This window comes from Sphaerodactylus townsendi, linkage group LG10, assembly GCF_021028975.2.
Source record: "Sphaerodactylus townsendi isolate TG3544 linkage group LG10, MPM_Stown_v2.3, whole genome shotgun sequence".
Taxonomy (NCBI): domain Eukaryota; kingdom Metazoa; phylum Chordata; class Lepidosauria; order Squamata; family Sphaerodactylidae; genus Sphaerodactylus; species Sphaerodactylus townsendi.
This window is the reverse complement of record NC_059434.1, coordinates 6,057,482-6,201,660: the sequence shown is the minus strand read 5'-3', so window position 1 is coordinate 6,201,660 and position 144,179 is coordinate 6,057,482. Positions and strand designations below refer to the sequence as shown.

The window sequence follows — 144,179 nt, the reverse complement described above, 5'->3', positions numbered from 1 at the left end:
TTTCAGAAACGCTTCCTATGAGCTACTGGTAGATTAGATTGAATCCAACCAGTTTTTCAGTTGGTGAAGAAGGAGGGGGTTATTTCCCCATGACCAGGAGTTTCCAACTGATGCCCGTGGGCATCATGAGATGCACTTCCATCTTTCCTGGTGCTTGCCAGGAAAATGGGTGGATCTGGGTGGGTATTTCTGAGTGTTTGCTGTTTATGATGCAATGCAGACAGCTGTTCCATGTAAAGTGTTTCCCACAATAGTGGTGGGATAGTTTAAAAACACACTGAGATTTGATTCCAACCAAACTTAATTTGATTGCACAATTAAAATGCTTAATGCACCCAATTGCAACATCTATTCCATTCATCAGATTGTCCATAGTTTGAGTGCCTTTTTATGTTCAGGTGATAGTGGATTAATAATATTACTACATCAAATTATGTTCCCTTTTCAGAAAGAAAATCTGGCCAGAATCTCTCTCTTAACCGTGTGCATGTGCGAGGATATGTTTGGGATGGTGAAATTCACGTCCTGAAAAGAATTAGACAGGCTTCCCCTCGTGTTTTATCGAGAAGCGAGAAAGCATAAAAATCCTGTTCACGTGGTGCTGGATTTTGACTCAAAAACCTAGTTGCTCAGCCTCAAAATACAACATTGCAATAGCGTCGGCAGCACGGAAGCAGACTGCATGTAACCGGCTTGGCGCTCCCAATGCTGTGAGTTTATTTTTAGCATTCTACTCCCTCAGGAATCTTAGACTGCACGCGAATGCATTCGAGAACCAACTCTCGTGCAAATAGAAACACGCACCACCAGCGCTGGAGAATTAGGGACTATGGTAGGAATCCAGAGCGTCAATTCTGCATAGATTTTTTTCTTTTGTGCAAAAAAATATCCTTGCACTTTGGATAGAATAGGATACAAGCAGCAATAAAAAATGAAAAAAAAATGTTGAACATATCTTCTTTCCAAGCATATCCTGCAGTTTTGACACAAAGCTCCTTATTTGGTTTTTGTTTTTTAAAAAGTGGCAGAATTATGTGGGTTTTGCCCCTGTAGCTTCAAGAGCTGTGGAGTCAGGGGCGTACCGAGGCAGCCCCGGGCAAACTGTAGCCCTGGATGCCCCCCCCCCCCGCCCCATGGGCGGCCACTCCACCACGACCAAATGTTTTTTTGCACCAGGACATTGGTACCTGCAGGGGGTGCATTTTTAGACATATCAGCACCAAAACTTCAGCATACCATCAGGAGACTGCCCTAATGATACCCCCCAAGTTTGGTGCAGTTTGGTTCAGGGGGGCCAAAATTATGGACCCTCAAAACTGTAGCCCCCATCTCCTATTAGCTCCCATTGGAAACAATGGGGGATAGGGGCACCCCCTTTGGGAGTCCATAACTTTGGACTCCCTGAACCAAACCTCACCAAACCTGGGGGGTAGCATAAGGACAGTCTCCTGATGATACGCTGAAATTTGGGTGCCACTAGCCTAAAAACTGCGCCCCCTGCAGGCCAAAAATGGAAAACCACTAAAATACCCCAAAACAAACCCAGCATTTTGATGCCCCCCACAAGGTGATGCCCTGGGCAGCTGCCCACCTTGCCCAAGGGGCATTACGCCAGTGTGTGGAGTGCTTGAAAACCCCCAACCTTGAAAGGAAAACATTCATATTATAAATGTACCAGCAGAATTGAAAAGGTTTCAACCACCCCTGAATGCCACGGTAGCAAAAATAAAATAAATCAGAATGAGAGGAAGGTTTTCTTTATTTTTGAACAAGGTTAATCCATGGGAGTGTTTGTATTATTTGAAGGAATCTTCCGGGGTCTGAGGGCTCAAGTTAACATGCAACAGAAAATCATAGGTTGGCAATTGGGATCACCTCTGTCGGCTTGCATGCTCTAAGCACATTTTGTCATGACACCCAAATTGACAGAGTTTGCAACTGTGGCTTCCTAAGTTATTTCAAACGGTGTTTTCAATCATGGTTTTGAGGCATAGCAGTAAACACAGTTTGCTAAGTTGGAAGCCACATAGACAAGGAAGGGAAGGAGGAGGAAGAAGAAGAAGGAAGGAAGGAGAAGAGAAGAGAAGAGAAGAGGAGGAGTTTGGATTTATATTCCCCCCCTTTCTCTCCTGCAGGAGACTCAAAGGGGCTTACAATCTCCTTGCCCTTCCCCCCCTCACAACAAACACCCTGTGAGGTAGGTGGGGCTGAGAGAGCTCCGAGAAGCTGTGACTAGCCCAAGGTCACCCAGCTGGCTTGTGTGGGAGTGCACAGGCTAATCTGAACTCCCCAGATAAGCCTCCACAGCTCAGGCGGTAGAGCTGGGAATCAAACCCGGTTCCTCCAGATTAGATACATGAGCTCTTAACCTTCTACGCCACTGCTGCTCAGTCCTGTATGCAAGGCCTGGTCTTTCTTTTTTAAATCTATGGTGTAATCTTATGCAAATTTATTCCACTGAAACCAATGGGTCCTTGCCACAGCCCCGCCCCAGGAATGCCCGGCCACGCCCCCATTGTGCCCCGCCCAGCCCCATTGGCGCTACGCCACAGTTTGAATCCCACCACCATGGGAACCTGTTACTAAAATGTTTGGATCCCACCACTGGGTTAACTATGTGCATGCTAATTAGTTACTGAGGTCTAACCCTGACATTGCTTATGTGAGACAAGTCACGTAGTCAAAGGTTATAAAGTTAAGTATGTTTTTTGTCTCACTTCAGTACAGACTTGCTCATTCACATGGTCTTTGCTACAACAAGATTCACCTTAAGAGGTGAATCTCCGCCTTGCTAGATGGGCATCAGGTGGGCACACAAGGTCCTAGGCAATGTAACCAATTTAGTGCTAGGATAGAAAGTTGTTCTTTATTTTCTTCCACGTAAACCCTTTCCCCTTATTAGTAAGTAATCTCTGTGACATAATAACAGCAACTGTCTCATGGTCTCTTATTTTGCACTCTGCTAAATATCAAGTTTCATAATCCAACAATATTTCAAATGAAAATCGTAGACTGGCTTCATGTTTTCAAATGATGCCAACGGCTGTATTGGCCGGACGCTGTAGATATGCTTTTGTAACTGTGGATCTCTAGTTCTGGAGGATTCACCTGATTCAGTGGTGGGATCCAAAAATTTTAGTAACAGGTTCCCCTGGTGGTGGGATTCAAACTGTGGCGTAGCACCAATGGGGCTGGGCGGGGCATGATGGGGGTGTGGCCGGGCATTCTGGGGGCAGGGCATTGCTGGGCGGGGCTGTGGCAAGGGCGTAGCCGCTGCGCCAGTCCTTGGGCAGGAAACGAATGCACGCAGGCACAGGTTGCCACACACGCCGGTGCACCTCCTGCTAGACTGCTTCAAGTTCTGCGCGCTACTGCTGAGAGGAGGGGCGTAACTAAGGCAAAAATCATGTGGCAAAATCACCCATTAGTAACCCCCTCTCGGCACACACAAATAATTAGTAACCTAATCTCGGGAACCTGTGAGAACCGGCTGGATCCCAACTCTGGAGCCGGGGCAACGGCAACTTACTATGAAAAAATTGTTTGCCTCTTGAAAGCTGCCATGTACAACCATTTCCACAGATCACTTTTTAATAGCCTGTATAATGTAGTGGTTAGAATGTCAGACTATACTCTGTTGTTGTTGTTTGTTTGTTTGTGTATTTACTTGTTTGCTTGGAGTGGCCAGTGGCATAGTGTCAAGGGGCGGGGGGGGGCGACACCAGGTGCGCGCCCCTGTGGAGGCGTTTTGGGGGCATGGCGGGGGCATTCCGGGGGCACGCCATTGGCAGATGGAAGCTTGGAGGGGCGCAGGGCACGCATACACACCAGGCACAGTTCCCCCTCGTTCCGTCCCTGGGGGTGGCTCACAATATAGGTATACAATAAAATTACATGTAAATGTCAAATGAAATAGATAATCCAATAAAACCATACACGGATGGTGCTAGAACAGTGGTGGCAAACCTATGGCACGGGTGCCAGAGGTGGCACTCAGAGCCCTCTCTGTGGGCACGTGCAGAGTTGGACCCCCCCACACACATCTTGGCTGGCCTGGGCCTCTGGACTCGATTATTAGCATTAAACCTAAGACCTAGTTTTGGGGAAGCAGTGTAGGTAACCCTGTTAAGCACTGTTAAACCCCACTGATTTTCATGCAAAGAACTAAGGTGTGATCCTTTACCTGGGAGTAAGCTCAGTTGCTGGCAATGGGGGTTGCTTTTGAGTAAACCCTCCAGGGTCATGATTCACCCGTTGGAAGAGTTGCACAGTTGCTTCAAAGCCAAGCCACCAACTACCACCAAGTTTACTCCCAAGTAGCGCACGCCTTGGAGCCAACGGTTTTTAAAAAAACTAAAACCTCAGTATTCAGGTTAAATTGCCGTGTTGGCACTTTGCAATAAATAAGTGGGTTTTGGGTTGCCATTTGGGCACTCAGTCTCGAAAAGGTTCGCCATCACTGTGCTAGAACAAAACCAAGGGTGGGACATCTTACTGCCCCCGCAATTTGATAAAAGAGAGGAAAAGTGGGAAGGGAAGGAAGAGAGGTCAGCTAAGATGGACATATATCTCCCTATTGCTGCTCTCAACTAGACCTGATGGAATCGGTCTTTCTAGCAGGTCCTGAGGAATTGAGATACGTCCCGCAGGTTTGAGTCGTCCTCTGCCATGGAAACCCGCCGGGTGACTTTGGGCTCACCACACGCTCTCAACATCAGCTAACTCACAGGGCTCTCGTGAGGATAAAATGGAGGAGAAGAAAATGATGCGGAAAGTCACATGGAGTCTCTCAGCTTGAAGGAAAGTCAGTGAAGAAAATGAAGTGAACAAATGAATGTGGGGGGAAACATGGAGTGCAAATTAATCAATGAATTACAGTGTCCTCAAGAAGAAGAAGAAGAAGAAGAAGAAGAAGAAGAAGAAGAAGAAGAAGAAGAAGAAGAAGAAGAAGAAGAAGAAGAAGAAGAAGAAGAAGAGGGAGGAGGAGGGAGGATGGAGGAGGGAGTGGCAGAGGAGGGAGGATGGAGGAGGGAGTGGCAGAGGAGGGAGGATGGAGGAGGGAGTGGCAGAGGAGGGAGGATGGAGGTTGGATTTATATCCCCCCTTTCTCTCCTGCAGGAGACTCAAAGGGGCTTACAATCTCCTTGCCCTTCCCCCCTCACAACAAACACCCTGTGAGGTAGGTGGGGCTGAGAGAGCTCCAAAGAACTGTGACTAGCCCAAGGTCACCCAGCTGGCGTGTGTGGGAGTATACAGGCTAATCTGGATTCCCCAGATAAGCCTCCACAGCTCAGGCGGCAGAGCTGGGAATCAAACCCGGTTCCTCCAGATTAGATACACGAGCTCTTAACCTCCTACGCCACTGCTGCTCAGTCCTGTATGCAAGGCCTGGTCTTTCTTTTTTAAATCTATGGTGTAATCTTATGCAAATTTATTCCACTGAAACCGATGGGTTCAGTTTGGAGCAATTCGGCATATGATTGCAACTGTCGATTTCCTCTCACTGTCCGGGACATTATTATGCAGGCAGTACGGTTATTTTGCAGGTAAAGCCTTACCCCAACATGCAGCGGGGCCCTCAAAATCATGGCCTCCCCCGCTCACACCTGTTTCTTTCTTCCCCTCTCTTCCCTTCCCTTGCCCTCTCTCTGAGTCTCTTGGGTGCCCTAAATGCCAGCAAGAAATATTCTCAGACTCTGTAAACAAGTGCTCGCGTCTGAGCTCTGGGCAACGTTCTGTATCCCAAACGGGAACCGAAGGATGGTTTTCCCTAGGACCGCATTCCGTCACCATAATATTCCAGCAACAATAATTAAAACCCATCTAAATCCACAGAATGAATGACAGTGTTCCCAGCAGGGGCCGTGCGCGCCATAAATTTTGTATAAGGCAAAGCTGCTTTGTATTAGAGAGGGATACATGTTTTTTTAAAATGAATGAACGTCTCCCATATTGAAGGAGGGCAGTCGTTGGAGGAGGTGAACCCTGACTGCCACCTTGTGGAAGTCGGCAAAGGTGATTCAAATTTCTGCTCGCCCTGGGGCTTCAAGTTCTCATTTGGATGCCACACGGGTAACGTGGAGCGCGATGGCTAAAGAGACAGGGTTAAGATTTAGCGTCTGTTTTATTTAATATATTGATGCCCAGCCTCCCTTGCTGAGATGCTTTGCTTGCGTTAGGTTCTTTTCCTTCCTCAACTGCAGCAGTGGCGTAGGAGGTTAAGAGCTCGTGTATCTAATCTGGAGGAACCGGGTTTGATTCCCCACTCTGCCGCCTGAGCTGTGGAGGCTTATCTGGGGGATTCAGATTAGCCTGGGCACTCCCACACACGCCAGCTGGGTGACCTTGGGCTAGTCACAGCTTCTCGGAGCTCTCTCAGCCCCACCTACCTCCCAGGGTGTTTGTTGTGAGGGGGGAAGGGCAAGGAGATTGTAAGCCCCTTTGAGTCTCCTGCAAGAGAGAAAGGGGGGATATAAATCCAAACTCTTCTTCTTCTTCTTCTTCACTGGCATGGCTGCAGCCTTGGAAATCAACTTTCCCAGGGTCATTTGGCATGATATAGTCTCTCATTTTCCGTTGCTTACAGGAGGGGGAAGGAATTATGTCAGCTTCTTCAACAGCTCTCTGTCGTTTTTTCTGAGTCATTTTACACCTAAGGTATCAAGTTTGTTATCTTATTTACGATGCTTTTGTTAGTGGTGGGTAATAGCTTAAGGAAGCTCACCTTAAGAAGAAGAATAGGTGTTTATAACTCAGTTTTCTCTGCCATAAACAGTCACAAATCAGCCTTTCTATCCCTTCCCATAACAGAGATTGTTTCTCAGCACCACAGAAAGGGAGCAGAGACTTCCAGTTTCCCTCCCAACCTATTTTTGCCAGAGGCGGGGGCTTTTGCCCCTGGAGCAAGAAAAAATAGAACAGCAAGCCCCCTTCCTGTTGTTTCTATGGGCAAAACTGGGGCAGGAAGGAAAATGGGATTTCCTTCTCCCCCTCGCAGCACCAAGCAATGGAGCGCCATTTAAGGTGAATTGCCTTGATGTATGCCTGATTACAAGTCCTGATTACAACCCACGACCTGACACACGCGTTTGAGCTTTCCATCATCCACTTCTCCATGCAGGGACTTCCATTTTTTCCTTTACTTAAGGAACAGCAGCTGATTTTAGACAAAATCAACAACTGGAAAGATTTAGGTCGTTTCTCCCCTCCCCACATTCTGCATCGTCTAGTTCAGTGGTGGCGAACCTATGGCACGGGTGCCAGAGGTGGCACTCAGAGCCCTCTCTGTGGGCACTCGCACACAGAGTTCATCATGTGGGAGGGGGGTGGGAAATCCACACACACACATCTAGGCTGGCCTGGGCATGATCCTTTACCTGGGAGTAAGCTCAGCTGCTGGCAATGGGGCTTGCTTCTGAGTAAACCCTCCTAGGATCGTGATTCACCCATTTGAAGCGTTGCACGGTTGCTTCACCAAGCTTACTCCTGAGTAACGCGTGCCTCTGAGCCAACCATTTTTTCTAAACTAAAACCTCAGTATTCAGGTTAAATTGCCGCGTTGGCACTTTGCGATAAATAAGTGGGTTTGGGGTTGCAATTTGGGCACCCAGTCTCGAAAAGGTTCGCCATCATTGGTCTAGTTTTTAGACTCTTCTGGTTGTTTTTCTTTTATAACAAAAGGCCAAGAGAAGTATTATGGAACTAACTGCCGATTTTGTCTGGTTAGGCCCTAATTACAGAGACATCTCCCATTTTATTTCATTTTCTGTCGTTGCCAATTTAACTGTTCAGAACTTAAACCTAGCTTTAAGAAGTAAACACAGCAATTTGGCTTTTTCTTCTCACGGACTGTTGGCTGTGATCTTCTACTTCCATTCGTTGCTGCTTGAAGGCAGCCTGGTCTTCAATTTGCTCCAGAACTTTCCCCCTTCCTTTTTGATGCTTAGAAACCTCCCCCAGCCCCGCCCAAATTATTTCAGCACTGTTCAGTCTTTGGACAAGCATAACGACACTGCACAGGGCAAGAGCTGGAAGGAACATGAGCATTCAAAGAGATGGTTTGAGCAAAAGGCACTTCTGCACTCTGTTAGAGTACAGTCGATAGGGTCAGTGGTGAGATCCAAACATTTTAGTAACAGGTTCCAATGGTGGTGGGATTCAAACAATGGGGCTGGGCGGGGCACGATGGGGGCATGGCCGAGCATTCCTGGGCGGGGCATTCCTGGGCAAGGACGCAGCCGCTGCGCTGGTCCTTGGGCGGGAAACGAATGCACGCAGGCGCAGGCTGCCACACACGCCGGTGCACCTCCTGCTAGACTGCTTCAAGTTCTGCGTGCTACTGCTGAGAGGAGGGGCGTAACTAAGGCAAAAATCACGTGGCAAAATCCCCAATTAGTAACCCCCTCTCAGCACACACCAATAATTAGTAACCTACTCTCGGTAACCTGTGAGAACCTGCTGGATCCCACCTCTGGATAGGGTCAAAAGAAACAAGACACAGGTCTTAGGGGTCAGATCCAGTGATCCATGAGCTCAAAGAATTTCTCTGCATTCCACTCCTGCTAGTGGTCCTTTTGGGCCCTAGGAAAGTTGATTCTCACAATTGCTGGTCCTATATAGTCTAATAGGCACATGGGAGGGAACTCACAAAGGAGGGAGAATGGGGGGGGGGGGCAGTTCTGTCAAGGGGATGCTATCTGGGTGATTAAAGTGCATTCCTAATCCTATGTACCCAATTGAAACAGCAAATCAATGTTGCTCTGAGATATATGTAACCACCCTGCTATATGTTACCACAGCCATCTGTGCATTCTTTCCTTGATCTTTAGTTTATGGCTTCACACGCTTTGTAGAAAACTTGGCACCTCTGTCCCATGAGAAAAGAATTACATCCATTATCTCATAAGGGCAAGAAGTCAGGTGGTTCCTTCTCTATCTGCTGCTGGCTTTGGGGCTGTCTTGGCTCCAAAGGCTGTTTTTCACAAATTCTCGGGAAAGCAGGAGGGGGGCTTTCATTGGGGAATAAAGAACTGGGAATGCCAGCTTCACCAGAACTGACTTTCACCAAGTACGGTGCTTCGATACCTCATCAATAAATGCTGCTAACTGATACTTCAGCGTCTGTTTATTGCTATCCACCAGAAACTCAAAATCTTGTTCTTGGTCAATTAATGCCAGTTCAGACACCATTTGCATAAATGTATGAAGTTATGAAAAAAATTTTTGTCCCAGGTGGGATCAATTTGTACTTACCTATACCTGAACCTCTTTCCCCAGTTTTTTTATTCATCCAAAAGGATCTGTCCAAAGGTTCTGAGACCTAACAGGTTCAAACCACCCTCTTCATCCATCACCTTCATCCATCAGTACAACCCCAGTAGCAGAAGAGTCAGGAAGGGTGACACCCCCCCCCCCACATACACAGTCTACAGTTCCTTCACTGGCATGGCTGCAGCCTTGGAAATCAACTTTCCCAGGGGTCCTTTTGGATTGCTGGGGGCAGAGGAATGTGGGGAAAATCTGTGACTATCAGTGTCTTCGCTGGTTGATCCCAGCATCTAACCCTTGAAATACCCACTGGAGGCTCAAGGGTTCTCTTTTCACCTCGGGACTCAGTTGAACAACTCAAAACCTGCTCTCTTGTTCAGCTGTTAGCACTTGAAAGTGGGGAATCGCATCTTTTAAAAGCATGCCTTTTAAAAACTTAACTTGACACTAAAAAACTTAACCAGCAACCAAGCTAAAACACAAGAGTTAAAATCCTTCAAAACTGGATTTTTGGTCAGGAGAAGAATGTTTATGTTAGCAGTACCAACATTTCAGAGTATCTTTAGGAGACCCTCCTGATGATACCACCCAGGTTTGGTGAAGTTTGGTTCAGGGGGTCCAAAGTTATGAACCCTCAAAATGTAGACCCATCTGCTATTAGCTCCCATTGGAAACAATGGGGGATGGGGCACCCCCTTTGGGGGTCCATAACTTTGGACCCCCTAAACCAAACATCACCAAACCTGGCTGGAGTCAGAAAAAGTTTATCCTGATGATACCACCCAGGTTTGGTGAAGTTTGGTTCAAGGGGTCCAAAGTTATGGACCCTCAAAATGTAACCCGATCTACTATTAGCTCCCATTGGAAACAATGGGGGCACCCTATTTGGGGGTCCATAACTTTGGACCCCTTGAACCAAACTTTACCAAACTTGGGTGCTATCATCAGGAGTGTCACCTGATGATATCCTGAAATGTTGGTGCCACTATCCTAAAAACTGCGCCTCCTGGCATCCGACAAAGTAAAAACCCTGAAATATTTTTTTAAAATACATCTGACTCGTGTATAAATCGAGGGGGGCTTTTTCAGCACAAAAAATATGCTGAAAAACTCGACTTATACACGAGTATATATGGTATTGCTAGGAAAGGTTAGAGGCAGCAGAAAAAGAGGAAGCGCACTGTAGTCGACCCACGTGGTCAGCGTAAGAACGAGACGAGACGCGGAGATAACATCTGGTGGAGATCGCCAGCAGCGGGAGCCCGGAGGTCCGTGTTCCTAGCGAGTCTCCCGCATGCCGGTTCCTGGCACCTTTTATTGTTATTCTATCGGGGGCGTGTAGGAGGGAGGACCGGGGGGAGTTCCGGGAGAGCGGGAGGCGGGAGGTCGGGAGATCATCATGTGATGCATGATCTCACCTGGCTACGTGCGGAGAGGAGCGTAAGCGTCTGAGCCTAATCCTCACCTGGGGGCAAGACCATTGTCCCTGCGCCCGGTGATTGAGCCAGACAGTTCATGACCCGTGACTCATAGGGGGATGAGGAGTGGGGGTGCGGTGCGACCAGAAGGCCGTAGGTCCGTTGGCGTCCCAACGTTCTACTACGGTGCTGCTGGGTCAGCAGTGCATTACTACATCTCCTCCTTTTTTACATTTTAGAAAAGGGGGGCCGAAATGCTAAGGGGGCGATTTAAAGGGACGCTTGTCTCCTCCGCCGTCTGGTCAAGCTGACCGAGCTGCTTGTGTAACATTAGAACTTGTTCAAGGGGAACGGGAAATTCGAGGGGCATCTTCCACACGTACCAGGCAATATTAGACCCACATTGAGGCGAAACAAGATCCGATAGCATGAGGCACACAATTAAACCAATGCAGAGCTGTACAATAGCACTCAACCATCCTCCCGGCAGCCAGCTCCAGAGGGCTGACCACCAATGGGGCAAAACATCATACTTCAGATTAGATACAACTTCTTGCAGCTCACGCACTTTCATATGAATCAATTGGGAATTATCAGAAAGATTAAAACAACACATATTATGTACATTCTCACAACCTTGGTGATGTAATAACAACAAGTAATCAATAGCGGCACGATTGTCTAGAGTCACTTGACGAAGTTCCTGCTGCTCAGAGGCCAGGGCATCCAGAGCAGTGGAGGTGGGGTTGATGGACTTCGCAAGGGCACAGGCCAGCCGGCCAATAGTCTTAGCATTGTAAGAAGCGAGTCTGGGGACTCCCACTAGGGAAGTTGCGAGGGAGACGAACTCCGCTTGGAGAAGGGCGACCGCGTCGCTCCGACAGGAGGGGTCGAAAGGTAGAGTGGAGCGGCGGCGGCGGCGTCCGGGCTCCCGAGGTGGAGCCTGGGGTAGAACGATGGTGAGGCGACTGAGGCAACAAAGAGTTCCGGCAGGGAGTCGGGCGGGAATGTAATTAAATGTTCTCTCCCCGCAGGTCCAGAACCAGCCCCTGGGGAGCAGGATGTTTCCAAACACGGGGGGAATGTCCTCCATGTGTGTGCAGTTCCAGTTGGCCGAGCCGACGAATGGGCCCGGGTCGGTTCCCCGTTGGGTGGCGCCGGTGATGCGGGCGCAGGTGTTAGAGTCGTGGTTAGCGACAGTCTTGGTGACAAGGGAGAGAGCGCCAGCCGGGAGGGTTTGACGAGCGGGTCCCCAGTCGGCGCTCATAAAGTACCTGATGGATGAGAGGCGTTCATGAAGGGGCTTAGCCCAGACTCCGCTAGGAAGTCTCCGGGCGCTTTGCAGACGGGAGGAGCAGGCAGGAGCTTAGCAGGCTTCCGACTCCTAGGTACTGGCCCAGGCAGAAAAGATGAGACGTTGGCAGCGGCAGCAAACTGCTCCCAGATGTTGGTCTGGTGAAAGCTCGTCAGGGGTGGCCGATCGCCATCGGCAGGAGGCAGCAGAGCAGGCAAGGGATGGTGGCCGCCGAGTTGGCGGTGAGGATCGCAAAGAGGGCGGCGCAGAGGTGCTCGGGTGTCTCGGGGTGGTCCTGCTGGCGCAGCAGCTCTAGGAGCTTGGCTGGTGGTCGCCTTGACGTCTCCCCAGGTCATCCGGGTCTTTGGGCGTTGGCGACGGCGTTCCTGTTGAGACCGCTGGGCGGGATCCTTTAGAGAGATGTGTTCCATCTCCGGGATGGGGTTGGTTTCCTCCTGGCGCCATTCCATGGGTTGGCCTGTCATGGCGAATCGGAGTCCACAGGGACCTGTAGGAAGAGGGACTGAAACACACCCCCTTCCCCAGGTTATAGGAAGCCGGAGTCCCGCCAGGCTCAGTTTTAGAGCCGGATGGCGGGAGATCGGGATCGGGTTTTTGTTTGAGTTGGGGTTTAGAGTTTAGAGTTGAATATAAGAAGGCTTGTTTTGCAGCCTGTGAAGGTTGCTTTTAATGCAATCCTCCTAGGGGCCGCCTACTCCTCTTTCTTTAATTGTTTGACAGGGAGGGCAGGAGGTAGGCGACCCTGGTGGGAATTGGCTTCAGAGCGTCATCAGGGTGCGTCAAGGCGAGGGGCCGAGCCTCGAGGGGGGAGGGAACTGGCGAGCCCTTTGGGGATTGTGGGTATGCATGCTTAATCAGCAACACAAAGGGGGCTTTGGAGGCGCCTTTTGGGGGGATGGGTGCATCCGGGGAATGAAGCAATCAGGCGATTAGAGGCAGATTCCTCGCACACAAACAAAAGAAAAGGGGGGGGGTTTCTTTGTAAGGGGTTTGCACTTACCGTGACCTTGGTGGCTAACGCAGGAAGCTGGATGGTGCTAAAAAATTTTGATCGAATTATCTTTGGGAGATGCCGCCCGCCGAAACCCACTCGGCCAAGCATCTTAGAAGTGATGATAGTGCTATAATGCCATCACCACTGGAGGCCCAAACTGGTTTGTGGGTGAGTTTGGTGCGGCAGCCTCCTTTTTAAACTGGGGCCTGTCCTGGCAGTGCTACGGTATCAGGACGGGCCCAGATTTTAATCCAGGGAGGGCCAGTCAGCCAATTGGCCCCCCCGCCTCTACTGGTCGAAAAACAGAAGGAGAAGAGGAGGGGAGAGGGAAACAGTTTCCTTACGGAGATAGAGTGTGAACTTCTGAAGTCACAGTTGGGATCAATGATCTGTGATGGCTTTACCCATCCCAGACCAAAGTCGTTTTGACCTGACTCATGAGGTCCCTTCCCCAGAGGTTGACATGGATGTCTACAAAGCGATGGAAGCATGGACTGTGAGCTGCCGCTCGAGCCCTGGGCTGTTGACCGTGCGCGGGCGGATGCTCCCGTCTCAAGCGGTTTGTCTCCCCCACCCCAGATGTGCGGGCAAGCCTCGGTCGGCCACTGGTCGGGCCACTCGGCTGCTCTGATGACGGTAACATCAGCGCCGGTGTCCACCAGGCCCTTGAACTTACATCCTTCTATGGCGAGCTCCAGGTACTGGCGGGAGCTCCCGATAGGCGTCTCCACCGCTGCGACGGTGGTGTAGGCTGCGCCATGTTGGCTGCTGGGGCTTGTAGCCTTTATTGGGTCGGCAGCGGGCAGCGCATGGGGCAAGAGAATCAACTGAGCGCAGCTGGCTCTGGCAGGCAACTCCTGTGGGATGTTTGTCCAGACCTGGAGATGGATGGGTCCTTGGTGCGTGGAGTCGATCACTCCGGGGACGATGAACAGTCCCTGTTCGGCGGCAGAGGCCTTTGGCAGCACTAGCCCAATAGTCCCGGTAGGGATGGGCTCGTCATACTGGGTTGGGGCGACAAGAACCTCGTGGGGGAACTTAAAGGAGATGGGCTGGGTGCATGCGAGCGAGATGCCACGAGAGGGGGGTGGTTTTGGCAGGGGCCTTGGTGTTTGGGTCTGCTCTAGTACTCTCCTCCTTGGTCCTGGGCTGGGGAGACGCCCGGGCGGGAGTTTCCCGACGGGCAGTCATTTCTCCAGTGGAAGCCTTTCTGACAACGTGGGCACCGGGTTTTAGGTGGCCTTCTCCTCCTGGGGGAGGCCCCTCCTCCATCGGGGTTGTAGGCCCCCCCACCGGGCTGCCTACACTCCCTTCGGAAGTGTCCGGATCTGCCGCAGTTAAAGCAGTCATCCTGAGACTGCCTCCCGCCGGTGGAGAGTGCTGCGGCGAGGAGGCTAGCTTGGTGGGCGGAGGACCCGATGTCCTGGCAAGCCTTAAGCATGTCGGCCAGTTCAGGATTTTGCCCAGGCCCGTGATTGCCCTGCGGCACTCCGTGGAAGCGTTCTCTTTTGCGAGGCGCATGAGGAGCTCGTTTTGGGCCTCTTCGCTATCTACCTGCCTCTTGAGCGCTTCCTGGAGCCTGTTCACAAAATCGGCATAGGGCTCTTGGGGTTTTTGCCGGATGGTAGAGAAACTCTGGGTTGGCTGGCGGCGTTGGGGACTTTGACAAATGCCTTATAGGCGCACTCAGAGGCGACCGGTAAGGGTGGCCTCAGGCAGGACAATCTGATGCGTTGGGGTTGGCGAAAGCATGGAAACCGTAAAGCCGAGCGACTGTGTAGGCGCCCCCGGAGGCGGCTCCCCTGCTGATGCATTGCTGGCGGAACTCGCTTTCCCAGATCACAAATTGTGCTGGGCTCAGGAGCATGCGAAAGGTGGTTTTCCAGTCGTCCGGAACCATTAGGTGATTCCTCGCGAAGGTTGCCTCCAGCATGCCTCTCCGCGTAGGGAGCTAGTGATTCCCTCGTCTCGCGACGCTTTGGCGGAGCTCAGTGAGGATGTTATAGTTTAAAAGGGCGATTACTTCGACAACCCGCCGAATGGCGCCACACTCCCCCCTCCGTATCTGTGAAGTCGACGGGGCACAATGCAAGAATCTCGGCATCGTCTTCCGTCAGGGTTTCTTTCTTCTGCAGATCGTGGCTAATACGTTCTGCGAGAGTTTTGAAACCCGTGCCATTACGTGGCGCTGACGAAGGTGCAGTGGCTTCGGAAAATGAAGGCGGAGCAGGGGAGGCGGCTGAGCCGGAGAGTTTGAAATGGGTGAAGGAGCAAGGGGGGCAGAAGGAGGACAGGCGTCCAATTTAGTGGATAGAGAAAATTCCGGGGTTGAAATTGAAGGTGAAAGATCGAAAGGAGGGCGGCCTACAGCAAGGGAGCCATAGGTCTGCAGGCTGATGGCGACAAAACATTGTCTCCACGTCAGTAGCAGCGACATCGGCGCGCGAGGCTCTGTGCGAAGAGTGCGCCCGATGTTTTCCCCAGTCCTTAAGATTCAATGTCCCCCTCTGGGTACCATGGACACTGAGCTTCAATCTCCTCAACCAGTTTGCGCAGCTCCCTTCTCTTCACGGGGACCCTGCCGCATTTCGCTAATGCGCTTTCAGTTCGTCAACGTGCTTGTCATAAGCCCTGCTTTTGCAAGCTCCCATACGCACCGGTGTTCCTTCTGGCGGGAGAGTGTCCTAGGACGCGTGTCTCTGGATGCGCCGATCCAGAGGACAGGCGATACCGAAACGGTGGTCCCTGGATGCGCGGATCCAGCGGACTTCGGTATCGCGGCCCTTCCCCAGGCGACGGTGAGCAGGGTGGAGGTTCGAGGATTCCCGGGTTTCGGCACCAGCTTGTAGTCGACCCACGCGGTCAGCGTAAGAACGAGACGAGACGCGGAGATAACATCTGGTGGAGATCGCCAGCAGCGGGAGACCGGAGGGCCGTGTTCCTAGCGAGAGTCCCGCATGCCGGTTCCTGGCACCTTTTATTGTTATTCTATCGGGGGCGTGTAGGAGGGAGGACCGGGGGGAGTTCCGGGAGAGCGGGAGGCGGGAGGTCGGGAGATCATCATGTGATGCATGATCTCACCTGGCTACGTGCGGAGAGGAGCGTAAGCGTCTGAGCCTAATCCTCACCTGGGGGCAAGACCATTGTCCCTGCGCCCGGTGATTGAGCCAGACAGTTCATGACCCGTGACTCATAGGGGGATGAGGAGTGGGGGTGCGGTGCGACCAGAAGGCCGTAGGTCCGTTGGCGTCCCAACGTTCTACTACGGTGCTGCTGGGTCAGCAGTGCATTACTACAGCGCACCCATGAGATGGATTGACTGTCTCAAGGAATCCATAGTCCTCAGTTTGCAAGCAGTTAGCAGTCGAGTGTTTTGGAGGACATCGATTCATAGGCCTGTGAAATGTGGATTTTGAACATAAACTAGGTGCTCACTCATCATGTATTTGGAGAATATTATGGATCAAGGATTGGGGGAGGGACGGCTGGTTTAGTTGGAACTTGTTGCAGCTTTTCCCTTCAATTCACAAATTGAGCTGGTCAGGGGAATTACCAGACATGTTTTCGTACACAAGGGGGCAGCAAAGCTCTAGGCTTCATGACCAAAGAGTTCAGTGCACATCAAAGTGTTTAAGCCAGTTGGTTTTGGTGGTGGTGGAGAGAACCATCCAGTCGCAGATGACTTAAGGCGGTGGTGGCGAACCTATGGCACGGGTGCCAGAGGTGGCACTCAGAGCCCTCTCTGTGGGCACACACAAAGTGCCCCCCCACATCTAGGCTGGCCTGGGCTGCTGGGCTCAATTATTAGCATTAAACCTAAGACCTAGTTTTCGGGAAGCAGTGTAGGTAACCCTGTTAAGTGCTGTTAAACCCCACTGATTTTCATGCAGAGAACTAAAGCGCGATCCTTTCCCTGGGAGTAAGCTTGGTTGCTGGCAATGGGGCTTGCTTCTGAGTAAACCCTCCTAGGGTCATGATTCACCCGTTGGAAGAGTTGCACAATTGCTTCAAAGCAAAGCCACCGACTACCACCAAGCTTACTCTGGAGTTACGCACGGCTCAGGGCCAACTGTTTTTTCTAAACTAAAACCTCAGTATTCAGGTTAAATTGCCATGTTGGCACTTTGCGATAAATAAGTGAGTTTTGGGTTGCAATTTGGGCACTCGGTCTCGAAAAGGTTCACCATCACTGACTTAAGGCAACCCTAAAGGGCACAGGTGTCAAACTCACGGCCCTCCAGATGTTATGGACTACAGTTCCCATCCACCCCTGACAGCATGATGCTGGCAGGGGATGATGGGAACTGGAGTCCATAACATCTGGAGGGCCGCGAGTTTGACACCTATGCTGTAGGGTTTCAAAGCAAGAGATCCACAGAGGTGGGGTTTTTTTTTTAAATTTACCCTGGTGAAAATGAACCCTGCACCAAATTCTGACTGTCAGAAATAGTGGAGAAATCCCACTTTGCTCTAATGATTTGGGAACACAAAAGGTTTAATGGATCAAAACGCTTTGTAAAATGCCTGATTTTCCCGATGTTTGAAATAAGTTACGATACTGCATAACCTTGCTTTGTTTCCTCCGGGCTGACGACCCCCCCACCCCCACCCCCACCCCCCATGTGTTTCACTGCGTAACTTTCAGGTTCATTTGGAGCTGGCAATGACCAGACTTTTCTCGCATCATGAAAAGTTGCCTTTGAAAGGAGTCGATCACAAAACGTTCACAGCAAGGTTTGGGTGCAGAATCTAAAGGCCAGAGTGTACTGGCACTTGGAGGGATATAAAAAATGCCAGTAAAGCAAATGAGGGGGCGCCCACACAGCAAAACTGAGCAATGGAACAGTGGGTATGTTATTATGGCAATTCCAAAGTTGGGTTTAGATCTCTGTTAAAATGGAGATTTTCCCTTGTATATAATTCTGATTCATCCCTTCAGCAAACTCTGATGAGTTCTTCAGATAAGCAAGCTGAGCTGACTACCCCAAAGCAACACTTAACTGCTTCGAATCCAGTTCTGAATGCTTTCCTGGTACTTAATGGTTTAACTGGTCTATAATTTTCTAGATCCCTTTTTTTAAAAAAATCAGCATTAGAGTTGCTATCTTCTCAACTTCTGCATGGCAAGTTAATTTCAGTGATGCTGCATATTCTTCTAAGGGAGGACAACAGTTTCTCGTGGTCCTTATCCCTTTCAAACTGTGATTTGCCCCATCATGGTTTTGATATATCACGAGTTGTCGTAAGAATTTAAATGGGAATTTTTAGGGAGTTTTGCAGAAGCCACGGACAACAAGCTGTGTGCAACTGTCACCCTTAGAGTGTTCGCGCAGCTTAGAATGTTCACTCAAATGGCCAGATATGAGCAGTGGAAACAGTACATAGGCAATAACTCGAGTGGAAGTGAAACACATACACCCATTGCCATGTGAGACGTCAGGTGGACTTCCCCCCTCACACACAGGTAACAGGAGGGGAGGTAGGAGGCCCAGCATCTGGATCTGACCCACCCACCTTAGCGGAGGGAGAGGGAAGGCAGGGAGGAGGAGGGGTGGCATGCAAGGGAAGAGAAGTGAGGGAGGGGAGAGAGTGAGGGGTGGCACGCAAGGGAGGGGAGGGAGGGGGCCCAGCATCTGGATATGACCCACCCACCCTAGCAGAGGGAGAGGGAGGGGAGGGAGGGGAGGGGTGGCATGCAAGGGAGGGGAGGGAGGGGCCAGCCAGCCTAGATTCCCTGAAGACTGAGGTTCAGAAAACCAGGTTGCCTCCGAGGCATGCATTACTCAGGAGTAAGCTCGGTAAAGCAACCGTGACATACTTTGAGTGGCTGAGTCACGCCCCTCAGAGGGTTTACTCAGAAGTGACACCCATTGCCACCAACCAACCTTACTCTCAGGTAAAGGAGCGTGCCCAGCCAGCCTAGATGTGTGGGAGGGGTGCCTTTCCATCCTTCCCCCAAGGAATGCGGTCACACACATCCATGACATTGCACAGTATCAGGCTTCGTGTTTCCATGAGCACGTACTCCTGGCCTCTGCAGTTGATTTGCTGCTACTGTTCCTTTCCCATTTCACCACAATAACCCACAGCAACGCGTGGCCGGGTACCGCTAGTAGACAATAAACAATCAAAGGGAACAAAGGCCAGGCTACTTCAGATGCCCTCACCTATTGACCTTGCTATCTTCATTGTTACTCACATGCTAATGGGTAGATCCCACTCAACACATGTACATCTAGCTTGCTAATTGCACCCTTTACTTGTTAACAGACAATGGTTCTTTTCCCCCCACCCTGGTTTATATACCCCACTTGCTTTCCTACTATCAGATCCTCTGAAGATGTCAGCCACAGATGCAGGTGAAATGTCAGGAGAGAATGCTGCTAGAACACGGCCATACAGCCCGGAAACCACACAGCACCCCATCTTTCTGACTACGTGTGAGACTAAAACGATTTCCGTTCTTTCTTCCCATAATGCCTGTGCTTCATCAAACACTATATTTACACTGGCTAGGTAGCCATGCTGAAGAGACATTATCTCCTGAGCCCTTCTCTTACCTTGTGGGGGTCTTATTCTTCTTAAGTGAAACCCAAAAACCAGTGAATGCATTTTGGGCTACCTGGCCAAGTTTGTGAATGTATTGATGCTGACGTTCTGCTTTTTGGAGTTTGAAGGGACCCAGCGTTTCGTCTCTGAGCCAAACTTAGCTTTTGTTGTTTCACATGGAAAGGTCTTGGCAGCTGAAGCGGCATCCCGTAATGCAAAAGGAATTAATCATGTCCGCTGCGCACCTTCCGAAATGATCGGAAATCAGATTGGTGCCGCAAATTCAGTTCTTTGCATCCTCAGCAGCTAAGTTGAGCTAGCCAAGGAATCTATACCTTGGGAAGAAAAGGGTTATCTCAGGAAACTCAACTTTATATGGAATTAATATAATACAGCAAAACACCCTGAAGATGTTGCATGGCACCATGGTTCTGTGGTACCTCCGCAAGATGCAGACAAGATCTTCAGGCCTTCTTAGGATTAATCACCTTCTAAAGCACATTTATTTATTTAGAAAATTTCTACACTGTCCAGTGAACATGCTCGAAAGATAAACGGTCACAGCTGAACCTCTTCACGTGGAGAAATGGCTAAGCTCAGAAGCCTTCATTCACTAGTTGAGGGCAGTGACAATTTGAGTCATCTTGCTGGCTTTCCTTCCCCTCCCCTCACCTTCCCCGGTTTCACTGTGGGTTTTATTGTGGATAGTTCTACTGTTTTGCTGTGTTTATTGTGTTTTAAATTATATTGTATTTGTATGATTATGTTGCTAGCCACTCTGAGCCTGCTACGGCAGAGAGAGCAGGTTATAAATCCAATTAATTAATGAACAAAGAAGAGAAGAAGAAGAGTTTGGATTTATATCCCCCCTTTCTCTCCTGCAGGAGACTCAAAGGGGCTGACAATCTCCTTGCCCTTCCCCCCTCACAACAAACTCCCTGTGAGGTGGGTGGGGCTGAGAGAGCTCCGAGAAGCTGTGACTAGCCCAAGGTCACCCAGCTGGCGTGTGTGGGAGTGTACAGGCTAATCTGAATTCCCCAGATAAGCCTCCACAGCTCAAGTGGCAGAGCTGGGAATCAAACCCGGTTCCTCCAGATTAGATACACATGCTCTTAACCTCCTACGCCACTACTTCACCACTGCTACGCCACAATGACTGTGGTCATTGCCCATTACCTGTGAGGCCTGGTCATTAATGGGGCTAAAAATTTATGAAGAAATACATTTTTTAAAAAAAAATTCGATGAAACGCACTCAGAAATATATATATATTGGAGATGTGTAATGTTATAAAAGGGAAAAAATAATAAGACCTTATTTCAATACCTGGTGACAGCAGCCAGATTAGTTTTAGCTAAAATTTGGAATGGTACGAAAAAACCTACTATTTTGGACTGGCAAATGAAAGTGTTGGAACTAGTTAAGGTTGCAAAAATAACCAGCTATGAGGATCTTGAAGACAATAGTAACTTCATTGATCAATGGTCACAATGGATTACATATCTGGAAGAGAAACACAACAAAAATATACTATGTTGCAAGGAATTTGAAATATATCCTCACTTTTATTTCTTTTCCTCTCCCTAATACAGTGGTTCTCAACCTTCCTAATGCCGCAACCCTTTTATACAGTTCCTCATGATGTGGTGACCCCCAACCCTAACATTTATCCATTTTACAGATGGAGAACACTGATGCAGAGGTCGCGACCCACAGGTTGAGAACTCCTGCTCTAACACTTGCCATCGAGTATGCACCTATGAAAGTCGCATTGTTTATTATATCTTATTCTATGTTGATTAATTATTCTCAACGATGTATCGAATTGTACAAGTGGTTGATGTATTCAGTTTCTGTATTTATTTATTTTTGAATTAAATAAATAAATAAAATTAATGGAGCTGGGCAGTTATAAAAGTGGTTTTTTTAAAAAAAATATATGATCAACAGGTCTTGATGAGGTTGGAGTAATCCTCATTTATCCACCTTTTTATGGGTCTGGTGCTCCCCTTGCTTTTTCCTCAAGAAGAATTACCCCCACCCACCCCCACAAGTGATAAGAATGATGTGCAGATTGTTAAAGAAGCACTGGCTATCAATGCGACTATTTTTTTATTTATTACTGCAACCACTTTAGGATACACCTTGAAATTTCAAACGAATCCTGATAATTCCGGGGGATCCCCAAGTCCCACCTGGAGGCTGTCGAATGGCTCCTGGAACACCAGTACCTGTATTTTTAAATAAATTCGCCAAAGCTTGTATGTGTGAGTCTAAATTATTCAACTTCCATCCCTCAAAAAATTACCCAAACATGGGCTCACAAGACATCATGAAAAAATTAATTAGTCCCAATGTCGGGCTCACAGTCAAGAATCATGCCAAATGGCCATAACATGGGCGTATGTCGGGATAGCCTGATTATTGGGGGATGGGATCTCTGCCTGGTGTAAATTTGCTGTGTGAAACTATTCCACTGTTGCTTATACCTCTGCTTATCTCTCCCGCTCTTAGTGAAGGCCAAATGCTTTGGTTCTTAGTAGTACCGCTGAGAAACTGTATGGTGAGGGGGGGAAGGGATGTCTGGGTGCATTATGTTTGAGACGTCTCGGCTGAGCAAGCCAGAGACGTCTCGGACCATGTACGGAACTCATGTGACCTACAATAAAGAAATCACAACTGTTTCAATTGTTTGGTTCAAGGAGGTTCTGACAGCATCTAACATGGTCTATCATTCATCAGTAATGTAATGATTTGATGAACAACTTCAACCAGCCCCGTTGTGGGCACCTACCCCAACCTCGTAGTATGGTTGATCCACCTGGGGGCTGGCACCCCTTTCCGACAGAGATCCTGGTCATGAAAACAGAGAGGCTACAAGTGTGCCCCTTCTTCATCTGTACAATTTGGAAGGAATGTCTCCTTTCCCCTGGAGAGCAGTGGTGGGATCCAAAAATTTTAGTAACAGGTTCCCATGGTGGTGGGATTCAAACAGTAGTGTAGCGCCAATGGGGCTGGGCAGGGCATGACGGGGGCGTGGCCGGGCATTCTGGGGGCAGGGCATTGCTGGGCGGGGCTGTGGCAAGGACACAGCCGCTGCGCCGGACCTTGGGCGGGAAACGAATGCACGCAGGCGCAGGCTGCCATGCACGCCGGTGCACCTCCTGCTAGACTGCTTCAAGTTCTGCGCGCTACTGCTGAGGAACAGAGGAGAGGTGTAACTAAGGCAAAAATCACGTGGCAAAATCACCAATTAGTAACCCCCTCTCAGCACACACGAATAATTAGTAACCTACTCTCGGGAACCTGTGAGAACCTGCTGGATCCCACCTCTGCTGGAGAGGGAAGATCAACTCTGAACTCTGAAACAGCCTCCTAGAATTCCCAGTCACTTTAAGACAACTGAAATCTTTTTCTACTCTTTCAGCATTACGGAATCATCCAATGCTGACTTCGACTTGTTTACAAACCGTACACTCAATTTCTGCGATTTATCCCTGGGTTTTTAATTTTATATGTGGTGTTTGGATTTACCACACGCATCCTTTCCATCTGCAAAGTCCATTTAGAAAATGAACCAAATTGAAATGAATTGGACCCAGCCATTATTTCTGCTTGTCACTGGCAATAATTTAATAAGTGCTGAGGGGAAAATATCGGTGGGAACTGAGACGCGGAGCTCTTGGACAAGTGGGATGAATTCAACGTCCAATCCATTTGTTTGTTTGTACAGAGCAGGTGTCCAACAAAGTGGATGGATTTAAAATCCGCCAAGTTTCATCACTTCAGTTTATTATTATTTAGAGACTTCCCAAATAAAAGTGCGCACTAAATGGTCACTGTACCCATGCAAGCATTGTGATTGGAAACCAAATTAAGCATTTGTGCAACCTCAGAGGGTGGGCTATAAGGGAGCGACCCTCAGCAGGTCTACGCAGTAGTAATTCTCATGATAGTCAATGGGGCTTACTCCCAGGAAAATGCCATGAAGCTGTGATCCAAACAATGCCAGCCCAAGCAGCAGCAGTGGCATAGTGGCTAAGAGCAAGTACACTCTGATCTGGAGGAACCGGGTTTGATTCCCCGCTCTGCTGCCTGAGCTGTGGAGGCTTATCTGGGGAATTCAGATTAGCCTGTACACTCCCACACACGCCAGCTGGGTGACCTTGGGCTAGTCACAGCTTCTCGGAGCTCTCTCAGCCCCACCCACCTCACAGGGTGTTTGTTGTGAGGGGGGAAGGGAAATGACATTGTCAGCCCCTTTGAGTCTCCTGCAAAAGAGAAAGGGGTATATAAATCCAAACTCTTCTCTTCTTCTAAGCATGTTGACTTCAACGGACAACAGAGATCAGTTCACCAGGGGGGGAAATGGCTGCTTTGGAGTGTTGAATCTATGCCACTATATCCCACTGAGGCCCCTGTCCTTCCAAGGGTCCACCCCCAAATCTCCCAACCAGGAACATGCAACCATACCTCCTGCTATTGGCCAGGGGGTACCTGGCAACCCTACCTTAGCGGGACACCATACATTTCTTACATATCCAGCTTTTTATTCTTCCAGAAAGCGATGTCTAATTCAGTACTTCTTTTTAGATAGTCCCCTTATGCTTTTTTCCCCTCATATCCAGCCTGCAAATGGAACATTTTCCCAGGGAATTCCACACTTTTTCTCCCTGTTCAGTGCTGGAAACATTTCAGACCACCATAGTTTCCAGAAACACTTTTACTGCAATGTTTTTCACTGAAACGTTTCTGAGCTAGCTTCTCTTGCTGCGTGATCGTATTGATACAATCGTTCATTCCCACCAAAAAAGCCTGGCCATTATCCATACCTCCTGTACAGTCGCTCAACCTCTCTTTCCACACTTGGTCCGCCATTTGTCATATCCCTCACCTCACTCCTTTCCCCCTCTCCTCTTAATTGTTGTCATTTCTAGTGTTTTTTTCTTCTTTTTAGCCATTTTTATTGCTTTATTGGCTTCACACACTGAGTAGATAACTAGGCTTTATTGCTTTATTGCCGTGGTAGCGAACCTTTGGCACTCCAGATGTTATGGACTGCAATTCCCATCAGCCCCTTCCAGCAAGGCCAATTGGCCATGCTGGCAGGGGCTGATGGGAATTGTAGTCCATAACATCTGGAGTGCCAACAGTTTGCCACCACTGCTTTATTGGCTTCACACACTGAGTAGATAGCTAGGTTTTCCCCTGACACTTTGGTCTCATGGGAACCAGATTTGTTTCTATTTTCCTGCGGGGGGCAGGAAGTCAGGTGGCTCTATCTCTACAAAAACAATGGCCTTTATTGGCATACAGAAACAAAAAAATCACAAAACAGATATGTATAATAAAGAAAAAATTACAAGTAAAAAAAACACAATTAGAAATCACCGATCTCAAGAATGAAATTTGCAACATTCTCGCCAAAAAAAGTGCATCGGAGCTATTCAGGAGACATGGAATTTTATTAACACTCTTGTCATTGGGAACACTGCAAAAAAATGGAGTTCATATATTTCATCCGTATCTTGTCATATTTGGGGCGTACAAACAAAGAATGGTCAAGTGTTCCTACAGTAACCAAATCACAAGAACAAACCTTTCTAGAACCTTCCACATTTTTGTATCTCCCATCCAGAAGAGCTGATGGTAACACATTACAATCAGGGGTGTCAAACGTGCGACCCTCCAGATGTTCATGAACTACAATTCCCATCAGTCCCTCCCAACATGAGCATTGGCTATACTGGAAAGGGCTGATGGGAATTGTAGCTCATGAACATCTGGAGGGCTGCAAGTTTGACACCTGTGCATTACATCATGCGGTACCAAGGCTCTCCGTTTTGGTGCATGCAAATCAAGATACGAAGATATGCTGTCATAACTCCACGCTCACGTGGAATTAATAAAGTGGTATGGGGAACAAGTTGTCTTAGCTGCAAGGATCAAGCAGCTCTATCTCTATCTATTGGCGACCTGGGGGCACCTTAGCTCCAAACAAAGGCCCCTTCCGCACAGGCAAAATAATGCGTTTTCAAACTTTCACAACTGTTTGCAAGTGGATTTTGCTATTCCGCACTGCTTCAAAGAGCACTGAAAGCAGTTTGAAAGTGCATTATTCTGCATGTGCGGAAGGAGCCTAACTCTTTCTCACTATTTCTTGGGGAAATGGGAGGGGGAATTAACATTGGGATAAAGGGGGTAGCAAAAGCCAGGTTCTCCAGAGCTGGCTTTGTCAAGCTGGGTGCTTCAATGCCTATCAATAAACACTACTGGTCAACGATACAGAGTCTGTTTGTTGCTTCAAGGTTCCAGACCTAACGGTTAGTTATAATAGGTTGTGTTTAGATATTGTAAAAAATTGTCTTTTAATTTGTCTTGTGTTCTTTTTTTGTATTTTTTAATTTTTATTTTTTTAATTCTGTATTAATGAAATTGTAGATGTGGGAGTGTATATGTCAGTGATGGCGAACCTACGGCACGGGTGCCAGAGGTGGCACTCGGACCCCTCTCTGTGGGCACACACACACACAGAGTTCATCATGTGGGGGTGGAAAATCACCCCCCCCACACACACACACACACATCGAGGCTGGCCTGGGTCACTGAGCATGACATGCACGCATCGCGGTGAGCAGGGATGACTCGGCGGGCAGGCCTGGTGCTGTGCTCCGGGTGGCTGCTGCCCGAGGTGGGGGGCGCAGAGGAGGCAGAGATGCTAGAGAGGCACAGAGCGGTGCACGCAGGACTTGCTGGAGGCTAGAGCAGGCTGGCCCTGCTGAAGTGGGTGGGGCGAAGAAAGAGGGAGCCAACCGGTTTTTTCTAAACTAAAACCTCAGCATTCAGGTTAAATTGCCAGGTTGGCACTTTGTGATAAATAACTTGGGTTTGGGTTGCAATTTGGGCACTCGGTCTTAAAAAGGTTCGCTATCACTGGTATGTGTAATTCCAGCTATGAAAGCCTTCGACAATCAAATGGTGCAATTGGACTAAACTTAATGGTCATAGGGATCTCACTGTCTCCATTAATGCCAAGCATTCTGGGGACTACAAATCCCAGAATGCATCTGGGAAGAAAGTGGCGGAATAACAACAAAGGTGAAATAGGCAGAGCTCACCCATCTTTACTTACGCAGGTAGGCTAAGATTTATCAGAAGGATGCCAATGCTTTTGGAATGTGCCAACTTGGCAGCTACCCAGGTAGAGGTAGAAAACTGCAAGCTGGCAGAGGGTGAAGCAACAGAATTCATCCTGTGGGGATTGGATTCCTGGGAATCTGATTTGTGGTTAGCGGGTCTGCTGTTTGCTTCCATCATGTTTGCTTCTATTTGCTTCCATCATGGTTTGAAATTACACGTGAACACAGAATCACTCCAATGAGTCTCTATTACAATCTCATAGGTCAATTATGCATGAGTTGTTTGCTGCGTGGTAAAGGCGCATGTCCGCCACAGCAAGATTTCTTGTACAGATGTATTTCCTCTAGCCCTGCTTTCACGCAGCCCAGAAAACCCACAACCACCAACATTGACAATAATGCTGTTTGGGGGTGGGGGGTGGGGGTGGGAAATCTATTCTGAAACAGCATCACTTTCAATGTTGTTTAAACTAGGGAGCCCAGAGTCTCTCTTTAAGGTGGATTTAAAAGGAGAATCTGGGCTCTCTAGTTTAAACATCATTAAAAGTGATGCTGTTTCAAGGTGGATCCCCCCCCCCTTCAAAAAATAGCATCACTTTCAATGTTGTTTAAACTAGGGAGCCCTGGGTGTGTTCAGATTTGTGTGTTGGGGCATGTTCTATAATGTGATGGTGACTTTGAGATGACCTGGTGCAAAAAAATGTTGTTTGGTCGTGGTGGGGGAGGGACGCTGCCCATATGCAGGGGGTGGGGGGGCACAAAACTCAGATTTTGTCCCGGGCTCCATTTCCCCTAGCTACGCCACTGGCCATGTGTTCCTTTATTTCTTTATCTTGAATAAAGTGACTGGATCATTGGTTACAGCATTGCTTACAGCATCTCACAGAGTACATGTAAAAAAAAAAAACCTTCAGGCATACTTGCTTCTTGTAAATGGAGATAATCTGGAGAAGACCTGCCCGCCTTCTCTTATTGTGATAAGAACTTGGGAGCGGAGAATATCGAGAGAAAATGCCTCTGTGGGGGTCTGTAAAATTTGGAACTCCGTGCCAAGGGTCTAGCTGGATCTTTGTGCAGAGCTTGTTACCTGGTGGGCCCATTTTCATTCCTCAAGAATTTTTGCCGATAACTTTCATTGGACCTCTGGCGCTGGTCCTAATGCTTTTGTATCTTTTAAACAACGGCTTTCAGATGGCTCACCTCCATTGTTTAGAGCATCCCTGGCGAGTGGAAAATGCCAGTTGTAAAAGTAGTAAATACATTTTGCTGGTGGTTAGGAAACAATGGTCAGGAGCCTCTAAGCAAATTGACCTTTTGTTATCCGTTCTGGGCCTTTGACTCCAACTATAATTCCGTCCAAAAGAAAGAAAGAAAGAAAGAATGCTAAGTACCCTAGATAAATCATTGCTGACAGGCCCGATTGGACAATAGCAAGATAGAACACAGTGAACTCCAATTCAAGCAGGGCAAGAAAGCTGACTTGAGAGGCTGGCTTTGAATAAGAAGCACGTCTATCTGCTTTGCCAAGTGTTACATCATGGAAACATAAAACATCCCTATTTTTTTTCTTCAGTGTGCAGAGTGGAGGAAATCTTTCTTAGGACGCATGGATAAAAATCCTCACGAGACCTAAACTCTGCTTTGTAAGCAAGATTTTGTCCCTTTGAACACCAGGCATGATAATAATAACAACACTGCATTTGTGTGTGTTGTATGTTAAGTACTGTCAAGTTGATTCCAACTCATCAATATCCTCCAAAATGTCCTAACATTAACAGCCTTGCTCAGGTCTTGCAAACAGAGGGCCATGGTTTCCTTTTGAGAGTCAATCCATCTCTTGTTGGGTTTTCCTCTTTTGCTGCTGCTGTTCTGCCCCCCAGGTGAATCTATTTTTGGTGCCCTGTACTTGGCTAGGACAGAGTGGGGGAGACACAAGCCAGGTTCAATAGTTCAACAATAGGTAGACCTATTAGATAGACCCTAACCCCTCCCTTGGGTCTATCTAAATCAGAGTACTTGCTTGTCTTGAGCAGGTTTGAAGCTGTAGACTGTGTCTTCTCTTGGCTGCTTTCAAGAAAGTCCACTGTGGTGTAGTGGCTAAGAGCAGGTGCACTCTTATCTGGAGGAACCGGGTTTGATTCCCAGCTCTGCCGCCTGAGTTGTGGAGGCTTATCTGGGGAATTCAGATTAGCCTGTACACTCCCACACACGCCAGCTGGGTGACCTTGGGCTAGTCACAGCTTCTCGGAGCTCTCTCAGCCCCACCTACCTCACAGGGTGTTTGTTGTGAGGGGGGAAGGGCAAGGAGATTGTCAGCCCCTTTGAGTCTCCTACAGGAGAGAAAGGGGGCATATAAATCCAAACTCTTCTTCTCTTCTTCTTCTTCTTGCTTCCTTTTAGTTCTTTCAGCCTTTGTCGTGTTCTAACTGCTGTTAAACTTAACTTGTGCTCTATGGACCACCATATACTGATATGTACATAACGAATATTCCAGTCTCCAACTACTCTTGACACCTCACTCTGACTGACTGGCTAGAACTAAAACAGGGGATAGCTGGATAAAGAGAGGAAACTGCCTATTGGGAAATGTCTTAAAGGGACAGGGGCTAACTAAAATACCCTCCCTAAGAAGACTTAACAATGAATTAAAACCATGCTAACTGTGGGGAAACTAAATCTTAATGGGGAAATAACAAATGCCTCTGTGGGGGCATGACAGCTGCCTTCAACTTTTCCTAGCAATATTGTCCTTTCCAGTGACTCCTGTCTCATAATGGTGGATGTGGCACAGTGTATGTATAATGGGTTGCAGTCATTATGAAGAACCCATTTTCCTTCTTCCCATTTGCATGTGTGCCCTTCACCCATTCAGGCACTGATTGGAGCCCATGAAAACAATATGGGTTTTCCATGCTTTCGAATGAAGGTGCTCTGCTTATTGTCCCACCATCCAATTGACTGCACCTGTGTAGCTGCACATGTGCAACATACACACACGCAAAAAGGAAAAGGGGCCTCCCTGCAACAGCCAGGAAATAATGAACGTGTTGCTGTAGATCTATATGATGGTCATACTCGCTGCCATGGGGAGAAAATGTGTTCGGAGGATTTTGCACACTGTCGGGCACTCAGACAATCTGCCCCAAATCTGCTGAGTGACCTGCACGGAATGCTGGATGAGCAGATTCTCCCTGCCAGTGGATGGCATGGAACCTACAGTGAACGGGTGGAAGGCAAGGAAATAAAGTGTCTCCCACCCCCTGTGTTTGCACAGGAGCACCTCCAACCTAGGATGGTGCAAAAGGATCGCTGGTTTGGTGATTTTTGGGCAGGGTGGGGGTGGAAAACACAGAGTGCGCACCGGGTGCAGTATGGCCCAGCTAAGCCTCTGCCCTGTATTGCGAAATGAGTCAGGTGACACTTTCTCGCCCTCCTCTGCTGATAGCCAACAGGCTAGGAATCCAGCTCAGGGGCTTCAACTGGCAGTGGGACCCCTCTTGGTTGACAGGACCCAACAGATGCCCAGCTGCACTTACACATGATGAGTCTCCTTGGAAACCCAGATGTGAATTTGGATGTGTGAACCAATTGGCCATGCCAGCAGGGGCTGATGGGAATTGCAGTCCATGAACCTCTGGAGCACCGGAGTCGGACACCTCTGGACTAAAGGCTACTGAAGATGTCTTTGAGGAAGCCAATGACATATCTTGGCAGATCCCTTTCAAAATGTCCCCCCCCCCCTCACTTTTGCATCCATCTTTTTGAACTGGGAACAACCCGTTCAGAGCAAATCAAGCGTAAAATAACTCTGCTCTAAAGATTTATTAATGTTATGTGTAATATAGACAACTTATATTCCACGATCTTTTCTCGTGATTCATAGTTGAAATGACACACATCTCCTCAGAGTGCTGCTAAATCTTGCTTCATTCTTCGAGGTAAGTGAAGAAATAACTCTCCATTTTGGAGGGGAAAAAACCCCCAAAGTGGAGATATTGACTTATGTTGGAACGTTCGCTGATTCACCGAATGGGAGTATTGCATAAAACTTGGCTGAATGTTTTTTTTTTTTATGTGAAGGGAGGTTCGATCTTAAAATGGGAAAACAAGAACCCAGCTCCGGATGTTACATTTAGAGTTTGTAGGCAACACATTAAAAAGCTCACGTTTCTTTTAACCTCATTGCATGTGCGTTTATGAAAATAAATAAGGAGCAGGTACCTATCTCATTACCTGCTGAGTATATATTAATTTACAGCCCAATCCATACCCTGTTTCCCCGAATATAAGACATCCCCGGAAAATAAGACGTAGTAGAGGTTTTGCTAAAGTGTGAAATATAAGGCATCCCTCAAAAGTAAGATGTAGCAAAGTTTTTGTTTGGAAGCATGTCTGTCGAATAGGAACACAGAAAACTAAGACATCCCCTGAAAATAAGACATAGCGCATCTTTGGGAGCAAAAATTAATATAAGACACTGTCTTATTTTCGGGGAAACACGGTAGTTCCAACAGCCAGAAATGGTGGTGCTGCCGCACCACTGCGCCCCCTCCAGAGACATTCCAGGTGGTGCAGGAAGGCAGAGAACTCCAGAAACTCCCTGGCCACCTTAGAGCCCTCCATAGGGCTAAATGGACTCACCTGTGCTGGCAACGTTCCCAGCTCCAAAGTCTGGTAAATTCGGCTCCACCTTTGGGAATACCCCTACTGCCCCCACCCATGCCATCTTTAGGCCAGCACGGCTGTGTGGGGGGCAGGCTGTTCCGGGTCAGGGGCTGCAGAATTCCGTGGTACCTGCCCGCCTCCCAGTTTGCCTTCCTTGCCACCGTAGCTGCCCCTATGCCGGCGGGTGGGCAAACACACTGGCGTGACCCTGGGCTGGCTCCAAAAGCCCATTCACACACACACCTTTGGATTGGGCGACCCTTCGTCTTAGAGGCAAGGGTTGTGTAGTCATCTACATATTCTACAGGCTGCAGTGCACAGATGTGTGCCATAACATTTGAAAAGGCCACAGAGCAGGATAATGAAGAATTTAACAAATTTTGCCCAGTTGAGTTCCGAATCGTCTTCAAGGTATTGGTGCTCACCTTTAAGGCCTTACGTGGCCTGGGACCCTCGTACCTGTGGGACCGTCTGACCCTGCATGTCCCAGTTCAGCATCTGCGTTCAGTGGAGGCCAATCTTCTGGTGGTCTTCCGGCCCTTCAATGATGCGGCTGGCCTCCACTAGGGCCAGGGCCTTTACAGCCCAGCCCCTGCCTGGTGGAACATTCTTCCTCCAACTGTCCGGGCCCTGCGGGACCTTGGAGAGTTCCCCAGGGCCTGTGAGACCCAGCTGTTCCACCAGGCCTTTGGAGAAGCCGGCTGCTGATGGCGCCCCCTCCTTCCCTTTTTATCATCTGCGGCCTTTTACATCTTGGGCCTTTCCGTTCCCTCCTTAGAGGGATGTTTTGTGCGCTGTTTTAAATGATTTTAATGTGAAATTTAGAGCCCTAATTTTATTATATTGTATGTGTTTATTGAATGTGCTCTTCTTATTATTTTAGATTATACCAGTTGTACACTGCCTAGAGCCCTCCGGGGGTGGGCGGCATAGAAGTCAGATAGATAGATAGATAGATAGATAGATAGATAGATAGATAGATAGATAGATAGATAGATAGATAGATAGATAGATAGATAGATAGATAGATAGATAGATAGATAGATAGATAGATAGATAGATAGATAGATAGATAGATAGATAGATAGATAGATAGATAGATAGATAGATAGATAGATAGATAGATAGATAGATAGATAGATAGATAGATAGATAGATAGATGATGGAGGGAGGGAGGGAGGGAGGGAGGGAGGGGGATGGATGGATGGATGGGTGGGTGGGGGGGTGGATGGATGGATGGATGGATGGATGGATGGATGGATGGATGGATGGATGGATGGATGGATGGATGGATGGATGGATGGATGGATGGATGGATGGATGGATGGATGGATGGATGGATGGATGGATGGATGGATGGATGGATGGATGGATGGATGGATGGATGGGTGGATGGATGGATGGATGGATGGATGGATAAACCTTCCAATTAAAATTTCATGGTCTAGCAACATTCTTGCTGCTAGGCATCAGCATGATGTCTATGACATCAGAGAAGCAAAGCCAATGAGAGACATGATGACTTCACCTCCAAAGCTCCACAGTGAACTTGACCAAAATCTCCTACTGATATGGGTTGAATGGAGACCCCAAAGAGTGTAGATCAGGACCAAGTGGACCTTTGACTCTTGAAGTCAGTGGTGTAGCACCAAGTGGACTGGGGGAGGGTGCACAACACACCCTGTGGGGGAGTGTTGAGGGTGTCGTGGGGGCATGGCGGGGGCATGGTGGGGGCTCAGGGCGCATGCGTGCCCCGGGCGCAGTTCCGCCTCGCTCTGCCCCTGCTTGAAGCCCTTTGCTAGTATATAATACTGAAGAACATAATATCAAAAATTCAGTATATTTTTAAAGTTTTAATTTTGGAAATTGCATTGAATTATATATTATTTCAACATATTTTTGCAAGACTGAGCAAAGCTGACCTTACAAGGGAACATGGTTCTTAAGACTACCAACCTCCAGGTGGTGGCTGGAGATCTGCTGGGATTACAACTGATCTCCAGCACAGAGATCAGGTCCCCTGAAGAAAATGGCCACGTTGGAAGGTGGACTCCATGGCATTCTACCCCACTGAGATCCCTCCACAAGCCCCGCCCTCCTCAGGCTCCACCTCCAAAATCTCCGGGAATCTCCCAATCTGGACCTGATAGCGCTAATGATTCCATCAATTACATAGATATAGACAGTGGTGTGATCCAAAAATTTTAGTAACAGGTTCCCATGATGGTGGGATTCAAACTGTGGCGTAGCGCCAAAGGGGCTGGGCGGGGCACAATGGGGGCGTGGCCAGGCATTCCGGGGGCGGGGCATTCCTGGGCGGAGCTGTGGCAAGGACGCAGCCGCTGCGCCGGTCCTTGGGCGGGAAACGAATGCACACAGGCGCAGGCTGCCACGCACGCCGGTGCACCTCCTGCTAGACTGCTTCAAGTTCTGCGCGCTACTGCTGAGGGGCGTAACTAAGGCAAAAATCACGTGGCAAAATCACCAATTAGTAACCCCCTCTTGGCACACACAAATAATTAGTAACCTACTCTCAGGAACCTGTGAGAACCTGCTGGATCCCACCACTGGATATAGACAGTGGTGGGATTCAAATAATTTAACAACCGATTCCGGTGGTGGGATTCAAATAATTTAACTGGTTGTTTACAAGCACCATTTTAACAATCGGTTCTGCCGAAGTGGTGCAAACCTGCTGAATCCCACCACTGGATATAGACCAGAGGTGTCCAACTCTGGCGCTTCAGATGTTCATGGACTACAATTCCCATCAGCCAATTGGCCATGCCAGCAGGGGCTGATGGGAATTTTAGTCCATGAACATCTGAGGCATCAGAGTTGGACACCCATGATATAGACTTACACCAGGGGCTGGCGAGGGAGCCTGTTACTAAAATTTTTGGATCCCACCACTGCCCTGACCCATGTTGAAGTAAGCCAAACAATCCTGGGGCCCAGGACCACTAACAAATTTCCCTCCGTGGACTGGAGGGGTCTCCAAGGGCAATATGGGTACAGGTGGTCATTGGGGCTCCTCTCTGGACTCAGTTTAACTAAACCCATTCCTACAAGTCGCCTCCTGTCCACTTGCTGAAATGGCTGCTCGGTACGACAAAAATCCCATTTTCTCCCCAGTCCTGCTTTAATGCTCTGAACTGCTCAGCATTCAAGATTCAATAAATTGTAGGTTGGCAGAGAATCCAGACACATGCTCTATTTAATGCCATTTCCTCATCTAACTAATTACTGGGCTCTATCAGCGGAGCTGTTGCTCTTAACGTAATTGAATCCTGCGCATCCAGGAAATTTATACAAATTAAAATGAGCTGCTCTCCCCAATACAGGGAAAGCCCAGCCAATCAGCTAGTGATTAAACTGAAATCTCAAGTAAAATCCCCCTCCCTCCTCATTTAAAGGAATATCTCTTGCACCTGTGCCTTTCCCTAGAGCAGCCATTCTCAACCAGGGTTCCCTGGTACCCTGGGGTGCCATGAGCATGTCCCAGGGGTACCGCGGCAACACTACCGCCCCCCCTCATTTTTGTGGTGTCTCTCAGCAGCGCCAGCAAGGACATGGAGCTGGCCCATGGGGCAGGGCCTGCCACAAGGTCAGCAGCCACCCCCACCCCCAGTGCTTCCCTTCACCCTGGGAGGGGAAGGTGGGGGGGGGTGGCAAGCAGGGGCAATGGGAGGGGAAGGTGGAGGGTGGTGGCAGGGGTACCTTGAGATATGAAGAGTGAGGTCAAGGGTACCCTGACCTCGAAAAGGTTGGGAAACACTGCACTGGAGAGTCATCTAGCTGTACCAGTCCTGTTAGGGGTCTCGTAGCCTTTATTCTGTTCTAATCAAAAGTATTACCTTCATTGTAGAATCACTTTTGGTTCTGCTACTAGTCAAAAGCAGCACTTATTGGCTGAGGCTTGTGACATACAGAACCTACACCATCTGACCAAAGCAGTTTTTGAAATGTGAAAGAAAGTTGCATTTACATTAAGGTGACCAGACGTCCTAATTTTGGCGGGACAGTCACGCTTCTGAGCAATTTGCCCCGCGTCCTGTGGGGTTTTTTAATTCTCCCAATTTTTTTAAAGCTGCCGCAATGCCTTCTGGGGCGCTCCTCTTTTCCACCCTGTCACAGGCACGCGGCCGCAGGAGCGCACTGCCTTTTGGGGTGCTCCCCAGTTTCCCGCACTGCCTTCTGGGGCGCTTCCCCGTGCGCGCTCCCGCGCTGCCGCATTTTTTAAAAATCAATTTTATTAAAACTTTTTTTAAAGACTTTTGGTTAAGAGAAAGGGACTTTGTGACAGTGGACAGACCAGCAGGTGAGCACTGTGCAGAACTGGTCTGCTGGAGATGTGTTGAAAAAAATGTTTTTTGAAGGGAAGATTTTATGTGGGCAAGTGCATTTCCAACACAGCTTAATTATGTCTTCCTGCATGCACCCTCGCATGAAAATAACCCTCCTGGCAATTCTTGTAATTTTCTTCCAGCCAGCAATATTCAAGAATTTAAATAAAGAAAAAATTGTGTGGAGGACATATGATATACAGTGCAAAGATGTAAAAATAGAATAGCATTTGAAAATATCCACTGTGCTGGAAGCTTCTTGGTACTTTGAGACAGCAAGTCCTTGACTCAGCCACACTTTGTACTGGGCAACCTGTCTTTGGTTGAATGAATGAATGAATGAACTCAAACAGATCCCTGCTGATGTCATTGTGTTGTAGGTTCAATCAGCAATTTGGAGAGGAATTTATAACTCACAGTGCAATCCAAAAAGGAGAGTGCCCCTTCCGCAGCGCTGTCCACCCCACCCTGAAATGCCCCCAGAATGCCCCACCACGCCCCTGGATCGCCCCGGCCATGCCACACACTCAGGGCATTGCGCCCCACTTGGTCCCATTGGTGCTACGCCTCTGGGGGATGCCCATTGTGCCACATTATGGGATTTTACAAAGGTTGAAGGGGAGAATCACTTTTGGCTTGCTGCATGGTACTATCATCTCCAGCAACGCTGTAACTAACCCCCAGCCATCCCCTTAGGATTGCATTTAGTTGTAAAAATAGTTTTTAAAAGGTGATATGTGGGGTTGTTTCAAAATCTGCACATATGACTATTGCTGTACACAAGGATTGATTGATTGCTTGATTTTTATATGCCGCCCTCCCCCAAAGGGCTCATTTAGGATTTGATTTGTATGTTATGTATATCTATAGATTGATTTACATGTTATGTTTCCAAAAATATGCACTGGAATACATTAACTGCTTCTTTGTGCATGGCAGAGAATTTCACAAGCTGGGTAACCCCAAGTATTCATGGGTACACTTTTACAGCTGAATTGTCAATTATTCTGTAGTTCAGATGGAAACGAATTCTGACAGAGGCCAAAAGGGACTGGCAGTGCTCTAAAACAGAGTTAAGCCTATTGATTTCATTAAGCTTAAGGGTACTCAGGGAGAGAAGGAAACCTAGCATAGCCCAATCTTGTCAGATCTTGTAAACTGAGCAGGGTTGGCATTTGGAAGCGAGACCAGTCCACTACGGAGGACTTTGTAGAGGAAGGCGACTGCAAACCACCTCTGCTTTTCACTTGCCTTGAAAGCCACAGGTCGGCTGGCAACTTAGCAACATTTTACATACAGAAGGGTGTTTAAGTCTGCTTTGGATTGAGCCCATTATAGAGAGAACACCAATGGAAAATCTGGGGGGATGGTTTGGAGAAATAGGCTTTATTTGTGACAGCAAACGCCAATATCAAAGTGGAGGAAAAGCCAGAGGCTTTTCTGAATAGGATTGCACCGGGGGTGCGGTCTGTGTTTCACGGCCCCCCTCACGGCCCCTCCCCCATGCCCCCTCACTTACCTTTTCTAGCTGGCAGAAAACAGCTTTCTGCTAGCTGAAAACAGGGCAGGCTGGTGGGACGGGCCAGGCCTGACGAGGCAAGTCAGGGTGATGGGGGAAGGGGTCAGGGGTCAGGGTTGGAAAATGACATTTGCGCCCCCCAGGCGCACACACGGTGCAACGTGCACCCCTGTCCCCTTGTAACTACGCCACTGGGAAAAGCAGCATGATGGTATCGCCCAATCTCGCCAGATCTTGGAAGCTTAGAATCAGAACTCAGATGAGAGACCACCAAGGAAAGTTCTGCAGAAGAGGGCAATTCCAAACCACCTTTTATTCTAATTTGTCTGAAAGCTCCATGCTACAGTCACCAAACACTGGTTACAACTTGACAGCACTTACTTATGTAAGATTATCAATGTACAGTGCTAACATCATGACGCATAGATCTATACCCGCTCCACAGTTTTAGGATCAATATGAGACTGATGTAATAAATGTGTCATATGTCTCCTTGCCTGCCAATTAATTGCCAGTTTAGAAAACACCCTTGATAAGGAAAAACAGTAAGGACTACTATATATATATATATACCCTATATAGGCCAGATACATCACAGAGCCTCAAATTCTGACATTCATAAGCTTTCTCTAAAGGCTGTTTATGTAAATATTGAGTCCTTACCATATTTATTCTCAGTTGATGATTCCTTTATGAAATTGCCTTGAGGCTCTTGCCTCAACTTTATCTCTTTCAAATGTTTTCCAAATTTTGGGCAATAAAATAGACTAGTAATTTTGGGCAATAAAATAGACTAGTAAATCTAAACTTTGAGGTACTGATCAACTAGACCTCTCAGAAGTTGACGAAGGCTACTGAAAAACAAAACAAATCATCATTATTTGGCACTTCTTTGTTATCTAGTGTGATAAGACAGAAACATTACTAGATAGAACCGGGGGGGGGGGGGTGTTGTGTTATTCAAAAGACTCTGGAATCTGTTTGTATCAACCACAGCACAAAAGGGTATATCTAGTAAAAAGTCCTACTTTGTTTGCTCTCCTCTCTTCTCCCCCATCCTGGGTATAATATAGTATGATGATATGCTGATGACACTCAGCTCATTCTGCTGATGGAGGGGGGGACAGTTGCCGCCCCTGCAGCTCTACAGCATTGTTTGGAGGCGGTTGCTGGATGGTTGCAACAGAGCAGGTTAAAACTGAATCCATCGAAGACGGAGAGGGGCTTCATTGGCACCAGCCTCCTCTAAGATCCGCAGCCTGGGGGTCCACCTGGATTCGTCTCTTTCAATGGAGACCCAGGTGGCCCATATAACCCGGGTTGCGTTTTTCCATCTTCGACAGGCCCGGCGGTTGGCCCCCTTCCTCTCCCAGGCAGACCTCGCCACTGTGATCCATGCAACGGTCACCTCTAGGCTAGACTATTGTAACTCGCTCTACGCTCTCGGGCCTTACCTTCGTCTGATCCGGAAGTTGAAACTGGTGCAACATGCAGCGGCTGCGTGTGCTCACAGGTGGTGCCTTTAGGAGAACACATTCAACCTGTGATTGCGCCGCTTGCACTGGCTTCAGGTTGAGTTCCGAATCATTCATAAGGTTGGTACTCACCTTTAAGGCCTTACGCGGTTTGGGACCTTCCGGGACCGTCTTTACCCCATATGTCCCTCTCGCGGCCTCGTTCGGCAGAGGCCAACTTGCTGGTTGTCCCTAGCCCCTCGATGATGCGGTTGGCCTCTACCCAGGCCAGGGCCTTTACAGCCCTGGCCCCTGCCTGGTGGAACACTTTACCACCAGCTATCCGGGCCCTGCGGGATGTTGGAGAGTTCCTCAGGGCCTGTAAGACAAGGCCAATTACTCCACCGGGCGTTTGGAGGGGCCGAGGCGGCTGGAAGTGCGCCCTCCCCTCCTTTGGCTCTGGGCCCTTAATTTTGTGGAGGCCCCCAGCTTTTTTTTGGGTCTGCTTCCCGGGTGGGTGTATTACGTTTTATGACATTGGTCGGATGGCGCTGTCAATGTATTTCATTAGCTGTTTTAACTGGGATTTTAATGTTATTTCTGTTATGATTATGTTGTTCACCGCCCAGAGCCCTTCGGGGGAGGGGCGGTATATAAAATTGATTATAAATAAATAAATAAATAAAATGATTAATATACTAGCAGTAAAGCCCATTGTACAAACACTACTAGATAGAACGGGGGGGGGGGTCATTCTATGGGGGTTACTAATTGGGTCTGCTTTTCCATTAGGTCCAAAAATCATAAAGTCCTGTTGTTTCCTATGTGGCTGGTTAGCGAAGGTAGAAAACGGGATAATTCTCCCTGTTGGGCTGTTTTTAAAACATGTTTTAGAAATATGGTAAAGTTCCTTGTTTAAGGAAAGTATCTTTCTTTCGATTCTAGAAACAAAATTAAGTATTTCAAAGTATTACGTATTTGACAGGCAGTCAGAGGAGAAGTAGTTGTTTCTGTTGGCAGTAGACGATAGGACTTGCTAGAATGAGTTTAAATTATGGACAGAAAGATACCAGCTGGAAATTAGGAACTTTTTTTTTTACAATAAGAGTTTTTTACAGTAACAGAGAAATTATTAATGCCCCGCCCCTGGAATGCCCGGCCATGCCCCCGTCGTGCCCCGCCCATCCCCATTGGCGTTACACCACTGTTTGAATCCCACCCCCATGGGAACCTGTTACTAAAATTTTTGGATCCCACCACTGTCCAAGTCATTGATAAAAATATTGAATAGCACTGGACCCAGGACAGAATCCTGCAGCACCCTACTAGGCACTTCTCTCCAGGATGAGGATCAGTCATTGGCTTGGGTTTGGTCAGTCAAGCAATGATAAATCCATCTAACAGTAGCATTGTCTAGTCCCTTTCAAGAATATCATGGTGCACCTTATCAAAGGCCTTACTAAAATCAAAGTATTTCGTAATTTATTAATTAATACATTTCAGCAGAGGACAGGAGAGGCTCAGACAGTGGTCTAAATGGACCGCAGAGTGACTTGAGCGGTAAGATGTTCCTGCTGGAATGCATAACAAGTTGGAGGCTGTGGGTCTCTGTTCTCTTTATTGGAATGGATCATCCCACACTTAGGAGGGTTTCCTTTGGCCTATGGGCCGTTCTCTTTCCATTCATTGTTTCCTTCCTGATCTTTCTGCTTCTACTTTTCTCCCTGTCATTGAGTTTTTGTGCCCAATAAAATATTGGCTGCATATACATTTTCTAGTGGGATCCAATAGCTATATTCCCTCTCTGTTATCCGATCACTTTATTTCACAATGGTATACTTTGATCTTTAGAAAGGTTGAAGCTATCGGTTTCCCCTTGGAATCACTCCTTATGCTCACAAAGGTGGAAGCCTTCAGACTACTTAAGAATAGGCTCTTGGATCTTGATTTTCATCATTTGACTCATGCTGCCAAGACAACCTGTTCTCCGACTACATTATTAATCCCATGCGAGCGTGGAATTGTGGCAGCATAGCTTCGTCTGCTGATTAATCCCACCCAGAGGAGAGCCTTGGCTACTGCAAGATGTAATGTGCTGCCATCAGCTCTGCTGGAGGGAAGATTTAAGAATATGGAACATTTTACCATGTTTCTACCGTGTAATATAAGACAGTGTCTTATATTAATTTTTGCTCCCAAAGATGCGCTATGTCTTATTTTCAGGGGATGTCTTATTTTTCTGTGTTCTGTTCGTTGGGCATGCTTCCAAACAAAAACTTTGCTATGTCTTACTTTCGGGGGATGCCTTATATTTTGCACTTCAGCAAAACCTCTACTATGTCTTATTTTTCGGGGATGTCTTATATTAGGGGAAACAGGGTAAAAGAGTTTGTTCATGTGATATGACTACGGTTGAAACACTTGACCATTCTTTGTTTCTATGCCCTAAATACAATAAGATACGCATGAAATACATGAATCCCATTTTCTTGCAATGTTCTCAGTGGCATGAGTGTTATAAGATACCCAATCTCCTGAACAGCTCTGATGTGCTCTTTTGTGAAACTGTTGCAAATTTTACACTGGAAATTAGTAATTTTAACTGTATTTCTTAACCTTGTTTTGTTTTAAAAATTTTGTCCTGTTTAATATGCCAATAAAGGCTTGTGTTGTGTTGTGAGTCTTTGGGCCCCCACTTGCCAAGCTAGCCCTGGCATAGCATGGGATGTTCCACTCTTGAAAACAGAACGCAGGGCCTGCCCTTGTCTCTCTCAATATGGTGGCTCTTTCTCTTCAGAAGGGATCAGGGAGATTCTAGAGATGTCCAACTGGTTCCCGCGCTCGCATGAAGGAACTGTTTGTTTCCTCAGTTCAAAGGCAGGAATAATATTTGATCTAGCAATTTGTTCCAGGCTCAGTTCCCTTTGCCAGAATGCTCCTGGCTTGGATTGCGTAATTGATTGTAGATTGTGAAAATGAACAGCATGCGGGGGTGGGGGTGGGGGGCAAAATTTGGCATGCTGGAAACGGAATTGGGCATCTGACACAAAAGGCAGGACAATGAGGGTTGCTTCTTGGAGGAAAGGTCCAGACGTTCTGCGTCGATGCTTCTCCCCTGCTCTGCCAGGGTTGGAGGAATGCGGTGGACGCGTCTTGCTGCATCAGGTCTCCTCTGCAGAAACGTGCCTGGGCAAAAATCTCAATGTCAGAACCATATTGCGGCAGATCAAATCGGACCTGAGAAGACAAAGAGCTCCAGCAGAATAAATGGTCATTCTGCTTGGCAGACGGATACCCGTTCTGCGATTCCCAAGTCAAATGGAATCCATCAGCCACGAATGGCGGCCCACTGGGAGCCGACAGCTGCCATCCTCTTGCAGGTGTAGATAGTCAGGAAAACCAAGGGCCACAAGGAGCAGCAGTGGCGTCGAAGGTTAAGAGCTCGTGTATCTAATCTGGAGGAACCGGGTTTGATTCCCCGCTCTGCCGCCTGAGCTGCGGAGGCTTCTCTGGGGAATTCAGATTAGCCTGTGCACTCCCACACATGCCAGCTGGGTGACCTTGGGCTAGTCACAGCTTCTCGGAGCTCTCCCAGCCCCACCCACCTCACAGGTGAGGGGGGAAGGGCAAGGAGATTGTAAACCCCTTTGAGTCTCCTTGCATGAGAGAAAGGAGGGATATAAATCCAACTCCTCCTCCTCCTCCTCCTCCTCTTCTTCTTCTTCTTCTTCTTCTTCTTTTCTTTTTCTTTTTCTTTTTCTTCTTCTTCTTCTTCAATCTTACATGACAGAAGTGGCATAGCACTGGCATAACACGGGGGGGGGGGGGCACAAGAGGGCATTTTTTCCTGTCTTTGCATTAAAGGTTCCCTTCAGGCTCAAATTGACAATAGTCCAGGCACAAATTTTGTTACAGGGGTTTAACTAGACTCACAGTCAGTATTACATGGGGAAGCTCACCTTAAGAAGAAGCATAGGTGTTTATAACTCACTTTTCTCTGCCATAAGCAGTGGCGTATTTGCCTAGGAACAAGGGGTACCCCTTGCCCCCGGGCGCCACTCTCCTGGTCATGTGGGGGACGCAAAATTGCCTCCCCATGTGACCAGGAAGACGGCAGTGGGGGTGTCGAGCTGGGCACCCTTGACCCCACCTATGTCGATAACACATAGGTGGGGTCGAGGGCCTTCGAAGATGATGAGGCAGCAGGACTTCCTCCTGCTGTTGTCTCCGAGCACCCTCATCCCGCCCATGCCGTCATCAACATGGACAAGGGCCGGGTCGAGGCTGCCTGTCTATACCCCCCAAGGGGAGGCACCCGGAGACAATGTGTCTCTGGGCACCATTTACCCCTGGTACGCCTCTGGCCATAAGCAGTCACAAAGCAGCCTTTATATCCCTTCCCATAACAGAGATTGTTTCTCAGCACTACAGAAGGGGAGCAGGGACTTCCAGTTTCCCTCCCAACCTATTTTTGCCAGTGGAAACAGAGATGGGGGCTTTTGCCCCTGGAGCAAGAAAAAAATAGAGCAACAAGCCCCCTTCCTGTTGTTTCTATGGGCAAAATGTTTGTTGTGAGTGGGGAAGGGCAAGGAGATTGTAAGCCCCTTTGAGTCTCCTGCAGGAGAGAAAGGGGGGATATAAATCCAAACTCCTCCTCCTCCTCCTCCTCCTCCTCCTCCTCCTCCACTTCTTCTTCTTCTTCTTCTTCTTCTTCTTCTTCTTCTTCTTCTTCTTCTTCTTCTTCTTCTTCTTCTTCTTCTTCTTCTTCTTCTTCTTCTTCTTCTTCTTCTTCTTCTTCTTCTTCTTCTTCTTCTTCTTCTTCTTCTTCTTCTTCTTCTTCTTCTTCTTCCTGGTGGAATGGCATCCATGATTGATGGATTCAGCTTGATGGACCACAAGGTGGGCGAAAGGCCATTGTACCCATTCCATAGTGTGACATTCTGTGGTCTGATCATGCGAAGCCGCAGCCCCCATATCGACCTCTGAAATCTTCAGACTAGGCAAAAGCATCATTGAGAAAAAGGGTATAATCTTGTACAGTAATCTGGCAGAGATTGTACATTAAAGTTTGCCTTTCACTACAACGGGCTAATGCCAAGGGTACTAGCAGTGTAATCCTGTGGGAAGTTACTCCAGCCTGTGAATTTCTATGGGCTTAGACTGGAGTAACTAAGCATTGTACTCACACTGTGGATATGCAGCATGATTACTATTAGTGTAAGCAAGATAGATATCCGTACTTGCCTTTTTCACCTTCTAAATCTGTTTCCCAGGCATCTAATGTTAGAGGCAATTTCCCCCGAATTAAAATCTTCGTCACTGTGCCAGTGATACTAACTCTCCAGCTCATGGAGGGCGACATTCTCAATAATCACAAACTAAAAGAGTCACATTTACTTCCATTCTTGGCAATGGCTGTTTCAAGGTAGGAATCACCTGTCGACTACAAGCCTCACTGGCAGGGATGCCAGCCCAATGCTGGCAACTGGCAAAAGCTACTACTTGGGGCTGGGGACATATAAATTGGCATTGCTATGATGTCACTTCTGGGGCCAACCCAACATTTATGTAATCTTTTGTCAGGCAGCACTCTAGGATTCAATTGAAACTCTATGTGTTTTGGAGGAAACATAGTGTATTATATGGATGTGATTATGCCACCTTCTGAGTTCACACCAGATGTGACATTGGGGCTTTCCCCACTGACAGAGGTGAACTGGTTTCTACCTAGATTCGCCTCAGTGAATCCCCACTGCCACCGAGCTCAATATTGTTTTGTCTCAGCCCCCCCCCCCCCTCAGAACTGCGACATCCTTGGCGCAGTTATGAACTACACTTTTCTGCTGGAACAAGGTCGATACCGCTTTGAAGCTTCGAAGTATGGAAGCATCGAAACGACACCTCATCCGTTCAACCAATCACGAGCCGCTTTTGTGGCATGTGCAGAACGGGAGAGTCGTGGCGGGCAGAAAGCGCATGTAACTGTAAACTGTAAAAAAGAACGCTCCCGTTTCCCGCCGTAACACAAGCGCCAATCACGATCGAGGAGCGAAACAGGCACCAAGATGATCCCGTCCACTTAGCTCGGTTCCAGGGGGCCAACTCAGTTGCTGTGGGGACAGCCTGGAATTGCCCTCCACTGAAGGGAACTGAGTCAACCTTAGCTCCCTTCTGTAGTGGGGAAAGCCCCATTGAAATGTTGGGACAATTTCAGTTTTCCTTCCCTTACCTCCCTACTGCCCTCCTGAGCAGGTGTAAGGGACTGCAGGGTAGAATGGCTTGCCTGCCCACCAGGTCAGGACCTTGGGCACTTTCTTGAAATATTGGGCAGGTGGCATATTGGGGAACAACGCTCAGAAGAGCCACAGGTGGCTCCCAACAGCTAAGTTTCACTGCATTAAGCTGTGTTCCCCTGCTGATAGAAAAGAGGCAAGCTGGGTGCAGTAGCATACAGAGATTCAACGAACAGGCTCCTATGAGGGGGAATAGCAATGCTGCAACTCTGCATCAGGTGTAGTTGGGTTTTAGTCCATCCCTCCCAATTCAGAAACACTGCAGAATTGTCTGCGTTTGGAGGAGGGTGGCCGAAGGAAGCCCATCCGAGGCAACACAGCAATCAGGACCAAGTTCAACAAGACAGTGATTATGATCTGTCATGGAGGGGACTGGAGTAGGATTTTGGGATGGGTGGGTGCGGAGAAAAGTTGCCTATCCCAGCTCTATTCCCTGAAGGTACTGGGACCCTTGTGGCTGCTTTGAATTGCGTTGCTTCTGTGTGCACCTTGCACTGTGGAAAGCGGAAAGAAACCAGTCTCTTTATATGGTCACTGTGCATTTCTGTTGTGCGTGACTGCATGACAGACGACGGTCATTACTGTGGGAAACCTGGAAGAGATATCATACCTCTCCAGGAATCTCCAGCAATCCTGTTGTAAAACCAGAATTTTGGAAATTCCTAGAGAAGACTGAGAACACCTCCCAAGGTGTTTGTTGTGAGGGAGGAAGGGCAAGGAGTTTGTAAGCCCCTTTGAGTCTCCTGCAGGAGAGAAAGGGGGGATATAAAGGGGGGATATAAATCCAAACTCTTCTTCTTCTTAACTCTGAGAAAGAACAGAAGAGGCCCTGGAAGTCATAGTTGTGAGTGACATATTTTTCTGAGGCTATAACAGGAGATCTGCTCTCAGGCTCCTGCTACTCTGAGCTTCAAGTGCTGCTTGGCAGAGTAGAGGAACCATAATGAAGGAAAAAGGGGGGCATTGCATTGACTACAGAGATTCAGAAAATTCCTAGAGTGTTCCTCAATGTAGCAACATCACTTCTGAAGTGACATGTACTTTCCTGCCCGTTCCCCCCCCCCCCCCGCACCACCAATCTAATGAGTGTCGGTGGGGAGTTTGCCCTCTACAAGCACCAACTGTCATACCCATAAAAGACAGAAGAGGCCTGGAGACTGAGAACGAGATTGGACCAGTGGTGGGATCCAAAAATTTTAGGAACAGGTTCCCATGGGGGTGGGATTCAAACTGTGGCGTAGCGCCAATGGGGCTGGGCGGGGCATGACAGGGGCAAGGGCGGGCATTCTGGGGGCGGGGCATTGCTGGGCGGGGCTGTGGCAAGGACGCAGCTGCTGTGCCGGTCCTTGGGCGGGAAACGAATGCACTCAGGCTACAAAGCTGCCACGCGACAATCCTGGTGCACCTCCTGCCAGGGACTGCTTTCTAGTTCTTGGGCGCTGGGCTACTGCACAAGGAGAGGAGCCGGAGGAGGGCTTAACTAAGGCGCGGTAAAAAAATCCACGCGGGCAAAAATCCTCACCCATTAGTAACCCCCTCTCGGCACACACCAATAATTAGTAACCTACTCTCGGGAACCCGTGAGAACCTGCTGGATCCCACCTCTGGATTGGACTATGGTTAGTAAGTGTCTGCCTATGGGTCTTTGGAGTGGATTTTCCTCCTTAACTCTGAGAAATACCAGGTTTCTTAGGCTGAATGGGACTGGCAGTCTTACCAGCATGTATTTACGATCAAAGGGTTAGTATGACATTCAGGATGACGCTTGACCAGATGTACATCAGGCTGGTCCTTACGGAATTGCCCTGACTTCAATTTGCACCCGGGCCCAATTCAAGGTGTTGACAATAACGTCAGACCTGTGTAAGTTGCTTAGAGTTGTCAGCATGAGACAGGGTATAATTTTTTTATGAATAAATAAATTCCAGACACAATAACATAGAAGCCTTCGAGTTGCGTAAGGTGGGAGAAAAAGAAATGCGGGGTAATGTGATAAGGTCGACCATTTCAAATGTGAATTTGGGTGGGAAAAGGAGATTCCTGTCTGCATCTGCACATACTCAGGAGCCCTTTCCCCTGCCTTCTGCTTCCCCTCTGCATATGCCTCTGCCCCAATGCCACCCTTTCCTTGTGCCACCTACAAATCTCTAGGCGTTAAGCAAGAAGCTAAATCGTGGACCATCAAAAAGTTCCAGAAATAAAGCCTTATCGTTTGCCGCCAACTAAGAGAAACAGGGCTGGTGCCTACTATGCAACTCTGCCAAAAGCAAGTCTTTTATACACTGAAACAAACAAGAATCTCAGGCTATTCCAGATAAGGTTACATATTGTCGTACTCGAAATCCCTTAGTTCGTACACATTCCAATTGATCCGGGCATGTCCCGATCTTCTTGTAAATTTTGCAATCTCTCAGCAAGGATTATGGAAACTAATCATTCCATTCCCATCCCGGTGAATAAAATGCATGCATGGAAAAAAAAAGACAAAAACAGCTCGACGGAAGTGATCAAGTGTTTATTATTTCTTTATTCAAATATCTCTGTTCCGACCGCCCCTGCGCATCATGCACATTAACATATGCAAATCCCCCCCCCCCCTTTATTAGATGACCACTCCGCTCCTGCGAGGAGGGCTGGCGATTTGCAACGCCAGCCAGTCAAGGGAGGCTCCGGCAGCTGACCGACGCCGGGGAGCTATAAAGGCGGCCGGCTCGCTCGCTCGCTCGCTCCACGCTGGCGGGCGGCCTCGTGTGTCCGCTTTTCGCTGCTTCCCTTTTGTGCGCGGGGGGTGGGGGGCAGTGGGGCTTGGCGGCGGCGGCGGCGGGGTTGCTATGGCAACGCGGCCGCGGCCTCTCGCAAGATGGCGGGCAGGGCGGCTCGCAGTTCCCGCGCGCTGGATAGGTGGGCCCGGCTGGTCGGCTCCCTGTCGCAGGGCGATGACGCAGGCCGAGCGAGCGGCGCCTTCCCTCCGCCTCAGCAACCGCCGCCTCAGCCTCAGCCTCCTGAGGCGCGGGGCGCGGGGCTCTTGGCGGTGACCCGCGTGAAGATGGCGGGCGTGGCGGAGGCCGCGGGCGGCGGGGACGGCGGGCGGCGGGGAGGGGCTCCGGCGGAACCGGCGCTCCTGCAGCCCGACGGCGCGCAGCGGCGGGGCAGCTCCGCGGGCGGCGGCGAGGCGCGGGCCCGGCAGCCCTCGCCCGCGCGCCCGCCCGCCTCGCCCTCGCCCTCGCCCGCCCCCAGCGCGCCCCCCTCGCCCGGCCTTGGCCCCTGCCCCGGCCAGCCCCACCGGACCGAGACGCTGGGCTTCTACGAGAGCGACCGACTCCGGCAGCGGCAGCAGCAGCAGCAGCAGCAGCAGCAGCACAAGCGCAGCGGGGCCGCCGCAGGTGCGCGGGGGTACGGAGCGGGGAGAAGCGCGAGAGAGCGCTCCTGGGCATGTGCAGAGGGCAGGCAAGAATCGGGAGTAAGGGCCCCTGAGCATGAGCAGAGAGGAGGAAGGAGTTGGGCGTAAGGGCTCCAGAGCATGTGCAGAGGGAGGACAGGAGCCGGGGGGAGTGTTCCTGTGTAGAAGGAAGACATGAATCAGGAGTAAGGGCTCCTCAGGATGTGCAGAGAGGAGGAAGGAATCGGGACTGACAGCTCCTGAGCTTGTGCAGAGGGAAGGCAGGAATCAGGAGAAAGTGCCAGTGGTCAGACTACAGTGGTGGCGAACCTTTGGCACTCCAGATGTTATGGCCAATTGGCCATGCTGGAAGGGGCGGATGGGAATTGTAGTCCATAACCTCTGGAGTGCCAAAAATTCGCCACCAGGGGACTAGAATCTCTGTTCAAATTTCCTTCGGTGCTGCGGAAGCTTATTGGGAGACTGTTGTGAGTTTTCTGGGCCGTGTGGCTGGGGTCTGGTGGTTTTAACCCACATCTGTGGCTGGCATCTTCAGAAGCACATCACGGTAAGAGTGAAGTGGACACATGCAAATGTGTCTCCCCCTCTCCCCCACGTAAAGGGGTACAAAACAGACCCGACCAAGCAGCCGCTCCACTCTGGGCCACAGAGAGAAACACATCTTACTGTGACAGACCTCTGAAGCATGGATGCGGGCAAAACTTTAGGAGCTACAACTACACAGTACGGAAAACTCACAACAGCCAGTTGACTCCAGCCATGGAAGTCTTTGACAATACTTGCTGGATGACTTTGAGCCAATCACACACTCCGCGTACCTTACCTCATAGGGTTATTGTGAGGTTAAATTAGGAGAGGACGTGGATGTCAGCTGCTTTGGGTCCCCAGTGGGTCAAAAAGCAAAATGTAAAGGAAGTAAATAAATACTGTGCTTGCAAAGTAAGAATAAGACAAGAGCAGGTACAGAGGGTAATAATATTTATTTACTGCTTTTTGCCAATTAAAAACAGAACAAAACCTAACTGTATAAAATAAGTTACAATAAAGTTAAAATAGAACTTGCAGGATTAATTTGTTGGAGACACAGCGAGTCAACTCTTAAGCAATATCGCACAAGAATTTTGCAACCTGGATCATAGTTGGGGAGCTATCCCCCATAAGAAACTTTTTAAATAACTCCCCTCAACACAGAGAGTATTTATCCCTCACTTGACAGAGTAGTACCCAAGAACTTATCCTGAATCAGCACGTCCTTTACTGTCTGTGGCTCTCCAGGATCTCAGGAGCAGCTGTTTGACTGACACCCCTGACTTTCTGATCTTTTTAACTGCAGATGTTGGGCATTCAGTTTGGGACCTTCTGCATGGCAAGCAGATTGTCTGCCTCTGTGCCACGGCCTCTCCTGGAATCCCCCATCCACCATGTCATGAGTTAGAGGAGGCAGTTGAATTTCAGGTGTAGGGATGAATCGGCAAGGAAGGGTTTTAAAAAAGTGACCGTATTAGCTGGTTCACAGAGAAATAAAACAGAAGTCTGGTCACACATTTATTCCAGTATAATTTTTTTGTGTGTGTGACTGAGCTCACTTCCTCAGATACAATGGAAAGGCAAAAATAAATTCTTTCTCCTCATCTGGGATTTTCTTTGAAAATGAAAAGGGTTTCTTTTTTCACATTGTCACTAAAAAAGTGAGTTGTGAAAGCCCCTACAGAAGTAAATGTTGTTGGTCTTTAAACTGCAACTGAATTTTTGTGCTGTTTCACTATGGATTACCCATCCTTGCCCTCCCAAATCCTAGCCTCGCATGCTGCAACATGAAACATAATAAGGAATTAGTACCTTTGAGCATGTTTAGTGTGGATTTCTATCTCACTACTGAAAGTTCCCACCTCTTCACCTATCATCGATGGAGGAGGACCACTACAAACCTCCCCCCCCCACCCGGCCAACGTATACACACTCCTATAGTTTGTGATGTTTAGAGATGCATTCTCCATGTTTACTTGGTGAAAGAGGGAGACCATGAGGTCCTTCAATCTGTCCATATGCTCCAGGGCATTACAAATAGTCTTCCGTATAAGGCATGGGTACCTTGATATCTTTGTCCCTTAGAAGTTAAGTTCTGGATGGAAGTTTGTAAGAATTTATATTTGTGTATGCAGGGTGGCTTCAAGGGTGAGAAATAGTTTAAGTAAAGAAGGAAGCCAAAGCAGAAAGTTGATTCCATTCTTTTGTATTGATGATTTTAGAAATCAAAACATTCCAGGGAGGTGGAGAAGTAGAATTGGAAGGTTGTCTGTTTTCTGCAGACGTGTTGTTTTCTTTTACATTGGGGACATCTGGTAGTCATAGATATTTTTGGAAAGAGCAAGTCCTGACTTAGACATGCTACCGGGAAGGGTTTTCCTCTGGCTCCTGGCAGCGGGGAACTGTTGAGTACTGTCAAGAATTGTAAGCAATTTAGTTTTGCAAGCATTAGAGTTCTTCAGTGCTTGCTGCTTTACGATTCTTTGGAGTCTTTCAGCATGCACCAGCTCCAGTTTGTAAAGTTAGCTTGTTATTAGGCCCGCCGGCAAAGGTGGACAGCTATTTTGGGGAGTCTAATTTTAGGCACATTTGAAAAATTAGCCCTGACTTCACAGCTGTTCAAAGTATGTTAATGCTGTACCTGCATGTGGGAAGGGGTTGCTTCTGATATTGAAATATAAGTGGAGTGTACGTATAAGCACACATCTTTATATAAAGTTCATTTTCCATCCTCAAGTTTTAAGTTGAATAAAAACAGATCTGATAACTATGGAATACTTTTGGCATCACATGTATTTTGGATGTGGTTGTGCAGGTATACATGCTGAGTTGTGGTTTGTCACATATAGTATAGTATACATGTGGTTTGTCACAACTAATTTTAAATTGTGTCAGGAATATTTACTGTTGGAGAACATTGTGTCCTGACCCGGATGGCCCTGCCTAGCCCAGTGGCGGAAACGAAGAAGGGTTGTCTTTGGTCAGTGCTTGAATGGGAGACCACCAAGGAATTTCAGGGTTGCTATTCAGAGGCAGGCAGTGGCAAACCAACTTTGTTAACCTCATACCTTGGAAGTTGGCTGCGATTTGCCGACACTGTAAAGACACAGAAAGTATCATAGCCATTATTGGATTTGCTCCTATTTCCGATCTCTGACTTTTAAATCATGTAAGGCTTTTATAAAAGTCTCTAAATCAGGTGTATAGTTAGTGTTGCTTTCCAGGAAAAGAACTTCACAAAGAGATCAATCTTTGTCTCTCTTGCGTCATGTATTGTTACAATGGCCGCAATAACAATTATGCTGTAATAGTATTAGAAGTTGAAGAACAGCTTGGAATGTTTGCTGAAAGGCATTTTGACAAGACAGACAGGAGTAAAAACACTAAGAATTGCAAAGAGAGGAATTTCTGGTTTTATTCCTTGTTGAAAGCACTTAGAAGATGATGATGAAGAAGAAGAAGAAGATTTGGATTTATATCCCCCCTTTCTGTCCTGTAAGGAGACAAAAAGGTGCTTACAAACTCCTTTTCCTTCTCCCCCTCACAACAAACACCCTGTGAGGTAGGTGGGCTGAGAGAGCTCAGAAGAACTGTGACTAGCCCAAGGTCACCCAACTGGCGTGTGTTGGGGTGCACAGGCTAATCTGAAGTCCCCAGATAAGCCTCCACAGCTCAAGAGGCAGAGCGGGGAATCAAACCCGGTTCCTCCAGATTAGAGTACATCTGATCTTAACCACTATGCCACTGCTGCTCCTTAGGAACCCTTTATCAGTTACATTAAAATGCATACAATGTATTGTCGAAGGCTGTTACATACTGGATACAATGTGTAACAGACTTCTCTCTGATACACCTCTGAAGATGCTAGCCACAAATGCAGGTGAAACGTTAGGAACAAGATCTACCAGACCACAGCCACCAGACCACAGCCACACAGCCTGGAAAACCCACAACAGCAAAGCATATAATGTTTAAAAGCTGATGACATAGTTTATATAACATTTAACTTGTAGTTTATTTTTGCATACTCTGTAGGATGAGAGAGAACATCATAAATAAAGATGGTGATACTAATTTTTTGTGCACCATTATTTCTCTTTGTAAGGGTTAACATTCAGAATGTATGTGCTTATTGCACAATTCCAGAAAATGTTGCCATCTAATTTTCTAATTGCAGTTTAAATATTCTGACCCGTCTGTATCTCAGAAGTCTGTATTTCAATTAGAAACTTCTAGAGTATAAATTACTTTAATTTGGCTGTTGCTTAAATCTGCATTTTTTTCTCATTAAAGTTACCAGTTAATAATCTTCTCAGTAAGCGTTTTTGTTTGCCAAGATTCACAGGATCTCAGATTCTTCTTTACATATGGACAAGAGCCTCTTAAAGTTTAATTTCAGTCATAGCACTGCTAAACTAGCTTGATTTATTTTATCTTAAAGTAGAAAAAGAATGATTACAAGGTAAATGTGCTAATTCAACAAAACCAAACTGGGAAAAAAGTGTCAATTTAAAATGAGCTGAAAAGTTGATCACACCAGATTTTTTCAACATGATTCGGGCGGCTTTGGCCTTGCCTCCATTAATTTTTTAAAAAATCTGTTCTCTGGGTGGCACAGAGCTGTGAGCAGGTTTGCACCATGGCCTCGGGGTGCCAGGGAGGGGCTCAGAGGCTGCAGGGGGTTTGCATCTCTGTGCAGAGCTCCACAGCCATAACCTCTGGGTTCCATGTGGAATTTAGAAGCGGCCACCCCTTCAGATGGAATTTAAGAAGAAGAAGAAGAAGAGTTTGGATTTATATCCCTCCTTTCTCTCCTGCAGGAGACTCAAAGGGGCTGACAATCTCCTTGCCCTTCCCCCCTCACAACGAACACCCTGTGAGGCAGGTGGGGCTGAGAGAGCTCCGAGAAGCTGTCACTAGCCCAAGGTCACCCAGCTGGCATGTGTGGGAGTGCACAGGCTAATCTGAATTCCCCAGATAAGCCTCCACAGCTCAGGCGGCAGAGCGGGGAATCAAACCCGGTTCCTCCAGATTAGAGACACGAGCTCTTGACCTCCGACGCCGCTGCTGCTCCTATTTAGATAACAGAAGGGAGAAGGAGGTGGGGTTAGAGATTGGGGAGGTAATGGTCCCAATTTTGTGGGGTATTTTGCATTTTCAGATGTGAGGATTGGGAAATATTCGGGATTCCCGGAGAAATTCAGGTCCACCACATCGAAATCCGAAGCCTGCCGGTATTTTTGTTTTTGGCACACTCCTATTGCAAGGTGATCCCAGGGTCATGCTGCCATTCCCACAGTGTTGCTGGCAATTCTTTGGCCTACTCACCAATCATGAAGTTGCTTAACAACTCTTTCTTCTAAAGTCATTAGCCTTTGCTCAGGAAAAGTGAGTACGTCACATCGTCCATACCTACTCTGTTGGCAGTGAGGTGAATACTGCTGACACTTTTTGAGTTAAAGTGGGTGGCTGTTTTCTTTTATTTATATTCTGCTTTTCTCTCTCATTGAGTCCCCAAGCAGCTTTATCATATCATTTTCTCCTACCTTATCCTCACAACAACAAACCTGTTAAGTAGGTTCACCCAGATCACTTCCATGTTCAAATGGAAATTTGGATTTAGCAGTCTGGGTTCTAGTATGACTCCTGAAGTCACTAAGCCATGCTAATTCTGCTGTTAAGCAAGCATTAAACTAGCATTTCTTATCTATATATATAAAAAGCTTTCCGTGTATGTGTTGATGACAGGGTACCTCAGTAACTGCTGGGCCAATTCCTCTGAAAATTCCCAGCCACTATAGTCAGTCAGGCGAGAGTGTTTTCAGATGTTCACATACCTGAAATTTCATACCTGGCCCAGGTAAAAACGCCTTTTTCCTGGCGCTCCCTGGTGTGAAGGACAGGGAGGGGCCTGTGTGTAACTGTCACTCTTAGAATGTTCGTGCCCTTAGAATGTTCACTCAGATGGCCAAAGATGAGCAGTGGAAACAGCACATAGGCAGTAACTTGAGTGGAAGTGAAACACATACACACACATACAATACACGCAAGGGAGAGGGGAGGAGGAGGAGAAGAGGAGGAGGAGGAGTTTGGATTTATATCCCCCCTTTCTCTCCTGTAGGAGACTCAAAGGGGCTGACAATCTCCTTGCCCCTTCCCCCTCAACAACAAACACTCCAGTGAGTGTAGGTGGGACTGAGAGAGCCCTCCGAGAAGCTGTGACTAGCCCAAGGTCACCCAGCTGGCGCAGGTGTGGGAGTGTACTGAGGCTAATCTGAATTCCCCAGATAAGCCTCCACAGCTCAGGCGGCAGAACGGAGAATCAAACCCGGTTCCTTCAGATTAGATACACACGAAAGCTCTTGCAACCTCCCACTGCCACTGAGAGGGAGGGGTGGCATCAGAGAGATGGGATCCAGCAGTTTCTGCCACAGGTTCCCCGAGTAGAAGGTTACTAATTCATTTGTGTGTGCCGAGAGAGGGGTTACTAATTGGTGATTTTGTCAATGCGTGATTTTGCCTTAGCTACGCCTCTTCTCTCAGAAGTAGCTGCGCAGGAGACTTGAAGCAGCTCCAGCAGGAGGTGCACCAGTTGCGTGCGTGGCAGCCTGTGGCGCCATGGCGTGCATTCGTCGCTCCCCACCCAAGCAGACCGCACAGCAGCTGCGCTCCTTGCCACAGCCCCGCCCAGTAATGCTCTCCCACCCCTTGGAATGGCCATTGCCACTGCCCCCGTCATGCCTTCCTCGGCTCGCTTCAGCTCCCATTGGCGCTACGCCATGCAGTTTGAATCCCCGGCCACCATGGGAACCTGTTACTAAAATTTTTGGATCCCACCACTGGGTGGCATGCAAGGGAAGAGAGGGAGGGAGAGGAAAGGGAAGGTGCGGGGGAGGCATGTGCAAGGGAAGAGAGAAGTGAGAGAGGGGAGACAGTGAGCTGTGGCATGCACCAAAGGGAGGGGAGGCAGGGGCCCTACATCTTGATATGACCCAACCCGGCCCCTTAGCTGAGGGGAAGGGGAGGGAGGGAGAGGAGGGGTGGCATGCAAGGGAAGAGGAGGGGAGACAGTGAGGGGTTGCATGCAAGGGAGGGGAGGCAGGGGGGCCCAGCATCTTGATATGACCTGCACCCACTCCTAGCGAAGGGAAAAGGGAAGGGAGGGAGAGGGGGGAGGGTGGGTGGCATGCAAAGGAAGAGAAGGGAGGGAGTGGAAGAGAGGGAGGGGCGAAGGCGAGGGCGGGAGGGAGGGGCTTCAGGCACCCCTAGGACTTCCCTGAATACTGCAGTTACAGTTAAGAAAACCAGGCACGCATTACTCAGGAGTAAGCTCAGTGCAGCAACCATGACATACTTTGAATGGCTGCGTCGCACCCGTCAGAGGGTTTCCTCAGAAGCGACACCCATTGCCACCAACCAAACTTACTCCCAGGTAAAGGATCATGACCAGCCAGCCCTAGATGTGTGCGTTAGGGGTGCCTTTCCATTCCCCAAGGAATGCGGGCACAATGTAATATCATGCTGACATCGCGACAGCTATCCCAGGCTTCGCATGTCGCTCTTGCAATGGAGCATGTACTGCTGGCCTCTGCAATTGATTTGCTGCTACTGTTCCTTTCCCATTTCACCACAATAAGCCACAGCAACGCGTGGCCGGGCCACGCTAGTTATTAATAAGAGTTGTACTCTGCCATTCTATTGAGCATGCAGGGCAGCCTATAGTAAGTAAAAATACAAGTTACGTTGCATTAAAATAAACCATGAAAATCAAGAATAAAACAAATAATATAAGTAAATGGAAACATCCTGGAGGCCCATTCCGCCCTAACAAAATCTTAAAAACTGCAGCAGTGCGAAAGATCCCCAGGTATAAACAACAACCATAGAATAAAAGCTAAAGTCAGCTGTCAAGTCAGGACCGACTTGTGGCGACCCTGTAGGGTTTTCACGGCAGAAAACATTCAGAGGTGGTTTGCCATTGCCTCAGTCTGCATCACACCTCTGGTATTCCTTGGAAGTCTCCCAAACGAATAGTTGCAAGGGTCAAGGCTGAGAGGGTGTGACTAGCCTAATGTCACCCTAGAGCTAGTTTCCATGGCAGAATGGAGATTTGAACCTGTATTTCCCTGATCCTAATCGAATATATTAACTACTATACCACGCTGGCTCTCCCCAAGATTAATTAATCAAGCATTAATACAAACCAACTCTGAGGAGATAACTTAGTCCTCCTTAAAGGGCTCCTGGACCAAAAAATGCCTTCACTGATTCTAAGAAGAGGGTCCCTGGGGGGAGGAGTCCTGCAGAGCCAAAAGGTCACTGCATGAATGTGCCTTTCCATATATCCACAAACGTCATCTCCTGCAAAACTGAGACAATCTATTTTAGGACAAGCTAAGGCGATGGGAAGTCTCATATATCCCAGCCCAATACTGTTAAGTTCACCAATCTAAATTAGTTCTGGAAACACACCTGGAGTCAATGGGACAGCAGCTCTGGGCGGTGCACAACAATATCCACATGTGTACATCATTACAATCAGTGCAATTATTAAAACCAATAAAATCCATTAAAAGCAGCGGTCAGTACAAAGGTATCAGGCGTCCCAAAACCCCAATTTATTTAAAGGCCTCCCTGAGAAGAGGGAACGGCCGGACTCCCTTTAAGAGGGTAGCATAAGGTGGTAAAATAAATATGTGAGGGGGGGGGGGCGCACATTTCAGCAACTGGACGCTCCAAAGGCCCGGCGGAACAACTCAGTCTTACAGGCCCTGCGGAACTCACCAAGGTCCCGCAGGGCCCGGACAGCTGGAGGAAGAGTGTTCCACCAGGCCGGGGCCAGGGCTGTAAAGGTCCTGGCCCGTGTGAGTAGCTTTCATAGCTATAGTGGCATGCACTAGTTGAAATTGGAAGAGAATTTATTTTTAAAAAGGCAGAACGTGATCCTGGTTGCAGGTTTGTAGTTGTGATTCCTGGTTTAGATTTTTGGTTTGCCTGTAAATAGGATTGCCATCTCTGGATTGGGAAATTCCTGGAGATTTGGGGTGAGGTGGTGCCTGAGGGTGTCAAGTGTAATTTCTGGAGAGGGCCAGACCCTACCGGGAGGTTACACATTTACTGTTTTGCCTTTTGCGCAAGGCTTTCTTTTTGTATGAGACGTTCTCACTTTTGTGCATGTCTTATTCCCTACGCACAGGAGGAGAGCCATGTGGCTATTGCCATGTATCTTAATGGCTGTGAACTCTGTTTCCCAAATGGAGTTTTTATGCTGAGTAGTAATTTATTATTGGCCATGGGATTAGCTGGAATCCAGTTCACCATTTGGATTGTGCAGATAGAATGGGAGGAAGTGTGTGAACTTTTGGTGTGGGTCTTCCATTTGTCTTATGGAGTGTTTTGAGTTGTTACTTTTATCTTTTTCTATGTATTGGCTTTAAATTCCACTCTCCCTGCCACAGCAAGCTCAGACTGGCTATCGACATATGCTTTCAATACAATTTAAAACACAATAAAACAATCTGCAGTTTTTAAAAAAACCCAGCATGGTGCATAAACAGACTAGCATGGAAAAATTTAAATAGAAGAGAAAGGGAAGTCGGGAAAGGATTTTGCTCTCACCCTGTGTGTGAGTTGGAAATGGAATTGTTTTCTTAACATTCAGACTGTCGTAACCAGATGGTTGGGCATGGCTTCTAGCAAATTAATGCAAAATGTGTTTGTCAGTGAATTTTGTCATTGCAACTGCTAGGTCGATCTTATCTAGTCTTAAAATAACTTGGCAGTCTGGAAAATAAGCTGTGTCTGAAGTAAGCAGCAAAAATGATTCATATACTTTGACTAATTGGAGTAGCGCTGCGCACTCCTGTATAGCACTAAATACTTCCTTAGCATAAAGGCAAGTTGGGTGAAGGCCTTTGGCTCAGGTGGGGCAGGGTACAAATTTAAAAGAAAATAAAAGTGGAGTGAACGTTTAGTGAATTAAAACAAATAAAGCTATTTTAATCTGTTACAAAATTTTAGTTCTGTTTACTTTGTCTATGCCCTAAGTTAAAGGTTTATTCAAAGCAAGTTGAACTTCTGTATTTGCATGTCATTGTGGGAGGTGCAGCTGCTCTTGTGGTTTTGTAAGTGGATTGCTTTTGTTCGTTTCAATTGTTTGAGACATCAGTGTTTGCACAATCTTGCCTGACTATTAAACCAGTGATTCCAAATGCTTTAAAGAATTGGCAAATATGGCACTGGCAGTGTTCTTTCCTCCTATAGTTAACTTAGCACAAAAAGTGCGTCTCCTTGAGGGTTTCTGTATGCTATCCACATCCATCCTACTTTGCTAGACCCCCTTTGGGGGTCGAACGATCCTTTCACATGGGCCGCCTAAGACTCTCTGCATCGTGTTCTCCATCTGTAAAATGGATAAATGTTAGGGTTGGGGGTCACCACAACATGAGGAACTGTATTAAAGGGTCGTATCATTAGGAAGGTTGAGAACCACTGATCTAAATAGATTTTCTGTTCTTTGGGCTTGGTCATGTGATGCAAAATGACACACCTTCTGAGCTTGGAGGACATTTTTCTGGGTAATTCCCACTATTCACCTGGAAGGCAGGAACTAAAACTTCCTGTTTCCTGTGGAAGTTACCCAGCAAACTCCAGGCCTTTTCCTGCCTTAGGGGAGTGCAGTTTTGTGTTGCCTGAGCTCTTACAACTCTACTCTAGTTGGGTGCCTTATTCTATCTCTTACTAGTTCCTCCTCTGGATTCCTTAGTGTCTCCAACCTGCTCCTTTCTCACTCCTGGCTGTGATTCTGTCTTGGTGGGGGGAAAATGCCTGCGTGTTGCCTGATCCCGCCGGTAGAGCACTTTATGAGAGAGCTTTTCGAAAAGAAACAGAAGGAGCAGCCAGTGAAGTCAGCTTCCTCTCAGACCACAAGGGCGAGTTCTTTGCAGTAGCAAAGCTGCAAGCAAGAAAAACCAGGCAGGCATGTCCCAGCTTTGGACTTCACCAATCTCAGCCAAAATAGTGGCAACACCATCTTTGTGTGCTCCTAGGCATGCCACTGGAGCAGCATGGCAACACAAAAGTCATCCCTTCACTCCAAGGGAGCCAGTTGTGCAACGCGTGAGGAACTTTTCTCCTGGACTTCTCTGTCAGCCGGTCAGGATGCGGTAGGAGATGAGCAACTCTCTGGTAACTCAAGAGTCTTTAAAACCCTCCTCTGATTTAGCGAAGTTTATAAAAACAACTATGAGGGGAGAATTTAGTTCATTAATGAAGCAGGCTGCCGCTATGTTAGCTGAGGCATTCAGGTCTCTGTCTCCCTGGCCTCATATCTCCAAGGCCCCTTCCGCACATGCAAAATAATGCATTTTCAAACCACTTTCACAACTGTTTACAAGTGGATTTTGCTATTCCGCACAGCTTTAAAGAGCACTGAAAGCAGTTTGAAAGTGCATTATTCTGCATGTGCGGAATGAGCCCAAGAGTGCCCCTGGGAAAGCAGGGGATAAATGCCCATGGCTCACTAAAGCTGCCCAAAAAGGGGATCATGTTAGTCCACTCAGGCTTTACATAGTGAGTCTGACCCAGACTTTAGCGAAGGGGGAGAATTAATTACTGCAAATGGAGAGGATGTTCAAGACCCTAAACCTGTAACCAGGTTCTTGAAGGGTGAGGACTACCAGTACCTACCGGCAAAGACTATTGCAGAGCTTGATCTAAAAAAATCCCGAAGGTGGAGAAAAAGATGCCAAGCTTGAATTAAAATCCAGGCATTTTTAAAATTTATTTTAAAATTTTTATCCCGCCTTACCCCCGCAGGTCTCAGGACATGTGGGGAAGGGGGAAATTCTTTCCAGTTGCTCACCCTTCAGGAAAGGTGTTCCCTTCCCCCAGTGTTTCAAAACTCAGGTGAGATCTGAGCAGGATAAACCCATGGAGAACAAGCAAATCTCTAGCACCACCGAGAAACTGTATGCATTGCCATCCTGTGCTTCCAATTTATTGCAGGTCTCAGTTGTCAATGCCTCCATCACCATCCTCCAAACTCTGGGCTTAGTTTCGGAAGACGGAGAAGGCCATTTAAAAGACAGCATTGATAGAACATGCATAAAACTACTGCCATGGTGATTCGAGCTTTGGCCACGGTGTCCCTGGTGGTCAGGGCAACTATCATGTGGGTCCGCAAAATGATTCAGTTGCTCCCGGAGGAGGACAGATGCCTGCAGGAGGACACTAACAGGATGTTGAAGGTGGTTTCCTTCATGGGTGATGCAGCCTATGACTTTTTCTAGCAGATCGCCCATGGCCAATGCAATGACCAGACGACTTCACTTGCTCAGGGCCTGACAAGCCAACTTGAAATCAGAACTCATTGTGGCCACATATCCCTTTCAAGGGGCTAGCTTATTCAGCAAGGCACTAGGCAGAATCCTAGTTGACACTAAGGATAAAATCAAGTACCTCCTCAGAAAGGATAAAAGGCAGTCTGGTGGTCCTTCCTTTCCTTTCCAACACTCCCTTCCACGATTCAAGTTGGATCTTTTTTTAAAAATCAGGTGGAAGTCCTCCCATCCCTCCTCCTGTAGGAACCAGTACACCAAGAGGTTCCTCGGAAAATTAGATTGCTCGTACTAGGATACCTAGCCCTCCAAAGCCATCTTGGAAGGGTCTGGTGAGGGGGGCAACTGAGTCAGTTTTTCAACACCTGGCATGCCTCCAAGGCTGATGCTTGGTTGGCCAGGGATATTCCATCAAGTTCTTGGCAACCCCACCAGACCGTCTCATGATGTCTTCAGTGGCTCACAACCCAGAGAAGATGAGAACTCTCACTGCCATTTATCACCTCATATTCATAGAGGAGGTTCCAGTCCACGAGCAGGCAAAGTGGGGTCTATTCCTTTTTCTTCACAGTCCCCAAAAGAATTGGAGACTGGTGCATGATCCTGGATTTGAAGTTCCTGAATCGGTTCCTCCATGTGAGGCATTTTTGGATGGAGACCCTGTGATTGGTTGCCGACTCCCTGCAGCCTCCAGAGTTTCTCACCTCTATCAGTCTTACAAAGGTGTATTTCATGTGACCACCCTCCCCAATAACAGGAAGTTCCTGAGGTTCTGCATCAGCGATCAGCATTACCAATACCAGGTGAAGCCATTCAGCCTCTGCACCGCCCCCTGAGTTTTCTCAAAACTACTAGTCAACTTGGTTGTGATTCTGTGGGAGCTGAGTGTTTATATACATCCTTATCTTGACGATCTCTTAAATTGATCTCCATCCTATAATCTGGCACAATCAAGGGGGGACATCACAGACCCGAAGGCCAGAAAGATCAGGGCATGGTGCAGCTAGTGATTGCCAGTTGTTTGTCCTCCCTCAACTTCCTATCCAGCCTGATGGGATTGCTAATCTTAAACCTGGACACTATCCAGTTGGGGCAATTCCACTCCAAACCCCTGCAACAGTTCTTGTGCCCCTATCAGTATCAGTTTGCACACAAGGTAGAGATGTCATTGATAGCGTCAGCTTGTGTAAAACACGACGTATTCTGGAGACTGAAGACAAGGAACATCAACCAAGGAAAGGAATTCTAACTGTCTTTCTGCAAACAGTTTACCACAGACGTGAACTGGCAGAGGAGCGATTCTGGAGGGAGCTCCCAAGCAGGGCAGATGGACTTCTCAGGAGACCAGGCTTCAAGTAAATCAACTGGAACTCAGGATGGTGTTCTTAGCCCTTCCAGGACCGAATAGCAGGTCATCATGTCCTTATTTGGATGGACAGTGTGGCCACCAAGACCTACTTCAACAAACATGGTGGGTCCAGATCGGGGGTACTTCATCAGGAGACAGCCAAAATCAAGAGTCCAGGAAAACATTTTCTATTCCTGAAGGGAGAGCATATCAAGGGGGAGATGAACCAAGAAGCAGACTGTCTCAGCAGAGAGCACTTGTCCAAGGAAGGACTATCACTCCAAAGAGAAATGTTCTTGGAAATAACACATTGGCTGGGAATTCCAGAGGTGGGCCTCTTCGCATCTTTCCAGAACCATCAACCCGCCAGATTTCTCACTAGATGTTTATGTCCCCAGGTCGAGGCAGTAGATGTTCTGACATCTGATTGGTCCAGGGGTCTCCTATATGCCTTCCCTCCGATTCCAGCCATACCAACACTCCTCAGAAAAATCAAGGCACAAAAAGCAGCGGTGATCCTAGTGACTTCCTTTTGGCCCAGGAGGTCCTGGTTTTCCACAATTCAACAGATGTCCATCGTCCCTCCTTTCAAATTGCCATGCAGGTGGGGGCTGCTCCAACAGGATCCCTTTTACCATCCTGAGCTGGACAACTTGCAATAAGCCACCTGGAAATTGAATAGCAACAAGAAACAAACCTGGGTCTCAGCCCACAAATCACAGAGATGATCCTAGTAGCTAGGAAGAAGTCTACCATTAGGATCTACAAGTCTTTATACACTGGTGTAGGCGCAAGGGAATCAACCACATGGCACCAACTCTTCCATCCATCCTTTCAATGTTTTCAGGACCAAATAGACCAAGGTCTTAAGACCTCAATGCTAAAAATACCAGTTGTGGCCATGGCCTCCATTATTCCACCAGTTGCGTGTTTACCGTTATCAGGGCATCCACATTTGACTCATTTCCTCTAAGGAATGTCTGCCAGGCCTATTGTTCCCAATGTGGTAGATGAGCACAGTTCTTAATACACCATTTGAACCCATCCAAAATATTCCATTTAAAATGCTTCAGTTGAAGACAGTGTTTCTGATTGTGATCCCCTCAGCTCAATGGGTATTGGAATTGGTGCCTTTTCAGTGGATCCAAACTTGTACATTCTACACCGGGACAAGGTGGTCTTTCATACCAATCTGTCATTCTGTCCCAAAGTCTCTTCTAAGCTTCATCAACATCAAGAAATCTGTCTACAGACCTATTGTCTTAATCCCAAACGCCCTAGAGAGGTTCTGTAGCATAATCGGATGTGCGCTGGACCTTGAAAATTTACCTAATCAGGACCCCACCATTTAGGAAAATGGATGCTTTATTTGTGTCGGACTCGCCACCAAACAAGGGTAGAAAAACCTTGATCTCTGAGATTGTATTCTGGAGGCCAGTCCTGCTAGAACCGGGATCATCAACCTGTGGCTCTCCAGATGTTCATGGACTACAATTCCCATCAGGCCCTGCCAGCATGGCCAATTGGCCATACTGGCAGGGGCTGATGGGAATTGTAGTCCTTGAACATCTGGAGAGCCACAGGTTGCAGACCCCTGTGCTAGAAATATTACACCTCCTGGTAGAATCACACTATATGCAGTGTGATCACAAATGTGGCCCTAAGCAAAAAATGCTTCGTTGAAAGAAATATGTAAAGTGGCTATTTGATCTTCAGTGGCAATTTTTGACACTACAAGATTGATAAGTTGATTGCATTTGGTGTGGTCTTTGGCAGATGTGTACTGCAACACATTCTGAAAGACTCTTCCAATGACCCCTCTGGAACCACTTCGAATGGCTCTGGAAGGTCTCAGAAAGATGTCCTCTAAACTCAGAAGGAGAACAACCATTAATTCTTACCTTCTCTTCTGAGCATCAGAGGACATCTTGCCTTCCCCTTGTCATCGGAGATAAGACAGGCAACCTTTCTCTTGATGTTATCTACCTGTCCTCATGGAACTATTTGTTCTGTTTTTTTCTTGTTTGCAGAGTTATAAGTGCGCTACTATGCGCTTTTAGAGTACCAGAACTATGCGCTTTTAGAGTACCAGAACTGGAGTTTACTGTCCAACAGAACATAGGATCCAGAAAGTTCTAGTTCCTGCCTCCCAGATGAATGGTGGGAATTACCCAGAAAGATGTCCTCCTATGCTCAGAAGGTAAGATTCGCAGGTAAGATTCTGATTTCTTTGTACTAACCCACTTTTCCCATCTTCTGTTTGTGTATAAATCCCTGCCAGACATTCATTTCATGCATCTGATGCAGTTAGTAACAGCTCAGAAAAGCATATGCCAGGATACATTTTGCCAGACTTTAATATGCCACAAACTTTGTGATTTCACTTAAAGATAGTCTTAGGCATATGAGCCCTTATAAGCTCATTACTGTTTAAAAAATGGTGTGGATTGGTGCCTGTGGTACTTGGTTTTCTAAAGTGTAGGTAAAAGAAGAGTGAAGTGTCTCCATTTGTCTAATCTTGTGAGATAACGCATTTGTCCCTTCTCCTAAAGTGAAAGACCTTGACAAATGTAAGTTATTTTCAGGAAAGTCAATGAAGGATTTCAAGTGAAAATAGTTCTATTTTTCAGGAAAAGTAAAGCAAGGTGCTTAAAATGTATTAACATATGCTAATATATACTACCATATATACTCGTGTATAAGTCGACTCACGTATAAGTCGAGGGTGGGAAATGCAGCATCAATTGAGGCATCAGTAGGTTAAATGTTTTTGAATATTTATTTCAAAGAAAAACAGTAAACTGGCTCTGTAAGTGGAAAAGAGGGTCAACAAGAACAATATGATATCAACAATAACTTTAAAAGTACAAAAACCTTAGCTCAACCAGCAACCAAGCTAAAACACAAGAGTTAAAATCCTTCAAAACTGGATTCCTCATCATCATCTGTATGTCCAAATGTAACCCAACTTAGATTTTAAGAGAGATATTACCAGAAATGAAAGCAATCTACTTTATTAGCTTCCATTGCTTAAACAATGGGGATGGGGCATCCCAGCTTTGGGGGGTCAATAACTTTGGGATCCCCTGACCCAAACTTTCACCAAACCTGGCTGGTATCATAAAGGAGATACTCTCCTGATGAGACCAGCCAGGCTTAACTTGCGAAGTTTGATTTCAGAGGGTCCCAAAGTTATGGACCTCAAAAGGGTAGCCAACCCATCTACTAATAACTCCCATTGAAAACAATGAGGAATGGGGCCACCTCTGCCTTTGGTGGTCCATAACCTTGGACCCCCTGAACCAAACTTTACCAAACTTGGCTGGTATCATCAGGAGAGTCTTCTGAGGGTACCCTGAAATTTTGGTGCCTCTAGCATAAAAACTGTGCCCCTGCTGGCTGGCAAAGTAAAAACACACACAAAAATTGTAATGACCCGCATATAAGTCGAGGGGAGCTTTTTCAGCATTAAAATGTGCTGAAAAATTCGACTTATACATGAGTATATGTGGTGGTTGAATCTATGGAGATATAAACAGTAGATCCAAAGGCTCAATCATTTTCATCAGCTCCCTGTTAAAATTGCCACGAATCCAGTTGGAAACCCCCCCCCCCCCCGACACCTGTTTCCTTGGGTGCCTAAAAGGTGATACTAGCAACTAAAATTACATGTGAAATAAACTGGCCATTTATCTGCACCACAGCTGTTGTCATGTTTGTCCAGTTGAGAGACTGCTCCAGGGAAATGGAGGGCTGGAACCATCAAAAGCACTGAAACTGCTAATTTATGCACAGTGGGGAACAAGCAAGAGATAGTGAAAAGGAAGGAACCTTTGGAACATCTTTCCTGCCCACCAGCACTAATCGGGCACACCTGAAAAGTTTCCAGTCTTGTGTGTCATTGAACTTGAGACACTGGTCCATTGATCGCTCATAGATTGTCAGTTGATGGATTATTACTTGACACAGTTGATGGTTTATTACTTGCCAGATATTCCGTAGAGTCTTTGCACTGGCCTATTTTGTTCGTAAAAGCTGCAGTTTATGTCCATGCCTTCTCCTTGATTCCGCTTGTTTGTAATTTGTGCTCTGGGAGATTTCCCAAATACAAAAAACGAACTTTGCAAAGTGTGCCTAAGGCTTTTACTTAATCTGTAGATGTTGCATTGGCAGGAAGTTATTTTATTTGAAAGGTAGCCGGTTTGGCCACTATAATATCATTAAGTCAGCAAGAGATTTTGCAGTAGCGATGGATCAAATTTTTGCTTACAGTCTCTGTTGCGGTTCATTTTCTGAATAATGGGTGTGTGTAAAAGCTCCTGGCTGACAGATTCACTATTTCATATTAAGGAGGGGATTTTTTAGCTGCTAGAATAGTACAGGTCTCTTAAACTTGCTTTTGGAGTTTGTGAACAAGAAGTTACTTTGGTGCAGCAGCAATCTCTTGTCTGTATGCAACACACTCAGGTCCCTGTTTCCCAGCTGCGGGTTTTGTCTAGTAAGGAAGTTTAATAATTTAATTCTGGGATGGGTTGAGCTAACAGCTGTCTGTACACTGTTTCAGCACAGACTTTTCTTGAAAAAGCTGAAGAATGGCTAATTAGATTTGAGCTTGACATGTTTTCCTCGCCAAAGAAAAATCATGACTTATATTTTTAGTAAACATAAGTGTGTGCTTTGATGCAGTTTTTTTAATTTCCTTTTTTTTTACTGGTTTGGAAAGGAAGGGTTCTTAATTTGTCCAGCACATTTCTATCCCGCTGTTACTCCAAGACAGTGTAGCTATCATTTTTGGCCCTCCCCCATGGGATCCTGGGAAAGAAAAGTTTACATGCTGTAGCATTACTGAACTTTCTTGAAGCATCGTAACTGCACTTCCTTGAAACTTCATAACCTGGGTCATAGTTGGCTCTAGCCTATTGTTTCAGATGTGACTGATTGTAAGATGCAGACCCAAGTCTTTGGTGGGAGGTTGGAAATCTATGAGAGAAAGAGAGAGTGCGCAGGCAGGGCTTAGGTTTCCTGAGGTCTATCACCAGGGTTCATCTGGAAAACAAACAGATTACGCCAAAGGCAATTTGTTGACCTAGGAAGCCATCAAAAGGCAAAGTTGGGAAAGAGTGGAAGCATGCATAGGCAAGTGATGGAGGTTGTGTCAGAGGAGTTGCCATGATGGAAAAGACGATATACTGGACTTATGCAAAAGACAGCTGGTCTGGAAGTGTGGGTTGGGTATCCAGAGAGGATAATAGTCCTGGGATTATTTACACACAGCAAGGATTGGTTGCCTGCCTTGGGACCAATTACTTCCCTTGGCAGGACTCTGCAAAGTGGGCATGTTGCTGTACTGAAGCTCCCGCTAGACTGATTATTGAAGCCAAGGTGAAACCATGAGACCCCGCAGCTCTTTGCCAAAGGCCCGATCCCTGGTTCCTGGCCAAGTATCCTGGATAACAAGACGCATTGAGGGCTGTCGTCAGATTCTCTTGGGAAAATGGCAGGCCTTTTTGGTTTTCCAAATTCCTCAGTTGAAAATTGGAAGTCCTCAGTCTGTGAAGAATAATTCAGGGGTGTGGCATGACATGACTTTATTATTAACAGTCAGAGACCACCACATACAAAACCATCCTTTAAAAGTCCAACTAAAACTAAATTTGCCAATTCATATAAAAAAGGCAATTTAGATGATGATAATAATAATAATAATAATAATATAATAATAATAATAAAAATAAAAATAAAAAAATTCAATTTGGTATACCGCCCCATCCCCAGAGGGCTCTAGGCAGTGTACAGCATCAACATAAAATACAATAACAAGATGGGCGAGTAAATAACAACCAATAAATAATACCTAACATGAAAAACTCAGCCCCATAAACTCTAAAATATTTGTTTGTTTGTTTGAATATAACATTTAAACCACATTTATTCCTAATCATATAACTCCATTCAAGTGTTTTTTTTCCTAAGACATCTAATTAACATTTAAAAATTTTGTTTGGTAAATATAAGTCTTAAGAAAAATGCTAAGTCAAACCACACTCTTATTTGTGTCTGTTTAAAGTGCCTTCAAATTGCAGCCGACTTAGGGCGGCCCCAGCAAGGGGTTCTCAAGGCCAGCGAAAAGCAGAGGTGGTTTGCCATTGTCTTCCTCTGCAGAGTTCTCCTCAGAGGACTCCCTTCCAAGTACTGACCCTACATAGCTTCCGAGATCTGAGGAGATCAGGCTACATCATGCCTGATGTAATAATATAATACTAAATATATACCAGATAAGTTTTTACCTCAAAACTCAAACTGACCTTTATCAGGCATCAGAGAAAAAAAATGTATAGTATGCACCAGATAGGGTTTAACAGAATGATACAACTGGTAAAAAGGAAAAAAAAATCAGGAATATACAGACATCATTAATACAAGGAGGAAAGCCCAGAAAATTAGTTCAGGGTATTAACCAGGAAATTTGCCACCATTTCCAGAATCTTAGGGTCCTGATTATTCAGGAGATAGTTCAGTTTGGAATTTGTAGAGAACGGACCTGCCAAAGTTGGAGCCTTCAGGAAAAAACCAGGTTTACATTCTGTAAATTTTGGGCAAGCGAACAGATTACGCTCTAACGACTCTACAGAAGTTGGGCAATGTGCGCAGGCATGCCTCTGGTGTAAAGATGTCATAAATCTCTCTAGGGATCGAACAAGAATAAATGTGTTGGTTTTTGCTCTGATGATCACCCATCTCAGCTTGGGGTCAAACAGTACATTTAGGTAATCAACTGTCCCACATTTCCCAGGTATGATAACAAAGTAAAGGGGAGAACAGAGAGTCCTAGCTTTACCAATAATGCGATAGAGGATCTCACTGGAGGAGAGCATATGGAGCTGGTCCCAAGTAAAACCCAGGGAGAGAATTCTGGATTCGATGAGGGCTCACCAGGCAGACAGCTGAAGTTCAGGAAGGGCACGATAGAGAAGGCTGGAAGTCATGGAAGAAATATAGTTGGACCCAGAATTTGAGGGTGAGCCACCAGGCCCTTGTTTCCAGGAGATGTTGTCCTGCCTCTAGGCAAAGAACTGCGTATGGTACACAGTGAGGGACCCCAAAACACTTGTATAGAAAACTGGATTGGATTAGCTCCAGAGAGATGTGCCAGGCATCAATCCATAGGGGAACCCCAAAAAGGAGTTGTTGAGATACCTTGGCATTAAACACCCTAAGGGCTGAAGTTTTTACCTTTAAAAAAACCCATGTTTCCCAATACACCATATAAAAAGATCGTCAACTGACTTGCCTGCTACTTTTGACAACGCAGGCGTTAAATTTAGCCACAGACTTTGATATATTAGGATTTTCATCCTCCAGCAGCTTTTCCAAACATTTTCCTTCTGGATAATATTGAAATGTATTAAGTAAGGGAACTAGCAGCTTTGTCCTTACATCTTTTAGATGAGGGCAGGTAAAAGAATGTGTCCGGTGGTGTCTATTTCTGCCGACTCACAAGAGCAAATTCTGTCTGAGAGTGCTATTCTCTTATATCCGTGGTGGTGAACCTTTGGCACTCCAGATGTTATGGACTACAATTCCCATCAGCCCCTGCCAGCATGGCCAATTGGCCATGCTGGCAGGGGCTGATGGGAATTGTAGTCCATAACATCTGGAGTGCCAAGGGTTCGCCACCACTATCTTATATCTGTCTTCCAATACAGCTGAATGCAGATCTGCCGCGCTGGCTAAAGTGAAAGCTCTTCTAAGCGGCTGGCTGTCTAAATTCTGTAAATAAGGGGATGGGGACAAGACATATTGTTGAGGTCGGAAACCTCCAGGGGTGCGTTCCCTATTGGAAAAACTTGACTCTGAACGATTCCTTGTTGGCGGAAGTTCTTAGCAAGCGCTTTGCTGGATGAGACTACAAATTCCGCACATGGCTGCCATCTCCCCGTCCACCTTTTTGGTACAGTGAAGCTGTCCTTTCTTATTACACATCCCGTTAATCATAGAACACTTAGTCAAGTACAGCAATTTTAGCTCAGGTCAATTTAGCTTGAGTCCTGTTGCCAGTTATAGACTTAGTGCCACTTACTGTGAAGTTGAGCTTGTCGAGTTGTGACTTGGCAGTTTTGCTGTGGCTTACCTTATTTCATAGTTCAACTTCCTCCTTTGTTTTGCAGGCAGAGGCTCTTAAATATGTATCTAGGGTGTAAATCTAACCGCTGGTTAATCTAAGTTTGCATGCCCTATTGTGCGTTAAGTGGGCAGTTTATGTAGATAAACTCTTGGGGAATTTCAGAAGCTTCTGTATAACTTTCTGTCAGTCTTTTAACACTGAAAACTACCTTGGCTCTGAAGCCAAAGGTTGCTCTGGGCCCCAATCTATTGACCTTTGAGGTCATCTTCACAGTTTTTTGGGTAACCAGCTTGTGTAGTTGGAGCTCAGCTTTGTGCATTTATAGGAGACAATAAGCAAAATCCTCTGGCTTGTTGGTTGTCACCTCTTAGGTTGCATACACACTTAGTTGCTTGAGTTATCTGAATGTTATTTTGAATGGCAGAGGTCTCATATCTTTTCAAGATAAGAAGTCTCAAAAGCTGTCAAAGAATCTCCATTATCACCCTCCTCCCCCTTTTTTGGGGAGAATTTTAAAAATGGGGTTAGTCGGACGCCTCTATTATTACTTTTACTGCTATTGTTATCGCTGTTTTAAAGATTTTATAATTCGTCTATTTATATTTTTTGTTGTACACCGCCCAGAGCCCTCCGGGGACGGGGCGGTATAGAAGCTGTAAGAATAAATAAATAAATAAATAATAAATTATAATGTCTAATTGGAAAGTAAGAGAAAATATTCAAGAAGTTTCTGTATCTAGCTAGACCTTGCCTAGGTCAGTTATTTTCAGAAAGCACTGGTTGCTGCCTTTTTGCTCCTAGAGATCTTGAGAATGTGGGGGCTTCTCCCTCAAACAGTAGATTATCTGTGACAACTACACATTGGTTGTGTAAAAAATATCAATTAACTGGTAGTTGGATGATTTTACAAGTTAGATTGCCGAGTCCCTGAATCTGGGATATGCGAAGGGGAAACAGGGTGAAGAAATACAAAGATCTGCTGCTACAATTGCCCAGGAATTGAGCAAGGGGGTGGGAAGGTTAAAAGTGGCTTGTAGTAAGAGTTAACTGAGCATTAATGGTGGGGGGAGAGGAGGGATTTAGAGAGAGAATGAAGCGATGGGGTGATGTTTGGAAAACCAGAAATGTGACTAGGCCGGGGATGGAGGCAGTGGTGGGATTCAGCAGGTTCGCACCGCTTCGGCAGAACCGGTTGTTAAAACGGTGCTTGTAAACAACCAGTTGTTAAATTATTTGAATTCCCACTCCTGGGACTGTTGTTAAATTATTTTAATCCCACCACTGGATGGAGAGTATACATTCCTTGAATTAATATTGCTGTATCAGAAAATGAATTATGGAACATGAGTGCTAGTGTATTATTCTAGCATCATGCATACACTTTGGCCGGAAGTAGCATTTTACAGACATCAAGAAGCATTCCTTCTCTCCCCTATTTGTTTTTAAAATAAGTTTAAGAGTATGGGCCAGGAAGTCACCAATTATTCATAAATATAATATTGGGCTTATTTTTGAAACACTGAGGAAGAAGACATACATCCTTATCTGGAAGTCTGTGTGCCATTCCATTGTATATGTGAGGGTTTGGAGGAATGTTGATTTCCTCTTCCCTGCATATGCTGAGAGGAGCAGGAGAAGGTGAGTGCTTTGTCAGTGGAATGAAGCCACCTGTTAGAGCTCAATGATTCAGAATAGCCTGCAGGATGTGTTTATTTCTGTGAGACCCAAATAAAACTATGATCACTTGGAAATCTGTAATAGTCATGTATCTTGGGGAAGGGTGAAAAATATTTTTGGAAATTTGGAGAATCTGCTTGGAAAACGTTGAATGGTTTTATTCAGTTTTACCTTTCTCTTCTCTTGCAGATCTCTCGCTATTCAGGTTCATCAACGCAGAGCTAACCAGGGGTTACTTCCTTGAACATAATGAAGCAAAGTACACAGAACGAAGAGAGAGGGTATACACGTGCTTGCGAATACCTAGAGAACTGGAAAAGGTAAACTTAGCAATCTTTTTAGTTTAATATGTGCAGGCTTTGGTTTTATATAAAAGTGGCAACTGCAAAATAAGCATTTTAGAATTAACAAGTTTTCCAGGGAAAGAGTAGTTGATATAGTTCAGTCTGATTTTTATTCTGCTTCTTTTTATATTCATAAATAAAGGCATATAAACAGTCACCATACAGGAACAAAATGGATTGTTGTTCTGCTGTCAGTCATGAAGGAACAGTTTATAGCATTCACTTGTTTTACAACTTTAGTAGATGTAAAGGCTGGGTTCCAAAGAAATGATGTTTTATCAAGGAGAACATCATGTGCAGCCAGGGCATAATTTGTTATTTTTTCTGTAATGTCTCTACCGCCAAAGAGATTAGCAGAGGTCTGATTTAAATGTGGTTTGGCTCTAGCAGTGGTAGATGCTGCAGAAAAGATAGCAAATGATGCCAGCCGTAGTGCTAAGCGCACCGCGGTCACTGAGAAACAGGGCTGTAAATTGAAAAATTCCTTGGAAATTTCTTGAAAAATAATTTTCTTTTGTGGAAGAAATTTAAGTAATTTTTAAGAACTATTTAATGTAGAGCTATGTGCAATTTTTTTAAAAATGGAGAGAGAAGTGATATTTTGTGAAATTTTTGTTCGGGTAAAGCTGAACTCGTGTTAAGAGCCCTCCGGGGATGTGGCGGTATAAAAGCCTAATTAATAAATAATAAATAAATAAATAAGATTGGTGCTCCCAATATTCAAGAATACTTGATTTGAGCAGTTTCACACATGGTACAAGTCAAACCCATGTTTGTTGAATTTTCACAAGACAATGAGTTGCAGTCAATCCTGGTTCCTCAAGAAATGTGACTTTGGCCCCTTCCACACATGCAGAATAATGCACTTTCAATCCACTTTCACAATTGTTTGCATGTGGATTTTGCTAGTCCGCACAGTAAAATCCCACTGCAAAGTGCATTGAAAGTGGATTGAAAGTGCATTATTCTGCATGTGTGTGGTACATGTGTCTGTTACATTAGCTGTTATGGGTGCCATGATTGCTTTCATATTGCAGTTTTTCTCTGGAATATTGAATTTGTTATGAAAGCTCACCTCTGAAAACTACATTCTTTTTGTACTTTTTGCTGCTTAAATAGTGCAAGAAAAAGATATGAGGTGAAAAAGATACTTATCTAGAATGAAAGAATAGGTGTATCAGTAGAATGAGTGATTAATTTCTTTAAAACTTATTTTTACAGGCAGCTAACAATTTAAAACATGCCTGATAAAATCACATTTTTAAAATAATCTGTGATTTTTAACTAGAACCAATCTTTTAATCAAACTAAACTTATCACTTCATGATACAATTTCAAATTAGGAAGTGCTAAACCTCCTCTTTCAACCTTTTCAGTCATCAATTTAATTTTTATCCTGGGAGATTTTTTCCCCCAAAACAAATTTATTGATCATCGTTTGCCATTTTTTAAACGATCTTTCTTGTTTTGCTATTGGGATGCATTGAAACAAAAATAATTTTTGGAAGTATAGTCATTTTGATTGCTGCAATCTTTCCTAGCAGAGAAAGATTAAGTTTTTCCATTTTTCTAATAATCCATATTTCTATTTCTATTTGTCTTAATTATTTTTGTATAAAGCTAAATTAGATGAAGATAAATATATTCCCAAATATTTTACCTTTATAGCAATTTGCCAACCCATTTCGTCTGCGATTTGTTTTTTAGTTTTATTATCCATATTTTTTACTAGAAACCATGATTTATCTTTATTAAGTTCTAAACCTGATGCACTTCCAAAATTAATTAATAAATTTTTAAGATGTGAAAGGGAGTCAGATGGATTTTGAAGTATTATGACCACGTCATCAGCATATGGTCTAACCTTATAATCTTCCTCTTTAATTTTAATTCCTCTAATATAATTATTATTTCTTATGAAGTTTAACAATACTTCTAAAGAAAGAATAAACAAAAGCGGAGAAAGGGGGCAGCCTTGCCTGGTGCCCCTATTTATATAGATCTTGTTCTCCATTTATTAATAATTTAGCTTGTATTTTATATATTTGATTAACCCAACCAAGAAATCTTTCTCCCAAATCTCTCCTACAGATGATTTCCAAAGTAAAGTTCCATTTCAACAGATCAAATGCAACACTAATTGTTTATCTGGTTTCTGTCCCATCAATTCCAATATATTTACTATCATTTTTAAATTATTTTTAATCTATTGGGAAGGAATCCAACTTGATCAAAGTGGATTATATTTACCAATTTTTTAAAAAATCTGTTTATTAAAATAGAAACAAAAATGTTATAATCAGTATTCAATAGAGAAATGGGTCTATAATTTTCTATTGCTGTTTTATTTTTTCCCTCTTTAGGGATTAAAAATATATTAGTTTGAGTCCGAGATCTCTATTTCCTTAAATAAATTAAAGGGTCTACCAAATCCTTTTTGAAAACCTTATAAAAAAATTGTATAGCCATCCAGACTTGGACTTCTATTAATTTTTAACATTTCGATTGCTTCTAAAATTTTTATAAAATCACATTTTAAAGCTATTAAAAACTGCCCTTCCAAAAACACATATCATTAAAAGATTTGAAATTGCACGTTTTCTTTGTATGACAGAGCAGAAGGTTGTAAACACTGTATCTTGTAAACATTGGATTAGGTTGTAAGCAGTTGGACCCCTCCTCCATGGGGGCACGGGGGTCAGAGTCTGGCAGAAGAACAAGACACTGCTCCTTACAAAATGGATGCCTCTCAGAGAGTTTTGGGATCTTTCTTGTGTGTCAAACTTGGGCAAGAAGGCGGTTGGCTATTGAACTTTTCTCGGGGCCCTAAAGTGTGCCTGGCTGGATAATTGGGGCTAGCTAATCCCCATTGTGTCACCCTAAAATGATTTAATCAACACTCTGAGCGGATTATTACTTACTTTATCTTCACCCATCCCAGCCATAAATCAGTAATTAAGAGAATAGTCCAGGCATTCTCTTAGGTCCTGACAACTCATCAGGCCTCTTCTATCATTACTGGAACCCTAGAAAAGCAATCAGTTCTTCGTCTCTGGCGTTTGTGGCAGCTTACCTTATACTACTTGAGGACCCATTTTGGGATATAAATATGTATCCTTTGGCCATTTAAAGTTGGTGTGTGGGTGTGTGTTTGGATCCATGTGCTCACCCCAGTTGCATGTGGGCTCTCCCTTTTGCACCTGGAAACTCTGGTCATCTTCCTCTTCAGCACTGCTTTCGCTGGATGTCCTTCAAGGCTGGTAACTATCAACCATCCCTATCCAGCTTCCTCCCTTTTTTGTCAGACCCTGGGTCCGAAAATAATAGAAACTGTAGATTTGCTCTAAGGTCTTTATTTCGAGGCAAAAGGTAAACATCAGCAAAGACGATTCTGAAGATCCCATGCAAAACACTTGCCTATATCCCCCAAAGCACCCTGCCTCCCTGTAGCCAAATGGTTCACTCTGTCCCTAGAACCGTGGTGGCGAGCCTTTGGCACTCCAGATGTTATGGACTACAGTTCTTATCATCCCCTGCCAGGATGGCCAATTGGCCATGCTGGCAGGGGCTGATGATATTGTAGTCCATAACATCTGGAGTGCCAAAGGCTCGCCACCACTGCCCTAGAACAAAGCATAAGAGAGCTGGGAACATTGATAAGTAGCCTCTCTTCCTGGCTTCCAGGACACAGACAGCGGGAGCCTGATAACTGGACACCTGCAGAGAAGAAGGCCTCACAGTTCCCTTTCAAATGTCCTCCACCCCCACTTTGCTCCTAGTCAGCTCTTGTAGGCTTTGTGTGCATATACTCATTACTTAAAATATATTCCATATTTTCATTATTTTATTATTAATAAAACTCAGATGTTAATTGTACTGTTCATTTTAAAGTTCTCACCTGGTTGCTACTGGTATACGTAGGTCATCAATCCCAGTCATTTACTTAGGCTCATTCCGCACACGCAGAATAATGCACTTTCAAGCTGCTTTCAGGGCTCTTTGAAGCTGTGCGGAATGGCAAAAACAGTTGTGAAAGCAGCTTGAAAGTGCTTTATTTTGCGTGTGCGGAATGAGCCTTACTTATTTTCCTTTAATGGCATTTAGATTGTACACAATAGACGAAGGTCTGAATAAAATCAAGTTACGTTAGAGTTGTACACAAAGGGCAAAGAACAAGACAATTACATTATATTTCACAATTTACTTTCTGACTTTGATGATTTCTGTAAGAAATTTAGCCACTGTGACTAGTTTCTGGGATATGATCATTCAGTAAAATTTGGACAATGCCATCCTTATTCATCAAGTCTTTAGAGTAGATTAGGGGAAGGATGAAATTATCAATCCCAGTTACACCCACTTGATCTGTCTCCAGCTGTTATCCCCCAATTTAAGTGGAGATTGCCTGCTTAGGATAACAAAATGAGAAGCCACAGATTATTTTGAGGGAGTTGGGGATGACCACATCCCAGGCCAGCTAAAATATTAGAGGTGAAAAGGAACATATGTCTTTATAGTATTAGCATTATAATGAAGCAGTAATTGAACAGTGATTAATCGCTTGACTCTTGCCATATGCTGGTAAAGCATAAAAGTTCTTCAGGAAAAAAATGAAGAATTGGTCAGCATTTTAGAGTCAACCTAAAAACCTTAAGTGGAGAAACAAGTACTACTTTCTCCGCTTTTATTTCTTACTGTGTTTCTCCGAAAATAAGACAGTGTCTTACATTAAGTTTTGCTCCCAACGATGCGCTATGTCTTATTTTCAGGGGATGTCTTATTTTTCCGCTCCATAGCTGCATGCTCTGGTGTTCTGTTCGACGGGCATGCTTCCAAACAAAAACTTTGCTACGTCTTACTTTCGGGGGATGCTTAATATTTAGCACTTCGGCAAAACCTTTACTACGTCTTATTCTCAGGGGATGTCTTATTTTCGGGGAAACAGGGTCGTTTCTTTCTAAGCTCCTTTTAGATGTAGGATATTAAATCATGATCTATAGGAGCTGCTAATTTTAGTTTAAGTTATGTGCTAAAAATGACTCTCATATAAATATTTTAACTAATGCTAGAAGTACGCCAGTAAAATTGGGTTGGCAGATTTAATTGGTATATGTGAATGACCTACATAGCTCTTTTTTGATGGCTGCTAATCTCAAATTGAGGAAAGCATTAATTAAAAGCACCATCCTCAAAGTAGCTCTCTTCCAACTCTGCAATGGAGGAGCTACTTAATTTAGAGGAAACACCTTTAGAAGAAGTCGTCAAACTTGAGCCAAAAGGATAGATAGGGTATAAATATTTCAGTAATTGAACAAATAAACTTTACATGCTGGAGTAGTGGGGTGCAGGGGTAGGATCTATCGCGTAGTGTCCCAGAGTTTGTCATGTGAGATTCTGCTGATTTTATTTTCTGTTAAGTTAAATTATGATGTCTTGTTATTCATAGTTGGTGTTTCGGGGGGGGGGGGGTTGTTTGATTGTTTGGTTGCTTTAAGTATGGATTACAAGTCACTTGTAACTTCTTAGATGCTGTTACCGGTTTGGATTGTACACAAATGTTACTGTGTTTATTAAGATTATTTTAAGGATCCTACTTAAGATATTAAATATTTATAGTACTGGGTGAAAATTTTTCCATACCTTTATCGTTTCTTCCTTCTTTAACTCAATTTACCCTTCTACTTGTATTCTTTGGTTTCCTGCTAGTATTGCGGGAAGGGATTACTTGATGGTATTTCAGTTGAGGTTGTTCTGGTTCTACCTCGTGTTTTAAATTTGTAACCTGAAGTGTTTGTGAACAGTCTGCATCTTGCTCCATTTTATTTTGCTGCTGTTATAACATCACTGTACTTGAAACAGCAAGGGCCAAGATCTGAAGGGCTTTGATGTTCGCTACTCGCTGGGACTTGGCCCGGCAAATGTTAACCTTTGCTCTAGAAGACATTGTTGGTTATATCTGCATTAGCTAGAACTTCAGGTTGATGAACTGTCTTTGCTTAACCAGTAACAAAATGCAAACAACCTGTCATGGATTTGTAAGAGTAAGCATATGCAAGCATCATTGAAATCTAGATTCTGAGGAATGCAGTGGAGCAGCTGGATTTAAGTCTAGTAACACCCTAGAGACCAACAAGGTATTTTGGGATGTAAGCTTTCGAGAGTCAAAAGTTCCCTTAGCCATCATGCAGTGTGTCTAGAAAGAATATCTGTAGACATCAGCATGTTCTCTTTCTCCAGGATGGAACATTGAGTATGCACCCTTAGGAAATTTATGCTGCCCAATCCTATGGGTGTTTACTTCAGAGTAATTTCTACTATGTTCTGAGAGACTTACAAGTGGAGGCACCATGAACAGCATCTTTAGGGTGCCAGCAATGAGCACATTTTGATCATAATCATAACTTTGATTTTCTTCTCTTCAAATGGATGGTTTTTGCAAGGGCTTGGAAATAACTCAGAGGAAAGTCAGTGGAAGAGGAGGACGAAATACTTTTTTTTTAAAAGGATGGTAACAGTTGTAGCAAACATTTGTCAGGCAAATCTGGATGGTCATAGCAAAACAGTTGGCATAATCTCCTAGAACAGGGGTCTGCAACCTGCGGCTCTCCAGATGTTCATGGACTACAAATTCCACCAGCCCCTACCAGCATCGCCAATTGGCCATGCTGGCAGGGGCTGATGGGAATTGTAGTCCATGAACATCTGGAGAGCCGCAGGTAGCAGACCCCTGTCCTAAAAAGAATACCATGCGTTTTCCTTTTTTATGTAAATTCACTGGTAATTCAAGAAGTATGGCTGTCTTCGGAAGAATAATGCCAAGAAATTCGCTGGAAAGATAATGGCCACAATACAGATGCCCTCAGTGTGTTTGTGGGTGTGCCAGGGAGGGGCAGAGGGGAGGTGGAAATACTCGCTAGGATTTGAAAGCTTGAAATAGTGTTTTGTTTCTATTTCTTAATTTAAAAAATTCTAATTAGAAAAGCATTTAGTGTGTCTGATGGGAAGCCAAACTCCTTTCAGAACTGTTATTGACCCCTGAATATAAAAGAATTTCAAGAGGAAATGGTAGAATATATAGCTTTCTTATTTTTGTTTAAGGAAAGCAGAAAGCCACAACATTGCAAGTCATTCTGGATTTGTGGGGCAGTTACCCAGTTCAAGAATTTACAGGTGTGCCCTGTATTGAAGGAAAGACGGTCATTGCTGAGGCTGAACTGATGCAGGCATAACTAGTTAGCTCCACACGCTCCCAGCAAAGAAGAAAAAGAATGTTAATATAGTTATGACAGCAACTCCCAAAGACTCCTTATCATCACTGTCACCATCTGCAGTGTCATTCCTGATGACACTCCCATAGTTCCATGTACGGGAGACACCCATCAGGAAGCAGCAATGCTGGGGACCTCCTAGCAGCATCATTCCACTCCATTCACACACAAGGGCACAACCTGAAAGATGTTGCAGTGTGTAGGCCAAATACCATAGCTCAGCAAGTTAGGTGGGAGGTAGCTTGAGCCTGGAGCCCAGGGAGAAGGTATGCAAGGAGATCTCAGCATTATCTGCAGAACTTTCGGCTAAAGAACATCAGAAAGGAAGCCTTTTGCAGCCTTTATGGAAACACAATGAAGAATTGACTTTTTAGTGGAAGTCTGTCTCAGAGAACTCGGGTGGAGCTGTCATAGTGAATGGCCGGCTCTGGCACCCTTTATTGTTCATTGAGCAGATTGCGTCAGTCACATGGGCTCAGACATGGTTCATCTATATATATAAAAAGCTAACAGTGACTTTGTTAGTCACGCCCTAACGCTGAAACGGCTGGACGGATCACCCCCAAATTTTCACATGACATTCCTCCCTGTTCTGGGCAGGTAATCGGACCTTCAAATCGCCGAAAGTCCATACCTGAGCCAGGTAAAATGTCTTTTTCCTGGCGCACCAGGCCATGAAGCTGGCTGTGTTTAACTGTCACCCTTAGAATGTCCGTGCAGCATGTCTGTCTGTGGCCTGAGGGCTTGGGATGAGGGCTTAGGATGTTCGCGCAGATGGGCAGAGATGAGCAGTGAAAACAGTAAATAGGTAATCCTGTTAGGTAATACTAGTGGAAGTGAAACACATACACACTTTGCCATGTGAGACATCAGGTGGGATCCCCCTCTCACACGCAGGTAACTTTCACTCTCTGTGCCTCACCCACTGCTACCACACAACACACATCCAGCTCATCCTCACACACCTCACTGTGCCCTCCCTCACATCCAACCACCATTTACCCACTTCCTCACCCATATTTGCCACAGCTCTCTTTTACTAAAAGCGAGCTGGAGTTTGCCTTTTTCTTCTAAGAAAATCCACAGGGTGGGGGCGAACCAACACTACTGGCTACGCTTCTTTTGCACGTGGCCCTTTAAGAACCCAGAGAGCTGGCCTTGATCTGAGCGCCTCACCACCCTGCCTCTGCTGCCTGACTGGGATAGCCTCCTTGCCCCAGTTCTGCCTTACCCAAGCCAGGACTGTGCGTGTCAACCAGCCTCATGGACAGCGGGATTCGCACTCTGGACAGTTCCGTTGTGGAATGGAAAGGGTTATCTTATACTAAAAAAACAGGACACCGCCATATAAGGATGTGAATTGAAAAGGGAAAGAGGGATTCCATTTGACCACCCCAAAAGGCTATGCTGCGGATCATTGGACCTGCATGGACATCTGTGTGGGTTGCGGACAGTGATGAGAAGGGCAATTGCCACAGCAACGTGTGGCCGGGCCCCGCTAGTAGGGTATAAATGCTTTAAAGGATAACACCAGCACCTTGAGTAAAGCTCAGAAGCAAACTGGAAGACTGTGCAGCTGATGTTGGAATAACGTCTGGAGGCTACATATGATCACAACACTTCAGTTGCTTTCTGCTGTGACTGAAGCTTCCCAGCTGTTGAGCCCATGGAACAATGTTGCAGGACTGAGTTAATTTGAAAGCAAAGAGAACTTTTCAAATGATGTGAATGAAAAACACTTCATTTATGCCATAAAGCACCTGTTCAGATGCTCAGAAAGCATACCTGAATCCAGAAATATGCCTAGACTTTGTACCTGATGAGACAAGATAGCACAGTGGCTCTCAACCTGCCTAATGCCTCAACCTTTAATACAGTTCCTCATATTGTGGTGTCCCCCAACCCTAACATTTATCCATCTTACAGATGGAGAACACTGATGCAGAGAGTCCTTGGCGACCTCTGTGAAAGGATCGTTCGACTCCCAGGTTGAGAACCACTGGATAGCAGAAACCTTGCCTATCCTGTATAGGTTTATCTCCTCTAGAATTCCAGTGCTAGCCACTGTGATCACCTTTTTAAATTTTTTAAAAACCAGGATTCAGATCTGTTTACCTCTTCTGCTTGACCATCACTTCCATCACTGGCTCAGGATAGAGGAAGCATGTTCTGGATGCTTTGTCGGTGAAATACAGAGCTGGATGCCATGAGCATGCCGATGACGTCCAGTCCTTCCAGCTCCGAGCAATCTCACTCATTGACTTTGTAAAGATGTTAAGCAACTGCAGGGATCCTTGTGGCACTCCAAAAACCAATTTGTTTCATGTGTTTAAGTGATCTGGTGGTGGTGGCCCCAGTAAGTCTCTCCATTGTGTTGAACAACAAATCCACAAACTGTTGTGGTGCTGTCCTGCTATTCCAACCAGGCATTCTAACTCATACTAAAGAAACTGGTGTGATCCATCATATCAGAAGCCTCTGTGCGATCAAACAGAATCAACATGGAGATGGTATCCTAAGCTTTTGAGGATGTAGAGCGTTTATCTAGTGCCAATATTAATTATCTAAAGCCCAGCCTTGAAATCGCGTTGGAAAAGTTTGCGAAGGCTGTTAGTTTTTATACAACCCACCTGCTTGACCATCTCCCCGTCCTTCCCCCAAAGGCAGGTTGAAGAGACCAGAGCTATTTATTACTGCTTATAAGTACCAGCATCCTGACCTGTGCTATTTATTACTTCTAATAAGTATTAGTGTCCTGACCTGATCTTATCAGATCTCAGGAGCTAAGCAGGGTGGGTGAGTACTTGGATGGTGAGTACTTGGATGGGAGACCTTCAAGGAATACCAAGGTCATAACACGAAGACAGGCAATGACAAACCGCCTCTGAACATCTCTTGCCTTGAAAAGCCTGCAGGGTTGCCACTTGACAGCACTTTACCCACACACAGTCCTGCGGTTCGGTCCAAACTGGGACAGCAAATCCCACCTCCATTCGGCCAGCTAAAAATCCAAGGAATTTTTCTCGTGGCTCGTTGCTCAAATAAAAACGAAAGAGGGGGAGAAGAAGGCTACTGCTGGCAGATGCCTTGGGAGAAGTTCAGTCTGCCATGTGCTGTGTTTTAAAGATGGTTAAGTTCTTTAAACACCAGTTGGGTTAGACTGTGCCTAGAGCAAACGAGTTTCATTTGCAAAAAAAACCCCACATTGGACAAAGAAGGAAAGATGGCTTTTTCTTGTAAACTATAAAGGCTAGTCTTTGTGTCTTTCTCAGCAAAATAAGTGTTTGTGTGTTTCTGGGCCAGGCAGAGAGCAAATGCACTAGAGACCAATTTTAGATAACACACTAGTTACAAATCTATAAATGTCACACTGGGTAGTATTTCCTTATGGGTGGAAGTCATGGAACTCTCACTTTGACAAATGTATCACCTTGGGTAACAGAAAGCTATCATCCATCATTTCTTGGACCCTAGTTTACACTGGGCCAATAGAAAAATTCAAAATAGGCACCATAGCATAGGCTTATCAAGGCTAGCTGTGTTTACATCTCTGCCTTGCAAGGGCCCTGTGCTGTAAGAATAAGATTCTGAACTGCACTAATCCTACATTTACAAATGCTGTTTATTTGTATTACAAGTGATTTTTCATTTATCACTGTCAGTACATGCTGATTTTAAGTGTTCCATTAATATCCTAGTGTCACACTTCTGCCAGACTTTGGCCTCTTCCATGTAATTTAATCTTTGAGCCCACAGTTTGAATATGTCGCCAAGTCTGCTAGTGGTTTGCTGGAAGCTGCAATGTGATACAGGCTGAGAGAACACTTTGAAAATAGGAACAATATTAAAGAGAGACTGAATAGTTTTTCACAGGTATCACTTAATCTCCAACAAAGGGACCTGGTTTTAATCAAGTTATTTTAGTTTGAAATTCATGTTTCCTAAAGAAGCATGCATGTTTACTGGTTGTTATAACAGTTAAAATATATTGAGCACAGTTAAGCCAGTATTAAACATTTTCAACATAGTGTTTCTTTATGAAACAAAAAGTCAATGCTGTTTAGTTAACATTTATAAACGAGATTTCTCCTGAAATCTTGTTCCTGTATGGGAGAGGTGAGGTGGGAAATTGCACTATGTGCAGAGGTCCTTGGGTGACCGTGGAATTGTCTGGTCTTGATTGCTAAGGACATTAAAACAATTGCAAAATCCCAGTCGATAATCCCTGGCAGGAAGAGTTAGCAAGAAGCAGCACATCAAAGAGACCTGTTGGTGGAATGGTGGATTAAGGGCAACACTGTGTGGGTTACTACTGGGTTACTACTAGCATGCCAGAGGTTATTACTGGTATGTCAAGATTACCACTAGCATGCCAATAGGTAATAGATGGATTATCTGTGGCAGGAAGGGTTAGCTGGAGACAGCAGGTCTCACTTGCAGGTGAACAGAGGGTTGGGGAGAGCAAACTGTTAATAAATGTTATTAAAACTCTCTTAGTAGTTGTAGTAGGTCTATATTCCTTTAGCTCAAAAAGTTACCATAGATGCAAACTCTGTTGCATGTTTTTTCTACTCCAAAAGAGGGCAATACGTACGTGCGCCTATTGAGGCCTTTGATGCAAAGGTATTTCAACAGAACTTATACAAAATAGTTTCAGTGGAACCTCGGTTGGTAATCCATCTGAAAAGAATCGATGAAAACTGAAACCGATGAAAACCGAGGCAAACTGTTCCATAGGAATCAATGTAAATCCAATTAATCCATTCTAGGCACTCCAAAAAACATACCAAAAACACATTTTTGGGTGAATAAACATAGTGTTTAATGCTGAAAACAGTAACAAACAATAACACTAGGACCAGCTTCAGAGCCAGTGGTCCAATGTCGCACCAGGAAGCTGTCCAACAAGGTCTGTTTCTGACGCCTCTTTAAGATTTGTCTGAAATGGGGCAAGACATTGTCATTAAACAAGTTGAACAGTGGGCACGCGGCTGCGCAACATCTTTGTTTGGGTGATTTTTCTCCACAAACCCCTGCACCTTACTGCAAATCGATGAAAACCAAGACAAATTTTGCACTGAAAAAATCGATGAAAACCGAAACCGATGAAAACCAAAGGCAATGAAAACTGAGGTTCCACTGTATTTAGATAAATGATGTCACTGACTCTGTTGACTACCCACTCTAAGTTTATCTCTGTCAAATTGCTGGGGTACAATCCTGTTTTGCAGGAACCAGACTAAGAATGGAGTTTGCGCAACACTCACTGGAATATAGGGCGTAGCTTTATATGTTTAATCTGAGACTGAAATCCCCTTTTTCCAGTATCAAGCTTCTGTGTGGGTCTTTTTTAGCTTTTGAGGGAAGATACTTGTAAAAGTGTCTGGGTGAAGTTAGTGGACAGCAAGTTTGAGTGTCTTGATCTTTTCCTTACTATGATCCATAATATGGACTATTATGAACTATTGAGAGAGATCAAAACGAGGCAAACTTAGTAGAGCTAGCACGGAGATTCGAGCTTGCCATGTATGCTCCACCCTAGCCCTTGGGTCTTTTCCCCCACAAGGCTTCCACCATATTTAAAATATCTTATTGTTCTTAACAAGACAGCCAGTATGATATAGTGGTTAGGAGAGGCAAATTGAGTGGCATGAATCCGAGCCTGAAAGGGCGGTATAAATTCAATCCCAGGCCGTGGTTTACCTGTCTGCAAAGCCAGGGTGTTTTAAGAACAGTGACATAGCTCTAGATTTTTTATGGGGTGGGTTTGGGGGCATGGCCATGCCTCCCCAAGCTCTACCCCCACCTCAGTGGTCTGAGGCAGGGGACGGCAGTCTCCCCTGCCCCCCTCCCCGGCTGGGAGCTCAGCTGTCAGCCATCAGTCCCTTCTTCCCTCCCCTCTGGGGAGAAGAGACTGCAGTCCCCGACCTAGAAGAGTTGCTTTTATAAACACTGAGGGGTGTGGCTTGGGAGGTGTGGCCATGCCCCCAGGGGTGGGTGGGGCCGTGGCCACACCTCCCAAGCCCTGCCCCCCAGCCTCAGTGCCTATAAAACAACTCTCTGAGGCCAGAGACTGCAGTCTCTTCTCCCCGGAGGAGAGGGAAGACGGGACTGCCGTCTGGGAGCCCAGCCAGTGGGGTGGGTGGGAGGGGGCGGAGCTTTGGACATGTAATGGGGGGGTTGAACCCATAAACAACCCCTTACTTATGTCCTTGCTTCAGAATGCCACGTATGAGCCATATTTTCCTGATGGTCAGGAAAAAGACTGGCCTGCAGACTTTCTCTTTCCGCTCTGTTCTCCCCTCAGGCAATATCTTGAGTTTGAACACTTTGCAGTTCTGAACAAGAATTTGTTCTGATGTCTTGATCGTGTGGTTTAATTAATTTTGTTTTGTTTCTTCCCTTTAAACAAGGATTCTTTGGACACAAAATGCAGTTTTTCAAACCATCTGATTTGAATGTCACAATTCAACCAGGAAGTCTTCAGTCTTGTCATAGGATGCCAAAGGGTGGGGGTGGGGGGGTGGGGGTAGAGCAAATGAGGCATGGGTTTGCACGGCCTCTTCTCATGCTGAACAATTATGGCTTCCCCATGATATCGTAATGAGCCATTTGCTGTGGTGTTTTGTTTTTTAATGTTATAGCGGTTTCAGTTTATTTGCCTTTTAATTAAAAAAACATGATGAAGGTGGAGAACAGGATAATCAATACAATAATAAAACCAGTAAAACAAATAGGAAAGAAACTCAAGTTATAGTTTCAAATGAAGATTTCAGACCAGTATGGCAACCTGTAACTGGTCCCAATCCCAAAAGGGGAGGGGTGGTATAAATATCCAATAAAGTAAACAAAAATTTAAAAATAAATTTAGAAGCTGAAAGCTAATAGGAGCAAAAAAAAAAATTCTAGGATTTCTTATGTGGAACATTGTAGATCATTCCCTATGCTTGGGGTTTTAACAATTTTCCTATTTTCCAGCAGGATGTCTTCGCAGTAAATTATAGTGATATTTATTTAAAATGCCCTTTCCTCATTTTTCTCCTAAAAAGGACTCATGGAGAATCGATGTTGTTATTTCCGTCTAGCCATGGTAAAAAGCGGCATGCTGCTCCATTCTTTACTAGTTGAAATTTGGAATAATATTTCAAGGGCAGTTTCACAGAGAGCATATTACATTAGGCTAAATGTGAAGTCAAATTTCTCTCACTCAGCAAGGGGCAGAGGTGAAAATAGACAAACTGCACTTCTGGTCAGCCATGTCTCAGTCTAGAAATCTGGGCCTGGATCCAGAAGCACTGGCCGGAAGACCTTATCTAAACCTGGTATTTGTACACCAAACAGAATTAACATAACCTGTCAGGAAACTCCGTTTATGAAGAAGTGAAAGCTATGACAGTCCATTTCAAAACTTAAGGCAACTTTCCAGAGTGGATGCCCATGGATGTTGAAAAATTTGGGAGCATCCCATAAGTGTTCACTGAGGGGAGCCTTCCGACATGCATGCTCTCACACGCACACACACAATGTGGGAGCTGAGCCAGGGCCCTAGAATCAAGAGGAGAACATGGCCTATGGCGGGGCGGAGCGAAGGGGAACTGCGCCCAGGGCCCCTGCCCGTCCCCAGAACGCCCTTGCCACGCCCCTGCACCGGTGCGTGCCTGGGGCGTCACAGGGCCCCGCCCCACCCCATTGGCGCTATGGAAAGCCTCTCAGAAATCTCAGACTCCTTCCGCACATGCAGAATAGTGCACTTTCAAACTGCTTTCAATGCTCTTTGAAGCTGTGCAGCATAGCAAAATCCACTTGCAAGCAGCTGTGAAAGTGGTTTGAAAACGCATTATTCTGCGTGTGCGGAAGGGGCCTCAGTGACTTCTGCCAAAGTTCTTAACCCTGAGCAACTGGAAGTACTGTTAGATCCCTGAATTCAGATTGAGGTTGATCTAAATAATTCGGATATTATTGTGTTCTTTAACTTCAGTGAATGGTTTTAAACAGCTAGTTTACAAGTGTAATGTATAATATATCATTGCATCGTCCAGGAAGCGACGTTAAAGGCGGCACTGTTCTCAATTTCTCTTTTTTTTGTTTTGTTCCCTTTTTTCCTGTTTAGTTGATGATTTTTGGAATCTTCTTGTGTCTGGATGCTTTCCTCTATGTGTTCACACTCCTACCATTAAGAGTCTTTCTGGCAATGTTCCGGTTCATCACGTTGCCTTGCTGTGGCTTACGGTAAGTTCACTTTGTAATAACTGAGCTGATACAGTTTATAGAATAACAGATAAATTTGCCTATTTAACCATGTTGCTCTTCAAGCATGATTTTGTGTGAGGGTGCAAACAGTTTCAAGGTTGAAGACAGCAAGAGAAAGTCCTGAAACTTGGCTTTAGTTTCTGAGCCCTCATGTTCTTTGGCATGGCACGTAACATAAAACTATGGTTAGAGAAGTAATTGAACTTTGGATTCCACAAGGAGGGCCAAGGACTTGTTGGAAACATGATGTACTTGAATTCACATTGTTACACGATGGCATCGAAATGAAATCAAATTATCAATTTATACCTGAAATGTTACCTAGACACATTGCTGTTTACTGGTGACACAGGTGCAAAGATTTTCTTGTGTCTCTGGTCTGGAAAACACTAACGGGTAAAAACGTGCTGTTTAGCATCTGTTTGGAATGCCGATGTATATACAGTAGTTCACAAATTACTTGGATTCAAGTTTTTGGGAATAACCATTTACAGTCTCTTAGTATCTTGTTTTTGTAGACCGAGCTGTTTACAAGCGGGAGGTAACTTTGGAACATGCCTTTTCAGAGCAAAAAGTGTACCAGCACTCATAGTTTATCAACTTCCCCCTTGTTTTTTAATCACGTAAGATAGTGAGAGGTGGAAAACTATTGAGCAGGAGACTAGTGAGCAGTCTCTCTCCTTGTTTCTTTTTGTTATTCAATGTGAAGTTCTTAGGTTAGTATTTCAGCCTAGTTGAGGTTTTCAATAATCTCTTTTAGTGTCTGTGATGATCTGGAAAACTAACAGCTGCCTGCATACCTTTTTGTTTATAATGGGGATTTTGAACATACTTAGGAGATCCTAGTCTAAAACTCACAGAACGATCTTGTACAAGACAGCTTTCTCCAGATTCCTGAAGCAGCAGCTTGCTACAGTGCAAATTTTATTTCTCCCTGCTCATCCAAATTTTTGTTGGGAGCAGGAGTATGATAAAATTTCTTTCCCACTATGTGGGCAGGAATTTACCAATGTGTTTCATGCAAAAGATTTGCAGAGTCTCGTTGCCGCTGCAGAGGAAAGATCAAATTACAGATGAGTTTTAAAAATGATCTCTCATTATCCTGGTTGTAGAAACAGAAATGATCTAAATATTGTGCTGCAGACACCCAGAAACTGTGTTTGCAAGTCACTGGTTGTACAGGAGTGAAATTAAATTTACTACTGAGGTCAACAGATAAAAGATTTTAATATACTCCAAGGTATGTAAAGATCATGGGTACAATCCAGGTGTATTAAACTTGTAAATTTTCTCATTTACATTAATTGGATTGTCAGGTTTTTAAAAATGTCGATTTAGAGTGCCATCCAAAGCAAAGTCAAGGGGCATAGAAGGGTGTAACTCTGCTGAAGATTGCACTGTGCGTTTTGAACTCCTTGATCTGGAATGAATTTTTGGCTTTTCTCTTGACTCGTGCTTTTAAACAGTTCTTTTCTTGAGTGTCGTGTTATAATAATGCATTATAAATTGCATACTCCTGTCTATAGCAATAAGCGGCTGCCTTTAGACTTGTCAGTTCGTCATGTTTTTAAGAGGAAAAAATGCTAAAGGAAGATGTATTCATCTCAACAAAATGCCACTCTTGAGAAGTGCTGAGATAGCCGCCTCTTGGCAGCAGATGGTTGCTTATCTGCCTCTTCCTGTTCTGTGTGGGTATTCCTCCCTTTGCCTTGTTTGAGCTGTATGAAAGGTCTTCCTATAGCTGCCGCATCATCTTCCATTCTATGTAGGACTAAAAGTGCTCCTCCCTTCTGGTTTTTTCCCCCGCGAGCTCAACAGAGAGACCGTCTCCTCTACCTCCATCCTTTGTTTTGCCCTTCATTTATTCTATTCTAAATCATTCAAAATAGGGATGATATTCCCTCAAATCTTATTCCTTTGAAAGCATTAAAATCCTTTTCCTTTCCACACTAATTCACAGCGCCTTGAATGGTGCGGAACACAAGCAAGGGCTCAGCACAGAGTTTTATTTCAGTGTGTCGTCTCTCAGGCTAGGACCCCTTCCCCCCCTCCCCCCAAAAAAGAGGATTAGGGAGACTTATTCATATTCAGGATTGTTTCCTTTCCTTTTCTCTTTTTATGAATTTGGCTTGTGGAGGAAGGGGGAGCTGGTTAATTTCAATTTGGGGAAAAGCAATAGCAAGTCACCCCATAAACAAAGACGTGTTGTGATGTCACCCCATGGGTTCTGTGCTTATACCTTTGCCTGCCTACCTAATTTGAATTTGGCCAGAAAGAGACATCTGGGTCATTTTAGCTAGCTCTCTATGTATTCGAACTATTTTTGAGAAAGTGGCTTATCTCTCGATACTGAAATCGTGGCACAAAGACTTACAAGTGTCTTCGGTGACCTAAACATTTGAAGGCACTACCAATACCGAGCTGCAGTGTTATCAGGTATGCTGATTCAGCACATCTGACTTCCTCACACCCTGGTGTGGTGGCAGTCCAGCCAAGTCGACCTAGCAGGCTAGAGTCTGGCAAGGCTTAGAAATGAATATGTTGAAGTGCTGACTTCCAGGGCCTGGTTAAATGGCTCAGGTGCCACAAGTCAAGTCAGAGGTCCCCCGACGCAGCTCACAATTGCACATTCATAGGCGGGCTCACTGTAGAAAGCCCCCCTGCTGGCTCTGAGCAAATTGAAGCATTGCAGGTGGGGGAGGAGGATCCTCCTTTGGGGCTTGGGGCCCATTGGGATAGGTGAAACACTTTCTATTGTGTGACTGAGTTAGGTTGGACAACAGCCAACTCAACTTGTGTCACTTCAAATTCTTTAGCCCTGTTGAGGCACCCTCGGGAAAAGCTACAGTCCAGAGGAAACTGTCAAGTGTCCTTGTCAGATTCATTTAGTTATTACACGTGCCCTGTGCCGTGACCTGGGGGCAGTTTACATCTGTTTCATTTAAAACATATTTATCCCTGTCCCAGAAGATATGGCACATTAACTTTTATCATAAACTGGGCATTACAGCCACAGATGGTAGCTAGCACCCCCCCCCCAGAACCCCCTTTTTTTACTTCTAATGAAGAAAAGGTAGTCCTTATTTTTCTTTGTGTTAAAATTGTCGTCTTTTAAGTACTTTTGAATGCAGGTTATGTTAACTTTGCTGTGATCCCAAAGACATAAATTAATTTGTGTAATCCTTTATCTGGAGCAGTTCTGCATCCTTTACATCTAGTGCATGTATACTGTTGTCTGCAGCAGTATATTGTATGTGTTTATAAATGATTCTAAATTATAAATGATAAATTGTCCTTGTTGGAGACCACAAGGCTTTGATACTTCCAGCAGATAACATGATCATCTGTTCAGCGCATTCCACAGAGGAAGAGTAGTAAGAGGCTTTTAACAAAGTCAGCCTTCTTGAATTTCCGTACAGTCTGCTGTGGTTCCCTTTTTCCCGTGTCTCATAGTGCAACTTTTGACAAAAGAAATTGTGAGGTTCTGCTGGACTAGGATCTAATTTTTTTTTGCTGAGGGTATAGTTTCAGGACTTAACGACCCAAAAGTTCTTGATTAGGCAAATACGATTCATTCTTTTCATCACAAAGGGAGAAAAGTACACTTTTTCCTGCGACCACTGGATGTTCTACATGAGGAATAAACCAGAAAACGTTCAGAAACACTTTCCCTCTTTTTTCCATGATGGTCAACGTACGTAGAGTAGCAACATTACAACCTTCTTTCTCTCTCTTTCTCTTTTATTTCTTGTAAATCAGACTGAAGGGGAGAGCACTTTCAATTCCTTTATAGAATGGAATGTGATGCCACATGGGACTTCTCCATGGTGAGTAAATCCTGATTTATCTTTTATCCTATCTGCTAAAATGGCATCTCCACATAAACTCACAGATTGTTCTATTAAAAAACAACAACGGAAGAATCAAATTATTGACAGATATACTTGTATTTATAAATGGCTCCAGAATCTACTACTCAAAGACATTTTGGAAGAAATCAAATATCCATTATGATACAGCTGCCCCCCCCCCCCCAAAAAAAAAAATAGAGATAAATAGTTACCAGAGCATGTCTCATATTAAGTTTAAGGACTTAATATCATCCAGATTTCCAAATCAACCATGTAATGTTTCCTCTTTTTCTGGACATTTTTATTTTGAAAGCTTCTCGAAAGTTATGCCTGGCTTGTAGATAGCTGGATCTCAATGATTAAGTTAAAAACCAAACCAAACCAGGAACATAGGTTTGAAATTTGTGAAAAGTTTGAAGTTGTTTTCTGCAATGTTGGGCAAAATTTGAAATGTACGCAATCTTTATTTTCTTGTCAACACTAAACATTTTAATATATCTTTTATAACTTTGTGTATATAATTAACTTTATGCTTAATAAAGGTTTGCTGTACTAAATAATTAACTCTTTGTGCGCCGTTATTAAATTTAAAAGTATAAATACCTTTGTTTTCTATAAGCAGTTTTCCAAATAGGCCCAGTATTAAAGAGGGGGGAGAGGTGTAAACTTTTGCACCCTCTGTGCTCCCTTTCCACGCTTGTCTTGGGTTTTATTATCGGACAGACAAAAATAATAAGAGTTGAAAATTTAACGCCTACGTTTTGTAATAAACAAGCGCAGTTCCTCATAAACATGGCCTTCATTAATGGAGTTATTTATTTAAAGAGATTTTTACCCTGCTTTTCTACACTCATGGCCACCAGGGTGCCCAACAAATGAAAACGTACAAATTACAATTTCGTCCTAAAAGCCATAAAAACGAACTCACAATGGCGACATTAAAACAAGTTAAAACCAGAGCTTTAAATAAATGAATAGGGAAAAAAATTAAAGCATTGAGGAGGAACGCCAAGCGAAACCAAAGGGTCTTCATCCACTGGTGGACGGCAGCAAACGGAAGGTGGGCAGGCAGATCTCCCTGGGGAGAGAGTTCTTCCACAGGTCACAGCATATTTATTAGGAATAAAATTGGTGCCATTAAGCTGTGTTGTGTATGTATGGTATATATCCGTGGTGGCGAACCTTTGGCATTCCAGATGTTATGGACTACAATTCCCATCAGCCCCTGGCAAGGGCTGATGGGAATTGTAGTCCATAACATCTGGAATGCCAAAGGTTCGCCACCACTGGTATATATAGTATTTGTGTATTGGTTCACATCTTAGTAAAACGTTCTTCAGCAAAGCATTTCACTCATTCTGAAAGGGGGGGGGGATTAATTGGAGATTTTCAGTTCTCCCCAGAATTCCATCTTTACTCTTGAATAAAACTGGGTTGAAAAGGGGAACAGAGAGAAATGTGTCTTGGCACTAGACAGGAAACTTTTTATATTGGAGCCGTGTGTCTCAGAGTTTTGATTCCTAATGAGCAACATAGATTTGCTATTATCTGTGGCAGTAAAAAAGTCTGAGGTCCAGAAATATAGTTCAAATGCAGATAAAGATGAACTTATGGATCTGATGTGCAAAAAGACAATGTCCCGTATATTGTAGGCCTATAGTACTGGAGAACATCTAGAACCGTGGTGGCGAACCTTTGGCACTCCAGATGTTATGGACTACAATTCCCATCAGCCCCTTCCAACATGGCCAATTGGCCATGCTGGAAGGGGCTGATGGGAATTGTAGTCCATAACATCTGGAGTGCCAAAGGTTCGCCACCACTGATCTAGAACATTTTTTGTGGTAGTTGATTTTTGGTAATCCTGTGGAATTGTGCTTTAAGTAAATTTTGCACCATATTTTAAAAAATTACAGTTTAACTGGAAAGTGTATTATTTAAATCACAGATTACCTCTACCGCATTGGACAATAATATCAAGATTCCGGTCTTATTCTGGAACACATGGCAGCTCTTTTCACATGACAAAAATAAAGCGTTAAAAATACTCAAATACAGTGAGGGAAACAGACCTTATTATGTCTTCAAACTACATCACCTTGAAGATGGAGCAAGCTTTTTTTTCTGCTGCTCCAGAGACTAGGACAAGGATTCATGAATTCAAGGTGCAGGAAAAGAGATTCCACCGAAACATTTGGAAGGATTTCCTAGCAGTAAGGGCTGTTCGACAGTGGAATCCGCTGCCTCAGAGTTTGGAGGTTTTTAAACAGAGGCTGGATGGCCATCTGTCAGGAGTGCTTTGATTTGGACTGGATGGCCTTTACGGTCTCTTCCAACTCTGTGATTCTATGACTGTTCTTAAGATACATTTCTGTACATTGCAGTCACTGTATGTGAAGTGCTGTCAAGTCTTCTGACTTATGGCAACCATATGAAGAAATGACCTTCAAAAATCACTGTTTATTTTCTCATTTTGCCTTATGTATGTATTCTTTTATTTTGAGACAGCTCTCAGCAAGGCCTAAGAATGAGGTTGGTGTTGATGTTTCTTTCTTAGCATGTATTTGTGCTCTCTGTGTGCGCATGTAGTTTTATTAATCAAAATGCAAACAAACTGAAGGAACTCCTTGGCTGAAATATTTCTGGCATATTGTGCATGCTTTGAATGTCAGATTACCCACAAGCCTGTTCTAAAATGCCCATTGAATGTGATCTGTGGTTACAAACGCAAGTTTACAAACTCTGTGGTTACAAGCTCACAATGTGTACAGTCCTGACCAGAGGTTTCTCAACACATTTTTCTTGCTTGTAAATTTCTGTGTCTTGGGGTGGATGTTTCAATTCTGTATTTTTCTCCCTCTAGTGGTGATTTGATATAACACAGTTTTATGTCTGGTAAAAAAATTGGCAGTTCAATCTGTAGGGCAGTGGTGGCCATGCTGGCAGGGGCTGATGGGAATTGTAGTCCATGAACATCTGGAGTGCCATAGGTTCGCCACCACTGCTGTAGGGAGATATGCTGGATTAAAAGTTGTGTGATATTATATCAGTGGTGGCGAACCTATGGCACGGGTGCCAGAGGTGGCACTCAGAGCCCTCTCTGTGGGCACTCGCACACAGAGTTCATCATGTGGGAGGGGGGTGGAAAATCACACACACACACACACATATCTAGGCTGGCCTGGGCATGATCCTTTACCTGGGAGTAAGCTCAGTTGCTGGCAATGGGGCTTGCTTCTGAGTACACCCTCCTAGGATCGTGATTCACCCATTTGAAGCATTGCACGGTTGCTTCACCAAGCTTACTCCTGAGTAACGCGTGCCTCTGAGCCAACCATTTTTTCTAAACTAAAACCTCAGTATTCAGGTTAAATTATCGTGTTGGCACTTTGCGATAAATAAGTGGGTTTTGGGTTGCAGTGTGGGCACTTGGTCTTGAAAAGGTTTGCCATCATTGTATTATATCCACCACTAGAGGGAGCAAAACACATGTGGAGTTGGCGCCCCTTCCTCAAAAAAAAGATACAGGAACTTAGAAGCAAGGAAAGGAGAAAGCGGAAAAGCCTACCATTAAAACATAGGGTATATCTAAAAATTTAGGTCGTGAATGATTATTGTTTGAGAAAGAATTCAAATGAGACAGCTGCTGAAAGCACATTTAAGCAAAGCAAAAGCCGGTGTGCTGTGTGGTTTCCGGGCTACAATGTATGGCCGTGTTCTAGCAGCATTCTCTCCTGATGTTTCGCCTGCATCTGTGGCTGCCATCTTCAGAGGATCTGATAGTAAAAAAGCAAGTGGAGTATATAAGTGGAGTATACTCCACTTGCTTTCCTACTATCAGATCCTCTGAAGATGCCAGCCACAGATGCAGGCGAAACATCAGGAGAGAATGCTGCTAGAACACGGCCATACAGCCCGGAAACCACACAGCACCCCAGTGATACCGGCTGTGAAAGCCTTTGACAATACAAAGCAAAAACCATTTGAACCAGGCATACTTACAACTAGTTGACTGCCATTTCACTGAGACCATTCAAAATCTAGTCATTTCTGTCGTTTTACCTAGAGTAATAGATCAGGTTTCTACATTTTCTAGATACCTGCTGTGGAAGGAAATGGCAGCATTCATGTAACTAAGGCATGGTGATCACACAGCTGTTGAAGGGAAAGTGGGGGGGGAAAAGGTTTTCAGCTGCCCCAATTTAGGGGATACAGAATGTCCACACAGGTGTTGATGGTGATACCAATAACAGCCGGAGTGGAATGGGGCTGGCATCTGTATTCTGCATCTGTATTTTTCCACACCTTATTGATATTGTTCATACCTAACTTTGAACATTTGAAACGAAAGTGCAAGCTTGTTGAATGCATGTTTCAATTTTTTAATGTTTTCGTATGTATTTAAGCTCTGGTTCTGATTGTTGTAAGGATGTGTTGTTTTTAAAGATGTGGTTTTATTATTTATTGATCTTTAAAAACTTTATTCGTACCTAAAACCACCTTGACAACAAAAAAAAGTTACAGAGATTACAAATATAGATAATTTATTATTTATTTATTTATTACGTTTGTATACCACCCTCCCCTGAAGGGCTCAGGACGGTGGACACAGAATATATAACAGAGCACAAAATAAAATCAATAAACAACCAGGAATAATTAAATTATAGCTCTGTACATATTAAAACCAAACCCCATTAAAACATGGCGTTCTAATTACAAAACACAATAGATGGTGTCCCACAGCCTAAACCCCTTAAGGGGGGGCAGAAGGGTCCACTGGTGTTATAAAAAGGGGGGGCTATCAGCAGCCGGCCTCCCCAAAACCCCGGCAGAACAGCTCAGTCGTACAGGCCCTGCGGAACTCACCAAGATCCTGTAGGGCCTGGACAGCTGGAGGAAGAGTGTTCCACCAGGCAGGGGCCAGGGCTGTAAAGGCCCTGGCCCGAGTGGAGGCCAGCCGCATCATTGAGGGGCCGGGGACCGTTGCATGAATCACGGTGGCTAGGTCCGCCTGGGAGAGGAAGGGGGCCAGCCGCCGGGCCTGACGGAGATGGAAAAACGCAACCCGGGTTATATGGGCCACCTGGGTCTCCATTGAAAGAGACGAATCCAGGTGGACCCCCAGGCTGCGAACGGAGGAGGTCGGTGCCAATGAGACCCCCTCCCACACCGGCGGCTGAAAATCCCTAACCCAGTGGTGGCGAACCTTTGGCATTCCAGATGTTATGGACTACAATTCCCATCAGCCCCTGCCAGCATAGCCAATTGGCCATGATGGCAGGGGCTGATGGGAATTGTAGTCCATAACATCTGGAGTGCCAAAGGTTCGCCACCACGGCCCTAACCCCTCTCCCACGACCCAGCCAGAGGATCTCTGTCTTCGCTGGATTCAGTTTTAACCTGCTCTGCTGCATCCAACCAGCAAGTAAGTACATTTATTGAATGATCTTCCAACTTCATCTGCCTCAAGTATTGCAAATACTCACGTAAATGCCCCAAGTATTGTAAATACTCTTATCAAATGAGGCAGCCGTTGGTCCTTAGTAACATGTGTTATATTCTTTATAAACATTATTTATAAATTAATAAACATCACACTTTTCTCTGCTCGTTAATTTTAAAAGTCCATTATCCTTTTAATGTATTATTTGTTTTATTGTTTTATTTATTAAATGTATTTATACTGTGCTTTATGTCTGTTTTGGCTAAATGAGGAAAATGGCAGTCTCTCTAAGCACCCTGCAAACGGGTGCAGTAGCACGAAAGGGGACACAGACAGCCAGGAGCCTAATGAATAACATGGCTTCATTCATGAGAGAAAGAAGCGCACTTCTTATTCAGAGAAAAAAAATAACATTTATTTATATGAAGATGATGATTCGAAACGTCCTACTGGGCTGCTGTGAGATATGTTCTTCATTGGGCTTCCAGCTTGTTTGATGGTGACTGACTCTTTGGTGAGGTCACTCAGTTCTTCTTGTGTGATTTTCACATTCATGGTTTCTTGCACGTTGCTATTGGATTTTCTTGTTCTTGATTATTCTGTGCAACTGTATGTGCTTTTCAAAATGGATTTCTCCTATATTTGTCATTGTTAGTGAATAGTTGGTTCCCTTCCCCTTTTGCATTGTTGCACTTTTTAATAGGTTAATTTGTTAGCTATCCTAGTGGCTCTTACAGGGGCAGAAAGGCAGGGTATAAATTTCGTTTGGATGGAAGAATTCAATATAGTTTGTTAAATGAATCAATATGAAGAAGCAAGCCTTTATTGGCATAGACAACAGTAATAAAAAACGGATTAAAAAGCATATACAATACAGGTTGAAGGAAATCTACTGGCGTTTAGTAATTTCCAGGAAAAAGTCTGCCACTATCATACAGAGAGAAGGATCAGGGTTGTCCAACAAGTAGTGTAATCTAATTAAATCGGGGAGATGGGGTAAATGTAAAGGAGTAAGATTCACATACTTGGATCTGATTTCCTTGAATCTGAGACAGTGTAGTAATTGATGGGCCAGAGATTCAACTGAGCCATCGTTATGGGCACAATCTTTTAGCCTTTTCTTGCTTATTAAATCTGCCATGTAACAAGGCAGAAGGCATAACATTAAACCTGGCGAGCATTATGGCTCTCCTTTGAACAGGGTTTATTAAGCAATACAGGTAGTGTGCCAAAAATGAATCAATATTAAAAATCCCTGTCTACAAAGTGGGACTCCCAACTAGCAGTGAGGGTGATTTGAAGTTGAAAAAATGATCCCTAACCCTTCTTGGAGACATTTATTGATACTTATTTATATTTTTATTTATACCCTGCCTTCCCAACAGGACTCAGGGCTCATTGTCCTGGGCAGTTGCTTTAAATTAAATAAAAATAAAATTGAGAAAACGGTACACCATGTGTTTTTCAAGCCTTAGTCTTCTGATCTTCATTACTGGAGGTTTAAATGCTCTTCTTAGCCAGTAGATGGAGTTAGGACTCTTATGTGATGCACGCACAACATTTACTTAAAACAGAGGTACATAATAGAGGTAGTTCTGGCATCAGCCTGTTGAAACACACAGTGATATGCTGTTTGAAGAAACCCTGATCTATATCACAACTAGTCATGTAGATCAATGTTAGTGGATTTATGCGACTCCCGAGAAGGAAGTAGATTACATTTGTTTGAATTTCTAACTTCGCCTGTTTCTAAAGCTTTTGTGGGGTAGCATACATTTAGAAAAACGGCTAAGCACCTGGTAGCTTAACCCGTAGCATGTAGGATGGGTGCCAAGGGGCTTGGGTTTTGAGGGTTGGATCCAGCCAACTTTTCATTCCATATCACTTAGTTCCTTGCCTTACTGCAGCCCCATCCCATGACGGTTTGGTCCACACAGGTCCCATGATCCCAGCAGAACTGTTTCAATGGACAAAGGCCCCCTTTTCTCCAGGATTTTTTACCAGGATTACGGGAACATCTGTACTTACATGCGTAGCCTGTCTGTTAATTGGCTTTTGCTTGATGGCCGGGGGGGGGGGGGGATCATTCCTGAGCTTTGTAATGGGACGTGGGCAGGACTGAATTTCACAGCAGCCATCCCATGTATTTAGTTTCCTGCTTAATATAGAAAGACGATAGGTGGAGGAGAACGTGACGGTCAGTCATCCACTTATTATTTGACTGCAGACCAGTGTTGTCAAATGTTTTATGAATACCAGGATTACCCTGTATAGCAAGGTTGCCCAACTGTGGTCCTCCAGATGTTCATGGTCGTCAATTCCCATCCTCACCTACCAGCTGTAAAGGAAGAAACTTACCTATTTTGTTTCATTATGGCAATGTTCCCTGAGATGGTACCGTCCACTGTGTATCCACTTTCTTCCCCAGAGCAAAAATCCTGTCTTGGATTACCTACTGTCATTATAGCAGGAAGTGCTTTAGAAGTTTCCAAGAGGCATCCCCTTTGCATTCTCCTAGGTCCCTTCCGCACATGCAGAATAATGCACTTTCAATCCACTTTCAGTGCACTTTGCAGCTGTGCGGAATAGCAAAATCCACTTGCAAACAATTGTGAAAGTGGATTGAACGTGCATTATTCTGCATTTGCGGAAGGGGCCTAAGAGAGCTCAAAGAGAGCAAAGCTTCTTGTACGGTATGCTTGCTAAAAGTAAATGTGTTTTCAGACAAAAAGATTTAGCCTGCTGTCTGCTTAGCAGAATCTTTTTTAAAAATAGGTTCTGTTACTTTGCTTCATTTTGGTTTCATTTTTAAAAGTTTGCTAGCAGCCTCAGAAGGGGAATGCAATGGTAATATTTTAAAAATTAATTAAACTAAATGCCAAATTAGATATGAATGTGGAGGGGAGAGCATCACAGTGTATTTGCACAATTCCCCTTGTCTTGTTTTAAAATAGACTTCTCCACCTGGACTTGAAAAAGTATATTTGTAAATAAATAGACAGAAATTCTCCTTTTTTAATATACTGTTTGTGCCAGTGGCGTAACTAGGCAAACTGAAGCCCTAGGGAAAACCTGAGTTTGATGCCCCCCAGGCGCGTGCCCGGTGCAAAGCGCACCCCCCCGACCCCCTTGTAGCTGTGCCCAGAGGCTGCATTATCGTTGAGAGCAAACTGTTTGCGTGCCCCACGGAAATGGGCAGCCGCCGCCCCCATCGGGACCAAGCAATGATTTTTTACACCAGGTCGTTTCAAAGTCACCATCACATTATAGAACATGCCCCAGCTCACAAATCTGAACACAGCAATAGGCCATGCCACACAGCAGAAATAATTTTGAAAAACATTTTCATTTCATTTCATCTGAAAAACATGCTTTCAAAATGTTTTATTACTGCTTTGAAAACATTTTATGGTGTTGTAACTAGTCCCCCCAATTGGGGAAAACAGCATCACTTTCAATGTTATTTAAACTGGGAACCCCAGATTCTCCCTTTAAGGTGGATTTAAAAGGAGAATCTGGGCTTCCTAGTTTAAACAAGTGATGCTGGAATCCACCCCCAAGCAGCAGCATTTTCAATGGTGTTTAAACTAGGGAGGCCAGATTCTCCTTTTAAATCCACCTTAAAGGGAGAATTTGGGGTTCCCAGTTTAAACAACATTGAAAGTGATGCTATTTTGAGGTGGATTCTCCCACACCCTGAAACAGCATCACTTGCAATGTTTAAACTGGGGACCTCAAATTCTCCCTTTAAATCCATGCCGAAGGGGGTGGATTGAAAAGGGGAATCTGGGGAAATTTGGAGTGTGCCTGCTGTCAGAGGTGCAATTGTTAAGCTAGCAGCACCAAACTTTCAGGGTATCTTTAGGAGACTCTCCTAATGATACCACCCAGGTTTGGTGAAGTTTGGTTCAGGGGGTCCAATGTTATGGACCCTCAAAGGTGTAGCCCCCATCTCCTATTAGGTCCCATTGGAAACAATGGGGGATGGGGCACCCCCTTTGGGAGTCCATAACCTTGGACTCCCTGAACCAAACCTCACCAAACCTGGGTGATAGCATCAGGAGAGTCTCCCGAAACATCCCTGAAATTTTGGTGCTGCTAGCCTAAAAACTGCGCCCCCTGCAGGCCAACAATGGAAAACCCATTAAAATACCAAAAAACCACAAACGAACCCTGCATTTTTGGTGCTCTGGGCAACTGTCCACTTTGCCCAGTGGGCATTACACCACTGGTTTGTGCTCACTATCTGTTGTTCCCTTGAGCTGTCCAGCACCTCCCTATTAAACTAAGAATTTTAATTGACTGTAAAGCAAGGATTCTTTCTCCTATCTGTTTTAATTTTGGCAGGGAGAAGGCCTCAAGTAATGGTTGGATTCCCTATGAAATTCATGATAGTTCTGTAGGAGAGGCAAAAATTACAGGCAAAAATTACAGCCAAGTGAATTTGTTCTATATAGTACACTTAAATCTTGGTGTATTGTGTGGTTTTCCGGGCTGTATGGCCGTGTTCTAGTAGCATTTTCTCCTGACATTTTGCCTGCCTCTGTGGCTGGCATCTTCATGCTACTAGAACGTGGCCATACAGCCCGGAAACCACACAACACCCCAGTGATTCCGTCCATGAAAGCCTTTGGCAACACACTTTAATCTTGTTATTCTATCATGTACTTCAGGGTGGCATATATAGTTCTTTCCATTTTATCCTCACCTTAATCGTATCAGGTAGGCTATGTAGCGAGTGAGTGACCAACGACCGACTGGCCTGCCGACCCAGGGTCACCAAGTGAGCCTCAGAGCAGAGGGTAGATTTTAGATCTCCTTAGATCCTAGTCCAGTGCCACTGCACCACACTGAAATCGAAAACACAACTGTCTAACTAAAAGACATAATTTTTATAACTGATTTAAACTGATTTTATAACTGTTTTAAACTGATTTTAAATTTAATTTAAAATTTTATTACAGATATTTAAAGGAAGAAAATGCATTTGATGAAAAAGTTCTCTTCCCTAATAAAAGGCAGGATCATACACTGAAATGCTAAGCAAGAAGTTGAGATTGTACAGTTTTTACATTTTTGTGACAGTGTGCTGAGTTACTTTGCACTGGTCTGTTGCTTTTAAAGAACAATAATTACTAAAAACGAAACGTTTTTGTATTTGAATAGGTTGTTGAGTTTCTGTTTATTAACACTTTCAGCCTCAAAAGATTTTGTTCATATCTTTTCTTGTACAGGTTCAAGTCAGATATCAATAGAATAAAATTTTAGTGACTTCTGCTGATAAATATATTGATACACGTATAGAATTTAGGCATACATGAACTGTCTGTCCTGTGTTATTTGAAGAGCCAACATGGTGTAGTGCAGTGATGGTGAACCTTTTTGAGACCGAGTGCCCAAATTGCAACCCAAAACCCACTTATTTTTCACAAAGTGTCAACACTGCAATTTAACCTGAATACTGAGGTTTTAGTTTAGAAAAAAACAGTTGGCTCCGAGGCGAATGTTACTCAGGAGTAAGCTTGGTGAAGCAACCATGCAACACTTTGAATGGATGAATCACGACCCTAGGAGAGTTTACTCAGAAGCCAGCCCCATTGCCAGCAACTGAGCTTACTCCCAGGTAAAGGATCATGCCAAGGCCAGCCTAGGGGTATGTGTGTGTGTGTGTGTGGGGGGGTGATTTTCCGCCCCCCAACATATTGAACTCTGTGCACATGTGCCCATAGAAAGGGCTCTGGGTGCCACCTCTGGCACCCGTGCCATAGGTTCGCCATCACTGGTGTAGTGGTTAAGAGTGGTGGACTCTAATCTGGAGTACTGAGTTTGATTCTCCACTCCTCCACATGAATCTGGTGACCTGGATTTGTTTTCCCATCCCCACACATGAAGCCTGCTGGGTGACCTTGGGCCAGTCACAGTTCTTCAGAACACTTTCAGCCCCATGTACCTCACAAGGTGTCTGTTTGTGGGGAGAAGAAGGGAAAGGAGTTTGTAAGATGCCTTGAGTCTCCTTAGAGGAGAGAAAGGGGGGTATAAATCCAAATTCCTCCTCCTCTTCTTCTATTTGTGCTATGGTTTGGTTAAGCCAATCACCATTGCAATGAATAACAGAAAATGTAACTATGCTTCCACGTAGCCTTGAGGAGGGTTTTTATAAGCAGGGCAGATTGTTATGTACGATATGCCATAATAGAATCATGTCTTTCAATTTTTTAAAAAATTAAGGCCAAATACAAGTGTACACCATTCATGTTTAAATATTTAAGGAATTGAATTATTCAGTTTAATTTATATGTAGTAAACAGTGCTGAATGTTCCTTGCAGAAGAAGAAAACGGATTAAATAGCAAGGGCTTTCTCTCCCCTGTAGGCCGCTGTGGTCTTCTGTGCCCATGAGACTGTAACGAACCAGTAAAGTCCAGTCAAAAGTAATTGTAGTGAGTTCTTTATTGAGCTGGCATCCTTAGTCAGGAACAGGCAATGCGGGAACTGCCCCCCCCCCCCCACTTCTCGAACAGCCGCTTTTACAGGCTTCCAACCAGTTCCCGCCAAGAACAAATAAACAATTCAGGTTCTCACACAGAGACTCGCACAGACAGTTTCACACAGGCAAGCAAGCAAGGCAAGCAACTGATAACAGTAACATTCCCCGTTCTGGGCATCCCGCCAAACACTCCAGAAGGAGCCTCTCCAAAGTTGAACAGCAACCTTACAGAGACACTTCAGTGACCACACTGAAAGAACCAGGCTCATACAACTTCTCTAGCTTGGAGAGGAGTGTTGAGGGGAACAAGGCTATGGGGGACATAATGTATCTCCAGTGAGGTGCACCTGGTCAAGGAGCTGTTAGTTCAGCTGCAAACAAAATGGGGAAAACACAGACCAAATAAGGTGCAACTATGATGATGCCCCCCAAATTATGCCAGTTGCATTCATTTGTAGAGTGCCTGTAGCCCTACTTTCCAGATTTTTTTTTTAAAAAGAACCCCAGCTTCACTTTAGGATCTGTCTTGAGAATATTAAACTACCACAGCTACTTTGCTGTGACTTTGGGTAAATTTCTCTGGCTTCCCAAATCTATGCTTCACATTTGGTGAATGAAATTTTGTTAAGTATCCACTTGCTGATCCCCTCTTGGGTGTGCCAAAGGAGTTCACTGGCTCTTCTCTTCAAGTCACTTTTAACATCATTTCCCATTTCCTATTGTAAAAGGAGTATATCGAGAGGCCTGTGTTTGAGCTCTAAGATTAAGCCACTAGTCCTAGGTGTGAGAAGTTAACTGGAGTCCAAACCATGCAGGACTGATACCATTAAAGGCTCATTTAGAGACGACTTTGGAGTGGATTTAGTGGATTTAGAGACAATCATTAACAGACGACTTTGGAGTGTCAATATTTACTTGGAGTGAAGAATTTCATATTGGCTATAGTTTGCAAACTGCTGTTGCTTTGTCTGCTTGATGTATTTCAGTGACCGGCGTTTGCTACAGCCTGCTCAGGTGTGTGATATTTTCAAAGGCATCATATTGGTGATCTGCTACTTCATGCTGCACTATGTTGACTATTCCATGATGTACCACCTGATAAGGGGCCAGTCTGTCATCAAACTCTACATCATTTATAATATGCTTGAGGTAAGTGCATCCACATCAGAGCACCTGTCAAAGTGAACATCATTCCTCAGTAAAAAGGTCCCAGTGCTTTGGGGCCTTAAAATTCTGGTAATTCTGTATTGTCACTTCATGTTATTTAGGACAATGGAAAGCAGTCAGTGTATTTGTGTGCCACTTTTTAAAAATATTCAAGCTTCAGTGGCGTCGGAGGTTAAGAGCTCGTGTATCTAATCTGGAGGAACCGGGTTTGATTCCCAGCTCTGCCGCCTGAGCAGTGGAGGCTTATCTGGGGAATTCAGATTAGCCTGCACACTCCCACACACGCCAGCTGGGTGACCTTGGGCTAGTCACAGCTTCTTGGAGCTCTCTCAGCCCCACCCACCTCACAGGGTGTTTGTTGTGAGGGGGGAAGGGCAAGGGGATTGTAAGCCCCTTTGAGTCTCCTACAGGAGAGAAAGGGGGGATATAAATCCAAAGTCGTCTTCTTCTTCTTCTAAGTGCATCCACATCAGAGCACCTGTCAAAGTGAACATCATTCCTCAGTAAGACGGTCCCAGTGCTTTTGGGCCTTAAAATTCTGGTCATTCTGTATTGTCACTTCATGTTATTTAGGACAATGGAAAGCAGTCAGTGTATTTGTGTGCCACTTTTTTAAATATTCAAGCTTCGTGTTCGGTCTTCTGTGCAGTTCCACAGTAGGATTGTGCGTGAGCTGGCCTGTTGTGGAGGCAGGTTTTTCCCCCAGCTTAAAGGTCACTAAGAGGATGCCCTTCCTTGTCAGAGCTGTTGCGATGCATTTTCCCACGCAAAGGGTCATGTGCTTCCACGGAGCATCGCCACCCTTCCCTCAGTTAAACCTGAGTTGCCGACAGAGTTGGTGTCTTTCTAGTTCACTGTGATCATCTTCACTCAATTTGTCCCTTTCTCTTTGTTCATCTGAGGTATTTTTCTTTCAGTGCTTCGGCCCTTGACTGGGTTTGTTTAAAAAGGTGCGTGTGGGGATGACAACAAATAGAGAAAAAATAGAGACCTGAGAGCGGAACCCTGAAAGCCAGAGTCAGGTCCTGGAGCAGCAGTAGCGTAGGAGGTTAAGAGCTCGTATATCTAATCTGGAGGAACCGAGTTTGATTCCCCGCTCTGCCGCCTGAGCTGTGGAGGCTTATCTGGGGAATTCAGATTAGCCACACATGCCAGCTGGGTGATCTTGGGCTAGTCACAGCTTCTCGGAGCTCTCTCAGCCCCACCCACCTCACAGGGTGTTTGTTGTGAGGGGGGAAGGGCAAGGAGATTGTAAGCCCCTTTGAGTCTCCTGCAGGAGAGAAAGGGGGGATATAAATCCAAACTCTTCTTCTTCTTCTTCTTCTTGATCATGGTTTCTTCGACCTTCATTCATGTGGTCACTTACGAACACATCTCAAAAGATGCTATTTAAAAAGTGTGCCCCTCTGTGCCTCTAGAGTGCCACACTGGGATGAGTATGAACATTGTCTTTTGTGTGTGGTTGAGGCTGCCTGTAGAGCATGCCAGCAGCTCCTGCCAAAAGCAAGAAGTGATAGAGCCTTGAGCTTCATGACCACATTGTGGGAGATGGCTTGGTTTCCCACTGACACACCAGCAAAATTGGCTGCCACAGCTGCGCATCCATTGAGACCTCCAGTTTTGGAGTCTGTTCCACCTGCCTCCCGTTCTGGACCTCAGTGGTGATATTCTTGCTCCCCATCTGTCAGAATCCCAAAAACACACGCAAACTCTTGTTGAAGAACAGTAGTTTTTAATAGTGTTGGATCTTCCCTGGTCAAAGCCAGTACTGAGAATTGCCCACGCAAAACCCAATAGTTAAAACAACTTGCACCTCCCAGCCTGGGAAAGCGGGCCTAAAAGTTACCATAAGAAAGACAACATGAGATGGTCAGGCAGTGACCTTGGGCACCACCTGGTACCTCATAACATCCTACAGAAACAGTAGAAAGACAGTTAGAAATGCATTTAACCCATTCCTCCACCCCCCTGTGCATTTAGAAAGCAGCAACAGCAATACCCCTAATAACAGGCCTCCTGACACCATCTGCCCTGGTTCTGAGAACTACCTCAAAACCGCCAGTGAAAAAACAAATATCGCAACGACAGTGCGGCCGATGGTTATGGGGAGGGCCTCATGATGAACTTATACACATAAAAGTTAAGGTGACAGCTTTGAAACAAAAGCTAAAGAGAGCATCCATTTGAAAGCACACAGATATTTTTGTGTAATTTAAAAGCATGATTTCAGACTGTTCTGGGGAAACGTGGAGCTACTCAGAAGATTATTCATGATGTCTCATTGAGAAGATGGGTAACGGGGGACACTGCTGAAATACAGCTTACCCTCCTGATGATCTTTCTGTGCAAGACATAGTTGCAAGGTGTTGGAGCTGTGGTAGCAAGCAAACTCAGTTCACATTCAGGACAGTGCTGAGTTCTGGAAGCCCAGGTAGTGTTTCTCACAACCTGAGTGTACAGCTGAGAAATGCCCCTAGAATTTTTTTCCATTATGCAGATCTTCCTCAGCAGACCAGTTGATGTAGAAAAATTCCTTGGATTCATATATAAAGCCATGGGATTAAGTTATAAATAGTTATGTTTGTCATCTTGGTAATATATGTAACGCTACAGTGTCTGATGATGTAGTAATTCAAAACTCCCCTGGAAGTAGGGGTGGGTAGCGTGGTGGCCAAGTTTGCAGATGATACCAAATTATGTAGGGTGGTGAGAACCACAAAGGATTGCGAAGAGCTCCAAGCGGACCTTGATAAATTAGGTGAGTGGGCTAAGAAATGGCAAATGCAGTTCAATGTAGCAAAATGCAAAGTGATGCACATAGGGGCAAAAAATCCAAACTTCACATACAAGCTACAAGGGTCAGTGCTATCAGTCACAGACCAGGAAGGTGATTTGGGCGTCTTAGTTGATAGTTCCATGGGAATGTCAACTCAATGTATGGCAGCTATGAAAAAGGCAAACTCTATGCTGGGGATCATTAGGAAAGGAATTGAGAATAAAACTGCAAAGATTGTCATGCCCTTATATAAAGAAACAGTAGAGATCGCGACAGCACTTGGAGTACTGTGTCCAGTTCTGGTGCCGCATCTCAAAAAAAGGATATTGAGGGAGATGATAGAAAAAAATTTGCAGAGAAAGAGGGCAACAAGGATGATTGAGGGACTGGAACACCTTCCCTATGAGGAGAGGCTGCAGCGTTTGGGACTCTTTAGTTTGGAGAGGAGACGGTTGAGGGGGGATATGATTGAAGTCTATAAAATTATGCATGCCAGGGTGAGAAAATGTTGACAGAGAGAATTTTTCTCTCTTTCTCCTGTCGCAATACTTCAGAACCAGGGGGGCATTCATTGAAAATGCTGGGGGAAGAATTAGGACTAATAAAAGGAAACACTTCTTCACGCAACGTGTGATTGGGTGTTTGGAATATGCTGCCACAGGAGGTGGTGATGGCCACTAACCTGGATAGCTTTAAAAGGGGCTTGGACAGATTTATGGAGGAGAAGTCGATTTATGGCTACCAATCTTGATCCTCCTTGATCTGAGATTGCAAATGCCTTAACAGACCAGGTGATCGGGAGCAACAGCCACAGAAGGCCATTGCTTTCACCTCTTGCATGTGAGCTCCCAAAGGCACCTGGTGGGCCACTGCGAGTAGCAGAGAGCTGGACTAGATGGACTCTGGTCTGATCCAGCTGGCTTGTTAAAAAAAAAAACCTCTAAATACACAGGCCCTTGAATGGGCTGTTCTTGTATCCTTTTGATAGTCGGATGAGTCGTGTGCAAGAAAAGCATAGCTTTGCAAAATTAAAATTCCTTTTCTTTTTTTCTAGGTAGCCGATCGTCTTTTTTCATCTTTTGGGCAAGATATCTTGGATGCTCTTTATTGGACAGCTACAGAACCAAAGGAGAGGAAAAGAGCACACATAGGGGTGATCCCCCACTTTTTCATGGCTGTGCTGTATGTCTGTATCCTTCTGTGTCATAAATGTAGTTACGGTGCCAAGTTAATGTCAGTTCTTTCAAAAAAAAATAGGAGCCTTGATTGTGCTTGTGGGTTTGTGAAACTATTAGCCTAAGAACTGAATTCTTGCTCGTTATGGTTTGACGATCTGCAGAACCTTTTATCTTTTCAGATCTGAAATAAGAACTTTAGTTAATTCCTTTTCTGACATGATTTGAAAGGTAAGTACAGGCCACAGGGCCTGTAAGACAGAGTTGTTCCGCCGGGCCTTTGGAGGGACCAGCCGCTGAAGGTGCTCCCCCCCTCTTTTGGCTCTTTACATCTGGGCCCTTCCTCATCTAATGGGACTCGCCATCCCTCCCTCTTGGGGAGGTTTTTAAATATGAGGTTTTGTGGGACGCCTCTTACTGTTCTTATTGCTGTTTTTAAAGGTTTTAGCAATTATATTTAAAACTGTACTGAGATTTTATGTTGTACACCGCCCGGAGCCTCTTGGGAATAGGGCGGTATAAAAACCTAAATAATTAATAAGTAAGTAAGTGCAAAATCATTTGACCTCCAGTAAGCACACATTTTGGTGACTGGGAAATCCGTATGTTTTCTTGCTTGTATTTAACGTTGGATAATTACTTCGTGGCTTCTGCTATTTCAGTGGCTTGTACCCTGGGAGCTTTCTCATTGTACGCGAATCAGTAAAGATTTTTTGTTCCTGCAAGATCAACAGCTGTGGCAAGTCTCAGACTGCTAGCACTTGGTCACAGTGTGTGCAGCAGTACTTTCGGCTTTTTTTCCTCCAGTCTTCCCACCATGTTAGTTATTATTTTGGGCTGCACAAAGAGGTCTTCTTTCAAACCTAGAATTGGACTGTTTGAAAAAAAAAACCCATTCCTGTGGAAAAAAACCCCATTCCTGTAAAATAGCTACATGTTGTTCTACTTGAAATAGTATTGTGAGGGGGAATGGGTGTGAGGCAGTGTTTCCCAACCTTTTCAACGACACGGTACCCTTGGCCTCACTCTTCATATCTCATGGTACCCCTGCCATCCCCTCCACCTTCCCCTCCCAGTGCCCCTGCTTGCCATCCCCACACTTTCACCTCCAAGGGTGAAGGGAAGCACTGGGGACGGGTTGGGAAGTGGCTGCTGACCTTGCAGCAGGCCCTGCCCCATGGGCCAGCTCCATGTCCTTGCTGGCACTGGTGGGAGACACCACAAAAGTGAGGGGGGCTGGTAGCATTGCCGCGGTACCCCTGGGACATTCTCACGGCACCCCAGAGTACCACGGAACCCTGGTTGAGAATCGCTGGTGTGAGGTCTCGAACATTAAGCCAGTAAACGGACTGTGTTGTTGATCAGTAGCGTTTATTGATAAGCTCAGAGCACCAAAGCTTGGCAAAGCCAGTTCTGGCAAACCTGGCCTTTTGCCATCCCCTTTATCCCAGTTGTCAGTCCCCCTTCATGTTTTTCCAAGAAGTTTGAAAGAAAGAGTTTGCAGAGCTGAGGCGCCCCACGGGCGGAACCAGATAGTGGTAGAGAGCCATCTGGCATCCCGCCCCCACAGAGCAGCGGAAACAACACCGAATCTCATGAGATCAGGGTGCCATAAAGGAAAGCTCAAGGAAAGAATGCCCCAAATGGCAGTGGTAACATAATGCAGACTGATTACATATACCCCGTTTTCCCGAAAATAAGACATCCCCTGAGAATAAGACGTAGTAGAAGTTTTGCTAGCAAAGTTTTTGTTTGGAAGCATGCCCGTCAAACAGAACACCAGAGCATGCAGCTGTGGAGCAGAAAAATAAGACATCCCCTGAAAATAAGACATCGTGCGTATTTGGGAGCAAAAATTAATATAAGACACTGTCTTATTTTCGGGAAAACACGGTATCTTGTAGCAGCATTGATATATCGTTGCAAGCAGTTACATTGAGTTAGGAGTGCATCTCAGTCACCCAGATAGCATCCCCCTAACAATGGGGCGAGGAAAATGCTACATTGCCCTTAACTATCTTGCCAAAATGAAACGAGTTCCAATCCTTGTGATGTAAACATAAGACATGAACAGCTACTTGCGGGTTTTGGTATCTGTTTGGTGATGCAGGTAAACCAGAGGTATCTCACCTACTGTGATGGATTGCTGAATCTTCTCTCAGAAGAACTGGAAACAATGAATTTTAGTGGAATGGAATAACAGGGTGAAATCAGAGCGTGTTTTATATTGTAGGAGACGTTTGAAGATGCAGGAGAATATGTGTGGCAAACTACTTTTTACTTCCTGAATAGCTTTTTTCCTTAACTCCTGAATACAGTCTTGCATGCTATTCTTATAATGGTCCAAGCAACTACACTCAATGTTGCTTTCAACTCCCACAATAAGTCACTTCTTACCATCATGATGTCGAACAATGTAAGTGTTAAGTAAATACTTGCTTCTCAGTTTAATAGGATGTCACTGTGTATGGTTTTGCCTTTCTAAGAAAAAGATATATTCAGGTATTTATACATGTTAAGGAGCCCTGTGGCGCAGAGTGGTAAACTGCAGTACTGCAGTCCAAGCTCTGTTTACAGTCTGAGCTCAATCCCGACAGAAGTTGGGTTCAGATAGCTGGCTCAAGATTTAACCGTCATCCTTCCGAGGACAGTTAAATGAGTACCCAGCTGGCCAGGGGTAAAGTGTAGATGACTGGGGAAGACAATGGCAAACCGCTCTGTAAACACAGTCTGTCTAGTAAACATCGTGATGTGATATCATGATCCGGTGTTTGCACAGGTCTTTACCTAGTTATACATTTTCAAACACAGACTCTTTTAAACATATATTTTTTAAAAAAATGAAGTAAGGAAATGCTGCTTTCTTTCCATTTCAGTTTGTTGAAATAAAAGGAAGTGTTTTCAAGAAATTTGAGAAGAACAATTTGTTTCAGATGTCAAACAGCGGTATGTACATTCATGTGTCTTTCTCGTGCAGTAGTTGCTGTTGATCCATTGTGTCTGATGTAGTCTATGAATTTGAATAGAAACACAGGGCCAGTGATGTAAGTTTGTAAATTCATACGGATCTGAGTAATCAGATCTTTAGGATGGCAAGAGATCTTGTCTCTAGAGGCAAAACCTCCTCCCTCTCTGCTATGCCCCTTCCAGCTTGTGATCTTATTGTGACTTATTGTTCTTCAGTGTTTGGAGTGTTACTCAACATGAGTTAGGCTGAGGGGAAACCGTCTCCCAAAAATGAAAGCCATCTATCAGTATCATAGATGTGTTTAGATTTGATAATTCACTGGACTCACATTAAATGCATTGTGTTGTTAAAAATATCTGAAAGTGTGTTGCAATTCTGATATATTAAACATCTTCTGGGAACCTTGAAGGCAGTCTGTTCTCTTGTTCCCTTTAAACTAGAGGCTGTGGATTGCTGGTTATTTCTCATCCATAAATTACAGCCAAGAGTCATAATGTCATCAATCCATGTCACAATGTAATATTGTAGGACGTGACTCAAACGCATGCCCTTCCCCGAGGAAGAATAAAATCACGTCATTCTAGACAAACAGAGAACAGATGAAGCCAGCTTATTCCCGAGCTCAGCTTGCCAGCCGGTGTTTGAGGAAACCACAGAACAGCTGTTTATCTATTCCTTGTTCTTGCCTAAAGGGAGAATTCATTATAAGTGATACTTATTCCCCAATACAGGTGTTTGCCAACTCAAGCATCCCTGAAGCCTGAGCTTTGTACAGTTAGTGGTGCAGTAGAAATATTTTTCCTGTTTCTTCCTCTGGAAGAAGCAAGCAATGAAATGGCTATTTTTGTGTTATATTGCTGTAGGGTGGAGGATCTCAATACAACATAAAATTATGCTAAAAAGTGATGTATGAAGCTGATGGCCTGGAAATAGGGTTGCCAGCAGGCCTGGAGGAAAATATCCTCCCCCTTTGATATGGCTTAATGTATAGAAATGGGCAGATGAACTTTTCCATGGCCTGGAAGTGAATAATAATATTCCTGGGTAAATAACACCCCATTAACCCTCTGTTAAAAGGACAGGATTTTTTTCCCTTCAGGCCATTGCTAAGCCTGCCTGGAAAAGCCTAAAAATATGAGCAGACATTTTGGACTATTTTGGAAAGTTTTTTTGCAAACACACAGTGTGTAACAGACTTCTCTCTGTGATACACCTCTGAAGACGCCAGCCACAGATGCAGACGAAATGTTAGGAATAAGATCTAACAGACCACGGCCACACAGCCCAGAAAACCCACAACCACCAGTGTAATAAATCTGTTCCAAGTGTTTGAGTGGGAACTGGCAAAGCAGGACCAATATAAGTAGGACTTTGCACCATAAGTTACGAAAATAGAGCCCAGTGGTTCAGCAAGACCTGTTTCTGCATATTTAAAATGTACCCTTTATATTAAACCTGCGGTAGTTTTCTTTTTCTTTTTCAAAGTGAAACAGAAGTTGTTTCATCAGTGGTGAAGGAGATGCTGTCTCTCTTGTCCAACCCTTAATAGTGAAACAACATCTGGGAAACTGGCTGGATGTTAGCTTCTGTCTGTCTGTCTTCCGGGTTTTCAGTATAGCAGGCTGCCAATCAAGTTGATATTTGTGTGCAGAGAGATGATCTGATTATTCTTTTCAGATATCAAGGAGCGATTCACAAACTATGTGCTGTTACTGATCGTTTGTCTAAGAAACATGGAGCAGTTTTCATGGAATCCAGGTAATCTCTGCTGCTGCATTAAAAAACATAGAAATGGAAAGCTTACGGACACGATTGTTTTATATTCACTGCGAGGAGCATACATGCCTTTTGGTTGTATGCATTTTGATGCTGGAACCGTATGGCATACTGACAAATTGAGCTCTGCTCCACTTTGTTTTTCTGAAGCTGCCTGTATCAACACTTGCCCATTAGAGAACACCCAGTCTGCTATATCAGGCTAGCTGCATAAGGTTTTTGCTTTTCTTTGAAATAAAAAAAAAGTTTGTTTGGAGTATGCTAGCAGATGGAGACTCATTCAGTGCTACAGAAGCTGATATTTCAGTGGTAGTATAATTCTGGGGAGTATTCTTGTTTCTAGCATAGTAGCATGGTTCCTTGATGGACTGTTGACCTTGAAGCAACCATGAAAGAACCTGACTTTAGAAAAAAACATTAAGAAAGCATTAATGTGCAGAACTGACAAACAGGAGAGAGGCTCTGTATTTTTCCCCTAGTCCTGCGTAGGAGCGAGAAGGAAGGCTGTAGATCAGAGTGGCCAACTAATGGTGCTCTAGATGTTCATGGACTACAATTCCCATCAACCCCTGCCAGCATGGCCAATTGGAGCATCTCGAGCACCGTAGGTTGGTCACTCCTACTGTAGATCCTGCCTCCATGAGTTCAGGGTGCCAACTGTGTAACAGCATTCTATGTGCCATTTGTACCTTCAGTTTCCGCGACGGTAAAAATCACATGGTCAGACCTTGTTGTGTTTGGAGGTATTTGAGTGGTTCAGGGGCCCCCAACCTTTGTGTGGGTACCTTTAGAATTTTGAAATGGGACGGCGGGCAGAACTACAAAATGGCCAGCAGTGGAGGCGGAACCAGTGCAGGCAGAAGAAGCCCAAGTTCAGGGGACAGGAGAAGTAATTTTTAAAAAATACACTGGGAAAGAGGAGTGAGAGAATAACGCTAACACTATAGCCAAACAACACTATTTTTATCTGCACAGCCAATCAGATGTTCAGTGGCCCCACCCACTTTCTCAAACACTGGGATGCCAGGAAAGGTGTCAGGAGCACCACGGTGCCCATGGTCACCATGTTGGGGGCCCCTGGTCTAGCTCCTGTGTCGATGGGCCTGAAAGATGTGGAGAATGGAAGTGAGATGGCAGGCAAAGTTGCAAACAATGTATTTATGTACATTAATTAAACATCTACACAGAACTTATGTTCTGCAGCATTGGAGAAACAGCTGCTTGAATGTGTTCTTCCTGAACAGTTCATAGGAGCTTCATGTTAGCTTTTTATTAATAATAATATATATTAATATAATTAATAATATAATTAATAATATAATTAAATAATAATTTAACTTATATAGAGTACTTTGCCTCAGAAGACAGTAGAAAGCCATATTTATGGGGACTATCTGGACCCTTTTGATCGCATAAGATTGCTTGTGTGTTGTGGGAAAGTGCAATTGTTTCTTCATGTTTCACTTGTGTATGATCAATATAACATCTGGGATTTTGCTGTGGTGCCAATAGACCTTATGTGCTTTCATCATTATTTTTCTTACCATATTAAGCATGTACATTTTTTTATCTTTACAGACCATCTTTGGGTATTATTTCCAGATGTTTGTATGGTGATTGCATCAGAAATTGCAGTGGACATTGTGAAACATGCCTTTATAACAAAATTCAATGACATTACAGCTGATGTAAGTATATAGCTGAACTTGGTGTTTTTGTCACCCAGTTACAGCTGATTTACAGCGACCCCTGGTGGGGTTTTCGAGGCAAGAAACGTCTGGAGGTGGTTTGCCATAGCCTGCCTCCATGTTACAACCCTGGTGTTCCTTGGAGGTCACCCATCCGAATACTTGCTAGAGTTGTCCCTACATGAGCATAACTCCTGCACAGAGAAAAATCCTGGAAGTCCCACCTGCATAGGTACACACACAGGATGTGTGTAAGGCCAATAGAAGGTGTTCTTGTCCCCAAATCCCTTCGCAGGTAGCCTTTGGCCTTTATACAAGTTACTTCTCAGTTGAAAATAGCTGAATTTATTCATAACAAGTCATACTTTATTTGTGATGAATACTGCTGCTGAAACTGCTGACCCATGTTGAATTCCCCCTCTTTCCCGATAACCTCACATGATGGTGTCATCACGTCAGAGAGAAGCAACCAGTCACATAAGAGAAGCAACCAGTCTCAATGATACGGCTGGCCTCCACGCGGACCAGGGCCTTTACAGTCCTGGCCCCGGCCTGGTGGAACACTCTTCCTCCATCCGTCCAGACCTCTACCTGCAAGGACCTGGGTGAATTCCTCAGGGGCCTCCGTAAGACTGAGATTGGTTGTTCCACAGGGCGCTTTGGAAGTGATAACATCAACCCGGATTGAATATGGTGCCCCCCTTCTGTTCTCGCCTCTGTTTACATCTTTTTATTGATGGAGCCAGCAGTTTTCCCTTTTAGAGAGGGTTTTAAAATAGGTTTTGCTGGACGCCTCGACTTTGATTTTTAAATTTTGTACTAACCGCTGTTTTTAAAGGGGATTAGTAATTTATTTGTACTGGACCTTAATTGTTTAGTTTTGACTGTGTTTAGTTGTATTATGATTTAATTTTGTTGTACACCGCCCAGAGCCCTTCGGGGATAGGGCGGTATATAAAACTAAACAATAAATAAATAATCCCATCCACCTTAGGGGAGGCTGAACAGGAAGCAGACTAGAAGGACCAGGATGTTCTTTCTGGAAACCTTTCTGTGGGCATCTGTCGAATTTTTCTATTGCAGTGTATTGAACAACCAATCATATAATATAAAGTAGGCTAACCTTTCATATCCCATTACTGTGATTCTTTGGGCAGGATGTGCTGTGTAGTCCTCTTCAAAATCTCAAGATGCTTGTATGATTGAGTCGGTATCATTACCACTGTCCGACCTATTTATATGCCTCGACAATGTTCAGATTTCAAGAATAGAGGAAGGGGACCTGCAAAAACCTGTGGGGGTTTCTCATTTTCTCCTCCCTCAATAACCCTCTAGCCCATAGGTGTCAAACTCGTGGCCCTCCAGATGTTATGGACTACAGTTCCCAGCATCCCCTGCCAGCATCATGCTGGCAGGGGATGATGGGAACTGTAGTCCATAACATCTGGAGGGCCGCAAGTTTGACACCTGTGCTCTAGCCTCTTCCCATTTCCTGTGTCCTTTTCTCCTCCCCAGCCAAGCAGCGTCTACCCAGGATAGCTATGGCGTGTTTGCATGGTACGGAACCTAAAAGGACTTAAAGGGGACAATTTACGTTCCCCACATCACCATCTTTCCTTCCTCCTGACAGCCTCCTGTATCCTTTCCCCTTTCCCCACCTCCTTGTTACTGATCCACCAATCTTTTATCTGCCTCTCATCCTAAACTATGTTATTTATTTACCCTATTTATACCCTTCCGTTCTCCACACTAGGATCCAAAGCAGCTTAAATCATTCCCCTCTCCTTGATGTTATCCTCACGACGACTCTGTTAGGCTGAGATTGTGTGACTGGCCCAAAAGTCACCCAGTGAGCTTCTGTGGCTGAGGGGTGATTTGAACTTGGTATCCTCATCTGAAGCTCTAAACACTGTACCACACTGGCTCTTTTGGAGCAGCTACAGGGGAACTGTAGCAAGATGCAGGGCCTGGAGGCGACATGCAAGTCAGGTGATATCAAGTCACCAGTGGTTGCTGTAAGACCTGCCCCTGATGAGCTCTTGACAGGGTCCTGCCATCACCCACTGCCTTTTTCTGAGGGAAACCAAAGCTTGAAGGCTGACAATACTGTTGTGGTTGCCAGCAATGACCACTAAGGGTGTGTCTTAAAACTAGAGGTGGAGTTTAACGCTCTTATTTTTAAGATTTCAGATTTTTCTGTAAACCTGAAACAGTTTTCAGATTTGAAGGAAGGTCCATCTTGCCACTTTGTGGCTCCAGACACCACATTTAAGTAACCGCAACTTGGCCACGTTGAAAATTAGCTATATTGATGTTGATAGACACAAGAGTTAGCATTTTTCTTTCATCCAAAGCATTTGGGGAGGAGGGGGTGATATAGGAAGCAAATTTAGGAAGGGATACTGAGTTTGGCTTTATGTTGAAGTAACAGCACAGTATCGTTATAGGAATACGTTTAATAAATACACGTAAACAATTTCCTTAAAGCTGAGGCATTTAAATACGAGAGTGCATTTAAATAGGCCCTGCTTTTCCACAGAGAGTGCAAAAATTATGAAGACCCAGACTGCTAGATCTGATATGGGAGAAGTCTTATGAGGTTTCTTGTCAACATGCTGCCTGGTTTTGATACACAGACTTTAGGGCAGGGGTGGAGCGGTAGGGCACAATTCCCCCTCCCCCTCCCCATGTAGGTGTGTTTGATTTAAAATAGTATTGCTGGTTTCCAGTGAGAGTTGCAGATGCTGAAGCAGAGTTCAGCTTATGTGCTCTAAGCAGATACATCCTTCTAATCTAAAGCCTTTTGAAATCATGCCCACATAGTGTCCCTGCTTTCCACCCACATGCTCGGTTTTAGTTTTCTTTGAAATAATTAGCATCAATCAAAAGTCATGTTCGTCATCTTGCTTCTAACTACATTGCCTTGGAAGTAAGATTTCGCTGTTTTCAATAAGCCAGCCTCCATCCAGTGTGGTCGGGACGAGCTTGGTAGGGCTTGTTTGAAACACTACTTCAGCAGTGGCGTAGGAGGTTAAGAGCTCGTGTATCTAATCTGGAGGATCCGGGTTTGATTCCCAGCTCTGCCACCTGAGCTGTGGAGGCTTATCTGGGGAATTCAGATTAGCCTGTACACTCCCACACATGCCAGCTGGGTGACCTTGGGCAAGTCACAGCTTCTCGGAACTCTCTCAGCCCCACCTACCTCACAGGGTGTTTGTTGTGAGGGGGGAAGGGCAAGGAGATTGTAAGCCCCTTTGAGTCTCCTGCAGGAGAGAAAGGGAGGATATAAATCCAAACTACTCCTCCTCCTCCTCCTCCTCTTCTTCTTCTTCTACTACTACTACTACTACTTGGGTGTGTTTCTAGCATCTCAACGTGAGTGTGAGGATCATACCTAAGTAGCCCATCTGAATGGAAGGACTGGTCGGTCCAGCTGGTGCCTACTTGAACTGGATTGCAGTTGGAGCAAGAGCTGTTTGTTCAGGCTGCAATCGCTGAACCTCAGTATTTTTAGCTATAACACAGTGTCTTTTCTGGAACTAACACTTTGGCGATTGCCCTAAGGCCCTTGACACACCTATTGGGTCAGGCCAGATTGATTCTGATGCACTCCTGGAACACTTGCCTTGGTAAAAACTGCTTTACGCATGTCAGTGTATGAAACTGTCCCCTCCTTTTTATATGAACCTTATTCGCCATACTGCTCCTGTGTCCAGTAGAACACCTGTAAGGAACTGCATTTAGGATTCTCCCAACTTTACCTTTTTCTCTGCCATATCGTAGCAATGGCAGGCCTAGTCATCAAGAGGCATTGGAAGACCACCAATCAATATGCATTAAGTATACAAATCTAAAAGTGTTTTTGAAGTGGAAAGTTTGTAGTCACAGTCATCCTGTTTTGGGTATAAACTCTGATGATCTCAAAATGACCTCTGTGTGTTGCTGTTTTCTCAGGTCTACAGTGAATACAGAGCTAGCCTTGCATTTGACCTCGTTAGCAGTCGACAGAAAAATGTAAGTGTAGTTTCTTGTGTTGCTCGACATTCAAATCTTGTTTCTCAAAATGATTTATGTGTTTAGAAAACGTTTATGCTGCCTCTCCAGGGAGCCTGTCCCCGGGCAGCCTTCACAATGGAACGTAGTGAAAGAATGGATTGGAGAAATCGTTTAGAAAATTGCTTGAAAAGCTAGACCTTCTAAAGCAAGGAGATAAAGTCACCTCCGCTGTAAATTCTCTGGATGGCCATAGAAAAGCCAGACTCTCTCAGCCTCAGCGGCTTCTTGGGGTTTGTTTCCAGGATAACTGATGTGTTTAAAGAGCTGCATAAAAACTGTGTATTGCTGTTAAAAGTCCAGGCTGTATCTGCACAGCCGACTTCAATTTTGAAGATTTGGCCTTCTGACTAATTCTGAAACCTCAGGTTATGAAACCTCAGCCTACCTTTTGTCTTGCTTCACATGTCAGGTAAATCCGTTCCCTGTTCTTCATAGTGGGCCACCCTCAGCTTATGAATTGTTAACTCCATTCTTGTGTGGTTTAGAAAAGAGCAGTGAGGAGAGTTCAGATGTTTAAAGCTTTAGAGCAGGAAGAGGGTATCAGAGGCGAGTTGTGTCTGACTGCCATGTTCCCTTTTTATGTCATTTTTATGACATTTTGACTCTCCCACTAGATTAATTTAATGAAACGGTGTGAAGTCTCTTTGCAGTTTGCTAGTACAATGTCAGACAGCTTGATCTTCCTTTATAGCTCAGTGACTTTAAATTGCATTAATTTTAATTGGATTCACATGCAAACATATGGATTTTTTGCTAGTTGGCAAGTCTCATTCTGCCGGTTGGAAATGCAGTTTTGTTTTTGCTTGAATGGGTGCCTTCGAAATGGCTGGTACCATTTAGAATACATGGCCAGTCTTAATGGAACTTGTTTTACTTCTTTATTTTTAAAACCCAGTTCTTTCCCCCCAGGCATACACAGACTACAGTGATTCGGTTTCCAGGAGAATGGGCTTTATTCCTCTCCCTTTGGCTGTTTTAGTAAGTCATGTATTTCTTGCCATCTGGCAATGCCATTCAGCAACGGGTAAAAATGTACAGCGAGATGAAATGTTAAATATTTTTCTGAGAGCTTCAGTTGAGGAGAACCTCTGAAGGAAAATTAATGAAGTTTAGATGCCAAACACTTAACCACTTTATGTGTCATACAGTTGAAGTAAAATGGTACATTCTACTGAGCTAGCTTTTAAAATGTTTAAATACCTAAGTATTTTAAAACAGTGCTGGCTTTTAGAGCGTCTGAGCATCAGTTGTAATTGGGTAAAGAGGCTACTTTCCTTGATAAATGGTTAAGGAAGGGGATTACTTCAGAACATTATGCTGAAACAACAGCAAGTTGCTGACAAATACTGGTGCTTGTATAGAGCACAGGTGTCCTGGCCCCAGTGTACAAAGAAGTACAAGGAGGCTGTAGCTTGGACTCTAATCATGACTGAGCCCCACACAGTTTGTACATTGTAAAAGACAGCTCAAGATAGGTTTTAAAAATAATTAAGGCTGTGCAGTGTCACAGGTTATTTTCAGCACAAATATTTTCATTTCTGCTACAGAAAGTTCTCTCTCTTTCTCTGTCAGAGTTCTCTTATTAACTTCTATTCAAACATTCTCCCCCCCCCCCCTTTCTTGTCCCTAGCTCATGCGGGTGGTTACCAGTTCAGTCAAAGTGCAAGGTGTCTTGGCTTGTGCCTGTGTTGTCCTCTTTTACTGTGGGTAAGTGAAAATCTCAAACTGTTGTGAAATCTTCTCTTTTCATTTAGACAACTGGAAGGCTAAAAACATCACTCAAGATCTACAATTTTTAAATGTCAATGGCTGTTTAAGTAACTCCAAGTCTCTTGTCTCACATTCCTTTCTGTGATTTCCTCTTTGACTCTCAGTGCTTTTGGAAAATGGATGGTTTGCTGGTGAAAACAAAGGGGCTGATTTTCAGGTGCTGCCGTAGTACAAACCACCAATTACATCTTTGTTTCAGAGGGTGGCCAGGTTGGTCTGTAGTAGAATTGCAGTCCAGCCCAGTAGCACTTTAGAAACCAACAAGATTTGGGGGGTGTAAGCTTTCAAGAGTCAAAGCTTCCTTCGCCAGATTGTATGACACAAAGGAAACTTTGACTCTCAGAAACTACACCCCCAAAATCTTGGTCGCTAAGGTGCTACTGGACTCCAACCTTGTGTGTGCTCAGTGGTGTGGGTCTGTTTTCTGCCATCATCTATATATATAAAAAGCTAACAGTGACTGTGTTAGTCATGCCCTAATGCCGAAACGGCTGGACGGATCGCCCCCAAATTTTCACATGACGTTCCTCCCTGTTGTGGGCAGGTAATCAGACCTTCAAATCGCCAAAAGTCCATACCTGAACCAGATAAAACGTCTTTTTCCTGGTGCTCCAGGCCATGAAGCTGGCTGTGTTTAACTGTCACCCTTAGAATGTTTGTGCAGCATGTCTGTGGCCTGAGGGGTTGGTATGCCCTTAGAACGTTTGCGCAGATGGGCAGAGATGAGCAGTGAAAACATTTAGAAAATAAGAGGTAATACTTCGTTAGGTATCAATACGGTGGAAGTGAAAACACATACACACTTTGCTGTGTGGCGAAGAGGACGTCAGGTGGGGATCCTCCTCACACGCAGCGGAAGTAGCTCTTCACTCCTCTGTGCCTCACCCACTGCTACCACACAACACACACATACTCCTCATACACATCCCTGCTCATCCCTCCACCACACCTCACTCTGCCCTCCCTCACATCCAACCACCACTTACCCACTTCCTCACCCATATTACCGCCACAGCTCTCTTTGGCACCTAAAAGTGAGCTGGAGTTTGCCTTTTTCTTCTAAGAAAATCCGCCGGGTGGGGCCGAATCCAACACTACTGGCTCCGCTTCTTTTTGCACATGGCCCTTTACAAACCCAGGGAGCTGGCCTCGATCTGAGCACCTCACCACCTCTGCCTCCACTGCCTGACTGGGATAAGCACTCCTTGCTTCCCCAGTTCAACCGCGCCCTTACCCAAGCCAGGACTGTAATGCAAGTGGCAACCAGCGTAACCTCATGGACTCCAGCGGGATTACACCACTCTGGACAGAATTCCGTTTATTGGAATGGAAAGGGTTATCTTATACTAAAAAAAACAGGACACCGCCATATAAGGATGTGAATTGAAAAGGGAAAGAGGGATTCCATTTGACCACCCCAAAAGGCTATGCTGCGGATCATTGGACCTGCATGGACATCTGTGTGGGTTGCGGACAGTGATGAGAAGGACAATTGCCACAGCAACGCGTGGCCAGGCCCCGCTAGTCTTGAATAAAAAATGTGCCGTCAACTTGGACCTGATGTGTGGTTCCCCTGGGGTTTTCAAGGCAGGAGACATTCAGAGGTGGTTTGCCGTTGGCTTTGTCTGCACAGCAACCCCAGTCTTCCTTGGTGGTCTCCCATCCAAGTATGGATGGACCCTGACCGACCTTGATTAGCCTCCCCAGTTTTGATAAGCTTAAGGTAACATGATTTGAATAAAATCACAAGTTTTCTTTATGGCCTAAGCCAGTGGTGGCAAACCTATGGCACTCCAGATGTTCATGGACTACAATTCCCATCGGCCCCTGCCAGCATGGCCAATTGGTAGGGGCTGATGGGAATTGTAGTCCATGAACATCTGGAGTGCCATAGGTTCGCCACCACAGGCCTAAGCCAATTAAACAAAGCTGACCTGATGACATATTTTAAATATCTAGACAACCCTGACTTTAGAAGAATGTATCTGTTGATAAGATGAGATATATTTCCTACAGCAGTCCTTCATGGAAAATGTAAAGGAATTTCTCCCAATAGAATGTATTTGCTTGTGTGGTGAAGGGTCATTGAGACATTAGAGTGTGGGTTTTTTGTCTGTAAAAATCACGGTGGGGTAAGAGATCGTCTTATTACTCCTATTATGTCCTGCTTCCCAGGAAGAGAAAGTAAGATTATCCTTTTTGATTATGTTAAATGGCACAAATCAGGAGATAACTTACAATGTAGCTAAATTTGGATGGATATTGAGCAGAATTAGGGAAACATTGGTTTCAGTGACTTATAGATAGGTAAATCCATTATAATCTGTGCCAGTTGGTTATATTTTAAATTTATTACTTATGATATAAATGTTTGTATAAATGGTATCAATTTTTATACCTGTATTGTCGAAGGCTTTCACGGCCGGAATCACTGGGGTGCTGTGTGGTTTCCGGGCTGTATGGCCGTGTTCTAGCAGCATTCTCTCCTGACGTTTCGCCTGCATCTGTGGCTGGCATCTTCAGAGGATCTGAAACGTCAGGAGAGAATGCTGCTAGGAAGCTACCGAACCATACAGCCCGGAAACCACACAGGCACCCTAACACTTTTTTATGTCCTATTTTTATATGCTTCTTTTCGATTTCTTAAGCATCACTTAAATTGATATGTTATGTTCTGGTCAAGGACCATTCAAGGACCATACAAATCAATAACCAGTGATGAGCTCAAGCTAAGCTGGGCTGTTCGGGCTGCTTCCTGGAGTCTTGATCTTGTGTGGCATTTAAAAAACCAGCCATTCTTGCAGTGGCATGAAATGAAGCTGTATCTAGTTCTGCAACCTGATTTCAGAAACTGCCTAATTAGTAACTCCACAGGCCAAATGACTCAGGTCCTAAATCTGTGGGAGTGCTGTGTCATTTCCATAGACATCTTTTTCAAAAAAGGATTCCTATCAGGTTTTTTTTCTTCATAAGGAAGGTTCACTTTTTTCTAGAACTCGGGCAAAATGCCAAAATGTATTTCTCCTACTTACGACTAAAGAAGAGTTGATTTTTCTCTACCTTTAAGGAGTCTCAAAGTGACTTACAAACTCCTCTCCTCACAACAGACACCCTGTGAGATACGTGGGGTTGAGAGAGTTTGAAAAGAACTGTGACTGGCCCAAGGTCACCCAGCAGGCTTCATATGTAGGAGCAGGGAACCAAGTCCAGTTCGCCAGATAAAAGTCCGCAGCTGATGTGGAGGGGTGGGGAATCAAACCAGGTCCTTCAGATTGGAGTGCGCTGCCCTTAACCACTACACCAGTGGTGGCGAACCTGTGGCACGGGTGCCAGAGGAGGCATTCAGAGCTCTCTCTGTGGGCATACGTGCACAGAGTTCGTCATGTAGGGGGAGCGGAAAATCACGCACACACACACACACATCCACACGCACACATATCGAGGCTGACCTTGCTTCTGAGTAAACCCTCAAAGCGTTGCAAGGTGTTAAGAAGGAGAAGAGGAGTTTGGATTTATATCCCCCCTTTCTCTCTTGCAGGAGACTCAAAGGGGCTTACAATCTCCTTTCCCTTCCCCCCTCACAACAAACACCCTGTGAGGTAGGTGGGGCTGAGAGAGCTCCGAGAAGCTGTGACTAGCCCAAGGTCACCCAGCTGGCGTGTGTGGGAGTGTACAGGCTAATCTGAATTCCCCAGATAAGCCTCCACAGCTCAGGTGGCAGAGCTGGGAATCAAACCCGGTTCCTCCAGATTAGATACACGAGCTCTTAACCTCCCACGCCACTGCTGCTCCTTAAGAGCAAGTTGCTTCACCAAGCTTACTTGTGAGTAACGCACGCCTCGGAGCAAACCGTTTTTTCTAAACTAAAACCTCAGTATTCAGGTTAAATTGCCATGTTGGCACTTTGCGATAAATAAGTGGGTTTTGGGTTGCAATTTGGGCACTCGCTCTCGAAAAGGTTCACCATCACTGCACTACAGCATGCCGGCTCTCTTGGTTGTGGCCTAAATCCTGCTGAACCTGTGTGTGGTTCAGTTCCACTGAGGGCCACGAGACTTAATGCTCACTGTAACTTCACTTGTTTCAGTGGGACTGAAGTGGCAGTCTTACACACCCTTGGAAGTTAATCCCCTCATATTCTGTGGTTTTCTTTTAAGCAAGCATTTATAAGATTGAACTATTAGTTGTGCCTGAATTCAGTTGTACTGGCGCTGTAAAGTTATTTGAAGAGCCAAATTAGACTTTGCACAGCAGATCTGGATTCAGGATTTCCCGAAGTACTAATTTGGAGAGGGGGCTCTTTTAGTGCTAGTTGGTCCCACATGGATGCTGTAAAGATTGGGGAAAGGAGTGATTTCGACTGGAGCCAGTGCCGTGCATAGGAAGAGTATAACTCCCACCCACCCACCCCGGAATTCCTTCCCTGATTTTCAGAGCAGCAGTGAGCACACGGTAATTAGTTAATGAAATAACGTTGCAGGTGGTGTTCACAAATCTCGCATCTAGTTTGACCCTAAATATATAGCTTATTAAATTGTAACAGTCTGGATATAAAAGTATTATGAAAATGCAGCGATTCAGTCACCTCTTTCCCAGGTTTTCAGTTGACTTGGCTAGTTGCCGATGCAGCGGTAGACCCCGGATAGTTTGGCCTTGGGCTTTTTGACTGGTTCTTTTGGAGTTAAGCATTGATAGCCGATGGTCACATTCTTGAGTTACAAGTAGAGCTCTTGAGGGATCTGACTTGGCGGGATAAAAACTGAGCTGCTCGTTGTCATCCAAGAAATGGAATCGGCTGAGGAGGACTTCTTTTTTTCAGGTTAATTTCGCTCAAAGTCCTTAACAGCATTGTGCTGTTGGGAAAGTCATGCCAGTACGTCAAAGAAGCCAACATGGAGGAGAAGTTGTTCAACCCCCCTCCGGCCAGCACCCCCGGCAAACCCAGTCTGGGCAAACAGCAAAGCAAGTACAAGTCGACTCAAGGTGAAGGGAACCATCTGGTTTATGTTCTGCTCCTTGGTCTGCCGTGCTCTTTTTGGAAGCGTCCTCTAGCAGTTGTGTTTCAACTCCAGAGATGAGACTGTGTCAAGCTTAAGCTGATGAATCTCTGTATTCTCTCTACCTAACCTCATTGCACGGTGTAATTCTGCAATCGTGCACCTGCATGTTTAGGTGATAGATGTGGTTTAATAGTAACTCAGAAGTCTGCCACCTGTGATTCTAGAACCAGATGTGGCTCAGTATGGAACCAAATAAATGAAGGCTAAATTTGAAGATACAGTGGAGGACTAAGTGGCATGCTAGTATAACCAGAATGTAAGGGGAGGGATGGATGGATTCAGGTACTTTTTCTGTCCTCAATTATGGACTCCCATGCGCCACACACACATATGTAACAGAAAACTAAAATATTGAAGCCCAAGGTAATAACAAATCTACCACCAGCAAACTAGCACAGAGAGAGGAGAAGTGGGGGAGCGGCTCTGCCCTTGATGGCAGCCATCTCTTTTCCCTGTGCAGCAGGCAGCCGCTCCCCAGAAATGACAGGCAAAGGTTTGGATGGGAATAAAGCACCTCTTGCAGATGCTTTACAAAAAGGAAAATGGTGCAGGGAAACAGCTGCCTGTAATCTAAACATGGAGCATGTACCCAATGAGTGGAAACAAAATGTGTTCCTTGTCCTAATAAAGGACTCACAACAGTCACGGTTTGGGCTGCAGACACTTTATGGATAAACAAACAGTGAATCCCTGCTGAGAGAGCAGAAAAGCTGCCCCCTCACAGTTATGGACAGACGTTGGCCTTTGGCTCCTTGTCTCCCCAGCATCTGCTTCCTTTCTCTTTCTCCTTGCTGGGTTCCCCATTTCCTTGCATCCTTCCTCCTCCCTCTGCTCTTTCCTGGCAAGCCATGCAAAATTCGTCTAAGCAAAACCACACACAGCTGTAGAAGGGACGAGCGACCAGAAATCTGTCCCCACTGGCTATGGAATAATCGGCATGTCCCTGGGGCCACGGGGCTTTTCCCAGTCTCTGTTCTCTCTGCTCCTCACCATCAACTACCATTTATTATTTGACTGTATTAATTTGGTTAGCTGTCAGACTTTAAAATCCGGGGCTGCCACTGCTTCCTCACGTAATCTCTGAGAGGGGGCCAGGGGCTGCCACCAGCTGGTTTATCCAAAATGTTTCTGAAAACTTAAAATAATTTGCCTGCTGAAAAAGCTGCCATTGTACTTGTGAGCTTTCAGTCATGTATCAGAACTAACTGTTAGATATAACCTGCTGTAGTTTATCTCATTGCTAAGCTGTGGTCATTGCACAAGGAAGTGTTAATACCAACAATGACTAAAGTACAATATTCACAAAATAACATAATCAGGAATGATTCCATGAGTCCATAAGGTTCTCCCTCTATAAATATTTCACTCACAGTCCAATGGGAAACATGGAAAAGGCACCGGTTCAAGAAACAGCAACCTGCCGCCAAATTGTACAAGTTCAAAAGAGCAGCAAGGTTCAAAGAAGCAGCAGCAGCACTGAAGTGTGTTTTCGCTAATCTTCTTCAGTGCATGTGCGTTCTCTTCAGTGCATATGTATAGTATTAGTACTTATTTCCATCATTCAAAAATTGTTATATGCTACCAAAGTATGTTGCAAATCATTCACTAGGTGTTCTTTCTAGGATTCTTAGTAACGTTATTTTTGAATGATGGAAATAAGTACTAATACTATACATATGCACTGAAGAGGACGCACATGCACTGGAAGAAGATTAGCCAAAGCGCTTACTTCAAAATGCTGCTGCCGCTGCTAGCTGCTTCTTTACGAACGCAACTTGCTGCTAACTTTTTTTTGAAGACTTTGTACAATTTGGCGGACGGGTTGCTGTTTCTTGAACCGGTGCCTTTTCCATGTTTTCCACTGGACTGTGAATGAAATATTTATAGAGGGAGAACCTTATGGACTCATGGAATCATTCCTGATTATGTTATTTTGTGAATATTGTATATATGCACTTTAGTCATTGTTGGTATTAACACTTCCTTGTGCAATTCCTGTTGTGTGGCAAGTTTGTTGGGGTTTGGCCAGCCTTGTTCCTTGTTTCTTGTTTAGTCTTGCTCTCATTCCTCCTTTCCATAAGCTGTGGTCATTGCCAAGGTTGGTGGAAAGGTATGGTTTTTATCATTTGAACGCAAAGGTATCCAAGGGTTCTTACATGGCAGCGGCCTTCAATAGGTAAGACAACCATCAGCAAAAAAAAAAAACATGTTAAAAGCCTCATAACCAGGCAGTGTAGTGACCAAAACGTATTTTTTCAGTAAGGATCATGTCTGGAACTGCCATAAATATCCTGCCTGCCATGTCCTAATTTCTGTTTTTTATGCATGGATTTTTACAGAGGAGAACTTGTCAGTGTCAGTGACCAGCCAGCCCGTTCACCAAAAGGAAAACGCTGCCCCCCAGCTGGTGACGAGCAACTCCGATCAGTTCCTGACGACTCCTGACGGAGATGAGAAAGACGTTTCCCTGGACAATTCAGAGCTAAAACACAGATCTGCAAAGAAAGATTTGTTGGAGATCGACCGGTTCACAATTTGTGGCAACAGAATTGACTGAACTTTTGTAAATAGATGTGCTGAGGATACTGAGCTGTTTGGGACAGCAGATGCTACCGGGATGGAGGGACACCTGCCAAACAGGCACTTAAAATATTTATTTAAAAAATTAAATTATTAATGGCAACCCTATTATGATGAATAACGTGGTTTGAATACTGGTCAGGTTTCAGCTTTTTAGCTTGGATTTTTGGGGAAATGCGATGAGTGTGGAGAGCTCTTCGGCTTGGCAGAGCTGCAGCCTAGCTGTCTTGGAAATAACGTGTGGAAAAAAAATCTAAATTCATTTATGCTCTTTGAACTGTGCTTCCAGAATGTATCACTTTTTGCCAAGATCCCTTCATCAGAAGGTCATCTTTGGAAATGCACCTGCATCTTTACCGAGAAGCACTTCTTTCTACTGGCTTTCATAAGCAGCTCCAATATCTTCACCTGCCATAAACCTTTTTTCAGACTTTCCTTAGAATATACAATCAAGATATTGCCACCAGAAGATGGTTCAAGGTGCAATTCAAATAATCCAAATAAATGATCCTTAAATGAAAGGTTTAATGAATTTGATCTGAAAAATTGAGTAATATGCCCATTAACTGGGCAAATGGAGCTTTTCCCCCCCTTTCTCTGCAATTTGCATTGTATTTTAAAAGTGAAAAAATTAAATGGCTTTATAAAATGTGAACACATCCATACTTGAGGGTGGAAGAATCAAGATGCAGGATTCCAGTTGGCACATAAACGTTTTACTTGCCGCTGTGAACCATTGTATCAAAGAAACACTGTGTGTATTTTGTGTATCAAGAATCAGCTTAAAATGAACATTTTTGTTCTGTCTTGGCCTGGACAATTGCACATGGCTAAAAACAGGAAGCCTGAAGTGAAGGTGAGGGGAATAGAATGGGTTTTAAAGAAACTTTTAAGTAGAATGAATGTAGCTGTATTATGAAGTGTTTGGGTTTTGAAGTACGCAGCAGTTTTTATTTGGGGATATATTTGGAAGAATGGGAGAGAGGTGCTCTAAAAGAGCCGAAAATAAATATTTGACATTTTAGCGGAGTGCGAGACAGGGTGCCATAGTCTCAGGCACTTTGACATTTGTGTAACCATGACTTTTAAAATGCTGAATGATTTCCAGACCTTTGTCAGTTCAGTAGCAATCTCAGAGTGGCCAAGCGAAAAGAGGAAAAATATTAAAGTTTATAATTCTGAGTCCATGTTTATTTTTCAGAAGTCACCCATTACCGTTACTGAGCCGAGTGTACAGAAATGACATCTTGATCAGGCAGTCTTTGAAAATGAAAGTTAGGGGGGGTGGTCTCCAGTCTGAGAAGCGTGCTTCGTCCCTTTTCTCTGCATCTTTCTCCCTTCAGTTGGAGAAATGGCCAAAGTCAGAAACATTAAGGGAATAGGAGCTTCAAATGCCGGCAGGGAGACTCTTAAACTGGATGTGTTTTATTTTGATGAATTTGGCTCATTGAAATTGAATTCAAAATATTTGTGAATATTTTTTTGTTTAACTGTTACTCAAAGGAAATTTGGAATGATTTTTTCCCTGTTAAACGATAATTCTGTACCAATTTTATAAGTGCATCTTGTGTGACACAATAAAAATTCAATTTTGTAACCTTTGTTTAAAAAACAAAAATCCTAAGGCTCTGCATCTTTTCATGGAATGCAACTGAATACTCCTCGGATCCAAACCCGTTTGTACATAAGAAGAAGCTAGTTCCAATGCAGCACAGGGGAGGGGTGGCATTTGCCTCTTGCAGCTGCCACTAGAGGGCGCAACCCCATCAACTCTGATGGGGTTGAAGGACATCTTGATTGGGTGATTCCTACCCCTTTTCTCAGGGAGGCACGATCAAAGTTCTTCACTTCCTGTCTCCTTGCTGTGGGGGTTGCCCAACCTCCAGTTACTTTCCTGCCTCAGACAGGAAGAACACGGTGGAGTAGGCTCCTACTGTCTTGCCTATTTGCTTCATTTTTGCCTGAAAACTTCTTCTTTACTTTTTATCTTTTCTTCTTATATTCCCTAGTACACCTTTTTCTTTGTGGTTACACAAAGAGCAGCAGTGGCGTAGGAGGTTAAGAGCTCGTGTATCTAATCCGGAGGAACCGGGTTTGATTCCCAGCTCTGCCGCCTGAGCTGTGGAGGCTTATCTGGGGAATTCAGATTAGCCTGTACACTCCCACACACGCCAGCTGGGTGACCTTGGGCTAGTCACAGCTTCTCGGAGCTCTCTCAGCCCCACCTACCTCACAGGGTGTTTGTTGTGAGGGGGGAAGTCAAGTTCAAGTTCTTGTGTACTTACAGATCTTATGAACATTTTAAAAATTAATCAAAATAGTCTCAATTAGTGCTGGGGGTGTATGCCATAAAATGACTAGCAATTGAACACAAAGGATTTGCACACCATGATCTACACTCAAAGGACTTTTGGGAGAGCTTTATGAGACAGATGCATTTCAAGGGACAGCTTAGGGCAGGGGTGTCCAACTCTGACGCTTCAGATGTTCATGGACGACAATTCCCATCAGCCCCTGCTGGCATGACCAATTGGCCATGCCATCAGGGGCTGATGGGAATTGTAGTCCATGAACATCTTGACGTGCCAGAGTTGGACACCCCTGGATTAAGAGAACCAGAGGCAGTTTGTCAATGTTATTTTTTAAAATGTAGAACACTGATAAACACATATCATGGGAAAACCCCAGTTAGCGCCACTTTCCCCAAGAAAATGCATGCAGCACTACAGACCTCTGTGCTGCCTGGTGGCAGGAGGCCTAGCTTCCACTCTTCGGAATGGTGCCTCCTGCTGGCGGAATTTGGATTTATACCCCACTTTTCTCAACCGTAAGGAGTCTCAGAGGCTTCCAAACTCCTTCCCACAACAGACACCTTGTGAGGCTGGTGGGGCTGAGAGAGTTCTGAGAGAACTGTGACTAGGCCAAGGCCACCCAGCAGGCTTCATGTGGAGGAGCAGGGAATGAAACCCAGTTCATTAGATAAGAGTCCACCACACATGTGGAGGAGTCCACCTGCTCTTAACCACTCCTCCATGCTGGCTCTTGAGGCTAGTTCAACTGCCACCATGCTTGTGGGTGCAGGAAGGCAGCAGCTGAGTAAAAGGGTCTTGTAATGCTGCATTTGGCGCATGGGTTGGGGGGTGGCCTGCCCCAGGATATGTCAGACTCTCGAACGTGGAAATAACAGGGACCGTAGGAAAGTCCTAAAGCAGTTTATTTCTTACAACGCGTAGAGTAACAATCTAAAGCTGGATCTAAACTAGAGAGCTTAGATCCAGGAACTATATACTTCAACCCCCCTGTTTCGCCCCACACCAAATGTCTACAGAGCACTACAGAGCTTCAAAGAACCTGGGAACCGTTCACACCTTCTTGCAGATGAGCGGGTGCCAGGAGGTTGCTAGGAAGGGAAGAGGGAAACAGGAAAGCATTTACAGGAAAACATTTGCAATTCTTACACAGCAAGACATCTAATCACTGGCAGGCATGGTCCTGACAGGATAGAGGTACAGATGAGCTGGACAAATAACGGATGGATCGGCATGGTTTGACTTTTCTCCCAATTACGGACGTGCACTCTGTTTGGAAAGTTTAACCTGAATGGCAAAATCCATAGGAAACAAGTTCATAAATCACACACCTACTATAAAACTAGTCTTTCTTACCACAGCTCCTCCTCTAACACCTTAAGCTCATTTTCTCACTCTTGGAGTTGACTCCCTCCACCCCCCGCCCGTCCCCACAATCCTCACCCAGCCTGTGTTTGGAAATCACTTTTCTCTAGAGGGCGGTGTTTCCACAGCTGGAACCACTAGGGAGTGAAAACAGGTCACAGACATTCTAATAATAAACTATTTTTCAAGGTCTATGTAAATAAGATATATCACAGACATTGCAAAGAAAAGTAAAAGGTATACGTTTCTATAAAGGAATACACATTTCTTTAAACTGCTTGCCGTCTCCTCTCCGTTTCCCTCCTGTCGCTGTCTTTTCCTGCAAAGGAAGAAATGGAAGGAATTAGTGCATTAGGACTCTCCAACGTTTCTCTGCGGGTCCTTTCTAGCTCAAGCTGTTACCTTTGAAAGGGAGTTACAGAAACACAAACAAACGAAGAAAGGCCACTCTGGGCTCGTCTGAGTTGGGAAAGCGTGAGGTACAAATTAAATTAAAAAATTAAAACTCTGTAATGGTGTGGCCTAAATCCTATTGAGGGGATGCTGAGCCTGTTATTTTCCAAGACAGATATTAGGGACTTGCCATCTGCAATCTTCATTAACAAAGTCACAGATCAGCACAAATCACAACAAAGTTAAAGGGGGGGGGGGGGCAGGCAGAGAAATAAATATATAATTAAAATTAACTCTCACACATAAATTAACTTTAATTCAAGGGAAATATAAGTCAGGTAAAATAATAAATAAGGCTATTTTAGCAATTCTATAATGCATAAGTAACAATCCCATCCAGAGCCGGGGGGGGGGGGGGCAGGAACAGGACTGCTGGGGTGCTTCCCTGCCCCCTTTAGAGGGCGGTTTGAGGACACGGGGAGGCCCCCTCCCTGCAGCCGAAAAGTCTCCCATTGGTCTCATCTAGCCCAAATGGCCCCAGGTGCTGCCGTCCCAGGAGGAAAAGCCAGGTGGAAGCCAACTAACAACTAACATTGCCAGATCCACCTGGCAATACCTCTAGAACAGGGGTCTGCGACCTGTGGCACTCCAGATGTTCATGGACTACAATTCCCATCAGCCCCTGCCAGCATGGCCAATGGGCCATGCTGACAGGGACTGATGGGAATTGTAGTCCATGAACATCTGGAGAGCCACAGGTCACAGACCCCTGCTCTAGAAAGTCCCTGCTATGTGGACAGAGATGGCAGGAGTGCTGACGCGGCACTCCATTCTGTGTCTATCAATCATGGAGGGCTGCGGTGACCACCCGTCGGCAGCTTTACCCCTTCACTGGGGTAAGAGGCCCAGAGAGGGCAAATCCATCAGCGTAGGGCCCCACTGCCTCTGCAACTCCTTTAACAGACCAGGTGCTCGGGAGCAACAGCCGCAGAAGGCCCTTGTTTTCACCTCCTGCATGTGAGCTCCCAAAGGCACCTGGTGGGCCACTGCGAGTAGCAGAATGCTGGACTAGATGGACTCTGGTCTGATCCAGCTGGCTTGTTCTTATGTTCTTATGTTCTTATGTTCACGCCCCCCCCCCTTAGATTGGGCCATAAAAGTTTATACTGTCAGTGATTGGCAGTTTGAAGAGGGTGCTCAGTGTCTCTGCCCGCCAGCTAGCCAGGCAGGATAAGGGGCCAAGTCAAGATTCCTTTGGGTGGGGGGAATTAGGACTAATAAAAGGAAACGCTTCTTCACGCAACGTGTGATTGGTGTTTGGAATATGCTGCCACAGGAGGTGGTGATGGCCACTAACCTGGATAGCTATAAAGGGGGCTTGGACAGATTTATGGAGGAGAAGTCGATCCATGGCTACCAATCTTGATCCTCCTTGATCTCAGATTGCAAATGCCTTAACAGACCAGGTGCTCAGGAGCAGCAGCAGCCGCAGAAGGCCTCTGCTTTCACATCCTGCCTGTGAGCTCCCAAAGGGACCTGGTGGGCCACTGCGAGTAGCAGAGTGCCGGACCAGATGGACTCTGGTCTGATCCAGCAAGCTCGTTCTTATGTTCCTTGCCTGAGGGGCCCACAAACGTGGGAGGCAGCATTTGTTCCTGTCTCCCTTAGCAGATGAACCAATGGAACGCTGTATGCTGCATTTGAACCTACAGCCTCTGTCTCTTCCACCCTGACTCCCCTTTCAGGGGTCCCACAAGGTTTGATTCCCTCTAGTAACGGCTGGCAGGCTGACAAAACAACTCCTAAGCCAATTGCAATTGCTCTGCAACTCTTCAGATTTAGATTGAGCAGGAGAGAAAAATGGGAAGACTTTATTCAAAGTCCCCTTTGTACCTTTAAATAATGCACCTTTGTCTCCCAACACAAGAAGTTTCCTACTCGTTTGACCTCGCAGGGTAATAAATAAATGGTCCGGTTACATCCAGAAATTCATTTTTAAAGATGCCCCGTCTCTTCTCATGGCCATAATTGAGATTCCACTTTTTTCCAATTGCTGTAATGATGATGTTGATGACAGACAAGGAAAGAATTAATTCTGTCTCAAATAAGCCACAGATACCTCTTTAAAGAGTGTTTCTTTTCTTTTCAGGTAAAGGGATCGTTGTCAAGGTTGAGTTGAAGGGTGAGAGATGTTGAATATAGAGAATGCAAGCTGGGGGAAGCAATGTCAACATCGCAGGGATTTTAAATGCTTTTCTAGTTTTCTAGTTGAGGAATAAAAATTTAACTCTTGTACTGCTGGGATGGAGGCCCCGGGGTCGTAGAATGGTAAGCGGCTCTGTTGCAATCAAAGCCCTGCTCATCACCGGAATTGATTCCAGGTAGCTGTCATCTGGTTATGGCCTACCCACCCTGAGGGGAGGGGGAAAGAAGAAGAAGAGTGAGTTTTGAAGAAGAAGAAGAAGAAGAAGAAGAAGAAGAAGAAGAAGAAGAAGAAGAGTTTGGATTTATATCCCCCCTTTCTCTCCTGCAGGAGACTCAAAGGGGCTTACAACCTCCTTGCCCTTCCCCCCTCACAACAAACACCCTGTGAGGTGGGTGGGGCTGAGAGAGCTCCAAGAAACTGTGACTAGCCCAAGGTCACCCAGCTGGCGTGTGCGGGAGTGCACAGGCTAATCTGAATTCCCCAGATAAGCCTCCACAGCTCAGGCAGCAGAGCTGGGAATCAAACCAGGTTCCCCCAGATTACATACATGAGCTCTTAACCTCCTATGCCATTTGGCCGTGGTCCACCCACCCACCCTGAAGGGAGGGGGAGAGGGGAAGGGGGCCTGTCAACTGGACATGGCCCATCCACTCTGGGGGGAGAAGAGGGGAAGGGGGCCCGTCATCTGGTTGTGGCCCACCCCCCTGGGGAGAAGGGGGAGGGAGGGGGAAAGGGTCACTCAGCCTTCTATCCTTCTACGGTCAGTAAAATGGGGGTAAAGTGCAGCGACAGAGGAAGGCAATGCTAAACCACTGTGTAATCCTAGGCCGTTTATGTATGCACTACTTATCCTATGGCTGTGTGCTTCGCAGTGGGGGATTTCCCACTGATTCTCCTCCTGGAACATGTCGCTGGCTGAGCTGACTCATATTCTCACAATACTAGAACCAGGGGGCATCCATTGAAAATGCTGGGAGGGGGGGATTAGGACTAATAAAAGGAAACGCTTCTTCACGCAACGTGTGATTGGTGTTTGGAATATGCTGCCACAGGAGGGGGTGATGGCCACTCACCTGGATAGCTTTAAAAAGGGCTTGGACAGATTTATGGAGGAGAAGTCGATCCATGGCTACCAATCTTGATCCTCCTTGATCTCAGATTGCAAATGCCTTAGCAGACCAGGTGCTCGGGAGCAGCAGCAGCAGCAGAAGGCCATTGCTTTCACCTCCTGCCTGTGAGCTCCCAAAGGCACCTGGGGGGGCCACTGCGAGTAGCAGAGTGCTGGACTAGATGGACTCTGGTCTGATCCAGCAGGCTAGTTCTTATGTTCTTATTTTGCTCACCTGCTGCTTCCTCATTGTTTCCATGCAACCTCTATTTGGGGAGGTTGCCTGCTGCCTTTTGTTGTTGTTATTGTTTCCATTCTTCGGTCTAGCATTAGTTTGCTAGACCATATCAATTGCTTGTCAATTTCACAAGGTCTGTTGCTCCCGTGATAGAATTTCAGTGTGATTTTTCCCCCCAGGCCTTCTGACCCTGCTACAACGGTGGCCCAAAGAGTGCGGAGACCTGTTGTTGTGTGGGTAGGAGATGGCAGGACCAAGAAAACCTGAAGAAAACAAAATGCATGCTGACCTCGTCCACTTTCACCGTGAAGTCACACTTTCAGAGCTGTTGGAAACAAGATTCTCTGATCTGAAGGCAGGGAGATTGTCCAAGAGGGGAAAATGTGTGCATAGCCAAGAATCAAAACTGAAGGGAATGAACACGGAGGATACCACACACACATAAAAAACCATCATTTGCCAAGTAAATGTCATGACGTGACATCACCCCATGGATCAGTAATGACCCAGTTGTTGCAGAGGGGACTACCGGTCGTGCCCCTGGACTGTTCATTAATGAGACTCTGTGTTCAGAGGCCCTGCGGGCCTGCACAGAGGCTGGGTGGGTGGGGCTCAGCCTGCATGAAGGCTGGGGCAGGGCTTGACAAAAGGCAGCCTCACCCCAAGCCTCACCCTCTCCCTTGCCCTCACCCTCCATACAGGCCTCCCCAGGCTCTGCTGGCCTGCATGGAGGCCAGGGGTGGGACTTGGCCTGCACAGAGGCTGGGGGCAGAGCTCAGTGATGGACAGCTCCAGCCCCAAGCCCTGCCCCTGGGCACAGGGGGCGGGGGGGGGGCCTGAAGAAGGGGTTGTCACTAGGTACCATTTTCCCCCAATATGTCTCTGGGTGGACTCCATACACTTCATACAATCAGATGACAGGAAGGGTGGCTATCTTGGTGTAGGTACATTTAGGACCAAACCATACATGACATGCAGCCACGTGGAATTTCCATCTTTTAACTGACCTCAAAGTTCTCCTCCCTCACTTTGCCAGGAACTGGGAAGGAATCATTCCGACCAGAAAAACAGCTGGCACAGAAAGAGTTAAGTTAAGCATCCTCTCTTCCTCACCCTTTCTTAATTAGGGAGTGAAGCTTCCCGGAGCTACTTTTAATTTTTTAAAATGTTAGTGGAAAATTAAAAATGACTTTTAGTTTGCCTCTTAATGAGTTTCATCAACAATATCAAATCCTGTGTGATGCTTGGCAAATTCTGTAATTACATCTGAGTCTACGTTTTTGTTCTTTTTGGTGGATTCCTTCCCTGACAAAATTGCAAAGCAAAGGCAATGGAGGAGGAGGAGGAGGAGGAGGAGGAGGAGGAGGAGGAGGAGGAGGAGAAGAAGAAGAAGAAGAAGAAGAGTTGGATTTATATCCTCCCTTTCTCTCCTGTAAAGAGACTCAAAGGGGCTTACAATCTCCTTTCCCTCCCCCCCTCGCCACAACAAGCACCCTGTGAGGTAGGTGGGGCTGAGAGAGCTCAGCAGAACTGTGACTAGCCCAAGGTCACCCAGCTGGCGTGTGTTGGAGTGCACTGCACAAGCTAATCTGAATTCCTCAGATAAGCCTCCACAGCTCAAGCAGCAGAGCGGGGAATCAAACCTGGTTCCTCCAGATTAGAGTACACCTGCTCTTAACCACTATGCCACTGCTGTAGTGGAAACCTTAAACCTCCACACACACACTCCAGCACTGCTTGGCTGTTTCCCCTATATCATAATTTTAGAACCCACCCAAGAATGCACAAAGTAGGGTTGCCAACGTTCGGATCGGGCCCGCAGATCTCCCAGAATTACAACTGCTTCCCAGATTACAGAATTCAGTTTTCTTGGAGGAAACAGATGCTTGGGGGAGCGGTCTCTGTGGCATCGTACCCCACTGGGGTCCCTCCTCTTCTTAACCCCCCTTCCCAGGCATCACCCCTAAATCTCATGAATTTCCCAACCCCCACTTGGCAACCCTAACCCCCCAGTGGTCCTCGGACAACAGAATTTAAGCACCACTGCATTAATGTTACTTACAGACCATTAACACTGTGGGGGAGAGACGACAGATACTTTGTCTCTTGTTTACCTTTCCAGTCCACACAGCTTCCATTTTCCATTTCAGTTTTGTAACAGGAATCTCACGTGTCAGTCAAGGTCTTGCCTTTCAAGCTGGGTCCTTCTAGCACAGCGATGGCGAACCTTTTCGAGACCGAGTGCCCAAATTGCAACCCAAACCCCACTTATTTATTGCAAAGTGCTAACCTGGCAATTTAGCCTGAATGCTGAGGTTTTGGTTCAGAAAAAAACGGTTGGTTCCCTCTTCCTCCGCCCCACCGGCTCGAGCAGGGGCCAGCCTGCTCTAGCCTCTAGCAAGTCCCTTGCACACAGCTCTGTACCTCTCTAGCATCTCTGCCTCCTCTGCGCCCCTCCCCTCGGGCAGCAGTCTACCAGAGCACAGGCACCAGGCCCGCCAGCCGAGTCCTCCCTGCTCACTGCGGTGTGCGCATGTCATGCTCAGTGGCCCAGGCCAACCTAGATGGATGTGTGCGCATGTGTGTATGGGGGTGTGATTTTCTGCCCCCCACATGACAAACTCTCTGTGCGCATGCCCACAGAGAGGGCTCCGAGTGCCACCTCTGGCACCTGTGCCATAGGTTCGCCATCACTGTTCTAGCATCTGCGTTGTGTATGACAGGCTGACCAGACGTCCCGCTTTTGGCGGGACAGTCCCGCCTTCAAACAACTTGTCCTGCGTGTTATTTAACTTGTCCAGATTTTTGGGAGGCTGCCACACTGCCTTCTGGGGCGCAAGGCAATGCGGCAGCCTCCCCCGCACGTGGCCGCAGGAGCACGGCCTTCTGGGGCGTTGCCGTTTCCCGCCCTGTCACAGGGCGGGAAACGGCAGTGCCCCAGAAGGCAGTGCGCTCCTGCAGCTGTGCGCGGCCGCCTACCCCCATCCCGGTTAACAAAGGTGACCATCTGGTCACCCTAGTGTATGAGAAAATGGCTAAAGTGAATTTGGGGTGAGAGAGCCACTTGTCCTTGCAATGGAGGACAGTGTATTGCATATACAGGAAGTCAAACAGCAGAAGTTGAAATTCCAAATGGAAGAGAATTTTTGCCTTTCGCAGGTGAGATATGTAGTTAGAGGCAAGAAACAGAAACAGAATACCTGAGCATTTCCTGCCATGAAAGATTTATTCCCTGTGGTATTTGTATGAAAGGAGATAAACGGGCAACACCAGCCATAAGATATAAAAAAATGAGAACATGGCCAATGGTGCAAAATAGGTAAATATATATTTTATTACTCAGATAAAAATTCTATACACGTTTCAACTTTTTATGTTCTTCTTTGAAAAAACTGCTTCAAGACTAACAGATTCTCCTGAAATATGCGGAGAATTTTAATGAAATTTTTTTAGCTATTTTGCAGCATGTGTATGGAAACAATGCTCAAGAATTTGAGTACTTTGTGCTTCTTTAACACATAACTTCTTAGCAGCCAAGGAATCCATTTTCAAATAGATTTACTGTGTGACCCTAAACACATTTACTCAGATGGAAGTACTATTGAACTCCAGCGCAGCTCTGTCCTGGGCAAACACGCACAGGACTGCAGCCTCTGATATTTTATTTATTGTTTAGTACGTTTCTATGCTACTCTTCTCATTACAATGAAAACAACTCCAAAATCAAACAACTGAATGAAGGCGAACTGGGATCTATATTGTGCTCAACCCATCTCCCTGAACAATGTTATTACACGCACGCACGCATGCACGCACGCACACAGTTCTGCCACTTTTCTTCCCAAAAACATCGAATGGAATACAAATCCCATTTTATTGTTGCAAGAGTCTTATGTGGTAGTTTGGCTGGGAGACAATAGCATGGCCAAGGTCAGCCAATGAGCTCATATGGCTCAGCAGGGATTTATACTTCTGCCATCTTACAATGAAGACACCATGCACAATGTAGAAGAAGAAGAGTTGGATGTATATCCCCCCTTTCTCTCCTGCAGGAGACTCAAAGGGGCTTACAATCTCCTTGCCCTTCCCCCCTCACAACAAACACCCTGTGAAGTAGGTGGGGCTGAGAGAGCTCCGAAGAACTGTGACTAGCCCAAGGTCTCTGGAGGCTTTGCTTTTGTGTTGAATGGCTTTGACCAGGGGTAGGGAACCTGCGGCTCTCCAGATGTTCAGGAACTACAATTCCCATCAGCCCCTACCAGCATGGCCAATTGGCCATGCTGACAGAGGCTGATGGGAATTGTAGTTCCTGAACATCTGGAGAGCCGCAGGTTCCCTACCCCTGGCTTTGACAATCACGAACTAACACAAAGAGGAGAAAGAAGAGTGGAAGTTGGTGAAGGGGGCTGGGAGTGAGGTCCAAAGCACAGGAGGGGACAAAGACTGACCTAGTGAGGAAGGGGGCAGTTGGATTCCCCCTTTGTGAGTCCTCGAGAGCTCCCTTCTTGTTCCCATCTTATTTATTGAGAACATCTCAGAAACAAAGATAGATCTCCAATTTAGAAGATCCAGAGTAACCCAACAGCTGGCTAATGCTCATTCTGTCAATTAGTTGTACTAATTAGCTTTTTCTTAAGGCTCACCACTTGTGTTTTGATTTGCTCGAGGACTAGAAAGGGAAATGAAAATTAAAGGAGCCCTGCTTTGAAAAATGGGCCTGCTGCTGATATTGCCTTCGGAAAACTCCACACATCTGCAGTTACAACAATCAGTTGATCATGCAGACAGGGTCACCTTGTCTGTAGCATTCTGTGTTCGTGAAGCAGTTACCACAAATAAAAGTGTTGGATGGGATTGCTAACTTTTCCCTCATAAAACTACTTCAGGCATAATACCTCCCAGGTTTGGTGAAGTTTGGTCCAGGGTGTCCAAAGCTATGGACTCCCAAAGGGGGTGCCCCCATCCTCCATTGTTTCCAATGGGAGCTAACGGAAAATGGGGGCTACATCTTTGAGGGTCCATAACTTTGGACCCCCTGAACCAAACCTCACCAAACCCGGGTAGTATCATCAGGAGAGTCCCCCAAACAATCCCTGCTAGCCCAAACAATGCGCCCCCTGCAGGCCAGAAACCAAAAACACGAAAAATGTTTTTAAAATCCACAAACGGAGGGGCGGAGCTTTGGACTTGAATGGGGGGGGGGGTTGAACCCGAGAAGCCGCCCTTACATACGTCCTTGGGTATCATCAGGAGAGTCTCTTACGGATATCACCCAGGTTTTGTAAAGTTTGGCCCAGAGGGTCCAAAGTTATGGACTCTCAAAGGGAGTGCCCCATCCCCCATTGTTCCCAATGGGAGCTAATAGGAGATGGGGGCTACACATTTGAGGGGCCATAATTTTGGACCCCCTGAACCACTCACCAAAGTGAGTGGTCTCCTAAAGATACCCTGAAAATTTGGTGCTGCTAGGTTAACAATTGCACCCCTGACAGCAGGCACCCTCCAAATTTTTCCATATTCTCCTTTTAAATTCACCCCCTTCGGGATGGATTTAAAGGGAGAATCTGAAGCCCCAAGTTTAAACATTGAAAATGATGCAGTTTGAGGGTGGGGGAGAATCCACCCCAAAACAGCATCACTTTCAATGTTGTTTAAACTGGGAACCCCAGATTCTCTCTTTAAGGTGGATTTAAAAGGAGAATCTGGGCTCCCTAGTCTAAATACCATTGAAAGTGATGCTGTTTGGGGGTGGATTCCAGCATCACAGCGCCTGCCCATTGGGTGGAGCACAAAACTCCATTTTCCTTAGCTACACCTCTGCCCAGAGTAGAGAACAGAAGGGACTGCTGGCTGCCAGCTGGGAGTCCAGCCGGTGAAGTGGGGCAGGGCGGGGTGGGGTGGGAGGGCAGGGGAGTCTGCCATCCCTGGCCTCAGAGAGCTGCTTTTATAAGCACTGAGGCCAGGGGCTTGGGGAGGCATGGCCATGCCCCCAGGGGCAGGTGGGGGTGTGGCCCGGCCCCCCAAAACCACCCCATAAAAAATCTAAACCTACGTCACTGCCACAAACTAAACATGAGTCAGCAGTGTGATGCAGCGGCCAAGAAAGCCAATGTAATTTTTGGCTGTATCAGTGGGAGTATAGTGTCAAGATTTAGGGATGTAATTGTGCCTCTCTATTCTGCACTGGTTAGACCTCACCTGGAATATTGTGAGCAATTCTGGGCGCCACAATTCAAGAAGGCTATTGACAAGTTGAAACAGGTCCAGAGGAGGGCAACCAAAATGGTAAAAGGTCTGGAATCCAAGTTCTACAAGGAGAGACTTAGGAAGCTGGGGATGTTTAGTTTGGTGAAGAGAAGGTTAAGAGGGAACATGATAGTCATGTGTAGATATTTGAAGGAATGCCATGTTGATGAGGGAGCAAGCTTGTTTTCTGCTGCTCCAGAGATTAGGCCCAGGACTAATGGGTTCAAGGTGATGGAAAAGAAATTCCACCTAAACATCAGGAAAAACTTCCTGCCAGCAAGGGCTGTTCGACAGTGGAATGCACCACCTTGGAGTGTGGTGGAGTCTCCTTCTTTGGAGGTTTTTAAGCAGACTCTCCGTGGCCATCTATCAGGAGTGCTTTGATTGTGTATTCCTGCATTGCAGGGGTTTGGACTTGATGGCTCTTGAGGTCTCTTCCAACTCTATGATTCTAGGGTATCAGGTGGAGGTCTTGACATCTATTACCTGGTCCTTTTAATTGAAGGTGATTAGAATTGAACCAGGAACCAACCAGATGCTGTAACACTGAGCTACAGCTTAGACCAGCCATTCTCAACCAGGGTTCCGTGGTACCCTGGGGTGCCGTGAGCATGTCCCAGGGGTACCGCGGCAACACTACCGCCCCCACCTCATTTTTGTGGTGTCTCCCACCGGTGCCAGCAAGGACATGGAGCTGGCCCATGGGGCAGGGCCTGCCACAAGGTTAGCAGCCACCCGCACCCCCAGTGCTACCCTTCACCCTGGGAGGGGAAGGTGGGGGGTGTGGCAAGCAGGGGCAATGGGAGGGGAAAGTGGAGGGTGGCGGCAGGGGTACCGTGAGATATGAAGAGTGAGGTCAAGGGTACCCTGACCTCAAAAAGGTTGGGAAACACTGGCTTAGACCATAATCAAGAAATCAGTTGTAATTCTAGGAGATTGCCAGGCCCTACCTGGAAGTTGGCAACCCTACTTGGAGACTAGTAACTCTCCATTAGGTTCCACACAATGACCTTCTGTTTGTTTTTTAATGTAACAGTTTCTTGTAGCCCAGCAAAAAGATTCCAGAAGTCGGTAGAAGGAAGATAACTTGATGAAACCAGTCATTTTCCTAGACGTGAATAAAGATGCTACATGAATAACATTATGACACATTGTTTTGCTGTGTACAGTACAACAGTGATAGCATAACAGCTGATGCCAAATTATGGACAGACGTCATCATTGCTTTCTTTCTTAAAGCACTGTTTTGCTCAGCTGTAAAAAGAAAACATATTGGCCCCAACTGAAATCTCTTTATACCTGTGAATATCTGTTGGAATTCATGTAGACTATCAGCTAGCAAGATAGTTTCAGAGAGTAGCTATGTGGGACTACAATAAAACGGCTCAATGTGAGTTCAGGAGCACCTTAGAGACAAGAAGATTTGGGGGGGGGGTAGAAGCTTTTGTGCGTCAATGCTCTTTTGTCAACTTGCAAGGAAATCACTTTATTAGGCTTTTCCGTATGCTTCATTTACTCCAAATTTTCTTGGGAGTCCATCTACAAATATTGGAATTGGTATGGTGCACCCCCTCCCTTTTATTCCTCTGACTTGGAGTTCCTTTGCCATCTAGGGGACCCACTTTCCTGTTTTGTCTCCCCCCTCTCTCTGGGAGGGTTTTAATTGGGGTTTATCGCTGACGCCATCTTTGTTAATTACTGCTGTGTTTTAAACTAATTTAATCTAATTTCAATGGGGTTTTGTTTGTATATGTTGTATGAGAAAATTATGTTGTGCA

The 144,179-nt window shown here is 45.3% G+C and overlaps 1 protein-coding gene across 2 annotated transcripts; it reads left to right on the top strand.

The window, feature by feature from the left end:
* Positions 1 to 47,738: 47,738 nt before the first annotated feature.
* On the top strand, positions 47,739 to 130,154 carry TAPT1 (transmembrane anterior posterior transformation 1). 2 transcript variants are annotated; one of them, XM_048509388.1, is made up of 15 exons: positions 47,739 to 48,343; positions 72,065 to 72,195; positions 87,598 to 87,716; positions 94,097 to 94,120; positions 104,507 to 104,669; positions 108,518 to 108,653; positions 110,957 to 111,054; positions 111,515 to 111,584; positions 113,284 to 113,364; positions 114,961 to 115,070; positions 119,025 to 119,084; positions 120,036 to 120,104; positions 120,757 to 120,833; positions 125,716 to 125,879; positions 128,296 to 130,154. In XM_048509388.1, exons 1-15 carry the CDS (start codon positions 47,821 to 47,823, stop codon positions 128,511 to 128,513), a joined length of 2,043 nt encoding a protein of 680 aa, XP_048365345.1. In that variant the 5' UTR covers positions 47,739 to 47,820; the 3' UTR covers positions 128,514 to 130,154. The 2 variants fall into 2 exon arrangements, with proteins under 2 accessions (XP_048365345.1, XP_048365346.1); XM_048509389.1 differs by lacking the exon at positions 94,097 to 94,120 and having other exon boundaries at positions 47,741 to 48,343.
* Positions 130,155 to 144,179: the final 14,025 nt, after the last annotated feature.

Excerpts from the sequence above, each read along its gene's own strand:
- TAPT1 (XM_048509388.1), top strand. The coding sequence starts at position 47,821 with ATGGCGGGCAGGGCGGCTCGCAGTTCCCGCGCGCTGGATAGGTGGGCC. Across the intron at positions 48,344-72,064 it reads GCGCAGCGGGGCCGCCGCAG|ATCTCTCGCTATTCAGGTTC; the intron begins GTGCGCGGGGGT and ends CTTCTCTTGCAG. Across the intron at positions 120,105-120,756 it reads CTCTCCCTTTGGCTGTTTTA|CTCATGCGGGTGGTTACCAG; the intron begins GTAAGTCATGTA and ends TCTTGTCCCTAG.